The following is a 144179-nucleotide window of genomic DNA, read 5'->3' as shown; positions in this document are numbered from 1 at the left end:
TTACATTTGAACAACTATAAATTAATCATGGTTTACAGAGTGTCAGAATTTATAGTGACTGGGATGATGAATAAGTATGTTTTCAAAATTTATACGAAATTGCGATGAACAATAGGATGATGACATGGCAGCCTTACCATAAGAAGGCGTGAGTTGGGGCTCAAGGAAGCAGAGCAAAAGAAGAAGGCTTGCATGAATTTTACACAGGTGAACTTGCTATTAAAGAAAGCGGTGTTGTAATTGAATTGCACTGCTACATTTCAGAAACAATGTGAGCCTCCTGTGTCATCGGCGCTGTTCAGTGTGATTTTTCAGAGTATTGGTTTCTCTGCTCAAGAACCATCCACAATTCTATACATGGAGCTGTCAATTTACGCTACATGATGTGAAATTATCAAAATCGTCTGGAATACCCCTCTATAAGATTCAACGACAGTGAACGTTGAGGGCAGCAAGAAGCCACCTCCAAGTTCACTTGGTCAGAGCTTTCTTGGGTCTGTTGTAAATAACGCAACAGGATAAACACCCTATAAAACGACATTATGTTACAGAGAAAACATTTTTGCAATAAAACACGGGATTCAAATCTAAAACACTGTCCACGGTGCATAGATCACGTCGTGAATTTCCTCACTATAGATCCTGGGCTGGCATTATACCTTTATTATGTCAGTTTTCAATTCTCATTTCACAATTTTAAGGGTGTATTAATCATTGTTAAGTATTATGTAAAGGGCTTGTCGTTATCCCATGCGTTGTGCTCATGGCTCTATTCAATAATATTTAGAAAGCCCCTTGCATATCTCGGAGTTGACAAAGATATAGCTATTGTTTATTTCTGAGTATTCCGTCAGATTTATCTTTGAAACTACTCGAAAGGTCGTGTGATTCAAACGAAAATGACTTTCCCTGCATGGATGACCTGAATGTCTCCATCGACAACACCAGTCCTGTAGTTCAAGGAGAGGTATAGTGAAATCACCGTGTTTTGTCAATACAAGTGTTACGACATTTGCTCCTGTATGGGACAGTTGCTCCTTTTCTAAAGAAACATATAGGGTAAGGGTTAGGGTTGTGTTAGTGTTCGGTTTAATTTGCGTGTGGATTAGGATTAGGGTTAGGGTTGTGTTTGCTGGACATGTATTGTGTGGCTTTTATTAAGCGTGCAGATGTTTCATGGGAGCAATCATTGTCGCAGTATAGCAAAAAACCCAAATATAATGGGACAGTCTTGTCCTTTTTTTTTGTAAATAAAGTCTATAAAACTCTACAAGAAACCCTATAATACTGCATGCATTACACTCATATGTAAACGTTTCAGCTGAAATCGGACAGTTACCTGTAGTTCATATGGAATTCTAAAGATTTGGTGGCATCATTCAGAACCAAAAATGCAATAGCAGCCAATGATAGTGCACGCATGATTTCGATTGAGCCATATTTCTATAATCCACGTCAGAGAGCACAAGATTTGAGGTAAATCTGGTCAAAGATATTATGATTTAGTACATTAAGTTTTTTCTTCGAGACAGAAATAATACATCATGTATATCTCTAAAAAATCGAGTGAAAATATTCACTCTTAAAGGGGTGAATAAAAAAAAGTGTGAATTTTGAGTGAAAATGTTCTTTTTTACTCGTTTTAGAGTGACTTCAGGGATCACTCTAAATTTTTGAGTGATCCTTGAGGTCACTCCAAAATGAGTGAAAATTAACATTTTCACTCAAAATTCACTCCAATTTCACTCTAAATTCACTCTTTTTTGTATTCACTTCTTCAAGAGTGAATAGTTTCACTCGATTTTTTTTTAGAGAGTATAGGGTTGTGTGTTCTAGTAAAAATTATGCTTGGCTAAGCGTGCAGAATGTTTCATGGGAACAATGAGATTATCGCAGGAGCAAAACAAATATCAAGGTATACGAAACTCTAAGAACTCTATGATACTGCATAAACTGCATGTAAACGTTTTAACTGAAATCGGACAGTGTGTTACCTGTAGTTATGCAATATTCTAAGAGTTAGTGGCATCGTTTGGAACCAAAAAGTGCAATAGCAGCCAATAGTGCACGCATAATTTCGATTGAGCCCTATTCACAATATAATCCACGTCAGAAAACACAAGATTTGAGGTAAATCTATAGTCAAGGATATTATGATTAGATTTGAGGTAAATCTATAGTCAAGGATATTATGATTTAGTACATTCAGGTTTTTTCTTCGAGGCAGAAATAATACATCATGGCATTAATTGTATAGTGCACATGGGTATGCTGTTCAGGGCATGCAGGGCACACGTAAAAGCATGCAGAGCAAAATAATTATACAATATACTATAGTATCGTTTGCAAACTCTGGATTTTAAATTAGTTCTGGAGCACAACAAGGAACGATATAGCATACAAACCCTGCAATGATGTCTCATTCCTTTACAAGGTATAACAAGCACCTACACGTAATTTAAAGACGATTTACTTCACTTTTTAAAGGCATAATGTACCATTTGCAGATGAAACAAAAACCCAGCATTAGTACTTCAAAAGAGTAGTTCTAAAATGTGAGTTAGGGATAGAAACAACCAATGTAAAAATTTGAACAGTATATAACCGATGTTAAGTATTGTTGAATATACCAAATGTGAACAATAGTTATACAATTAGTCCAGACTAAACCGTCTACATACGATTAGCATTTAATGAGAACTTTAATATATATATATTTGGATGCTTTGCGAATGACAATTGACCTATACACATGCGTCAAAAGTGATATCTTGAACATTTTTAATCACTGTTCCCAAAGGTATGGCCTAGTGTACATCATTTCTCAAACATTGGTTTATAAGAGAAATCCCCTACACGTGCACTAATCTTCCTGACCATATATTATAATGATTGTATGACATGTTGCTGCTCAAATTAAAATGATAGGTTTGAGACATATTCATTCATTCATTTACTTTTTTTAAAAACTTTCTGATGGTTCAACATTAAATTCTAGTACAAAGGGCAATTGCCATGCCACGAATATATTGCATTGTATACAATTTGTATCACTATGATGAAATCTGCACCCTTTTTTGCCTGCACTCACTCGCTCTCTTTCGACAATATGTACATATTTCTCTCTGACGGGAAAAAGGACTGGCTAACATCGGAAAATCACAAATTTTCCTGATTGTGGTGTCCTTGTAATAATAATTCATTTTTGAAGAGCCAAAAGAGTGTGTGTTTGTGTTTCTGTGTTTATGCAACCCCACCCCACCCCACCCCCAACCCCAAGCACTGACATCTGCACTCAACAGGTCTGGAAGGATAAAAAGGAACTTGTTTCAAACACGACCTATTTTGTTCGATTTCAGTGCAAACACTTCTTATCGAGTGCACGGCCAATGTAAAGCAGTCTACCATTGATTATCACCGAAATTATGTCCCTGTAATGTTTTGATCAAGATAATCTTATTGGGAATATTCAAGAGATAATTTCCAGTTCCAGATCAGGTGCAACCGGCGCACGCCCCTTTATTTTCGTTAAAAACAACAGAAATAAAAAGAAAAAATGAAATGAAACCCGGACGTGGCGCCAGTAAGTTGCAACCCCCCCCCCCCCCCCCCTCTACAGAATTCTAGCCGCATCTGATTCCGGTATACAGTAACCCAGACGGGATTTGGGGAATGAGTCTCATGGGTTCTCTGAGTTTCTTCTTCACCAGTTGAGAGAGAAAAATAATGATGTCTCCTTATACAACCTCGATTGAAACAATCGACCAATCAAGCGGCTAGGACACAGTTCTTAGTTCCCAGGTATCACGTTCCCGTTATCCCGGGTTCACTCGGGCTTCTGCTACACAGCTATCGAGAGGTGAAAGGTCGAAGAGTACAACAGGGCGAAAGTGCGACTTATTAGTCTGCGTCGAAAGCAGCCATAATCTCTTCTCCTTAGTTAAGTACTTTTTCCCAAGTTGTTCCCATCTCAACTCCTCGTACATAAAATAGAAATCCAGGTGGTGATGAAAACATACAGAACAATTATCACTGTGCTAAACATTTGTATAAAACTTAAAGTTCTTCCTCATGCCTTAATGACCTTTCCAGATAACTGAATGTAGACATTGTCTTGTTTTGTTTCACTCCCTTTCTTTGTCATGCGTGTCTTTAGTTTTATTTTCTGCCTGTTCCGTCCCTGCTTTTGTTCTTGTCCTTGTCATAGTCCCCTTTTTTATTATTTCGCCTGACATCGGGATATCAAATGTTTATACATGGTCCTGGAGTCCTTGACGGATCTTGAGATGCCCTCACCTTCTAGAGTAATTCAAAAATTTTACAAGCTATGCTTTTCTTGTGAATTGCTCTTTTCCATAGAGTTATAAATTAAGATTGTATTGCTTAATTGGTGAACTGCCCTATTTATCCAAACCAGAGCTGATATCATTATAAAGATTTTATTCATGTTTTGTTGAAATGTACGTGATTCAAAGTTCCTTTAAATATTATATAGGCCCTACTCATGTAAGCGTTATGTATGTTAGTTTATGGAAATAAAATCATTTGAATTGAATTGAGTTTGAATAATACACGCATGTACTATCGCTATGTCGGGCTATATTTGACATTGTAACACAGGCCTTTATGTGTGTCCATGCATATAGGCTTATTTTAATTTTAGTGGGGCCCAGACTATGGGCACTGCATGCTACACTCGGGTTTCCAAACACCATGCACTACTCACAAAATAATGTTTTGCTTGATGTACGATATCATTGTGTATCAATTTAATGTTGTTTTTTTATGGTACCAGATTTTAAAAAAAAATGACTTTAAAGGGACTGTACAGTACTGGTCGAGGAGGGGGTTCTTGTTTTGAACATTCCTAAGTGAGACAATGAGAAACCTCTTATGAAATATGAAAGAGCATGTAATTTTAAGAAGGATTCAACGTTTATTTGATGAAAATGGCTGAGATATCCAAAAAAGAGCAATTCTAATAAAGTGTGGGACCCACACTTTATTACGATTGCTTTGTCTTACTTTGTTTTTGGATGTTTCAGTCATTCCAAACCCGATTTTCATCAAATAAACTTTGAATTCCTCTTAGAATACTCATGCTCTGTACTACTAGTATATCATAAGTGTTTTCTTGGTATCTCGCAAAAAGTTAAAAGCCCAATTCTCATCTCCACCAATACTGTACTATCCCTTTAATTGAGTTGTAACATTTTCATAACTACCTAATTGTCATCTGAACATGCTGTCATGAGATTAAAGATTAAATATTAGAGGGATTAATAAATCATCACTATGTATACAGTGGATTGTGGGTGGATGTTGAAAATTAGCTTTTTGAGGCTGAATTTGAGAATAACCACTCCTTACCAGTATTCACAACATATCACGCACCACGCGCTGTCCATGCGCCGCGATACACCGTGGGACCTTTTCTATGCGTTTTGATTGGTGCATTGGTTGTGACGAAAATGGTAATCTCGACGTACCTGGCTCATAATTGGTCACAGGGAGCGGCATTATTAGCATATTAATAAGCTTGATTCAGCAAAGTCGCCTCGCGCGCCGGTGATGAAAGTCCCTGTGTAATGCACACACGTGAGTTCACCAGCACGTTTTTTCAAATTACTACATACACACCACTACACTACATACACTTTATACACCAGAATAGCATTGGTGAGTCTTCTCGCGACACAAGCGCAACAAGCTGCAACGCTAGTAATATGTTGCACTTTTGCCGATAAACATTGTATTATTTCGTTGTTGTTCAACCATCCACAGTCTGTTATCTACAAGAGTGTCTTCAATTTTGCACTGTTAAAACTAGATCTTCTAGACGGCATACAGGTGAGTACGTTTAACGATCAAAGCGGAAAATGTTTTGTTATTTTTACCGTTAATGATTGCCGCCCATACTAAATTACTATGCTTCCCCGCTTAGTTAGCTCTTGCACGCCCGGTACGCCGGCCGGCCAAATGTTGGCTTCAATTTTTGCCTTTTGTTAGTCGTTATATTTTGTTTACTTTATTGGCAAAACAACTAGCGTAATGTTCTTGGTCTTCTTTTCATTGCAAAATGAACAATTAGTCCGAGTTTCTTTTGTACCCTTGTCGGGACGGATTGATTTTCAAGTGCATTCGTTTCGCCCCGTTCAATCGGTCCGGCAGAACCATCTAACGTGTTAACAGACTCCATCCCCATTACTACTATGACTCGACATAGCCAGGATTGTTGGCGTGTTTTTCGGCATTGATACTGAGAATATATGGGCGGGCGGGCGCGAGATGCAGATGCAGATGTAGAGTACTGTATGCAAGACTTGGCACAACATGTGCTGTGCCTGTTGTGGCACAGCGGACTAAATACAATGTAGAAAACAGTAGATCTAGGCCCCTACACTCTACAGTTCAGTACTATTAGAATTAGAATTATTAATGTGATTGTTAGGCCTAAGGCTAGCTGGCATTTACCAGCAATTTCTACAATTAGTATATTACAGTCGAGCTGCAACTCAACGTATGTGTCTGTAAATTTTACAGCGTAAAAATGTGACCACAATAGTACTCCCAGTCTCCCGCCCCATTCCCAGCCTCATTCTACTTCAATCTTCATTCGTACTTGATTCTCAAAGTTCAAACTAACAAAGAATCGATGACTATTATTGCATTAATGTCATAATGAGTCAAGCTCACAAATGTAATGATTTATTCCTCTTATAGGCCCTCTTGTACAGTAACTGTTAGTGTCTATACATAACACTACTTTCCATGCTTTATTGGCTAGAAGTAAAACAGTATAAATAATACAAGTGATAGTGACACTGACAGTATGACTCAAGCTCTGCTCGTCTAGAACCTACATCACGTTCAATCAAAATGCCGAACTTGCATAATATGTGCAGATAGATCACACAGTCCACACAGCACAGCAGAGTGAATGGATGATTACAGGGCCTAGGCCTATTTGTGAGCAGCTGAGCTGACCATAAATTACCAGAAAAGTATCACCAATTGTACAGTAAGAGTATAAAACTAAAAGAGGCCTTTGATTGATTGAACTAGAGGGTAGAGCAGAGGCAGATTTATCAGTGTATAAATTTGTATAAAAAAAACAACTTTTGAACCGTGTTATTTAACAGTAAACCTTAAGTGGATATTTTTGCACAAGTAATTTTTTGCTCTCAGTCTCACTTGAGAAAAAAAAGGAAATTTGCTTGTTTTTACTTGTGCAGAACCAGAGATGAACTTGTGAAGTGTTGATTCATTCAGCATTTTATTTCAAGTAAAAATATTTGTGTGATCTTTATTTTCGTGCTAGTTTCATGAAATCAAATGTGTAAACTTTCCACACTACGGTACATGATACATCAGGAATTGCTGCCAATTTGTTTCTGGGGTGGTCTGTTTGGGCCACTAAAATATTTGAATTTTAAATTTTGGTGGCCATAAAATAAAGTGGCCTAAAATAAACAGAAATATAAGAACTCATTTTGAATTTTAGCTACCTGATTGTGCTTGTGCCACAGCGAGATAGCCTGTATGGAAATTTGGTGGCCTGGCATAAATTTCAGATGCCTACACTTGTATGGCACTAGGCAGCTACTGATGTTGAGCCCTGCTGTGGCTGCCACAAAAATTTCCTCTTAAGATACAGTATATTAACATGTACATAACATATTGTAAAACACAATACACTAAAAAAAGGTAATGCACTGTTCTTGTCGCACTTCAATATTGAGTAAAAATTGGCCATAATAGCGACACAGCTGACTGCACTGGTAGGTGGAGGTGTCACCTGTGGACCTATACTCATGATGTGCCACCTGTGGACCTTTACTCTTCACCATGCAGTCCAGACAAGACAGAAAACTGAAGTCTCATTCCTCTATCTGGTTATTTACATCCAAAACATACATGTACTGCCAAAGGAATTCAGGTCTGTAGTAAACTCCTCGATTACATAATCAATGTTGATGTCATCACCAGTTATAAATGTTTTATAAAATACCAACTGGCCACAGCTTAATGTGTGGACACTGAGCAAACAGCCAGGCCTGTTGATTCATTCCTCTATCCTTAAGACAAAGCCATGCATGACTAATAGATATGTGTATCATCACCCACCATGTATTTGGCATCGATTCTGCCCATAGTCGCTGTAGTTTGCACATTCTGGGAGTTACCGGTATACCGTACTTTAAATGAAAACTCTTGCACAAGGCGGACTCCTGTTGCCGTTGCATCATGCAGGAAACTGATGTGGTCAGCTAATATGTTTTTCATTGAACTTATGGAATGATTCGTGTAATGTAGCCACAGTCCTGAACCCATGCCAGATTTTGATTTTTTCCCCATTTTTTTTTTTTCTTCACCTAAGGAAATAAAATTTGTGCTAGGGATATGCATTATTAAGCATACACTCCCTCTTTTTGCCCCCAAAGGATATACATGTGTGTAGCAGGTGCACAACATACATCATAGCATTATAGCCTGACCTCAAAAGTGTCACAGAAAAGGGATTGGGGTGGGGGGGGGGGGGGGGGATGTTGAAAAAGGCTAAAAACCAGTCTGAGGGTAAGAGCAGCATAGCTCTGTATTGGCAGTTTTGGGTGTTTGGCCGCAGATCTCACTGCAAGAGCTGCTCAAACCTCAACATGCTCGTCACACGCCCAAGAAATGTGAGGACAGCTTCCTGCTTCCTGTTCAGTGTATTTAATGTGCTTCTCTCTTCTCATCCCAAAAATGTTTAAGATTATGAAAGGAGAATATCTATGTGTTTATAGGCCCTATAGCAAACTGGTACATGGTACAGTGTATCTAAATATTCTTAACTTTCTTTGCTGGCACATTTCCAGTCGGTACAAATATTCCCAAATCATCATCAAATAAAAAGAATTTTACATTCTGAGGTCATGCTCTTTGATACAAACTGTTCCCACACACATAGTGCATGGTATGAATTTCTTTCTCACAGAGAGAAGTTAATATTGTAGAGAATTTTGAACTTGGGCCTTTGCCTGGAAGAGCATGTTACAGGCATGATAATTTGCAGCTGACATTTTATCCTTTTTCTTGTTTGACTTTTACTGGTCAGTGTCATTGAAATGTGCAGCGTTGGCAGTTTGATACTGTGGTAATAGTAAGGGGGAGGCCATTAGCCATTATGGAAAATGATGGTACAGTTCCTATGCTGCATTGAATTCTTCAACACTTGATAAGTCTAGGGGAAAAAAGAAAAGGTGTGTCTGTGCAAAAGTAGCTATGTGCACCAATTTCCGCTGTAAAACTTCCGTTTTGCAGGTCAGGTTGAATTTGGAATGGATCAGTTTTATGATATCTAGCAGGCACTGGTGTGACAATCTGTGTGGCTGTGTCTGCAAAGTCCTGATTGTGCCGCAGCTGAGCACAAGTACATACAGTAATCAATAATACCTTTTATGTTCCTGTATGTCCGTATGTGTCCATATGTGTGTATCTGTGCCTATGTCTGATAGTGATACACTTTGGAAAACATGATCTTCTGGTGCATCAGTGAGCAGGTGTGTTTTGGCTGCAAAACTTGCTAACAAGCATGATCTTCAAGAGCTTCAGTGAGCAGGTGTGTTATGGCTGCTGAACAAGCTTAATGAATACCAGGGGCGGGATCAGGACAAAAGGAATTACTGAAGCGAGTAGACCTGCCCTCATTGGGTTTCTTTCCTTCCCTTCCTCTATTCAGTCAACTTGCCTTAGAGACGGTCTATTATTGATCAGTTGCTATTAGTAAACAACTGTGCTCACTTTTGTCTGTGTCTCCCTCTCGCACTCTGGCCATTTGCAGATAGCACGCAGTCTGGTGTCGCATCGCTCGTACAGAAGGCAAGCGTGACTATTGCTCTTTCCTCTCCAATCCCGCCTTGCCTTCTTCGTTCCGGACCGGACACATTTGATTTGTTTTTTTGGATTTCTGGACACTGACGTTGTTCTCCCAGGAACAGTTTATAAAAGGAATGGGTGACATTCGGTAAGTTTCTTGTCTCTTCAATACCTATCTTCAATAAATGTCTCATAATACATTGTAGTTTTGAGAGCACGTAATTGTGTTTCTGTATTACAAACATGAATGTATTAACAAAGTCATGTATCTATTGAAAGAATGTGCTTTCAACCCTACATGTAATGGACTGTGATAAACTGTGGTAATTTATTATCCACTTTTCTTTTATCAAGTACAATTGTATTTTTCATTACCGCTATCATAATAGTTAGGGTGAGGCTTTGGTACAATTGTACATGATGCACACATACACTTACAGTACATGTCTGTATTCAAAACTTGATGATTATCAAGATATGATAATGCCAATTTATGGAATACTGTGGCAAACATTTGACAAGCACTTAACAGCATTAAAGAGTAGAAAAAAAGTCTCTCATATTTTCAAAAAGTGTGACAATTTTTTTTTAAACGTCGTATCAAGCCTCCTTGTGGAATACACTCCTTCATTGTTGTCACTGTTGAATTGAAGAGTTGGTCCAATCATTCACTTTCAGACCAGCCTAAGATAAGATGGACCTGTTTCTTTTTTTTTTTTTTTTTTTTTTTAAGGCTTGTAACACATGAACCAATTTAGGGGAATGGATTTTGCATAGTTAATATTTTCAGTGGGAAAGTAATTGAAGCTGTATACGTATACTGTAGGTCCATGTGCTGTACTTCATGTCATATCCCATCACATTTGTGTATTTCATGTGGCCAATAGCTGCAAGGATCCAAAAGACAAGAAAGAATCATCATATGTAGACAGGTACTTTGAGAAGTTGATGTTTAATTAATTCATTCAAATTTTCCCCTGTGGCATGCCTATTTAGTTCTTTGCACATTGTGTTGATCATCTTATTCTGGTTTACACCAGCATTACCTCCCTTTGCATACCCTACAATAGTAAGGGTTGTGTGTTTCTAAACTGTGTTTTTGCATTTTGTTATTTTTGCAAAGTGTAGTTATATGCTTAATGCGTTTTGCCTTTAGACATACACTTTGCACTGTTTCAGATTGCAAGAAACTTCTAGCGTTATTTGTTCATTATTTATAAACTGAGCTCAACTATATGTATATGTAGAGCAATATTAATTATATTGAGTGTGAGCAGCAGACTGTTGAAAGATTTTTTACTTCTTGTGGTGAGAATAAAAAGCATGTATTTCATATAAGACAATATTTGTGAGTTGAACATGTACGTATGTACAGTTTAATTACTTGATGAGATATGGGGGATTTAAGACTTTATTCATGATACTGTAAAAGTGGTTTCTTTCGCGGTGGTTTTATTTTCGCACTTTGAGGTTGAACCGCGAATTTAGCATCACGCGAAAATGTTTTTAACTTGCCGCTTGTTACATGTACAACGCTATTGCGCACACATGCACACACGAAGATTCCGTGCATTGAGTGTATTGATCATGGTGGTTAACACACACAGCGATACTGCGCAATGTAGATACAAGCATGTTATAAAGTACTCGAGAGACAGGATTTCAGGTAAGCCTGCATTTAATTTTGATTTCGTTTTGATATTATAAAATAAAGGAATAATTGGATTAAAGTTTGGGTTTTCATGTGCAAAATAAACCGTTTTTGCCGACTGTGAATTTACAGATTTTGCCTACCACGGATTTAAACGCGCGAAAAAGTCTGCACCGATGGAAACCGCAAAAGTATCTGTACGCGAAAGAAACCACTTTTACAGTAGTAGAACAATATCCTTACGACTTACTGCATGCACACAGTTATACATGGTGTAGTGCCAGGTTTAAATTGTACAAATTGTCATCTGACAGAAACTGGATACAACAAATATATTTTTAGTGTGTGGAATATGTGGGAGGTTTTATTCATTCTATTTTATTCATCACACAGGGTAATTCCATATACTTACATTATTTATAGTTGCTTTTTGCTTTGCAACTGTAATCAAATGCAATCTAAAGAGATTTAGAGAGATTTGACTTCAGGAAACTTAGGCAATGTTAGGTACTGTATGTACTCAGCTAGACTTCATACCAGACTTTATATCGGAGGTAAAAAAGTGAATATAGTACTGTATATAGAGCATAATATGTGTGTCTTTGTGTGTTTGTGTGTGTGTTTTTTTTTTTTTCTTTTAAGGCATTGTAGTGTGTTACCCTTTCTGTCACAAATTTGTCTGTAGAAAAAGCAAATATACTGCAATTATTGGTTTTATGAAAAAGATCAAGATCTCTGAAAACAAAAACAAAACAAAAATGTATGTTAGTGTCTACTACGGCACCTAATTCATGATACCTATGGCACTTATTGGTTGGTGGCAGCTTTTACTGCTGAAAGACATAAAATTGTCACAGGAAGACACAAAAAATATGTTGTCAAGACTAGAGTATAGATTGCATGCCCTGAACCTGCGCTGAGGTATAAATGTTAATGAGGTGGGGGGAGTCGTTAGGCTGCTGTAGTTGTATTCAAGTGTGCAGTGCTCTGGAAAATGTCTGTATTCCTCCCGCTATCCCCTTCAGTCCTTGAATTTGTAATCTAACCTTTACGTGTGCTGGGGGCAATGTAAACAAGCTTTTCAAATTGTGATAGATTCGTGGGATGGGTAGCTGTGAGATGTACAAATTGTACTAGATGCAATGCAGCGTTGTGCTCTGCAACAGCCAACTCTTTTTGGACACCAATTTAAAGGGAAATTCCAGCCAGCCTGATATGCTCTGCATGAAAATTGAAAAATCAGAAGAAAAATCACTGAAATTTTTTATTTATTTATTTATTTATTTATTTATTTATTTTTTATTTATTTATTTATTTATTTATTTTTTTTTTTTTTTTGGGGGGGGGGACAAAATCAGACCCACGACAAACTTTGCAGTTGTTGAAATTCAGAGACTATAAGAAAATTGACAACTCATGTGTGATTTACTAATGTGTTGAGCAGCTTTTCGTTCAAATTGTGTCTGGTTCTTGATGTGCTTTTAGCTAGATACCATTAGAGTAATTTCAGATGTCTTCCTCAGTGGATAAGTTCAGGGGGAATACATTGTATGCGTTATAAATGCAGTTAATTTTTGTAGCCCCCTTGTGATGCTTGTGTATCATAGTGCGTCTCTAATGATTTGGGAATTCATCATTTGGTTAAAAAAATCTGAGTTTGTTTACACACTCATTTTCTTTTCTTCAAGTTTTTGTTTTTATTTCAGTTTAATTCATTGCTTCTCTTTTCCCTTGACTGTTTTAATAAACAAAGTGGATGAATGAAAGCATAATATTAGTACACACACACACACACACACACACGCTGGAAGAGAAAGCTATTTCTTCTCACGTGGTGCAAGTCATTCTATAAAAATTTCCATTTCAAGGTCTTACTTTCCCCATACCATATGAGATGACTTACAATGACTTGCACAGACAGTCGTGCAGTGCCTTGTATCGGTGATGTATCTTGCCAGAGTGTTGTTAGCGCAAACATATGTTGCATGAAAATTTGTGGTCAACAATGCTAACTATTTTTGCAAAAATGCTTGCATGAAGTAGTTAATCTGTATTTTTATTGGCAATTGCTTTGTATGTTCTTTTTTTTCTCAACGTAAAGAAAAATCAATCATTTGCCCTCTCATTGTACATGTTCCCTGAGCTGTGATTTTGAGAGTGAAGAGCCTTAAAATTCATTTCCCTTGACAGTCTGCCTGCTAAAATCATTAATGGTGGCGTAGCTGGGGTTGCTGGAGTAACCTGTACCTTCCCAATCGATCTTGTCAAGACGAGACTGCAAAATCAACAGATCATTGATGGCAAGCGCATGTACAACAACTTGTAAGTATCCTGATTTGTTTCTACTTCTTCATGCATGTCTGAGATATGTTTCCTTAATGTTGCAAAATGATTTGTCATTACCCTTGGCAGGATCGTTTTTGAGAACTCTGGTCTCTTGTTGAAGAATATTTAAAAAAAAAGAAGAAAGAAATATTGCTTGGTATTTGTTCCAGGCACAAAAAAAGAGGGGGGGGGGGGGGGGGGGGGGCAAGTACAAGTAGGTGGTTGTCATTATCATCCTTAGCCAAAGTCCTGAATTTTGATGTTGTACATTTAAAGCATTGTTCAAATATGCCTGTCTGATGTGCCATTGTGACCAAAATGTTGATTTTAACACTTCATATTGTTTGTGTCTATTGCATAGATTCCACTGTTTTGTAAAGACAACAAAAGCTGAAGGTCTTCGTGGATTATACAAAGGTGAGCAATGTGATTTGTAATTGATTTAGTCTGCATTAATCATACTTTATGGGTCATTGACCACCTGTGATGGAATGATATTTATAGTTTCATCACAATGGGTTTGTATACTTGCATAAGCAAAAAAAAAAAAATGTTGTGGCAAACACATTTTGCCTACCTGATATGATATACTTGTTTGTCCATGTGGTAATCTGATAAGGGGAAAAAGCATGAGGGGAACAACAATCTTTTATCTCAACGTGCTTCTGGAACAAGTTTCATTTATCACTGGCCTTTGCTCATATTTGATATGATACAATGGATTTGGAGTGATATGCAGTTTGAATCTCATGATGAACTTTATACTACCTCATTGTTGCTGACAGTGTGCCTTTTGACTGTGTAATTGAATTGTGATATAATGACCTTTCATGTCAGTAATCCACAATGGGGGCAGAAACATGTATAAATCTACAGAGAGTATATAAGATGCATGTCCCCCCCCCCCCAAAAAAAAAAAAAAAAAAAAAAAAAAAAAACTGTTTCTTGCATTTCAGTGACCATCGTGCATCAGTACTATTTTTAAAGCTGAGTTGAATTTCATCATTTGCAAATAAATTCAAGGAAATTGTTGGAATACATTGCAGACTGCAATCAAAAGTGCACTTGATCCCACTTGAGCGGAAGTTGATATATCAGGGAATTACTTTTCTGATGAATGAGGTTGCACTTAAAATGTGGATCAGACGGGGGAGGGGGGTTAAGTGACGCGTAACTATTGATTTGTATCTGCTGCGCTGCCAGCATGACGTCAATCCATGTTTGGTCAACTGTTCTTAGTACGCAAATAGCAAACGCCTCCGTGCGTGTAATGGTCACTGTGCGGAACTGCCTGAGGGCGTATACTGCAGAGGAGCTGAATAGTACCGTGCTCTGAATAAAGCCATTTATAATGCAGGGTGCTGCCTGCATAAGTAGTACATAATGCATGGACCAGCCTGAAGCTGTATGTGATACATTGGGCCAACCTGCCCACGTAGTGATGATTGTGCTATAAACCAATTACTGCATCATTTGGGAGATGAGGGTATTTGATGAAGAATGTTTTCATGCACGTGTGCAAATTACTCCCTTGCATTGATGGGCCAACATAGCTATAAATAACTCAAAAGGTGCTTTTGAATTGCCAAGGTTAAAGATGGCTAACTAAGGATATCAAATATTTGGATGTTATTACCAAAAGAAAAAATCAAAATGCGGACTCGTGCAGTTTCATTTTTTTGGGCACTTAGATTCTTTTATTACGTCCATTAAAAAAGACTCAAACAAGAAAACTGGCTCCCACAACTCATAAAATATACAGTATCATGCATTTTTATGCCTCTGTTCCAAAGGGCGCTGCATGGATGCATTGTTATTATCTTTTTTTGCCATGTATTTATTTGATTGTACTGTGTGTCTTATGAGTCTAACAGTCATTTTCTTCAATATCAAAGGCTTTCCCAGATATTTGCATTTAATATGATAATTTTATCCCCTCTCTTTAATAGGTTATGCTGTCAATGCCACTTTGATCTCTCCTGAGAAGGCGATCAAGCTAGTTGGAAATGACTTCTTTCGACATCTCCTGCGTTCAGATGGGTAAATGAAACATACAATTGCATCACATATGTGCTGTCAACTACATGTAGTATGTGTAGTCCTAATTATAGCATTGACCGATTGTCGTTGTTTGAGGCTCCTTGATTTTGCCATACATGTACATGGGCTTTCCAATGGTTACTTATTTAAGTGTTATATTGTGGAGGGATTTTTCAGGATGTGTGGGCGTGTGACATTTGCTGTCATGTAAAAAATTGTTTAAAAACAACAACAACAACAAAAACGCATGAAAGAAACTTTGTGAGACGAGTGTTGCCGATTCTGTATTCTGAAGCCTATATAAGTTCGGTTGTGAAATAGAGAGATGCATGTACAATTTGTCTGTATCCTGTCACACTGGATGAAAAGTAGATTTTAGCCTTCTCATAGGATTCATAATTGTGACAGAGGAGCAGTAGGATTGAAATCAGATCATGAAGAAAAATTAATTTGCATTGGTCTGCTATCATTGGCATTTATTAATTTGGAATGGGAATATGTTGTACTGAGAGATGATGTCTTTTTATTCTTCTATTCAGCCATGCCTTGCCGCTGCATCGAGAGATGTTGGCAGGAGGGGGAGCCGGCTTCTGCCAGGTGATAATTACCACGCCGATGGAGATGCTGAAAATTCAGCTGCAGGATGCAGGCCGCAAAGGTATGAAACTCGTTTGTTGTGCAGTGTGTGTGTGTTGTGGCCATCGTGTTTGTGGTGGGGAGCACCAGTGTGCAAAGGTGGTGTTTGTGCAGCAACCAGTTTGAGCTAGTCGTGTCGGGTGATCTAGTCATATAATTTTACCAGTCATATACGGTTACCAGTCTTATCGTGATTTTTTATTACAGCAGAGAGCAATAAGGGTTTCACCACTTGCAGTTGTCTGTAGTGTGTAATGTCCAACACAGTCCTAAGTGTAATGAATGGAATGTCATTGCGTATTAGTAGAGCTAATTTTATTTCAGCGCGTGTGAGCATTACGATGTAACTGTAACTCCACTTTCTGGGCTTTAATAATGTTACTGGAAATTTTTTTTTTTTTTTCATTTCTATCAAATGTTTGTGTCATCAGGGTTTAAATACAAGTGTTAGCAATCTGACAGGAAGAACAAACATGTTGGGAATATTGCCATGCTCTAATTGTAAAGCACTCTCAAGCATTATGTCTATGAGATAAATGTCAGCAGCTGTTAAACTAATCAGAGCAAATGTCTCATGTATCAGTGTGACTGTGTCCTGATTATTGCTGGGTGGGGTTCCTCATACGTTTCTAGTCAGCCCTGGACTAGTGTTAGGGAAGACAAAATGCCAGAAGGTCAAGTGGAGTTGCAGGCGATGTCTGGTGAGATGACATCTCCAGACACCCAAGGGAAGAGCCCAACATTTGCAAAGTATTGTGGGTAACCCTTACACAGGAAGAGCCTCTGTGCAGGGTGGGGTGCTAGACACACACACTCGCCATCTTGCCCAGGGCAAGTGAAATTCACCATTGGGCAAGTGAAATGAATGGTTAGTTGTCTGATAAATATGTAAGGCAACAACTCAATTGTTAGTTTGGGCTAGTGAGAAAATCATTGTTTGGAATGCCTCTGTCTATGAGGCTTCAGATGTGATTCATCAGGGAAACAGTTCAAGATGCATTGAATACGAGATTGAATTTGAAATGTAATCGGTGAATCAAGAGGACTTGGGGGAATTGCTTTTATAAGTATTTCATTCCAATCCAAGAAGGCATTGATCAGTATTCTGATGCAGGTTTACTGATGTCAACTCTCATGCTATTTCATTCCAGTTCACAAGCTCCAGACCAATGGTGTCAGCTCCATTCCAACCAATGATCTTTCAAGCAAACTCAATCCCGTCCTGGCCCGTTCCTATTCCGCTAATTACAATGCCAGTCCTTCCGCCATGAGCATCGCCCGCGAACTCTTCAAGAGCCAGGGCTTCTTCGGTCTCTACCGCGGTCTTGGAGCGACGCTGATGCGGGATATTCCATTCTCCATGATCTACTTCCCCCTCTTCGCACATCTCAACGCATTGGTGAGTAAGATGCAGTGACTTTTTGTCAAGTCCAGCAATTTTGGGATTACGTTTGTTTGGTTTGTGAAAAGACTATGAGAGCAGATTTTTAAACTTGTTTATGGTGTGCTCTCAATTTAGTTATTGAAGCTGGAAACCAAGCCAAACAGATCTTCAAAAACTTGTGACTTAAATGGTGCAATGAAGATAATATAACTCTCATTGAGTCTCAGGAGTCATGTTGAGATGCATAAAAAATGGCCATGTGATCATCTCCGTTTGTTTCCACTTGCTGTTACAGGGTGTAAATCCCGAGACTGGCAAAGCCAGCTTCCGCCACTCATTCATGGCTGGCTGTGTTGCTGCAACAACAGCTGCAATCTCTGTCAACCCCATTGATGGTGAGTCAAAGCTGTCCATGACTGCAAAAATTCTTTGCATTTTCAGAGTAGTCACTGTATTCTCGTGAGTAGTTCGGTCCTTCGGTGCTGGTTGAATGATAGCAAAACGTCCCGGCACAAAATGCATCTATTTCTTCAATAAGACTGAAAAAGAAACATCCACAAAGTTTTGTTTTGTTTTGTTTTGTTTTTTTGTTTTTTACTTTAACAAAGCAGATTAAAATTCACCAACATTCAAACTACGAGAAGTTATTAACTCTTTGCTGCTTGCCAATTGAAAAAACTGAAAAGTAATGCTGTCTTTTCCCCCATTTGATTGTCTAAACAATCATGTTTTAATCTTTCGTTTGCCTTTGTCCCTGATTTTCTTTGTTCAGTCATCAAAACTCGACTGCAACTCATTGAGACCGCTCAGGGGGAGGAGACGTACGCTGGGATCCGGGACTGTGCAAGCAAAATCCTGCGAAAGGAAGGTCCGCAGGCATTCTTTAAAGGAGCTTCCTGCCGCTGCCTCGTCATCGCGCCTCTCTTTGGCATCGCCCAGTCGGTCTACTACTTTGGGGTAGGCGAGTTCATCGTCGACAGGTTCCACGAAATCGGCGTGTGAGGAGCAGCAGCTACACACATCATTTTATGTGTGTCTGTGGTCTACGACACTGAATACAGTATTTCATGGTGCTCTGAAATTGATGTAAGTCATACATTTCATGCTACCTGTGTTCTGGGACCCCTCGTGTCTCGTGTGCCCAAACAAAGACTGGGCTGCTCTCTGTGGAGAGCTTGCGTATGGTATTGGCCATGTCGTCATATCATTTGTCTGTGAGTTATCGTTGTTGTTATTTTTTTGTCACATGCAGCTTGATTGTTGCCAGAAAGGTTATTTAAGCTCCTCTTTGAGTACTGCTGCAGTGCTGCCAAGCAAAGATGTATCTGTATATTTTGAAGTCTGACATTTAAACCTTGAGAACTTTGCGAGTGAGGCAGATTCCCAGTTGGGACATTGCTGCCTGAACTCAAAAACACACACCGAGAAAATTACCACCTTGCATCCAAAAATGTGTGTATGTCACTAAAAAGCAATAAAACAAATGGCCTGTACGCATACCCATTTTCATCATGTTCTTTGCAGAGGGTTTGTAGTCTTGATAAACTAAGTAGGCACAGTCATACATTGATACTTATTTTTTGAGTTAGGACATGTTACAGGAAAGGCTCTATGAGAGCGATGAAATATCATATACTCCTAGACAAGAATGTCAATTAGAACATTAGACGAGAACAAAAGGAAAAAAAATCAGAGGACTAGCATAGGAAGCATACTTTGACCAGCAGAGGACTATTTTGTAGAATAATCCAAGAAAAACCAGCAATAATAAACCTTTTATTGTCATTCCAAGAGAATGGGAACTCGGTGCCGAGCAGTTATTTTTCATGCTTAATTGCAGTATTAATTGTCCTGTGTCTGTGCCCTGTACTGATGTTTACAAGAAACAGTATGTTCATGGTAAGATAACTGTATGTGGTGAAATGTCTTTGTTATCCTGACTTTGGTATATCAGTTATGGTGTTTTTGAGGTACAGATAGCTATGAATATATCTATAATGTCAATTATAATGGGATACAAGTACTCCTGTGTCTGTGGTCAAATGCAAGGTAGTCAGTTTTAGGGTATAAGCATCGGTCAAATCCCGTTGTGAAATGGAAATTTGTTAAGTGTTGTGTATTTGAATTGCTTGTGAATGTACTGCCATTCCCAACAAACAATTAGAAGGTCCTAAACAAACATGATGTCATTCAACTGCAAGTCATATGCACAACCCCTCTGTGCATGCCTGTGTGTTATTTCCAGACAAGCTTACCATGCCTGCCCAAAATGCAGACACGAGCATCCCTTGTGGTATGCCAGCTCAAAGACTTTGTCCCACTCCCCTCGGTTCAGTGTGACCTTGTTCACCGGTGAAAGCCACCCTGAGAACATAGCTCTTTTTTTGCTGATTGTACAAGTAATCTATGTTTTCACATCCGAGGGCAGCAGGTGGCATGCTCCTACTGCACTTTGTCTCCTACAGTGTGCCACGTGTGCACCCTGTCACATGCTCAAGTGGTAGCCCCCCCCCCCCCCCCCCCCACACACACACACACACACCATACCTACTTGAGTGAAAACAGGAGCAGTGCATTGTGCCAGGAGTGTCAGGAGATGTTGTGTCATACAAACCATTAGATTGTTCTTTTAATGGCTTGATTTTACATTAACTGAAAGGCGAGAAGGGAAGTTGTCAGGGTAAAATAAGATAAGGGAGCACACCCAGCAGCACAGACCATGGGCAAATATCGAAACAATCGCTTCTCTACCTCCACTTGCAAGTCCATTCATTTTCACCATTGATCATTACACCGTAGGAATTGCTCCAGCTTTGTGAGAATTGACATCTCAACAGTATTCTTGATGGTGGCAAGTAATTCAATGTGAGGCATTCATAGCTTTCACGTGGATGGGTTAATTGCCACAGATAAGCAGCTGATACTTACATGTACAGAAAAATCTGTCTGTTCGGAGAAGATTTGTAACATTTTTTTGACTTTGTTAGATCTCTGATGAGACAGATGGACGCCTCTCATAGACGTTGCTGTGGAGGGATGCTTAAAGGGATAGTATAGTTTTGGTTGAGACCTAATTTCAGGTTTCTAACATTTTTTGGTGAGATAATGAGAAACCACTTATGAAATAAGAAAGAGCATGTAATTCCATGAGGAATTCAACATTTATTTGATGAAAATTTGTTTTGAAATGGCTGAGATATCCAAAACAGAGCAATTCTAATAAGTGTGGGACCCACACTTTGTTACGATCGTTTTGTTTTACTTTGTTTTTGGATGTTTCAGTCATTCCATACCCGATTTTCATCAAATAAACTTTGAATTCCTCTTAAAATGGTATACTCTATACTATTTCATAAGTGCTTTCTTGGTATCTTGCAAAAAAGTTAAATGCCCAATTCTCATCTCCACCAATACTGTACCATCCCTTTAACCACTGTCCATGAGGATATAAAGAGTGGAATACCTCGACCACCTCATTTATATCTAATTTACAGTCCTAGATTGGCAAATTTCAACTTGAATAGTAAATAACAATCTGATAAATACAGTGTGCTCACCAGCTGTTTGAAATATCAAGATTTGGCAGGAATTTTCATGGATAAAGACACAACTACCAGATTGTTGGCACACTGGTAATGCGCTGATAACTGATATTCAGCAAATGCATTCACTAGCTAGCTAATATTGGTTTTCGAGGGTAGAGCATCCTCCTACAGTATCGGGTATAAGAGTCTTCAGTCTGAATGGAGAGGGATTCCGTGAAGTCAGACGTGGTCTCCACGGAACATATCCCTGAAGATCGATACATACTTATCTTTTGGTCTTATACTTCCACAGCTTGGTGTATATCAAATATATGTATCCAGTGCATATTTTATAGGGCTATGGGCATTTGTATGCAACTCAACAGTATCTATCTATTTACCCTTAAATCTAATGGGACTTTTTTTTAATTGCGTTATGACCAGAATCATATACCAAATATTAAAGTGATGGTATGGTCAGTCACCTAGTGGCGTTGTTCGGAATATGGCTATTTCTATATGCATGAACTTGGAAGCCTTGTGGGGGGAAAATCGCCAAGCGTTATATGGGCTACAAATGGCCTACTGAACAGATAAAATTATAGAAAACTTCGTCTTTACCATTCCTATATTATTCCTCCGTAGAGCGGATTCTGTGAAGCCAGACATAGTCTCTGCGTAACATATCCATGACAATAAGATACAGACCGATCTTTCGGTCAACTGCCACTGTAGACAGAGAATCTGTCTGTTTTGAGGAGTTTGACAGCTATTTTTTTTTTTTTTTTTACTTTGACTGTCTCCCTCACATAGGAGAGGGATTCCGTGAAGCCAAACATGGTCTCTGCGGAAAATATTCCCAATGATAAACACTTGACCAATCTTTTGGTGTACTGCCACCGGTACTGCTGTTGCTGTGAGTTGCAATTGCTGCAGTGCACTGTGCATAATGAAGGAGAATTATAGGGAAAATAAAGGAATAGTAACAACAGACAATAAATTGCATTTTCAAGTAGGGGCCTAAAAGGACATGGTCAACAACATGTGCAGAGAATGGAACAGAAGCACAGGCATATTAGCAGCTGCCAAACCAGCTATTCCTGAGTTATTCATGTGCTGTTATTCCAAAGTTTTATTTTGTTTTGTTTTGTTTTTGTGTTGTTTTTGCCAAAATTTGTCGTTGACAATAACAGCAATAACTAACCACTGATTTCATGCCATGTTGATACAGCATGTCCTAAGATTTATTGTATTATCATGAGTAGTATGCACTGGCCAAAGCCAATTGTCTTGAAGCCATGCAACAATGCCAACAATTCTGTACTGTTTACTTCAGTGCATTGTTATATGGTATGAATACCAAAGATGTTTATTGTGTAAGTTGTTGTTGTTGTTTTTTTCTGCAAAGGTGCTTTATGATTGTTTTCAACACATTGATAACATCTCACGTGCTTTATGATTTTTGTTCTTAAAGTTTCAGTGCATTGATTGTGTGTTGTCATAAAGGTACGGAACAGTAGCTGAGCTTATTTCTTTCAAATGACCCAAACATTGTGTGAAAGATGCCCACCTATCGAATCGCTGAAGACCAGTAGAATGGTATCCAGGGGATCCCCAGGGTACTGACGAGTGTGCGAATGCACCGTTTGCCCTCTGCAGAGATATCTTGGCGAGGGGTAAAGAGAGGCATATCGTAATGAGGTGACTGCCTCCACAATCCGACGTACAAGACCTGGGGGGGGGGGGGGGGGGGTGTTTCATCAATTTTGTCAGCGCTGACTATTTCAGTAAAATCCTTGGTTTTGATTGGCTGAGATGCTCTGGTCACTGACTGTTACCATGGTGATTGTCAGAGACTGACAACTTGTCAGCGCTGACTAACTTGATGAAATACCCCCCAGTTCCCACAATGCATTGCGGAGGTCAAGGAGATGTCTGTCGTTGACTTCCTTTCAAAAAGCCTCATGATTGGAAGAGGAGCACCATTCATTGCAAATACCTTGTCTAGTATTGTGAGACTTGCAAATTCTATATGCATTTGTGGAGCTAGTTTGACAGTCCAAATCTGTGCATTGCACAATTAGACCATACTAAAGACATTTTAAATCCTCATAAATTGCTGACCAAACAGTTTGTACTTTTCAACACTTTTATAAAAACTTTGTCACTCATAACACAATCATTGTTTAGGTAATTAGATTTTAAGTGGATATTGGGTCAAATTATTTCACTTTTTCTCTTGTTTCACTGAACCTAATGAAGATTCCAAGAATTATGAATGCATGTTTTATTGAATATGTCATTATACTAAATTTTCACCAATGTATCTGTATTACCAAGGTATCTCTGCATAGAGCATTTGCTGGACAAAAGGAGAAATGTGGGTCTTGTGGCTTATGTGGCTCAGTAACGCATATTACGAAATCACGGTATATTTAGCGCCATGTGATCAATTGTTGTGTACATAAGATGTGTTAAAAGTTATGATATTACTGTAGATAAACACAAAGAGATGTGTAAAACACCAGTTATCGTTATATCGTTATACATAAATGCAATACAAGTACTATAACAGTTAGCAGAGCTTATCAGAGGCCTGCCAAGGTGTTTTGAGATGTTTGCTGAATGTTATCAAGTGAAATGTCTGTTTGCCAGTGTAAATGCAAAGCATGACGCATTGTTGTGATCAGTATTTTTTTGAAATAAAGATGACATTTTATTGTTATATCTGACTGAATGCTAAGTGTCCTGACTGGAATGCCAGCTGTATTCATGCTTACTATCGGGGGTATCTAAATTCACATATTTGTGTGTATGTGTATGGGTATGGCTCTGTGTGTGTGTGTGTGTGTGTGTGTGTGTGTGTGTGTGCACTTACCTATGGTGTAAAACGAGGACACACATACAAACTTTACACTTAAACCGAGGACACACAGAGAACCGAGGACATCCTCGGTACGCAGACTATTCCAAACGGTCTGCTTTTGGATGCTTTTGCATGTAGGGGTACATGTTTGTAGCTCCTTGATTAGCATAATTGTAATAAGTCCTCGGTTGGGTGGTAATGTACAAATGAGTCCTCGGTTGACAAGAGTTCTACTTACACACAGGTCCTTGGTTATGTGGTAAAATTCTTATGGGTAAAACGGGTCCTCGGTTTCCCCCATAGACGCGTATGTGTGTGTGTGTGTGTGTGTGTGTGTGATTGTGTTGCTGCTTTGTACAGTCACTGTAGAATCCATCCACATCACAACCACCACACGACTTCTGGCCTCATACATGTATATTCCTCCTTATGTTCAAATATTTGATCCAAAACCATAAAGCAAGTATATTTTGCCTTTTTCCAGTTTCTGATTAAAACTATGAGCCTCGGTGCCTCCAATACAATGTAGTACTTAACTGTTTGGAGTCACACCAGTCCTGCCCATAGTTTTACAAACTCTCAAGGCACACGATACTTGCATGTTAATGTTATACAAATGTATATTAAAGAACCTTCAAAGTGGTCTATCTGGGTCCTCATTCCATCCCATATAATCAACGTATATTAACATCTTATGGTTTGTTCCGGGTCACTACAGGGGGTAGATAGCACAAAGTGCACTGTAAAAGTGGACATGTTTGTGGCGTGGAAACTTTTGCGCATTTCATGCAACCTGAAATGCGCTAAAATAAAAGGCACATGAATATTTTTGCTTGTTATATGTACCACTATGTAATGTCATGATTCTGTGGAATTAAAAACACAGGAAATTCATCTTACTAGGCAGAGCGCAAAAAAATTACTCTCACAAAAATATCTACTTTTACAGTACATGTGTACTTGCGTGATGCCATCAACTATGCTTCTAAATAAAGCCAGTTCACAATTGCAATCTGAGCATGTACAGATTAAGGCCATTGCAGACCTTCTCTTGAAACTGATGTGCAACTGATGCATAAATTTACAAAGCTGGATAGGTTCTTCATGAAAACTATGCTGCCCTACTTTGGCAAAAGGAAGCAAGTGACATACCATCCGAATTGAGTTATTGATGTTTTCATAATTCACACAATGAGCTCTTCTTCCAGGCCAAATTTCATGCAGAAACACTCATCCTACTAAGAGATATGTTAGATAAGACATCATGATAGTCCATTGAGGTCAGTGTAAATGACAGATACATTTTGCTCTTTTAAGAGAAATGTCACTTTTGTCACTTGCTTCCTTTTGCCAAAGTAGGGCAGTATGCTTCTAAATAAAGCCAGTTCACAATTGCAATCTGAGCATGTACAGATTAAGGCCACTGCAGACCTCTTCAAACTGATGTGCAACTGACGCATTTACAAAGCTGGATAGGTTCTTCATGAAAACTATAAATGGTATAAGAGATTTTATGTGTGAACATTAGAATGCAGGCTTACAGGTGAATTTGCACTCTTTCAACCAAATGGACAAAAAGCCATTTATGCAGCACTTAAACATGCAAATCACCACTTTCAGCTCGGCTGTTTTCAACTACAGTACTTTTCTAATCAAAAGAATGTTTTGAAGTCTATGATTCAGAGGTCATTAAAGACCTTTAATCCAAACTGAACCATCTTATTTTGCCTTACAAATCACTGAATGAACACTCCTGCGAGAGGCTAAGCACTGAACCAATGTCTGCACACTTTGTAATACTGTGCATGTCACACAATTCAAGACAGACACTTGTGTCACTTGAATTGCACATTTTAGCATTTGACACATGAAAATGAAGCAACGTATTTCACACAATTTCAAATCAAAATACAGGAGGGTTTCATCATAGTGAGGTCAGATACGAGGAGAATTTTGTTTTTAACAAGGTATTGAAAAACCTTGTTGACCAATAGGAATTCAAAGTTTCTTCTATTGTATAAATTTTGGGAGAAAAGGATAAAGAAATCAAAAATGAATATGTAAAAAGGAAAATGTTGGTCCCAAAGCAGACATGAGGCAAAAATCCACACCATGTCAAACCAGCAAATCATTGAATAACGACTCTCTACATTCGTGACTTGTCTACATTATCGATACATGCTTGCAGTAAGTGACTATTTGTGTTGTAGAGTAAAGCACCACATGTGTGTGCTTCCCCATTATCTGATCTCCAATTGGCTTTGTGTATTACAATGTAACAGAGGGTCCCATGTGCTACATGACTGTTGTCGAGTCTAAAACATTTGATATCATACAAGATTTTTTTTTTCTTGAGAACACTTCCAGCACTTTCCTGTCATATTTCCTGTTTTCTTGTTTATCAATATTGCATCGCACTATGGATATTACCTTATCAGAGCAGAACATGTTCATACAGTGTGCATTTGTGCTTATGTTCTAAGTGTAAGGATACAAGGGTCTTGATATGACAAGGTACAAAACTTGAACAGCTGGACCCAATGACCTCATTTTAACAGAATGCCCCTCTAATACGATGCAATCTTTTCATACATGCTCTCACTCTCGCAGATGATACCTTCCATGACTAACAATCAAACTCTATACAAGACAAAATACACTTGTTGCACCTACATCTTCTCTTTGACAAGGAATATATTTCTCACATTCAACACTTCTTACAGCACCAACATAGACAGTCCAACAGTCTTTAAGAAGAAAACAAGCATTACTACATACTACTTCAACACTTCCATTTAAAATGCGACTACACATGGACCATGTGTGTAAACAAGCAATTGTTCATTCTATCAAATGACCCTACACACAAACTTGATACTAAGCTTAAAAATATGTCCTCTCTATTCTGATATTCGCCTTTTCACAAAATTCACATTTCTGCATGATATATACCCATTTATAATATCATCTTCCAATATCTTAGTAGTACTTATACAGCTGTATTGCAATAAAATATTTGTATGCATAATATACAACTTCCACGACACTCATCTTTTAAAGTTGCTGTCATATCCCCATATTGTAATTAATGTTCGTTCCAACACCATACAATCACTGGATAACACACTCTAACCAGCTTATGGTAGTAAAGAGGGCTGGTCTTCTTAAGTCTCCCATAAGGGCCAGAAATGAATGGATACTAGGAATTGTAGTGCTTTTACTGACAAGCAAATAGCACAGAGGAAATGTGGCTGAACTGCCTTCCTTGTTCACCTCCAGTGAAATGCGTGCACACAGTATCTGTGTTAATTTGTGATCACTGGAATGACAGTGAGCTTCGAATTAGATTATCTCGAGCAATTTGCTTCAATCTACAAAACAGATGATCCATCCCAGAAATATGCAGCTCAGCAACCCTAAAGGAACCTGTTCTCATATATGTACTGTAAAAGCCTCAATTTTTGCAAGGGTTTAATTTGGGGGAATCACCGTTGGATGTGAATTTGACAACATGTGAAATATCCCCAACTGATCTTGATCGCATTAAATTTGCGTGATGAACACACATGCATTTGTGAACTATGATAGCATTGGTGTCTAATCGCAAAACATCTTGCAAAAATGACTGTGACCTCCTAATTCAAGAAAATAATGGCTTTTCCATCAGATGAGACTTTTTAGAGAGATGGGAATATCTAGTGCTCTGTTGAACACATTTGGACTATTTGCCATGCCAGCATCACCTGAGACTCATACACTTCCAAAAAGGCAACATGCTATTGGTATATCTTACCACCAAACTTTGAAAATGACAAAGATATGGATTAATGCCCAGGTCACCTGTTACACATTACTAGCAATAAAACTGTGATACGCTGACAGTGTATCACCTAATGATAATGACAAACTTCACTGGGCATGACATTATCAAGCCACCACACATGTCTTTCCACTGTTGATTAAACATCAATTAATTGGGAAAATTGACAAGCTCACCTGGCACATTATGCACAACCTTACACAGAATACTGGCACCCAGTACTTTTTTATGAACCTTTTGGAACTAAAGACCAGTTACATTCGCAGATATGGAATGACATGACTACTATATAAGCTGTTATTTTCGCGAATGAGTAGGTCACAGACAATTTCGTGGGATGTTATTTTCGCGAGTTTGTGCACTCATGACTATCAACTCGAGATATTTTCGAGTGTTGTTAAATTTGCGATCCAACAGTGATTCCCAAAATTTGAGAAAATTAAACCCTCGCAAAAATAACAGCTTATACAGTAGTATTGTACATGCCCTTATATGTCCCAGGCATGTGATGTATGCACTTGCTTTATTTTGTGCACTGCACTCTGTAGTTGCTTATGTTTAAATTATTGCTTTATTTAAACAATGAAAAGATATGATCATATGTCACTAGCAATCTATTCAACTCATTCAAAGGAGTTCAATCTTTATAGTTACTCTAAACTACACATCCACTATCCCATTAAATCCCCACATGTGAATGCATGGCTCGGGCAAATGAGTTTACAAATCTTCAATAATATATATAACTCTATATTGGGATGTCCCTGGGAATATGTGAAAAATTAGTCCATGAATTTCCTGTTGTTGTTGGGCCCAAACAGCTTGGTTCGTATTTCAGGAAGCATCTGAAAAAAAGGAAAGCAGACAAAACTACTGGTCATACTACATGTATGTGTGGGTTACAGTAACTATTCGTACAAAACAAAAACTTCTTCACATTTTCAACCTGTCAAATCAGCAAACACACACATTTTTCATTTCTTTTGTAAAGTGTTCTTTAACTGTAAAGAAAGAAATATTTGCAGCATGAAATTTTTGCAAATTGCCACTAGCCTCCAGTGCATTACAGTGTAGACAAGAACTTTTGAGCGCATTTTAATTTTGCGAATCTAGATTGCAGAATTTGCCAAATCAAAATGCACGCAAAAATTTCTGGTTTTACAGTATGCCACAGTCTATTTCTTATTTCAGGTTGCAGGATGGTCCTTGGAAAGTTTTAGCATGCAATTGTATTGCAGGACCTTGCCAGAATTTTGGATGCCAGCTTATTCACTGGATTTAATATTTAATACTGAGGCTACAAGAGCACTAGAGCACATCCAGAACTGTGTAAGGGCTGCAACAAAACATTCATGCATAAATATCCAGACTTTTCCCAGCAATATTTCAAAGTTTTGAGTTGTGGAGTGCTTGTGTTGGACTTCTGGCTGTTCAGATCTTTCTGGAGGTATGAATGTGTCAGACTTGGGCATTTGTTGTCATACAGATCTATCACCTGGTAACAATTTCCCCCATGACATATCATCAGTGGTCAGCCCTCATTTATGTAACTAGGTTGATGACATCTTTTGTGATATCTTTAAAAAGTGTCAGAATTATTCCTAGTCATTTGACCGGGATCATACATTTAATATCCTGAGCCAAGTGCATATACCTCTACTCCATTATTCACCAATAAAATTGAAGAAAAAAAAATAGAAGGAACAAAATGTAAAATACCTTTTGAGTTCAGGTTTTATTCTTTTACACAGGGCAATTTTATAGAAACCAAGATTTGAAACTAGTGAAAATGCATACATATCTTGCTAACATATTACTTTGCAAAAAGAGATAAAGAGAGAAAGAATTAGGATAGAAAGACAGATGGATAGATAGATACCTCTAGATAGATAGATAGATAGATAGATAGATAAATAGATACAAAGATAGAGAGAGAGATAGAGGAAGAGAAAGAGAAAGAAGGAAGGGAAAATGTGCAATGCCACCTGTAACATACCTGTCTGCTGAGAAGATCTAGTCTCTTCTCCAGGGTATTTTCCACTTTGATCTTCCCACTGGGAGTATACATATCTACACCTCCGCTCCTGCAGGCAAAGAGAACCATCAGAGAAGAGAAATAGAGTAGCTGCGTATGGATTCTTTCATCTTGCTAAGTCTACACTCGCCACTGTCTAAGGTATTTGGAAAGGAAACTCCCAAATCATCTGTGTCTGGTGTTTGTGTACCTAAACAGAAACAACTGTCATCTCAGGTGAAATATTTGCATCCCGATCCAAAATTCATCAAGAAATGATTCATCTCTGTACGACACTTCCCTTTCGAAACAGTGCTACAGGACACATTCACATATTTCTCGGTGGTCTTATTTTGGCAAATTTCACAAGCCAACTGTACATAAGCATACAACGTGCCAAAATATTGCCTCCGGCTACACAGATACACTGCATTCTCTAAGTGGGGAAGACCATCAACTCTACTACAGGCGACTCCTATCATAACAGTCTTTGGGACCACCAGTTTTCTTTTGTTATATCAAATGTTTGTCATAGTCTAGCAATAAAATATATATAATACAGAATATAGAGGTATACAAAGAGGGACATGAATTTTCACTTTGCTGGAATGAGATTTTTGCCATTACCATGTTTGCTATAACGGGAGCGCCCTCTATGTCAAAAGACAATATATTCATATTTCATTTCATCCCCATGGTCCCAGATGCAAAGATAACAGATTACAAAATTGCCTTTAAAAGTCTTGAAATGTAATGCTTGCAAAAATACTCAGCATACACATAAATGTAATGTACGCCATTGCTCCAGACTCTTACATCACATGACACTTTTAAAGCTAGTTAGCATGTTTCTATGACATCCTACTAGTTTCATGTGAACACTTCATCCTAGGCAATGCATTATTCAAATAACTAGCAGCACCCGTGGAAATCCACGGGTCTGAGGGGTTTTATTTTTTTCTCATAATACGATTTTGCACATTTTTATTGAAGAAATAAAAAGAAAAGTCTTCTCATTCTTTCGTTAATTGTGCTGTCTTCTAAATGACCACCCTTCCCAGAAATTTAATACATGTAATACATTTTTGTAGTATGTGCCCGGCGATCCGGTCCATTGGTAGGGATCATTCCTGCCACTACTTGCTTTTATCATAGAACTTGAGTTTCGAGGGGTTTTTTGCACCCGTTGAAGTCCAACAGTTGTCTTGTTACTCCCTCACCCCCCCCCCCCCCCTCACGCACACACACATTTCCACCTCCGCAGGGCAAAAAACAAAGACATTCAGGGAAAATTACCAAAAACGCAAATGAGATTCCCCGAAAGTTCTGCCCACAGATTGTTCCCGTCGAAACGGGAAGATATTAACACTATGACTTTGATTACCCCCTGCTCTTGCATCCACGCAGGCACCCGCGGGAATCCACGGCTGGTCTCAAGGCCTCGGTTTGTTTGTTTGTTTGTTTTTTTTCATATTTCTTTTTCCCACGTTATGAGAGAAAAATAAAATATTTTTGTCTTCATTTGCTCCCTCCTTTTTGTCTTTTATCACCAAAACTCATAGAACCATCATCTGCTTAAGACTGTATACATTATCATAATTAACATTAGGCCTACAATTATTGCTCCTATTATTGTTATTATTATTATTATCATTATTATTATCATTATCATTGTTGTTATTTGGGGAGGGGGAGATCATAGTCATCAGGTTTAATAGGCACCCGTGGGAGTAGGGTCTCACGACCTCGTATTTTTTTTTTCTTTAATATTTTTTCCCATGTTATGGAAGAAAGAAGAATATATATTCGTCTTCATTTGCTCCCTCTTTTTTTTTTGTCACCAAAACTTGGTTTGATAGACCATAAAACCACACATTCTATTTCCACTTTTTAAAAAATAGGCGGTCGGCAAAGCAAGGTTTTCCCCTACGTCCGCTCATCTTATGAATATGTATGATTACAGCAGCTTTGCAGTAAACGAATGGACACAGCTGCGCGTGTAATCTGATATGGAAGGGTACGATCGGCAAATATATTTAGCCATCCTAAACAGTCTGCGTACAATGACATCGGACTTGAGAGCAAACGGCGAGCAAACTAAATGACGTACCTGAGCTGCATAGTATTCTGCAGTTGTGCAAAATACAATTAAATAACAACGTTCGTTGTTTTCATTTGGGGACGCCAATGGCGAACTGTACGTAAATGCCCTTGTAGTCCATATCACGCGCACGCAGATATAGTGCTTCGTGTAACCATCGTCAATACATTACATACACGTACAACAGGCGGAGGCAAAGGTACATCACAGAACTAATACACACAGTGTAGAGTGTGTAGAGTTCTGTGAGGTACATTGTGTGTGTGCGTGCGCGTCCGCCGGAAGATGTCAGAGATTTCGCTGCATCCATCATCTTTAGTATCCCCACTGTATCTGCAAGCTAATAGATGAACGGTCGAGAAAGCTGGAGTCCAGCGCAGGTTCGATGAATATTAAAATGCTCGGCTCTTTCGTCACGCACAAAAATGCATTATGCATCTATCTAATTAATTTTTCTTTTTCGTCCTCAACGTCGACATGGAGGCGGAGCGGGGACAGAACCCGCGCCAATCGATGCAGGATACTCTCCTGCGGCCCACGGCACCGGTACCAGCTGCCCGGAGCCGACGGCTCGGGAGGAGATAGAAAAACCAGCAACGCCGCAATAAAACAGGAAATACATAAGGCCGCGACAACAACAACAACTTCGAGTATAATAATTGTAGATTGCAAGAGGCAGGTTACAAATTCAGACAGGCTAGTCAAAGCCAAGCTAGCTACTTCATCTGACTCGTCAAAAAAAAAGAAGTTCTAAGCTTAATCTCAGCAATTTTTTTAGTTTTATAAGCTATGCTGAGGATTTATATAACGAGGGTGAGTTTTACCAGGGAGGTGGTAGCATATGACAGGTAACCACTAAGGCAGGTTTGACTGCTTTTTTTTTTTTTTTCTTTTTTTTTTTTTTTTGGTATACATACCAATTTATATATGAGAACATCATATTTTATTCATTTATACATTTTTTTTTTCAGTTTGCTTATTATAATAAATATCATACTTCTTTTTTTTTTGCAAATGGAGGGCAAATTTCTGTATCTTTCCAGCTGATAAAGAATTTTAATTCTCGAATTACTACCCTGCTCATTGACTAGTTCTTCTTCAATACTTGTAGATGAACAAGCTCAACATAAATTTCATGAAGCAATATTTATCAAAAATTTCCAGCCTGTCCTCTGTGCCTGCATACTTACACTTCAGGGGAAAGGAAGTTCTCTTGGTCTACAACCACATTGCATTCTTTCTTGGTTGCCTCCCTGTAGCTCCTCACTGCATCAGGTACTGCTTCCTGTGGGTGTGAGATGGAATAGAACAGCATATAACAATGGTGAGGAAATATGACAAAAAATGTATGAGAAGATAGACAACAAAATACAGTGAAAAGACAATGTAACACATAATGAGGACAATGGAATAAAGAGAGAAATGGCGAAGCAATGTGTTTCATTTACACTGTCAAAAAACTCAATGATTCAGTAAAGAAAAAGCTAAAAGAACTCAACACTGGCACTGGTCCGACAGTCCCTGACCAGTAAAAAGCACTGTTGGACCAGTAACTTTTTCAGGAATGGAGCAGTAAAAAATTGAAAAACTGGGTACCTACTGGTCTGAGAGACAGGTTGGACTAGTAGAAAAAAGTGAGTTAGTGTGCAGCCCTGCTTAAAGATCCAGTATTTTGGGACTACCTTGGAGTAGGAGGGTTGGCCCAGCTTGGATATATTTGAGAACCCCTTTAATGAATTGTGTACAGCTTTGTCACTGATATATATGTAAGTACACACACTGCTGAAGAATCTTGATTGTAGTTGACCATCACCAATGAGCATACACTACGATGCACATATCTGCTGACCTTTGCTACTTCCGTTTTCTAATGTATCTCGGTGGGCAGTGAATGAATCAAAGCTACTCATGAGTCCCCGTACTACTGGATCTTTAATGAATACCTCTTAAAGATCATAAATCAATACAATTTTGTAGTTTTCTTAAGTTTTTCTTTAAGTTTTATGTTTTCTTCTAGTTCTATATTCTTATCTTTGCATTACTAATACCTAAATCACACTCCTAGGATCAAATGGGTACAGAATGACCTCAAACAGAGTTGAATGCTACTGTGACTAGCATAAGGTAGTGGCAGAGGTAGAAAAGCAGTTGCAGTCTGAAAGCTGCACTAGCATTCATGAGTTTTAAGACTTGCCTTGACAAGGCTGACATCACACTCCTTACACCTGACGACCACGTTTGGTTCCAGGAGCTGGTAGAGACCCTGGCTGAGCAGGCCCTTGATCACCTCCTTGTACTGGGACCGGTTCTTGGTCAGTTCCGTCAGCCGCTCCTGGGCCTCATCCAGCACGGCTTGGACGTGGTCTTCGCGGCACTTGAGAACCTTGAGACGAGCCTGATTCAGCATGTTGGACTGCAGGCTGAAGTAACAGAAATAAGACAAAGGCAATCTTGAAGACACATGCTCAAACTTACGGAGTACAGGTCAATATATTGTTCCCTCACTCTCATCAATGTACCTCTTCAACTGCCTTCTTTGATCTCTCTGAAATCATAGTCATCTCCAGCTGACAACATCCTAGGCTTCTATACTTCTGTACAGTTTACTTTATGAGATGACAATCATTGGACAAGAAATAGTTCATATCATCACCAGAATATGTACATTATGACTTTTGAAAGTGATGCAAACACAGTAACCATGAGGGATCCGTAATAATGCTTTATACTCCTTATGATAAAAACTGGAATAAGTGATAACAAACAAACGAACAAACAACTACTACAACTTGCAGTTAGGCCTGATGTATTTAAACTGCACTTACATTTTCTTTTGCAGATCCAGATTTTTCTCCTTCCTGCCATAGAAATCTGTGATCTTTATCCTCTGCTGCTGAACAAGACGTCCCTTTTCAATTTGGAATTCTTCTTCGGCCTATTTCATGACAAAGTTACAGGATTCAAAGAGAGAGAGAAAATGGGAAAAATAAAGAGCAAAATATACACAAGTACAGGAGGTATGCTGTACACACAATGTAAGATAAAGATAATGACAGAGAAAATCATAAATAAAGTAAATGGCAATGGAAAGACCACCATACAACGATATAGAAGATTTTTATCTGGGGTGGGGGGTATCTCCCCTCCCCCACCCAAACTCTTTTTGTTTTCTCAAATAATATTTATTCACTTCCATTCAAATAATACCAGAAACATCAATTCACTTTAGTATCACTGTACGTAAATGTAACAGAATAATTCCTTTAATAAAGGAAACTGAGATCATTTTCATTTTTCAATACCAAATAACAAGTAAAATAACAATAGTACAGCTGTACTCCAACAAATTACTTTCCCAAAATAGAAGTATATTACACTGTATATCTAAAATAAAACACATCCCCCCAAACAATTATCCCTTCCTATGTTTCCAAACAATATACAGGGTGTACCTTTGAACTCCCCCAAAACATACAACCCTTCCATATTGAGATCTCCCCCTGCCCTTTAAAATCCAGCCCATTACCAGAAAGACATTAATCTGTCTTCTATCCTTCCTCTCATCCCCCTTAATTCCCAGTCAAAAAACAACAAAACAAAACAAAACACAGACACATACATACAACACGGACAGACAAAACTGTTGCACTTTCGCCTGTCCATGTTGCATACATTTGTTCATTACACACTATGTCTAGAAATGGTAAGAACAATGTTCAATAGAATTTTAAAGAGCTCTGTTTGTATCTTTTCTGATCAAATAATTACAAATTTTGTAGGCCATTCAGTTGAAAAACAACAAAGTTTGAATAATTTGACCTTCATATGTGCAAATGTCTGTCCAGCATTGCATACACTGTTATGCTGAAATTTTTCATTTTGGCAAAAATTCTAGCACAGTATACTAGTACACTGGAAACAAAAAAATAAAGCTACATCCCTATAATGCCCCTTTTACTGTAGAAATGCTCATTTATTTTTGCACACTAGCCCATCACATTATCACTCTGACATCAATGAATCATTTCATTTATCACCTTATCATTACATACAGTATAGAGAAGATGAAAAAATCACTCTCCTAATTCAAAACACCATGAACTTTACTGGTAAATGAATACTGAGCGTGGCAAATAGAGCAAAATATGGTTTGAAAGGCCAAACAAATGATGATGTACTTGTATGGGCCACAGTGATAAGTCATTCCTTTTCACATCAACGTTATGAAATGAAAGGAAAGAGTGAAACAACTCTTTGCTGTGTTAAAAAATAAAATTGTGGTGTGTACCTGCCTCTACAATACAGTCTGATGCTGTCAGCAGGCCATGCCACCCAACAGTAATGATTGAATCTCATATTCTAAAAACAAAACAACTTCCTACAACCACTGACTCTATGAATGCATTCTACTACTCCTAACTACTATGCTAGCATTCCAAACTGATGATGAGGAATATCAACCTACATGTATACTACATACTGTATGTACAAATTGTAGCTTGGTTGCGACTCCTGGATGGCGTATACTACATTGAGGAAGTGACTGAGATCCATCGTCCCTGGCTTCCTCTGCTTCAGTTTTGATCTGACCGCGTCAGTTGTGCGGCATGTTACATTTTTACATGTCTCTCTCATTCTTTCATACAAAATGCATAATTAGCAGACCACACAGAGTGCAAAAATAAATGTACAATAATGTTTTTATGTACCTGTTTAAAAAGTAGAATTAAAGCCATCCTGAACATCATTGATTTTTTGTTGTTGTCTAAAATAATCTTTGGGTGCATATAAATGTACTCATAGTCGAGTGTATGCAAAAAAACTCGTCATAAAAGTACTCTAGAATTATTAGATTATCAGCATTCATCTCTCAATGACACCACTACATCTATATAAATATCACATTTCACATGCACTGTACATGTATCTTGAAAGAATTTCTAAGTGAATATATTTTCTGGCTTTTTAGTAGGTACAGGAATTTACAGAATAAATAGAGGAGTCATCAGATCAGATGACGTCATAATAACATACAGTACTACTATTATCATTTTGTGATCACTGGTTTAATTTCCTATGAGTTTTCACTAATTAGGCATGTTACTCTTGTTAACTGCTAGGGTTAAATCTCTCCTTCACAAATATTCCATTGAATCAGTATCATCTAAATCAAGGATATATTGGTAACTGGATAAACTGAGAACTAAACTTACCTTTGCATCTATTTCTTCTGCTTTCTCCTTGGCCTCCTGATCGATGAAAGCCATCATATGCTGGATCTGCAAGTGATCAGAATGTAATGCTGCAGTGAAATTTAATTTTAAATGTGATATATGACAATGGACACAAGTAACAAATCAAAATAAAAACCCTTTAGAAGTTACTGTTACATTGTAGAACCTATTTATCAATTCTGTCAACATGGAGCTGGTTTTAAACTATTCACGCAGAGAAAGTCATTGACATTGTCATTGTACGCTATTGGCATTGGTTGGCACCAAAACATGTGTCCAAAAGTCATGAAAGTGATGTACAAATGTAGACTTCTTCTGGCTCTAGTACATTTGTGGCTACAAAGTTATTTTCATATACATGCTCATCAAACATCAGTTTGTGCATTTGTCCTTATCTCTACCCTATCTAGTCCGACCAGACGCCATGCTTCGCACCAGCTCGCGCTTGTGTACAGCGACAGGGCTGTGTATATTTAGTTATCCAACCAGGGTGTAAGGTAGAATAAAAAAAATAGTGACAAAAAAGGACTGGGCAACATATATGATAATGAAGAAAACAACAGCAATGTCACAATGATATCCAGATTTCTATATTAAGACTTTTTAGGCCTGATACTTGTATAACCATATCCTATACCTAACCACATTTATTCTAGTTGTGAACTGCACTGTGAACTCCAGATCGACTGGCTTCATAAAAGCATTTAGATCTACACACAATACATAGCCTATGTCTTCATCGGCTCATTCAGTGCACAGTTACAAGTCACAATTGGGCATTACAATTGCTCAGACAGTGCAAACTGAAATAACATTTGTAACTGTAAGTAGGCCTACCGAGTACTAGTAAGCACTGTTCATTCTCGAGTTCTTGCACCTGCACAAGTAAAATATTCTACGTCAATGGAATCTTGAACATTTACCTGCTTTTGGACATCTTCGTCACTTAAGGCCATGATGAAACTCAAAATGAGAACAACCTGGAGCGGATACGAGAGATTTACACTGCAGAGAGAGAAAACTTGTAGATCAAATTGATGCTTTCGTACGCCACAAAATGCAATTTCGTCACGTAAATTCAGCAGCACACAGCGTACATCTTCGCAGAGCATATAGAACGTAGGGGTATTGCTGCTGGAGGAATGGTGTACCACACATACGTACGTTACACCGGTCTCGCGTACCGGTCATGTGCTTTCATGCAGCTCGTGAGCGAGAAGCTGTAAGATCGAGAGCACGCAAACGACGCGCGCATGAGTAATTACACAGAAAATTCATATAGACCAACGCGGATACGTGCGTGTACATCCCATCAGGTGACACCGCCACTCTTGTTTCAACCAGGGAGGTGGCACCCCACACCTAGTTTGCAGGCACAAACCCTTGTTGGTCGTAAAGGAGTCTGCGCCAAGACTACTACATGCTCCACTTTGGCACTGTCCCATAGGCCCTGTGTTGAAGCTTCTCCCAACAAGGCCTTGTTGGGAGAGGCTGCAGTGTAGTGGTGCGTGTATTAGTCTTGGCGCATGCAGACTTCTATACGACCAACAAGGGTTTGTGCTTGCAAACTACCCCACACCCACCTCCCTATAAAAAGCACCCCACCGTCTCCTTTAGCATCGGAGACTGTAATGCATTGCAAATAAAATCAAAGAAACAGACTGGTAGAACTTTCTTTCAAATCGGACCCTAAGGTTAGAAGTGGAAAAAATCCCATTGACCTGTGTAGACTCTACAAAATGTCTTCACTAGGTCTAAATCTTTCTTTGTGCCAAATATGGAAACAAACACCATCTTTCGTATCAAAGTATCTATTGTTACAAGAACCTACTAATGACACCTTTGTAATAGTTGGTAAGTCTTTAAGCTAAAACATGCACGCATGTACACATACTACAGCAATATTAAAAATGAGATGGAGTAATGACGTCACAGTCTAAAATTCTTACTTTTGTATAATGTCTATGATCATTGTCCCTCTCTGGAAGAAATAACAACGACAACACGAAAATCCTTGTGGTAGGCATGGTACATGTATTTCTTTTCTTTTGTATACTCAATGTCTTCTGTGTTAGACGGCTATACTATTTGGCTTGTCACATGTTTATCCAATTTGAACGTGCCGTTGTGGCAATAAACTCAAGCTATTATGCAATGGATTGGCATCATAGTTTGCATGACACTTTCCTACTTCGAAACAGAACTATTTATTGTTAAGGATAGTTATTATTCTCTTTTGAGGATGTAGCCTAACCATGCAGACGGAGATCTTGTGTGTATCCAGGCCTATACCATATACCGTTCCCTCTATTATAGGCCATGAGTAAGAGGCAAAACACTTCTTTAATTAGTTTTCTTCCGTGTCTCCCTCTGCAGGTGAAATTTGTAAGATCGCTACTGCTGATCTAAAATTAGCAAATCATCTGTAGATGGCAAGTTGGAATCCCACTGGTTCCTTTTTCCCAACATGTTTGTTAAAATTATAAATCAGTAGTTGCGATCATCTTACACATTTCGTTTGTAGAGGGAGACAAAAAATGAAGAAAACTCATACCTTTACATGGCCGGCGGAACCGGGGGGGGGGGGGGGGGGGGGCTCGGCCCCCCCCCCACTTTTTGGGCACCATACAAAGGAATACATAAGCTGTCATCACTTTGAGCCCCCCCCCCCACTTTTTTTTAAACCCGAAAGTACGCAAGTGGCACTAAAAAGAAATAGATAGAGATCTTGAAGTGTGCTGTGTGAGCGCGGTAAGGTTATGTTTTTCCGCTGAAGACCCCCGCCCCCCTTTTTTTGCTTGTTAGCTGAAGAAACCCGGAAGTGGAAGGGGAGAGACTAAGCTGAGGACTTTTTTTTTTGAAGTGCCCCCCCACACTTTTGAAAACGCTCCGCCGACCCTGCCTTAACCTTCACCTTCTGCTTAAATCTCTTGCTTTCAACTTTTTTTTTAATTGGGTATTTAACAACCAACTAAAACAACAACAAAAAACAAAGGTTGCTTTATACAACGAATACAAGCTTTTTAAACGCTGCCTAATCTATCGTGCTTATAACACTGTTATCAGATTTAACAAAAGAAAGAAAAGATTGAAGTACTGTGCTTCTCTTTTCTAAACCTATACATCAGCGATAAATAAAATCGGGTACACAAAAGAAAATAGTATAGTTTATACAGAAATAGTTTTGGTGGTCTTTGCTACAACCAAATAATCTTAGGAAAAATGACAGTTGTATTATAATTTCCTAAACTCTTGGAGTGTCCCTCGGACTCGGAGGACATATCAAAACAGAAGTCCCGTGTGTGAGAGAGTCACAACTCATGCAAGTGAGGTCCCGCTTGCATTCATAACCCGGTGAAGTGGTCCGTCTCCAAAAAGGTTCTATAATAACCTCTTTGTCCGTCTCACATCCAACTGGAACAGGATTAGGGCATTTATGTATGCAGATGTCTATGGGCTATCCAGCCATCTTCTGAGATGGAAAATGAACTCACCACTATAGAGCCAGCATGTGTGGAGTTACGGAATCGTGCAGGTACACATGAGAAATAACACAAATCATTGAAGACGGTCAGATATTTCAGTGGAAGGTGATTTAACAATGTTAGGCCTATGATGTTCACTTCAAGATTTTGTTGAGGTTTTAGGTAGTTCAGTGTTAGTAAAGGGATTTATAGTATTGGTGGATCGAGGTGAGGATTGGGCTTTAGACTTTTTGCGAGATACCATGAAGGTACTTATGAAATCGAGAGCATACCATTTTAAGAGGAATTCAAAGTTTATTAGATTATCCATTTTTGATAGCCGAGGCATCAAAAAAAAAAAACAACAACCACAAAAAAAAAACAAAAAAAAAAACAAACAGAGTAAAACAAAACGATCCTAATAACGGGTACAGTGGGTCTCACCTTTTCTTAGAATTTCTTCGTTTTGGATATCTCTGCCATCATGATTTAAAAACCCATTTTCGTCAGACAAACGTTGAATCCCTCTTGGAATTGCGTGCTCTTTTATTTCGCAAGAGGTTTATCATTATCTCACCAAAACATATCAGAAACCTGAAGTAAGGTGTCAACCAACTACGATCTCTTTGAAATATTGTGAAAATTATTTCAACAATTCCTTGAGGTTACAATAAATGCGTTGCATCTGCGTTTGGAATAAACCAAATGATTACACATTTAAAGATATTTGTCATATTTTTTTATTTTTAGGAATTGTTACACATTTCACAGAGTGACGACATTGCTTGTGTTGTGACATCAAAGATCATAGAATCTTTGGTGACACAATTTCACAAATTTAGTGCACTATTTGGAAAAATCGCCGGAGGAATGTTTTGATCCAAAATACAGTAGAGAACTATATAAAAAAAAAAGAAATTCCTTTGAGTAGGCATTGAGTCTTGTAATTTGGATGAATATGTATACTTACGTAGTATACAGCTTGTATCATGCGATTTGGAAGTGTCACTGCCCTGCGGCGCGTCAACGTTGCCGCGACTTGCACCGCACCACCATCAAACAAATAATTAACACGGGCCACTGCACTAGCGGGATATTTGGAAGCTGTTAGAACTGATTTCCACGCGCTAATCACTGGAACCTTGAGTCTGGAGTGAAAGATGGACACGTCTGTGAAAAAATGTGACTACACCTTTGATACAAGGGATAGCGTGACTTGTGTTGAATTTTCACCGTTTGAATCGTCATCACCTTTGATTGCATACGGCGGCAATTTGAGAGTAAGCGTGGGAACATGCAGATTTCAGGTATGTTCTGATCGCGTTGCCTTGATGTGGACCCATATACTGAAATCTGTGTAGTGTTGAGGTATTGAGGTATTGGGCCGAGTCCATTTATCCAACAAGACGATCCTTCGTCGGGTCTAGCTTCTGTTGATACGGTAGGAAAGCTTCAACTCAACTCAGAAGTTACTATAACTATTCTGCATGGAATTGTTCTGGAAGTCGAAACTTTACCAGTGTATTTATGCTTGTAGGGTATCGGGTGTTTTCTAAAGGGCGATAATGCATGATATGCACGAACTCACAAGTCACAAACAAAGGCAAAGCAACCTTTGTTGAACCAGATAACCATGGCATAACACTAACAGTATAACAATCCCAGCTAACGGTAAGCACCTGTGCTGTGTGTACTAATTGTAGTGCAGTGTGTCCTGATGCAGCTATGGATGAATGCTCTTTTTAATTGGTATAGAAATAGTCTACCACTCACCAGTTTACAACATGTTCATCCTCACACAGGAAACTCAGTCAATGTCAATGATTCCAGTCATTTCTCAGTATTAATAATCATAGACCCAGTCTTCTTTGAATGGGCAATCATTGTATTATTAGGTTTGACATGCATTTATTCTAAATTTATTCCTACTATGAGTCTAGTATGATTATGACTGTGCTTATTTTAACATACAGGAGGAAGATAAACTTCTGTCTGGTTGTGAGTACAAGCACATCAGAGACTTTCATCATGGGACACGCGTCACATACATCGCATGGAGTCCTGTGTCATCGCTAGATATCTTGCCAAGATGTCTCAGGTAATGTGAAACAACCTTTGTGTGGGATTCATGATACTGTTCACAATATAACTTTGTGACTGATTTTATAGTGCAAGCCTTAGTTTAACTCTAAAAGTCTAAGTTCTACTGTGAATATTCAAACTGCAAGACACCAAAGTAACATTAATAAGATGTTCTCTACTGTAAAAAAAACAACAACAAACAAACATGGAGAGGTAGAGCTAAATCAATGTAATGGACACCTGATTAGACTGAAATCACTTGTTTGTATCAAATCATACATCATACACAAAGAGACCTTAAACTTGGACAACTTACAAGTTTGTGAGAAAATTGTAAGTTCATCCAAGATGTTAGGCATCAACTTGACCAAAAATCTACTGCGTAAATACCATGGTTTTCTTTCTTGTCAACTGGCAATATCTGATAATGTGAGATGACTTTTGTTATCAAATATATATTTCATTTCCTTAAAACTTGAAAGATAATTTCATGTTCCTACCTGCCATTTTTTTTTTAATTGTATGTGACACCACCATAAGAGATGTGTTATTTCTTTAAGTGTAGTTTATGCTACCTAAAATTGGAATGTTTTGTTTTTTATGAACAGCTAAAACTTATCACTATTCTGCTGTTTAGATTTTGTACAGCTGGAGCAGATAGCAAAATACGGGTGTTCAGCTCAGACTTGAAAGACCAAGACACTGTTCAGGTAGGAGAGATTGTGGAATATAACCTTCATGGCAGTACCTACAATTTCTGTCTTTTCATATAATATTCTTCTATTGCTGAAATTTGTCAGAGGAAATAGTATCAACTACATCATTCCTCTCTCAGTAATGTAGTTATCATTTGAAACTTTAAGTGATAGCCTACATTTTATCCCCATTGACTTCTTCCTTCAGCTGCACTCATTGTCGATTGTACTAGAATAGTAAAGTTAACTTTAGTTAACTTTGAATCATGATTTCTTTACAATGAATAAGATATTCTGTTTGGGTTTTTTTTTTGCTTTTGTTTTGTTTTCTTTTCTTTTTAGAAATTCAGGAAAAGGACAACAACAATGACTGAATGAAATAAATTTTTGAACTTGATCACATGTCACTGAATTCTGTAAAATTGTAACAAAGCTAAAAACTGAAGATAGATGTAGTATACACAATTTTCTGTGAAGTATTGAGAATGCTAAGTTGTTAAGGAATTGCTTACAGTTTCTCTAGTTTCACCATTGGCTACATTAAAGTAGTGAAGTTGACTTCGAACTTGAACATTTGTGGCATGCAGTTAGCACAGAGATTGTTGGATTTTTTTTGTTATTATTATTTTAGTTTGTTACTAGTGATAGTTGAAAAGCATTCAGCCTTGTGGATTGCATCACATTGTTGGCAGATTTGGTATTTCAGTAATGTATGTGATGGAACATGCTTTTTTCCTTTTCCTAGGTAATAAAGGGCCATAAAGACTATGTGAATGCCCTAACCTTTGAACCAATCAAAGGGGAGATCATAGCTAGTGTAAGTGACGATTACTCATGTCGACTGTGGGATCTAGACGGCAGGCAAAGGATGATGTTTCCTCTAAAGTCAGCTGGAATGTCAGTATGCTGGAACCAGAATGATCCAAATAAGGTATTCTTTTCATGATCATTTGTTGGAAGAAATTTATTCACCGTTTATTCAAAATGTCATAATACGGTGTCAGCTATTGCATAATTTATTTTCAAACGAGGAAATATTGCTGGGAAGTAGGAAGTGTATGTAGCAGAGCATTTAAATTGATACAGACCTGTTATAACAGTTGACCTGATATTTCATCGATGCATTGTTTTGCTTTCTTTTGCTTTGTTTTTGCTCTGTATTGAAGCTCAAGAGGTGTACAGCAGTGGTAAGCTAACATGAAACATTCGAATAGTAATGAATTCATAATATTTTAGAATGAAATTTGATATGAGAATTGATTTGAAATTGGGGGTGAAGATAAAGCTTCACATTTTCACCATTTACATGATTACCACTTTATGGGTACTTGAGAAGGATTGGACACATTTAAATTCACTTTGATGTCACTTTCATTTGTCTGCAGCTAATGGTTGCTGAAAAGAACGGTACCCTTCGTTTCTACGATCTGATCAGCGAGCAGCCTTTCATGTCACTGGAGACAGGGCGGCCGAGACTGATGTGTGCTGACTGGAGTCTGTGTGACCCCACCAGGGTGGGTGCCATCGTTGGTGGGGAATGGATGGTTTGGGACATCACACGTTCCAGGTACGGTAACAGCAGGAAAAGAAAAAGATCAACTATAAGAAGGAAGTACGAAGACAATAAGATATTTGGAAGGGGAGGGAAGGGGTATGTCAGGTTTTGTACTCATCGTGCCAACAGTCACTTTGTAATGGATGTAGATTTTATGGCATAATGTATTCATTCACATCAATTGATCATCTGTGGGTTTAATATTGTGCACATGCTTTAAAGAAGGCCTTCATTTTGATTATAAGGACGGATGCCTCAAGCTAGAAGATGCTCTTTGCTTAAAAAGAAATTTAGAGTTGTTAACCGCATAACTGACTCTCTTGTAATGGCATCACGGTCTGAATAAATGAATCAAGGACCATTTTCTTTGTAAATGCTGAATAGAGCAATAATTATTGAAATTTAAACCTAACAGTTGTGATGATAACATTTGATTATGATTGAAGGCTAAACAAGGTTGATATTATGTACTCCATCATAATTTTCTTGATAATGATATGACAATAGGGGAAGACATCTTGATGCTATTGACCATATTCTGTCAATCTGTAGCCAGCCGCAAGACTCTGAACTGGCACATGGGGAAGGCGGAGGCGAGTTCAGGTGGTGTCGGTCTAGTGAGAACCTCTTTGCCACCACCGGCAGGCCCAACAATGAGATCAAGGTCTATCATCTTGGCCATCATCAGGTCTGTAAACCGGCTTCAGATCCTTGGCAGTCATAGGGATAAAATATCTCTTCAGCATTTTTGCTGTGTTGTTTTCTGCACAGCACAAAAAACAAAAACAAAAACAAAACACAACGAAACAAAAAAAAAAAAGACTATACATCTTAAAACTTAAAGAAAATGATTTACTAAATGAAATCAATTTATACATTTCAAGAGATTTTGTTACAGATGTGTTTTTGGAATCTCAAAATAGGTTGCATTCAGAGCAGCATACACTGTATGGGGTCCCAAATTTTTGCCATGTTTTCCATGTAAAGAGTTGCTTGTATATATTCTTGTGAGTTTCCTATCCAAAGGATGTTTTATTTTAAAAGAGGCTTGGGAAATACTGATGCAGTTCCCTAATGCTCCTAAAGACTTTTATGATCACTCCCGTCTGCCATTTCTTTGCAGTCTTGAGACATTTGTGGCTAATTGTATGATATCCTCAACACTATCTGTATACACTTCCATCCAGGTGCCCCTAGAACAGGAAAGATTAAAGGAGACCTCCAGATGATTTTCAGATTTTTACATTTGAACAACTATAAATTAGTTATACTGAGGACAGAGTTTCAGAATTTATGATAATTGGGATGAAGAATAAGAATATTTTCAAAATTTATAACAAATTGCAATGAACAAGGATGATGACATGGCAGGGTCACCATAAGAATGCATGAGTTGGGGCTCAAGGAAGCAGAACAAAAGAAGAAGGCATGCATAGATTATACACAGGTGAACTTGCAAGCAAGCGGTATTGTAAGGGAATTACACTTCTACATTTCTGAAATATGTGAGCCTCCTATGTCATCATCCTTGTTCAATGTAATTTGTTCAAAGTTTTTCAAAGTATTGTTTCTCTGCTCAAGAACAACTATAAATTCCACAAATCTATACATGGAGCTGTTGATTTAGGTACTACATGATGTAAAATTATGAAAATCGTTTGAAATGCCCCTTTAATGAGCATTTGCCAATGGTACATGTACTACAGTTTTAACTTGTTTGCTACTTTCCTGTGGTGAAATCAAATTTCAATCAAAAATATCAAAAATAAATATATAAATATCAAAATATCATCTTTTGATACCGGTGTATCATTTTCCAACTCCAGGTACCAGTGAGTGAGAGCCTGCCCATTCTTGGGGGTCTGTCCTGGCACGCCTTCCTGCCTGTGTGTGCCATCGGTGGCGACAAGCGAGTACATCTCTACCCAGCAGAACCTTGATATTTGTAATCCCTTTAATCAATAGGATATATTTTTCTTTCTTTGTATGTATTTAATACCATGTTTTCAAGAGATGTTGACATGTATAGCTGTCTGCATGTATGTAAGAAATGAATTTCACTACGTTACCATTCCTTTTCATACAACCAAATCGCTATTTTGCCCAAAAGTGCTGATGATCTTTTATGCGTGAAGTTGTACTTTTCACTTGTAATTGCAGCTGCAAGCAGTCTTTTGGTCGTAATGGTTCTGTTTTTTTTTTTTATTTAGCTTGGTAAAGTTGATAATACTTAATTATTGATAGAAAATATATTTGGACTGGATGATAGACTATTCACATTTTTGTAATAGCCTCTTAATGGCCGGAAAGACGACAAGAATTTTTGAACTACATGATTGCCTTAGGATGCAGCAAATCTGCTTGTCTGTGCTGTTCTCTGTCTGGAGTATACCTTACAAGCAAATCAATGTTGCAAAGGTGTACTGCATTGCTAGTCTCATGAATTGCCTGCTAAAAAACTAGAAAGGCATTACTGCCATTGAAGGTCTGGAGAATAAGATCCTCTCTTCTGATGTGACATTTAATTCATGAGACATTTTGACATTCAATTTTGATTGGAAAATGACTAAATCACTGTAAAGCTTCAATAATAGTTGGTAGTTAGTAAAAGTGGATTAAATCTCACAATGTAAAATGTACTGAATCTCTGCAGAAATGTGTGATTGGCCAGCATGTTCTCTGTGCTGATAATCATACATATGCAGTGCAGTTCAAAATGGCAAGTACCACGGTAGGTATTCTATGCCTCTACACACACAAATGTTGTTGTCTTGTACATGTGCAACTCTGTTAAATGTAGAGTAGACAAGCAGCTGTTGGACCAAAGGAGATGCAGTGATTTGTGTAAAGCTCCAACTTTCCTGAAGATGAAATACTGTATACGCCGAATATTTCGCGAGGTTTGTATTTTTGCAAATTTTGAGAGTCAGTTGCTATTTGCAAAATTAAAGACGCGAAAATATTGACTCTGATCCCGATATGAATGTGACGTACACGTATACATTTCTCCATTCAGTTCAGTACTCCATGATCGCGAATTTAACCACTCGCGAAACTGTCGGGAAGTCCTGATTCGCGAAAATGTAGACTCGCTAAATATATGGCGTATACAGTACTTGTTCAGATTTCTGGTGGATCTCAGTTGATACAAGACATGGTGTGTGGGATGAAATCTGACTAACTCTGCTAACCAATGCAGATGAAGTTGTCATGCTGTATTGAGGCTCTTGACATGATAGACTTGCCTTTCGTAATTCAAATCATGAGGACAAGGTCATGCAGTGTCTGAATGAAGAACCTCATGATAAAAAGGACCTGAAAACCATGACACTTACCATAGCAGGTTTCTCAATAGGTCAGGATGCAAAAACAAGAAATAGAAAGAGCTTGGACTGGCAGAATCCCCGACTTATCAGAGGGTTCTTTTGATCCACTCTTAATCACATGGTTCCACTGTACAATATGCATGCAGCGGAGTTCAACCTGTGCATTTTGCATCAATGAAAGATACCATTATATATGTACGTGTACTTGCACTGCATCTGTCCAATAGCTCACACTTGTGCACAACTTGTTTGTACTATGCAAGGTGACTCTGCTTCCCCTGTTTGCTGTGATAATAGAAAAGGTTTCTCAGTAAAATTACTCAAATATTTTCAGGGCATTTAGTGGTGTGCACACCACTGTAGATGCATGAAACCTACTTAATGCTGTGGACTGTAGTTCTACTAGTAAGACATATCTGCCAACAAGGTCTTTCTTGTACAATGACAAAGAGAAATGCAGAAGGCACTTTAATTCGTTTTTCAGACGTAGGAAATGTGTGCCTGGAAAAAAAAGCAAAGACATAGCAATTAACCTCAGAGACCAAATACAATTTGTATTAGACCTGAAAGGGAACATTGCATGCATTTTGACAGAGCTACAGTATTTTGCATTCTGTGTTATCAATCTCCTTTCTGCCAATGTGTAAATATTTAGAACGTTTCATTACATGTGAAAATGTACTGTAAAACACCAAAATAAAATCAAAACCAACAGTAAATGGTTTATAAATATTCTACAGATACTTGATGTCAGTCTTCATTCCTGTATGATTTTAGTGAATTTACAGAAATTGAAAGTGCATGGTACTGTATGTAATTGAGAGAGAGAGGACTTAGGAACAGCCAGTATATGACTGGAAGGGTGTGCCTGTGTATTTATGAGTGTGTGTGCATACAAGTAGTATAGGAGAAAAGATAACTGAAACAGTAAGCATTGTACAAGTCCAAAGTAGGCTAATGGGGTCATGTGAAAGTGACTATCCAATGCCTACATAACATACTCTGGGTGAACACACACACACACACACACACACACACACATTCACATACTAAATGTACTTTTACTATGTAAACTGCAGTGCTCTCGCCTCATCACCACTGGAAATTTTTACATGAAAAAAAAAAAGTGATTTAATGTTTTCTATTTAGCCTACAAATAGACATGGCTTTGAAAAAGCTTCACAAAGATGTGTCCAAATAGATATGTCGGTGTTTTTCCTCCATTTAGTGGTGCATTGTTTGATCAATGTAAGATGGCTCTGACTTCCCAGGATCTAGTGATATCACACAGTACTGATTCTCAACCAGATTTTACTAATAATAATAATGACAAACACACAATCACATTGGCACACAAGTAACTACACGTAGAGTCATACCTTGACAGGCATGTCGTGAATGTATTTCATTACATATGCCACTGCCATTTGCAACTCGTATGAATATGGTAATCATACTGTCATGTCTGACCCCTCAGACACCAATTAATAAGTGAAATAGAAATCAAACATACATAATAAGAACGCATTTCTAAGATTGGAGCAGTAATGCAATAGAACCGATTTCTATGTGTGCTCACACAAAAAGATGGGAGAGGAATACTTTCCGACTTCCAGACACCATTTTTTTACAATTTTTCTGTTGAATGTTGTACATGTACTGTGAGGAGGTTTCCTGCCTGCAGAATCTATACTTACAAATGTTGGTGCAATATGAAGTGATTCTGAATTTTCAATCATTATAGCAATAATATTTGTCAGTAAATGGTCATACACTTTTGAGACTCATAACTGGCTACTCATGCACTCAATATACCTCATTCGTTCCAACTCGAACTCCACTTTGGTGCAGTGTGCCTTCTTGTATGGCCATTTTGTGCTGCTTCAAGCAGAAATTACACATCAAATGTAGTAAACACAGCATTGAAGAGGTGCAAATACCACCTGGAAATAGTATCTTCCAACTACAGCTTTTGCATCAACAATACATGTATACACTTTTGTCTATTTCTGGAAAGGATTTTGTATGACTATGCATAGAGTATGAAAATCATAAAATCAATTTGCCGTTAGCTATTTGATAAACTATTCCCACTGTGAAAGTGTCGGTCCCTGCTGCAGCATTGGACTTTACAGCTGTAAAAAAAAACTGCTTCATCTCTTGCCCCATCTGACCATAAGTATGCACTATTCATGGTCTATTCTTCACAGCTGGAGCCCTAAGTTGTCATCCCCAAGAGCCCAGTCTAAGCAAGCAGTACAGTGGAAACTCGATATAACGAGATGGTCGGGACCGAGTCATTTTCCTCGTTATAGCCGATATCTCGTTATATCAGTAGGCATAAAAGACAGCATAACATAAAGATATTAATTTGCACATGTGGGACTATCCACCATCTTTCAATCAATACTGATAACTTGATAATGTATGTGAGGGAATTACTCACCTTTATTTGTAAGAAGATGTTTTTCGCCAATGAAATCCATTATCAAGAATATGTTTCTTATAAATTGTAGATGTTTGAATTTGTAAATTATATACACGTGTAGCTTGCGATTGTGTCAAGATCGTCTGTGGATTAGTATGTGGTTATGGTATGGGTGTGTGGAATATGGTCTGCACAATGCTGTGTGTGTATGTGACACATTCTGTATGTACATTATGACTGCGTGTGTGTGAAGATGGGGAATTCCCTACCTAGAAAGCCAATCACAGCAATCAGATTGCATCACACCTGCTAAACGTCATGATGATGTCATGTATACATTATGGCCGTCCCACCACATTTTCTGCATGTATCAGTGTGCGCGCACACACACACATACACGTACAACATGCGGTGTTAGCTGGAGTGCACTGAAGAAAATATGTGTGTACAAGACAGTTTTTGGCGCATCGAGCTTTACAATCTCGGAAGGTGATAGGAAAGGCGAAGTAAAGCTTTACCCGAGGACATTTTGCTTTACCTCGCTATAACAGGTTTGATTGGCTATGTTTTTCTTTGTTTGGAAGTCACAAAATTTATCTCGTTATAGCAGTTATTTCGTTATAGCCGATCTCGCTATAAGAGTAGCATTTTACATAGACTTGTGTGGAAGGAAATTTGGGACCGGGAAAATTTCCTCGTAATAACCGATATCTCGTTATAGCAGTATTCGTTATACCGAGTTTCCCCTGTATCGTGACTTTTCAAAAGCATATTGAAAATGACACAATGACTTCATTTTGACCTCAACATTCAAAGAATCGTCGCTTACCGGGTAATACTCACTTCTCTAATGCAGAATATCGTACTTTAAGAGGTATATTTCTTTGATATGAATATATGTGTGGCAAATGCTTCTGTACTATTGACTTGCAGACTGATATCAGCAGATAATCATGTTCAAACCATGCACACTTTTACATTGCACATATTGCATCACAGGCTTGAAGTCGCAAGCAGACAGGTCATCTAAAATCCTCTGCCATCTATGACCAGTGACCTTTTCCAGCATATCCGCACTATCGGCATGTCACCTTTTCTTATCACTTTCATAATACTTCTGGTGATAAGTCTTCCTCGTCAAGTGTTCCATGCATGAAACGTCAACAAGGTCGCAAATTTTGCAGCAGGAGATCCAACAGATTGTTTCATGCCCTCAGCACATGTCAGTGTATGATGTCAAATGCTAAACCAGTTAGGAACACCACCTCTCCGTGATAATAACTTGGCGGCTTTCTTCTCCTTATCCTTTAGCTCCTCTGCCATTTCTTCGTTCTTCTTCTCCTCCGTGTCAGGGAACAACTCTGGGAATTCAAATGTCTGTCCTTCAGCCTACGTGACCAAAACATAAAAAGTGTACACAAATGATACACTGCAAGTTTGGAATTTCAAATTTCTGCCAAAGGCACATGTAATCACCTTATCAAGTTAAAAACATATCTACTTTATCTGTGCCTACACTTGACAATACTTGTATATGATTGCATAACTTTTTAAAGTGTCTGAAACTAACATCAACAATCATATCTTATACAAGGAATGTGTCTGAGCAGCAGAGCACTCTTACATAATGTGTCACTTTTATACAACTACACAGTAATAACGAATGATACATGATTTATTTCACACTCTATATTCTTTAGCTGGGGCTTACACAAAATGCTTTGCACAATTTGTATTAGTTTATCTTCCAACAACTTGTCAAAACAAGCTTCTGAAAAAACAATCAAACAAACAAACAGGTGTGATGATTTGATTGATGATAAAACTATGCTTTCATTTGCTTATACCCAATATTCCAAGGCTTCCAACAGTTTAAAAAATTGTCTGTAGAACAAACATGTGTATGCTTCGTGTTTTAATAGATAAGTCGGGGAAATTATTTGAAGTGATACTGTGCAAATGTTTTATGCCAATTATTCAAGTTATAATTCAGTAATATGATGTATATGTACCATGTATGCCTGCCATAATATTCATCTTTGAAAAGACCAAGACGAAACAAAATGTACTTTACCAGAGTGACATAAGCCAGCTTGTAATCTTCCCGCAGCTTGACCCTCTGGTTCTTGTGGTTCCGGTCGAAGGGCACATAAACTATTCTGGTATTAACTCTGGCCACGGGAACTTTGTAGATGTTTTGAAGGTAGTTCTTGATGTCAAACTTTGTCATCCTGCAGGAGCATGGGAACAAAACAACACAAAACACATCGATGGTTTATTATGGCTAAATGTCACTCCATACGGACAAATTGGAATGTGGGGTTTAGAAATAAGAGACAAAGTCTTCATCAAATATATCATGAATAATGCCATCACAATGAAAATATGCACCATGCATATAAAGTAAATATTACAGAGGGGGACTTGTCTTCATAACCTTATTTTGTTTGCTTTCTTATTTTACTCAGAGAAACCACATGATTGGCCAATTAAAACAAACACCTTTTGTTGCAGGAAATGACAGAAAACAAAATGGTAGTTAACAAACATTAGAAGGTACTTAATATCAGAACAAGTTGCTACACTTCCTAATTATGTAACAAATACTGACAGTGTTTGGCACTATTCTAATCTTAATGTGGGATGTAACCTAAGACAGTTCATAACAGCAGGTCTCAATCAAATTTACAATGTGGACTTACTGTAAATCACACTCAAATGTGACCATATTCGGTGGCATTGGTTTTTTGTTCTTTATCAGCTTCATGCAGAAATCTGTGAAGAACACTCTTCGCTGTGGATTTCCAAAGAAGTACAATGGGTATCTGTTTTAGAATTAAGGAAAAGTAAAGAAAAACAAGTAGAGTTTATCACATTTATCAGAAAATGAACAAATTACTTCTGCTTAAACCATACAAATATGAAAACTAAGATTGACGTCATATTAAGTGACCCCTTCTCCTTTAAAAAAAAATAATAATTTGTTTGTGTTTTTTTGTTTTTGTTTTTTGTTTTGTTTTGTTTTGTTTTGTTTTGTTTTGTTTTGTTTTGTTTTGTTTTGTTTTGTTTTGTTTTGTTTTGTTTTGTTTTTGTTTTTGTTTTTTTTTTTTTGGGGGGGACAAAAAAACATAGCCTGAATCCCTATCTGTAAGCACACAAAAGTAGAAGACTTTCATATGATCAACAAAAAAAAAAAAATCAGCTAAATGACACTGCTTTAAGATATCAACATATTTTCATACTTATTAGGCACAATGCATGATAACATTCTTTAAAAATTCTGTCAGGGCTGTACAAGCAAGCACAAGATTTCACATTCTTTTGAATTTTGTGAATAACGACGCTTGCTTGAAACAATAAAAATATTGAACAAATTCTCATAACTTTAAGCACTTCTAAAGGCAATTTGCATGTGACCAGTAACATGATGAGTGACACTACCCAACATTGTATCTCTTCCTCTTTTTCTCCTTTTCTCTATCTCTTTCAGTTAACAGTACACCCCTGAAATGATAACGAGAGTATTTTATTTGCCAGGTACAAATTGATAAAATTATCTGCAGTGGTGTTAGTACTTCCAAAAGTAACTCTATAACAATACTCCATGGCAGTTCTCCCACCTTACTCAAAGCTTCTCTGCTTTTAATTTTGAATAATCTGGACAATATGTTTCACTGCTTTTACTTTAAAGAATCACTATCATCATTTCAAATCAGGTGACAGTTTATCTCTTCATTCATATTCTGCCTGCAGTGTGAATTCTTCCTTACTTCATGAAGTCACCAATATGTCTGGAAGGCAGGCAATGATTACAATTGGTATTCCTTTCTTGTTACATAACACAACTGTTATCCGAGTAAGCATTACATATCTCTTTCACTTGAAATGAATAGGAGTAGTAAAGAGAGAAAAAGATTGAACATCATACCTTGATTTGGACATCTTGACAATTCACAGGCTGTGGTATTAATGAAATTGTTAAATGCTGTCCTGGAGCGATCTGTAACTTCCAATATTCCTGATTGGTTTGTGAGTGGATATAAGTTCAGTCACACATGGAGGAATCCACTGATGTTCAGAGCCTGCAAAAAAAAAAGGGGGGGGGGGGGGAGGGGAGGGAAGGGGCATTATGTAATGAGAAAGTTATTAAAACAATTCACTTTTTGTTGTTCTGTGAGGAGATCAACAGCTCCAAAAGTAAAAGCCATATGACATCAGAGTATTACAACAAATACAGTATGTCTCCCATTAACCTGAATGTTAAACATGGCAAGGGGCCCACACTCTCTCTAAGCGGGTAAACTTTTTGGCAAACTTCAACCAACAGCAGTGGTGAGCCTAACTGCGAAACACAGCCCGAACGCCAAAGGCGAAGTGCTCCCACAGTATAACTGTGTACAAGGAGCGCCCCAGGGTTATGGTGAGCCCAGTGATGACTGTTTCGTGTACACACAAACAAAAAACATAAAAAAAGGGTCTTCAGTGGAAAAACATAACATTACCGTGCTCACATTTCAAGGTCTCTATTTCTTTTTAGTGCCACGAATGTACTTCCAGGTTAAAAAAAGTGGTGGGGGGGGGGGGGCCCAAAGTGATGACATCTTATGTATTCCTCTGTATGGTGCACAACCCCGGTTCCGCCGGTCATGACAACTAGGCCTACCAATAGTACCATGGTGTCAGTCACCGGCAGCACAAACAAGGACTCCTTCAAAACAGCAACCCTCCACTACCAATGACTAGTACATCCAAGAGCAAAGCAACTTTTAGATCTAACATTGGTTTCTAAGCTTCTCTCTCCGCACTATCAACATCAGTGCACCCCCTGTCCGGTTGGCCCCTTAGCCTTACTAAGGGGTGTTACACAGTACATGTATAACATAGTAGAAGAAGGAGGAGGTCACTAACCTGGCAACTCCCTCTTAACTCTCAGAAATGTGAAACCCTTCACACTGGGCATAACAACATACACTGTTCCTACTCAATTGAGAATGTTACATTTGATGATGTCAACTGTGAAAAGGACCTGGGTGTTTTGATTGATATAGTGAGCTCAACTTTCGCCAACACATCTCCTCATCTATCCAGAAGGCTAACCAAATGCTAGGCCTTATTAAACATCTTTCGTAAATGTCAAACCAGATATTTTCCTGCCACTGTACAACTTACAACAAAGGCTTTGGTTCAACCGCATTTGGAATATTGCAGTGTTAGGGGTTCTAGATATGGAAATCCAGGTTTATGACTGATGACAGAAGGATCGAAGCTGTTCAGCATACATGTAGAACAATCAAACTGTTTCCTGGACTCATTTCAGCACCCTTTTTTACAGCGAGAGACTTGTGAAGCATAATCTTCATTCTTTGCATTACCGGAGGGAAAGAGGGAACATGATCCAGAGGTCTTCAAAATACTATCTGTAAATTACATGGCTAGACCTAGACGGAATCAACCCACACAGTCTTTCTTTGTACAACTACAATCACAGCATCGGGGAACAAGAGAAGAGGCTATCCCTTCAAATAATTTGCCACCCATTGTCGTTTGAAAATCCGCAGCAACTGTTTTAGCAAAAGAGTCATCCAGACATGGAACAGCAGTTTGCCTACATAAAGTGCATCACTTGTGACATCCACTAGAGTCTATGTCTATAAACGTTAGAAGGCTAGTAGTAGTAAAAGTATCTCTACACTGACACTGTACAGATTCTTTCAAACACCGTTTAACGTTACACCGGTTTAGACACGTTCTGGTCAGACAAACATTTTGAAATTGTCTGACATCCACGCCCACGCCACGCTTGACTGTTACTCATGCCACCAAGCGCTGACGACCGGGAGACTTGACAGGACCTACCTACACTCCCGTACAGATGACGATGATGATGATGACGAGGAGGAGCTCGCTCATGAGCTGGCCTGGTACTGGAGGAGGGAGGATGTGTCGCAAGTTACAGCTCCCTGTTCGAACTCCACAAACGGGAAATCAAGCACATGGGATTACGCAAAATACTATGGCATAAAACTTACCTCGCTCGCTACCGGTCGACGAGGTCTGATAATATGTTAGGTACCAGTACCGGCGACAGACAAGCGCTACCATCCGCCTCTTGGCTCCTTCGCAGTCCCAGGAGATTGCTAAAACTTGCCGGTATATCACAAACTGACGTGCTTTCCTTGCCTTGAAAGTGTGTAAAGTTGTTGGAAAAGACAGCAGCTTGGTCGGTAAATCGTGCACGGCGCAAAGCCAGCATGCGCGTAATGCACTGTATTGATACGGCTGTTAGAGGGCAGTGTTCATCCTATGCAGAAACCAGTAATCACGAATTCGACATCGACATGCACAACACACACAACAGCTCCGACGCGTAGAAGCTCCCATACTCGATACCACGTAAGTAGTGCACGCACGTACCCGAGAAGTTACCCGAAAGTGGAGCCCCAACTTCACCCCAAACCCCCGCGGGGCACGCCTTCAACCTCTTCGCTAGCTACCTAGCCTTCGTGTCAGCTCAATCATCCCTCCCTCCTGAAAGCTCGAAGCTCAACATCTGACTGATTCTGAGCCAGTTTCTTCTGTACCGATAACATTGATTCCAGCGGTCTGGGCATCAGAAAAAACAACAACAAAAGCAAGCAAATTAACAAAAACTTCAACTCAAGTTTATGCATAGAATTAGAAATCAGTGACAGAGCAGATCTGCGTTGCGTAGTAGCCGTCACTACGGCGTCAGTAAAGAAAGGCGCCTGCTAGCTGCTTGAACCTTTCTATATTTCTACTCTAGACATCTAACGCTAGAACTCTGTAGTGGATACGGCAAGGAAACAAACTTCACTACTCAGTGCTGATTGCAGACGGTTGGACTGTGGTAAGTATACTACTAGTTTGTTCATAGACCACTTAGATCTAATTAGAATAGTAAACCAAGCTTTTTGAGCAAATTTCCAGTATAAAAAGAGGAGTAAATTTTAGACTCAGACTTGGAGTCTGGCATAGTAGTAAAATCTAATTTATCCACTAATTATTTTTATAATAATTATAAGTTACATTGCATTGTCACATGTCAAACAGAATAGACTCTGTTCAATTTTAAGAAAGTTGTAGGAGGACTGTCCCAAGTAGAGAACAGTAACCATGGTAACTGTACATTGTAATTTGTACTCTGCGATTTAACCCCCTGGGCTGAGGTGCTGTAAAATGAAACTGACATGAATGTCATGATGTGTTGGGGTTGCTGTAACTGCGACCAGCCCGAACACAAAGCGTTCGCACACTATCTATAACTGTGTGAAGGAGCGCCCCGGGGTTATGGTTGCCAGTGCGGTAAAATATGTGAGCATAGACAGGGTTGCCGGTGCCGTAAAATATGTGAGCATAGTCTATGCTCACATATTTTACCGCACCGGCAATCATAACCCCGGGGCGCTCCTTCACACAGTTATAGATAGTGTGCAAACGCTTTACCGTAGACCTCAATGACCTAACTGATGTTGGGCCATATACCACAGGTATAGATTGTGAGTGAGTGAAAGTGGTTTGCCCTGCCCTATACCAGACTGTAGATCATCAGGACTCGCAAAAATGCTCGTTACCTCATCACTTGCGAAAATATCTGTACGCAAAAGTAACGGCTCGTATTGTAAAAATCATGATTGACTTTGGCTTTGTTTATCAACTTTCCCATTTTTAAATATGCGTTTCAATACCTAATCAAACCAGATCGTGTTTCTTGAGTTGTTGCATAACTTATCAACATTGCTGTGAGTCGACTGGGCTGGGAGGCCTTGTCACTGCGCAGCTCCATTGCGCAGTTTGACCAAGGACTGAAGATGTGTGGTTGGCATGGGTGCAGGTCCTAGCTGTAAACGAGTAGAAAGGCCAACAGCACACGGGGATTCCTCCAGAGAAACCTGCATGGCTGCCCCAAGAAAATCAAAGAACAAGCCTATGTGACATACGTCCGCCCGATCCTTGAATATGCCTCAACAGCCTGGGATCCTCACTGCCAAGACCAAATCTGGAAGTTTGAAATGGTTCAAAGGCATGCCGCTCGGTTCACTCTGGGAGACTTTCACCTTCGACACAGTGTCAGTGAAATGCTTCACTCCTTAAAATGGTAATCTCTTGCAGAAAGAAGGGCCCAGCTGAAAGTCATCATGCTGTACCGCATCTTGCATCAACTGGTTGCTATTCCACCTGAACCACCTTACATTTACCCGGTAACACGATCATCTGGACGAAGACCTACTCAATATCGACAGCAACTCTGCAGGACCTCTGGCTTTCAAAACTCCTTCTTCCCAAGTGTCATACTCTTCTGGAACCAGCTCCCCACCAGTGTGACAGCTGCTTCTTCCCTCGAACAGTTTAGGGGGCAGCTGGTTGGGGTGACACTGCGTCAAATCTAGTTGGAAGAGGAGCTAATTTTCCTTGCACAAAGAGCACTTTTTACTTTTTATAGCGTATATACATTAATTGCAACAAAACAGCATCAAACAATGCAGCATGGCACACTAGTTTCAGCACTGCAAAAAGTATGAAAATACACTTCCCAGAGGTCAGTACTTCACCTGGAAGAAGAAGAAGAAGTGTTTCAAAACATCTTTCCATTTATTATTTATTTCTGCAGAATTGGGTTTCTGGCTCAAATGCATTCGCGATCACAATTTTTATGCCTCCGCAACGAAGTGGCCGGAGGCATTATGTTTTCGGGTCGTCCGTCCGTCCGTCCGTCCGTCCGTCCCGTTTTGTTTTTGTCGATATCTCAAGAACCGTGTGGTGGTTTTACATCAAACTTGGTATGAGGGTATATCCTTGGGGGATAATACTTTGTGTGGATTTTAGGGTCACAGGGTCAAAGGTCAAAGGTCACAGGTTATTTTGTGAAAAAAAAATTGAAATTTCATGTTTTTCTCCATATCTCGCAAATGGTTCAAGGTATCTTCATGGAACTTAGTATATATGCTTGTACCGATGGGCAGTGATTATGTAGGGAAGTTGGGGGTCATGGGTCAAAGGTCAGGGGGTCAAAGGTCAAGGTCAACTCCTCAAAATATCACTACTTTCCTTAAAATGCAATATGCCTGAAGGTTTTTTTTTTAAAACTTGATGTATGGCATGTATTACCCAATATATATTTTTGGGAAGTTTCTTGCCAAAAGGTCAAAGGTCAAAAGGTAAAAGGTCAAGTGAAAGTGCTAAATTGCACTTTTTCCTCCATATCTCGAAAGTAACTCAAGGTATCATCATGAAACTTACATATTTATGCATGTTCAACCTAACAGTGATTCTCTTTGGAACTGTGAGGTCAAAGGTCAAAGGCGAGGTTTAGATAATGCTATTTTCCCATTTGATACTGAAATTATACTTTTTCTCAATACCTTGAAAATTACTCAATGCATAAACTTATAAAAGGGTCAAAAGTCAAGTAAAAATCATCAGTTCCCCAAATACCTGCACTCTGACATTTTAATCATTCATCCAATTGAACCTAGTTCTAGGAAAGTGAACATTCAGCACATTTGTGTCAAACCTGTCATTTTAATATTTTGCCAATTGTGTGAAACTGTCGTCACACATTGTCAAGACATTGTACTATAGACCTATTAGGAGAACCATGCATTATGGCGGAGGCATATCAGTAGCCGTAGCGATATATCTAGTTTTACAGCATTTCAGAACCGTTTCACATTTCTAGCCCCATAATCAAAACAGCTTTGCATTATTAACTGCCCAAAACTCCCTGAAAGTTATTTGGAAACCTTCACTCTGTGCCAGATTGAGTTGATAAAGGCACACTCATACCACACCCTCAGCCACTCTCTGCTAGGTTCTTAATTGAATTAGACCTGTATATAGTCTGTGGTAGATCCTAATTTTTGTTTTCATGGGAGAGACCGATTTACAAATGGTAGGAATTACCCAACCACCATACTATGCCGAGTTAATTAACAGGCTCTCCTATACATTGTATGCAAAATGTCACATTTTTTTCCAGAGCCCAGAAGTCTATATGTTTTACGTGGACAGGGAGGTGGGTGCAAAGAAGAGCTTCCAGGCACTAATGAACACTTTTGTATCCATGAACATAGTTTACATCCACTGAACCATCATTGCACCGAAATCATGGCGAACATTTCATAATTAGCTTTAAATATTTCCAATCACTCTTCATGCATATCGCATGTGCATGAACCAACCAAATCAGCTATTGGGATACATTGATATCACTGCACTGTCAACTTTTATAAATCATGTTGTCACTCCAAACAACTCACTCCTTGCGACCGTTGTGGCATATGTACACTGCCTATACAAATTTTAAAATTGAAGTTGGCTATCTACCGGTACTTAATTATGCCAATAAAAAGGATATGATGGTCTTGTACGTCCTCTAAGTAACAAAGAGCTACAGCCCGTTCCGTATGGGAACCTGGTGGCCTGTATACTAAGTCTATGGGGATTTCAGAATTCTGTATTGATGTATGAATGAGTACAGGTAGGTCCATGGCAAGGTGAAAAAAATTCGGTTGAGAAATTTACTAGAGTGCACACAATCAAGTATAAAGTCTACACATATTCTAAATACGGGTATGTACTTTAAGCACACCGAACAGATATGTATACATGTGTGCAATGTATGACAATGAGCTTATGTGTGCACTAGGAACAGCATAAATTCTCAACCGTCTTCTTTTAACTTATCATTTAATCATTTATGCTTTTAGCTCCTGGGAATACTGGTTAGACATCACATACCCTCAATTTGCATTTTAACAAAATAACTTCATTTTCAGATTGTGTACAGCATAGGCAGGGCAGCATTATGCCACAAAGAGTGGATAAATAACCGTTTGAGCAATGACGTGAAAGTCAAAGTAAATATGACCAATTCAAGATTTGTGTCCACTTTGGTTCAAAGTTTCTTGAGCGAGTTGAAATAAACAATTTTTACTATGATTTTGATGCACTTTACAGTCAACTACACTGGAATATGAGATACACTGCATTCAATACAGTGTACATGGATTGGATAGAAAGTACAGGGCTGTTCATTAAAGGGACTGTACAGTACTGGTTGAGGTAGGGATTCATGTTTTGAACATTCCTAAGCAAGATAATGAAAAGCCTCCTATGAAATATGAAAGAGCATGTAATTCTAAGAAGGATTCAACATTTATTTGATGAAAATTGGTTTTCAAATGGCTGAGATATCCAAAAAAGTGCTAATAATAAAAGGCGACATGCCACAACTTTATTAAGATCTCTTTGTTTCACCTTGTTTTTGGATATCTCAGCCATTTCAAAACCGATTTTCATCGAATAAACTTTTGATACCCCTTAGAACTGCATGCTCTTTGACATCTCATGGAGTGGTTTCTGAATATCTCGCAAAATGTTAAAAGCTAAATCTACACCTCGACCAGAACTGTACACACCCTTTAATGCCCAACTGTCATCTAGTAGAGCCGTGCTTTGGTAGCGGTATGGGCTTGCGAAATACCCCGCGGTAATTGTGCATTTGTGCAGGTAGTCTAGTCTGATTGGCCTTCCATGAGTCATGAAGAAGGATTGATCATACTGAAATGTCAGTATATTTCTTTTTCTTTCTTTTGCAACTCGGCTGTAGCTGTGTCCTCGTACACCTATACCTGACAAAATGCAACATGTTGCTACAAAATGCATGCATAGGCTTTTGCTGTGGTCTCAAATTTTCTCCAGGAGACTCAAGGAGGTATAAGGGGGACACCTCCTTGGTAGATTTACGACTGCATTATTAATCACTTGTACAATGGGGAAGCTGGATGTAGCAAGGTATTGCCCTTCTGAGCTAACTTACCAGAATCCCATTCCCTCAAAATTGATGAATGCAGACTGTTGCTTTACGAACCCATATTGAATAGACATCAGGGCTCGACATTAGCAGTGCCCTGGGGCCACTAAAGCTACTAAAAAATGATGTCAGGCCACTAAATTTCCAAAAAGCCTATCTTTGGTGGCCCCTTTGGGCATTTCAAAATGGAAATGTTTCCATTTATTACAGGCCACAACCTTTTTCAGGCCACAAAAATTTCAGATCTAAAGATTTCAGTGGTCCTAATGGACCATCTCAGGAAAAGTTAGAGTTACCCCTGTCATAAAACATGATTACACCCCCCCCCCAACACACACACACACACACACACACACACACACACACACACACACACACACATGTACACACACATACACACTGCTGCTGGCTGGTGGTTTTGAGGAGATTTGGAGAATGGAACATTGATCAGTCATTTGTCAATGAAGAAACTTGCACAACATCCCGTCATACAGTGCAGCACAGCATGCAGTACATGCAGCCAAGTACTCTGTCACACACAGATTCTCAAACGGCAAGTAATGAAATGAACTTGCTTCTACACTGTATTTGACTGAGGCTTTTCTTTCATGTCAACTTTATTGTGAGCATCCCAGTGGTTTAATCGGTTTTGCCATTGATCTGCCAACACCTGGAATCCGTAAAAGGAGATGTAGACCACACATAAACGTACATTGACTTCCTGTACTTCCATGCCAAAATCTTGTATTTTGTTGCACGGTATCTATAGTAGGTACATGTAGCTTTGTTTTCCAAGACTGGACAAAAATTGATTCAGTTTCACAGAGTCTTAAGATGACAAAACTGGTGAGGTATGATTATGCTGAGTAAAGTGAACTTGTATCAAATGACATGTCACAGTAAGTAAGAAACTGGACCTAAACTTCTCCATCTTTCATCTTTGATATTTCAGACTGTACAAACATCCAGATATAATGAAAATTTGACTTGTTCTCTTGTTAATAGAATGTACAACACACTATTTAAAGTTTCGTCAAAACTCATGATGATCTGTGGGACGTCTTTGCTGGTCTTAAATATTTTGCTGTATACTATTCAAAGTTAATCCATGGGAAAAAACAAAGTTTGTTCTGGACAAGGGCAAGTCCAAGATAAGGTCCCCTCAGAAGGCAAAATTTCATCTTTGCTCAATATTGACATGTTTGGTATCATTTTGAAGCTTATGAGTTGAAGTTTTGATTTCCATGGAGGAAAAAATTATATTATGTAAATGTATGCAAATTTCAAGGGCTTCATTTGCATAAATGTGAAACACAGCGTTACGTATGGGACATTTATAAAAATTCATATTTATTCAAAGGGAAGCCAATGATATTTGATTAATATGTGGACATACGAAGTTCATCAAATGGTTTAACTTGGTATGAAAATTTAGGGATTAAATGCAAATGATTATGCAAATTAGCTCGTGTCCTATCATGAGATGTCCCATATGTAACAAATTGAGGTCATTTTTTTAGTTTTTTTTTCTGAAAATGCTAAGGTTATTTGAATGCCCTTTTGGAAAGTTCTAATTTATTGTTTAACAAAATTGAATACCATAGAAGAAAAGAAAAAAATAGCAAAAGAAATATTTTCTTTTAGGTAATGAAATAATGTTACGTATGGGACAAATGCGTTACATATGGGACATCCTCATACATATTGCATGTGAATGCATGTAGCTAGCTGGGAAGGTCTCTCAGTACACAGATGGTCAATCATCCTGAAGAAAGCATCCCAACTGTGTAGCTACTTTTGAGTTAGACACTTGAAACAATACATGTACTTGACTGAACAATTTTCAGAAAGGGGGAGGGTAAGATGGCAAAATACACAATGAAAATCAGCATTAAAGGGATGGTATAGTTTTTGTAGAAATGGGGATTCAGTTTTCAACATTTTATGAGATGATTGGAAACCAATTATATGAATTACTAAAGAGCATACAATTCTAAGACAATAGGAATTCAAAGTTTATTTGATGGAAATCCAATTTGAAACGGCTGTGATATCAAAAAAAACCAAACAAACAAACAAACAAACAAATACAAAGTAAAATGAAGTGGTCCTAATAAAAAAATGTGACCCACCTTTTATCAGGACACCATGTTTCTGGATATCTCAGCCATTTCAAAATGGATTTTTGTCATGTTAACTTTGAATTCCTCTTAGAATTGTATGCTATTTAAAAAAGAAGTGCTAATTATCTTGTAAAAGTTGAAATCAGAATTCCCATCTGAACCAGAACTATACAGTCCCTTTAAGTAGAGACCTCTGATTTAAATGGTACTGAAACCGAATACAGAAGCAGATTGAAAAATTGCAGTTGAACTACTAGTATATTGAGTATTGTTCACCACACAATGTAGAGCTCTAGCTACGTTGTAGCTGCATTGTATAACACGTGATGATAATGAAGATGTTACTTCAAATTAGTGTTTTTGTATCATTTTTTTTTTATTGCAAGTGATACACAAATTGTCCTTATTCAGTTTTCAGTATTAGCCATGACAAAATTCATGGGTATACATGTGACTCAAATCAATAACCTGATTGCTAGACAGACATCATATCTTCTCCATTACTGGGGTTCCACGCAGCAGGTATTGCTTATTTATTAAAATTAATATTTCTTGTGTCAAGTTGTTTTTTATTGAAACTGAATGGCATACTGCCCTTCATCAATGACAGTAAACCCTTTAAACAATTCAATTTCTTAGTAGTAACTATCCTAATAGAAATACAGTATAGGGCATACATACTCAGGTAGGTCATAAAAATATAGAATATGATTAAATATGATTATGATGGTAAATGTTTGGGGAATATTGTTCCCTTGACAATCTGGATCAGTATTTGAGTAATTTCAACTGATTCTACGTGTACCTCAATGATTATAAAATGCAAAAATTTGTTTGTGGGTATTTTGCAAAATACCCATAAACATGGTACTCCACACACTAATTGAATGGGGGACAAAGGGCATGCATGCTCAGGTTGGTCATAAAAATATGAAAATATGATTGAATATGATTATGATGGTAAATATTTGGGGAATATTGTTTTCTTGACAATCTGGATCAGTATTTGAGTAGTTTCAATTGCTTTTACTTCAATAATTATGCAAAATACCCATAAACATGGTTCTCCACACACTAAACGAATGGGGGACAAAGTGTCCCATACGTAACACGTCATGTCTGTCTTTAATAGAACCTGTAATTACAGCTTTTTGCCTCATGACATGAAACTTACCTAGATAATCTTGAGTGTTGTGACTTTAATCTCAGTGAGTTACAAGTTGTAGAATGAAATACTTTCAGAGAGTTTTGAGGTTGAAAAAAATGTTCAAAAAAACAAAATTTTTCTGGTCCCATATGTAACGGCACATATTTTCTCTTCTAGAATATAATTGTGAAGGTCATTTTTCTCCATTTTTTACATGATTATACTTCTCCTAGATATCAATCACCATGATAAAGTTCAATATGACCAAAGGCCATTAACACTATTTTCAGGTCACAAAACTATTAAAAGTCTCTGAATGTCCCATATATCGTCGGCGACCATCCGAACCGTCGTATCTGTCAGCGGTGTGCGAGAACACGTTTTCGAGAAAAACGCGTTTGAAGTTTGGGGGTCCTTTGAAGTCTAGTGTAAAGAAATTTCTTGCTTTTATTCCCGATCTTTTTATATGAAAAGAAAGGCAAATTCCAGGCGATTCGTATAATATATGTATTTAAAATCATGTATGAATAAAACTAATGCTACATTGTACGTTCACAAAAAGAAAGGCATCCGCACAGGAAGAGTCGAAAAACAGGTATACGACGGTTCGGAGATCGCACTCTCAGTACGCGCGGTCATCCGAACCGACGTATCGGGGTGATACGTCAGTTTGCTGAACGCGCGTACCGAAAGTGCGATCTCCGAACCGACGTATCCTATTCTTATAACACGCGCGTCTATGCGATATGCATGGTTACGTGGTATTTATCTGTAAAACGAGTGATTTCGTGCATATTTTTGTGTGAATGCAACTATTCTGTGTCATAATTTCATAAGATGTAGTACAAATACGTCCAAGGTCTAGTTTTGGCATGCATGATGAAACACTGGTAGGGGAGGGGGAGGTTCCTCTGCAGATTTTTTGTTTGTTTGTTTTGTTTTGTTTTGTTTTTTGACATGAATTACGCTTCAGGCGTCAGACGAGAGTTCCTTTGATGTAAAAAAAAACAAACAGATAGACAAACAAACAATCAAAAAACCCACTCCATGTTTAGGACACATTATCTTTGATCAGTTTGTATCTAATTTGTATCACGCAAAAAGTGGTTATACATGTATTGTGAAAGAGGTGGGGCCTATGAAATTATTGCTTTTTCATTGCATCATGCCTCTTCTTTTTCCTCTCATTTCATCTTCTCATTGCTCTCCTCCACCTCTTCTCTTTCCCTTGCAACGCTTTAACCCTTTCTCCCACTCTCCAATACTGTAAACAAAAGCCAAAATCACACATCCAAGCCTTGCTATTCTTTGTGATAATTCATGCCGCAATCATGACTGTAATGACCTAACTTTCATTCTTTCTAAGCTGCCATGATGAATACTGTACATTTTAACCCATGAATAAAGATTTTCTTTTACAGCTCACATGCATGGCAGACATAATTCATGATCATTCAGTTGGGTAAAACTCAATTATCAGCTTGCTCATCAGAAATAACAAGGGCAAGTCCAAGATAATGTCCCCTCAGATGCTCAAAATTCATCTTGATTTAATCAAAAAGTTATTGATATCATGTTGTAGCCAAAGAGTTAAATCATATATTTCCAGCAAAGAAAATACTGAATTATGCAAATGTATGCAAGAAATATAGCCTTAATTTGCATAAATTATAAACAAACCTTACGTATGGGACAAATTAAAAATATTCATCTAAAATCAGTTGAATTTGCCCTTGACCTAGTTCCTTTATGGACATGACCCCTGTATGAGCTAGTATAATTTCCAATTGGTAAGACAAGGTCAGCACATTAATTATGCAAATTATGCACTTTCCTAGAACGAAGTGTCCCATACGTAAGGATTTGAGTATGTTTTTTAAAGTTTTTTCTTAAGATTTCTAACATTGACCAATCATACTTCAGGAAGTTCTAATTTATTCATTTTAACTCCAGATTAGCAAAACTAAATATGGAAATTTCATTAGTCCTTCGTCTTATAACTAATTAAAGTTTGCTTACGTATGGGACAAATGCCTTACGTATGGGACATTACATGCAAAGTGAATGGGAAAACCACCTTTTGACATGGATGCTGTATGTCCTTACATTTGTTTGGTTAATGGAAATCTTTGCACCTACTCTGAAGGATATGTCTATATATCTGCCTCTCCTACTCAGTTAACGTCAGGGAGAGTGTAAAAACAGCATTATTGAGTCATTCTATGATTAAGGAAGGAAAATAAAGAATATTTATTTATCTTCTTATTTTCATTACAGCTGGCTGTGCAGCTGGTCTTCAATTAAGATTCCTCCTTTTAACATTTTGATATTGGATATTTCCTTAATTCAGTTATCATTTTCAATTTTACCTCTCTACAAAATGACTTTGTCCAAAAGAATGGGATTCTCCGAGTGTCATTTTAGGTGCAGTACACTGTTCAGCATGTACTACAGGCTGTACAGCCTCAAAGGGGAAATCAAAACAATTGTGCTTGTGGCGCTCATCAATGACAACATTGCAGGTCTTACTGAAAAGAAAAATCACTTGAGGTGACAGCAGGTAACTTTGTCATTACTAGAGTTGATAGCAAAGGAAAAACCCTACGAGAATACTTTTTATTTTGATATGATGTTTACTATTTCAACTGCACACCCTCAGAATATGTCATGACTTATCAAGGTCATGAACATGATTTCTGAAAATCCGGTAAAATGAAGACTATAGTTTACATTTGCCATGAACCACAATATCAATACTGTTTCTGTGGTTGGAGTGCTTAAAAACACAAATTACACAAACAAATAGGGAATTCAATTTTCTTTTCTATTTTGTGTTTGAAGAGACAGATGTGCTCTGAGACACCTTCATCAACTCATACGTACTTTGTACCCCACATCTACACAATTATCAACATGCATTGCAATCTGGCAGTGTATGATCAAATGAGGTTATTAGAATTTATCGAAATTGTAAGTTTCAGATCAGTGAGTTACTTAAGTGTTTCAAATCTAAAATTACATTTTCTCTTAAGATTTGAATACAAATGATAATCTTTCCAGTATCACTACACAAGCATGTATGTATGTACAAAGTACTAACACAAATTTTGTCTTCTTTGGTTTCATAGACCTGAAGCCATGCAATTTGAAGAAAAAAAAAACATTATCGGTACATGTACATTCTTCTATCTCTTTGTTCTACCACGGCTTTTAAAGTCTAAAAGTTTCATCAAAATTTGATTGATTTTGCAGAAGCTGAAATTCACATGGCAAAACATAATGATTACAGAGCAAAATGAATTACTCTTGTTGTTGTGTTTTGTGCCGCATTTCAAACAATTATAAAGCTCTATAAAAACTTATACAACTTGCAAGGTAAGCCTAGAACTACTGAAAGTACCCATTTCAAACTGTATTTGCAAATTTCCCTGTACATGACATTTGATTTTACAGTTGAAATTATCAAGACTACAAATTAGTCATGGTACATGTGCATGTATGCTACATCAAGGTCGCAAGCTAGAATTTGCACATTTTTTTTTTTTCAGTTGATAAAAAATATTGACCAGAGTATTACAAATGGGCTAGAAATAGAGTGTCAGTATCTACTGTATCTGTATGTGTTGACATCATGTGGACAGTGTTAATGCATGACGGAATCCAAACTAAGACATTTAATTGTAAATTGGTAATTACTTTTATTTGTCTTATTTTAGCTTTTGTTAGGTACCTGAACCGGGAAAGCACCCACTTAGAAGTCTATTTCATTTGTTAAATGTTGTAGTATGATTTGTGTAAACTGAATATGACACTATGTGAAAATTTAAAGTCATTCCCGTGAATACACTTGTGCACTAAAGACAAATGTCCCATACGTAAGTTGAGCCATGTCCCATACGTAAGGTGTACTTTCGTTAATTAAACCAACTTCATGAAAATATGCTTTATTCTTTTGCAATGAAACTTTTTTGAAAGATACTTCAGTATTGTACCTTTCTTACTTTCTAAACAGAACTTGATCAGTAAGGTACTTTCAGAGAATTTTCAGTTCAAATCTTATTTTGAAAAATCCAGTTTTTCTCTGGTCCCATACGTAAGTTGCTATATTTTTCTTAATAAAATACTTAACCCAAGGTCAAATGACATCAAACTTAAACACAATATTCTTCTCAGGGCTACCAGTCATCCTGGTGATAAACAGTAAAATCAAAGTGCTCCTTCATTACTTTTCAGAAGTTTGAAATCTCTGAATGTCCCATACGTAAGGTGCGCGATATCTTGGACTTGCCCACAAGCAAAAAATTTACTTAGCCACACGACTGTCTCACATTATTGTTTTATATACGTTCAGGACTCTGAAACAGATGCAAATTAATTTTCTATGCACAAACATCCACACACACAAACATGGATTGTACTTGTTCACACAAATGATAAAAGGTGTATTGTCCTGCAGACCCCTACAGACTTAAATGATATTCAAGCACATGTAGTACTATGAATATCATTTCAGTTCCAATTATATATGCTGACATTTTAGTGTGCATGATATTATGGTTTCCTCACGATATGAGATCACAGTACATAGAAGAGAAAAACAAAACAAAGAAAGAGAAAAACAAAACAAAGAAAGTGAGTCTTGAGACAAGGCTGCATTAAAATGCAGCAATATTTATTTCAAAATCAATCCATATCTCACATCCAAAAAGAAAAGAAAAGGAATGAACATGTCCTTAACTACAATGGTAAAATTTCATTAAAAAATTTTGAATTTACAGAATGATCAAGATGTCTGTGGTAAAATAAATATTGATTTAAATTCATTGATAATGAACATGTCCTGTAATACAATGGTTACATTTCCTCGAGATTTTTAAATGTACAAATCAAAATGTCTTTGGTTAAAGAGATATTGATCTAAATCAATTGTTAAACCGATTTTAACATGAAAAAAATTGTACACAATACAGTTTATATTGAAAAACATTCTGAAACATTCATCAGATGGAAATGGCTTAAAGCAGAAGGCCAACTTCCTCCTAATATTAGTGAATCTCTAATAACTCTGCGTCTTAGGGCTAAAAAAAAAAGGACATAGTATGATTTGAGTTGTTATTACGTGCATGTTTGTGATTGTACTTTCATTTCGATATAACAGTAATATCTACGCAACGGTCCTACAGAAATCAAATCACATTTGGAAGGAGGAATAAAGCTGTTACATGTACATCTTTCACATGAAAAAATATGACAATTATTGTTAAAGAAATATCAAAGCTTTCATGATATCATAGAATATTTAATAGCTATAGAGTAGACAAATCATAACATGGCGAATTGTGGTGGGGAGATAGTGCGGAGTGATAAATTATGAAAAATTTGAATACATAGACTAAATTGCTTTTGCATGCACAAACAACTGTAGGCACCATAGGCAAGCAATAATTGGTGAGAAGTTGGTCAGAGCTGACATCTGGCTGGGATGGATCTGATGGTGCTTCATTGTTCAATTCTGGTACAAAGTGTGTATTGGTATCTCTTGAATGCGGTCCATGTTCTTGGTGATGCCAACTGGAAATGAAGAAAACAAAAAGGAAAACAAGATACACATGGTGCATAAATATTACATTTGTTTTATCATATTTGTGACTCTGCACCTCAAAACAAACAAAAAGTCGCCAGACATGAATTTTTAGTTAAGACCATATACTGAAAGAGCAGACTTTAAGCTTTAAAATGATGTATAACTCAAATCAAATGGACTCTCCTAACCTATCTAAATATTGGAAAGAAAACACAAACTCAGGAAAAGTGTGAACTGAGAAAAGAGGCTCTGAAGTACAGTGTCTATTCAAGCGCTTAATCTTTACCAAACCGTGCTGGCTGTGCGATGAATGGGACAAAAAACAGGAAGTAAACCACCAGAGTAACAACAATGAAGGGATTATCAGATTAAACTGAAATTAAGCATGCCTCATTAGCACATTCTGTTCATATTCAATGCCAACTTTCAAAGCAGTAGCACTATCCTTTCAAAAGTTATTACAGTTGAAAGTGAAGAGTGTGGACAAGGTTTTTCAGAAATGAAAAAGGGATTCTAAAGACACACCTAATCACACTATGCTACCAAAAACGTTCGAGATAAACTGCTAAAAAAACACACTTTCCTGCCCGTTTTATGATACCAAATTTCAACATAATGTAAAAGAATACCCGCTCATTCAGAAAATATGAAAAAGTCAAGTTCGGCTAGGTTGACCCATTTCACTTATTTTCAGTCTTTACGCAAAATCAGTTTGTGCGACTTTATGTTCGTTTTGAGGTGCACGGTCACATTTATTCAAAGACTGAATTTATCATTTCTTTGAAAGGACAAGATGTCATCCAGCTTACAACTCATGGTGGATCCATGCGTGGACATATGGGGTGTAAGATGCCCTTATTGTTTTTGTTTTTTTAAACAAAAATCAACAGAAAAAACTGGAGGACGTGCATGTTGTCCCCCCCCCCCCCCCCCCCCATACACACACACACACACTTTATAGAATTCCTGGACCCACCCCTGACAACTGCAAAAAAAAAAAAATAAATAATGGTACATTTTAGCCAGGATGCTACATTCTATGCTTGTGTATAGTTGATATCATCCTTTTTATTTGTCATCATATGACAGCAATAGCATCATGTATTCCGGATTACTAATGGTTATTCCAACAAGATTGAGTCAGCAATATCTGGTTGGGTTTCCCGATTAGATTAAGTGCTTTACAAAACTCACCAGTGAGAAGTTGGTCAGAGATGACATTCTGTGGGATGGATCTGACGGTGCTTCATTGTTCAATGCTAGCATTGGTATCTCTTGAATGCAGTCCATGTCCTTGGTGATGCCAACTGGAAATGAAGAAACAAAAAGAAAAACAAATACACATGGTGCACAAACATTTTATTTGTTTCCATCATATTTATTGAAAGATTGACTTTATGATTTCTTTTACTAAGATTAACCTTTTAATAGCACAATTTTCAGGTAGCCCTTTGTAAATGTCCACAAACAAGAGGTGTTTTTTTTTTTGCCCAGCAGAGATTGGACACTTGTTGATCTGCATCAATGCAAAAGCAGTCAAACGGTACATGCATCCTCATTTGAAAATTGCTCATAGATTATCACTCTGCTTGGAAGGTCCAGGTACAATTGGCAGACAAGCTACATTCTCCAGTTGTGTGTTAGCCATTTGCTACAATATGACAAGAAGGATAACATGTCATCCAGATTGCAACCAGTGGTTAATTCATGTGGGGCACATCGGGTGTAAGATACCCTTTATTTTTGTCTTTTTTTAACAAAAGAAATAAACAGAAAAACTGGAGGACATGCGTGTGGTCCCCCCCCCCCCCCCAACTTTCACAGAATTCCTGGACCCACCCCTGACAACTGCAAAAAACACTGGTACATGGTAGCCGGGATGCTACATTCTTTGCTTGTGTGTAGTTTATGTCATCCTTTTTAATTGCTATTAAAGTGTATAAGACAGCAAAAGCATCATTTAATCTTAATTACTAATGGATATTCCAACAAGATTAATGCAGCAATATCTGGTTGGATTTCCCAACAAGATTAAGGCTTTACAAACACTCACCAGTGAGAAGTTGGTAGGGGCTGACATTTTGCTGGGATGGATCTGATGGTGCTTCGTTGTTCAGTTCTGGTATTCATATCTGGTGAATGCAGTCCATGTCCTTGGTGATGCCAACTGGAAATGAAGGAAACAAAAAGAAAAAGAAAATACACATGGTGCATGAATATTACATTTTTAAAAATCATATTTATTGAAAGATGGACTTTATCATTTCTTTGTCATCCAGATTACAATCTATGGTGGATCCATGCGGGGACACATGGGGTTTAAGATGCCCTTTTTTTTTAAACAAAAAAATTAACAGAGAAATACTGGAGGACGTGCGTGTGGTCCCCCCCCCCCCCCCCCCAATTTGCAGAATTCCTGGACCCACCCCTGACAACTGCAAAAAATACTGGTACATGGTAGCCAGGATGCTACATTCTTTGCTTGTGTATAGTTGATGTTATTCTTTTTATTTGCTATTATATGGCAACAATAGCATCATTTAATCCGGATTACTAATTGATATTCCAACAAGATTGATTCAGCAATATCTGGTTGGGTTCTCCAACAAGGTTAAGGCGGTACTAACACTCACCAGTGAGAAGTTGGTCAGAGGTGACATTTTGCTGGGGTGAATCTGACGGTGCTCCTTCATTGTTCAATACCAGCATTGGTATCTCAGGAAGGCAGCTGATGTCTTTTTTGATGCCAACTGTAAATGAGGAAAACAAAATATACATAGCCTATGTTTATTTTATTGTTTCTATCAGATTTTGTTTTAAAGAATGAATCTATTTTTTTTTTATATTAAGATTAACCTTTTAATACCACAATTTTCAGAAAGCCCTATTTAAATGTCCACAAACAAGAGGTTTTTTTTTGCCCATCAGCAGAGATCGGACAGACTGGTGATCTGCATTAATGTGAAAGTAGTCAAACGGCACATGCATCCTCATTTGAGAATTGCTCATAGATTAATTATCACTCTGCTTGGAAGGTCCAGGTACAATTGGCAGACAAGCTACATTCTCCAGTTGTGTGTTAGCCATTTGCTATGACAAGAAGGATAACATGTCATCCAGATTGCAACCAGTGGTTGATTCATGTGGGGCACATCAGGTGTAAGATACCCTTTATTTTTGTCTTTTTTTTAAACAAAAGAAATGAACAGAAACACTGGAGGACATCGTGTGGTCCCCCCCCCCCCAACTTCACAGAATTCCTGGACCCACCCCTGACATCTGCAAAAAACACTGGTACATGTCCATCGTAGCCAGGATACTACACGCTTTGCTTGTGTGTAGTTTATGTCATCCTTTTTAATTGCTATTAAAGTGTATAAGACAGCAATAGCATCATTTAATCTTAATTACTAATGGATATTCCAACAAGATTAATGCAGCTATATCTGGTTGGGTTTCCCAACAAGATTTAGGCTTTACAAACACTCACCAGTGAGAAGTTGGTCAGAGCTGACATTTTGCTGGGATGATCTGTTGGTGCTTCGTTGTTCAATTCTGGTATTGGTATCTCGTGAATGCAGTCCATGTCCTTGGTGATGCCAACTGGAAATGAAGAAAACAAAAAGAAAAAGAAAATACACATGGTGCATAAATATTGTATTTAAAAAAAAAATCATATTTATTGAAAGATGGACGTTATCATTTCTTTGTCATCCAGATTACAACCCATGGTGGATCCGCGCAGGGACAGGTGGGGTTTAAGATGCCCTTTTTTAAAACAAAAAATAAACAGAGAAAAACTGGAGGATGTGCGTGTGGTCCCCCCCCCCCCCCACCCCCTCCAATTTACAGAATTCCTTGACCCACCCCTGACAACTGCAAAAAATACTGGTACATGGTAGCCAGGATGCTACATTCTTTGCTTGTGTATAGCTGATGTCATTCTTTTTATTTGCTATTATATGACAGCAATAGCATAATTTAATCCGGATTACTAATTGATATTCCAACAAGATTGATTGAACCATATCTGCTTGGGTTTCTGAACAAGATTAAGGCTTTACAAACACTCACCAGTGAGAAGTTGGTCAGAGCTGACATTCTGCTGGGATGGATCTAACGGTGCTTCTTCACTGTTCAATACTAGCATTGGTATCTCTGAAATGCAGCTGATGTCCTTTTTTATGCCAACTGTAAATGAGGAAAACAAAATATACATAGTGCATATATTTTTCACTGTTACTATCATATTTTTTTTAAAGTTGAATTTATTTTTTTTTATTAAGATTAACCTGTTAATACCACATTTTTCAGACAGCCCTATGTAAATGTCCACAAACAAGAGTTTTTATTTTTGCCCATCAGCAGAGATCGAACAGACTGGTGATCTGCATTAAATGCAAAAGCAGTCAAGCGGTACATGCATCCTCTTTCCACAGTCAATTGCATGTGCTTATGAAAAATACAAAAACATCATTGGAAGTGAGGCACAAAAATAGCATTTGCTGATAGGCTTGCAAACTCTTTTGTTACGTATAGGGCATCCGAATGGGGTCAGCAAGTCAACATTTTTTTTAACTCAGCCTTGCTGGCTACACACATAAATCTTCAGTTTTGAGCAAAACAAGGGCATTATGAAATTGGAAAAAGTAACTAACACAAAATACAAGCAGATGTGACACAGAAAAAGAAAAGATACTGATAGAAGGTCTGATCTGTTCATCAATTTTTTTTTTGTAGGCATAACACAAATAAGCATGAATTAAGGCTACACAAGTACACGCTCATGTCTTTATTTTGAAAACATGGTATACCAGGTTGTGCTGTATGTGAGTTGACACCATGAAAACCTAATATAGCAGGCACTACTTAAATGCATTCATACAGTATGGAGTAAGCTGCTTCTAATATTGCAGCACAGTTATGAAGTTATTAGAGGCATTGAATAAACACACACACTGTATACTGTCCATACTTTTTACTACAAGTATGTATTCATTTGTGTGCGCACAATCTTACCTAATTTCGCCAGGTAAATGTTGTCATCATCGTCATAATCAGAAGTATCATCTTCGTCACTGCTGTCTGCGGTGCTTGTGTTTCCATCATCGCTACTGCTTTCAGAATTCTCTCCCCCATACACAGCAGTAACTGTGCCTTTCCACAGTTTCCTGTGCCATCGCATTGACACACGAACTCCAAGTCGTGGGAAGCATGCCCTTCCTGAATTTCAGCTGATCAACAGCTACGGTATTCCTTGTACCATCTTTGTCCCATGGACTTCAACATCTGTTGGTTTCCCTGAGGACAAAGACCTGTAACAAACAAAAACAAAAACATTCACTACAAGTGTATCAAAAAAATATTTTTAATTTTAGCAGAAATGTTTTACCTCAAGCCTATCTAGTGGTCTATTTTTACATTGATAATAAAAATGCAAAAGCACAATTCAACTCATATTATAAACGGATAGAGGGCGAAGATTCCCTGTGCTTATGGTACTGCAAAACTACTCTCTAGAATGTGTGGGCACCTATAGCCTAGCTAGGCTAGATCTGACAATTGGAACATTGCATTTAGACCTCATTATTTTAATTGTAGTGGAACATCAGCGTATTACTATTAGATATCACAGGAGGGGCTAACTCAAGTACTGCCCTCTGGCCTGTTAACACACTAAAGCCTTCATTGCAGTGATTTCAATATTATGGAGACTTGGCACTCACAGCGACATAAAAATGCATGCAATAAAAATTCATACTCAGTACCGGTACCGTACAAAGCATTTGCAGTTGGCTAGATCTCTGAATAACACACATGTATTTATGGGCCAGCATAATTTAATCCTACTCCTAGAGTCCTAGGAATCCTAGTATCAGATAAATTTACAGACGTTGGTAAAATCATTCATTTTAATTTTACTATAGCCAGTATAGGCCCTACCACTAGATCCTTGGCTTACATTGGCAAATTCACATGAGATACATTACACTCAGATTTGGGTGTTTTTCTTTGTGTGTATTTGCAAGCTTGGGGCTCAATCGGCCATAGATATGTAAGTAAGTAGAACCTATCATCAGAACTCTAGGGCCCTACACTCAATGATGAACCAGCGATTAGCGGCTCTAAATTGTTGGCTGTGACTACGTAACTTGTTATGTTAGACTCGTCTTAGTAATCTCGTACTTTTTGTGGTAATTCCCAAACTCACCCTGAAGTGTTAACAGTTTGGCATTGCCCACACCCACTATGTATGAGGTCCATATATGGACCATAAGCACATAAAGCCGACTCGACGAGATCATTGTGAACGTTGTTTTCTAGACTATCAAAAGGGTCTATGATTTTTAAAACCCTAGGCCTACTGCTACTAGATTATCCCTTTGTACCCACATATTTATCTATACACAGGACTACACCTAACAACACGACGAAATATTTTGGAAAACCCACGACAATCTGCGTATCTATCTTGACAAGTGACAATTTTACGGATAGAACTTGCTTGGGTCTGTTCATTTTATTTGAAATTGCATGATTTCATAGCTACTCATTATAAAACTCACCGGTCCTGGGGAGGGTCCGGTTGACGCTCCATCGTCTGCTTCTGCCAGTTCTGGCTGACCCCGGCGATACGACACCTTCTCTGAACGCGACTCGAAGTTTCGCGGCCACCCGAACCGACGTATAGCGATACGTCGGTTCGGATGAACGCCTTCAGCCAATTCGCGTTCAGGCAAAATGACGTATATCAAATTTCTCTGTTAAAAACACAAAATCCGGTTTCAAAATTTTGTGAGTAGAAAGAGTGTGTGCTGGGCTTTCTTAAAACGGCAAAATCTGAAATTCGAAAAATTTACCGAATTTTGACATATACGACGGTTCGGATGGTCGTCGACGATATGTAATGCGCGTATTATCTTGGACTTGCCCACAAGTAGGAAGTTTTTCCGAGGCTTGCATGACATACTTTGTACAAGTTGTAATGTCAACGAATACAGTAGTATGCAAAATGGATTCCAGTTTGAAATGTGCTGAGTGCAATGTAAATCTGGAGCAAAATGCTCATAACTACACTACAGGTTTTAGAGAAAAGATATTGATCGATTAGAGTTAATTTGCAAACTACAGATATGTGATTGTCTTCTCCCTACTGTTAACTAATACAGCTGTAGGTCTATTTACGAATTCCCAGGTGACAGACTTTGTACCAGCCATATAGTCATGCAGAAAAGTTTCTCTTCACAAGAGCTTTTATGTTCACACATTTACTTTCAGTTGTTACACAAACATGTACTATGTACATGCCATACAATATTCTATGTAGAATGCATGCCAAGACTGTATCATAGATTTTATAGTTAAAGCATCTATAGATTCAGTTTAATCATGGAGTTTGATTTGTATTTAATATTTCAGGTGATATGAGTACATGTTTGTACATGACTGTAGTATTAAATTCCTACACATGCATTGCACTTTTAGAGTAATTTCTTCTTTTTTTTTTCTAATAAAATAGCTTGCATCAGTTCTTTGGTGATTGCTACACAGATAGGATAGCCAATAGGACACAATTTCAATTTCCGGTTGACAGGGAAAATCTGAGAAAACTTCTTGGGTTGTACATGAATGCATCATGAAGTTCAACAATAGTACAATCTTTGGAAGTATTAGACCAGCCTCAACATTTCCATTCAATGCTGAAATCATTAAAAACTTTGTGGATGGGTAGCTGCTTACGAAAGAGAGAAACAAGCAGTCACACAACGAGATAATGAATACGATACCACTGAAGAGGAATACTGTTGTGTTAGGATAAGAATAGAATTTAGAAAGCGTATGTTCTGCTATTGAAAATGAAGTGTTTAATATGATCATGTCACAGCTTCCCGAGAGACCACGGAGACAAGAGACAGATTATGATTGTTGACAGGACAGTACCATAGCCTGGCTGATGGTCTCCGAGGCTCCACATCTTTCATTAGATTGTCTGGATGGACACTAGCTTATGGTGTTGAGCCACCACTTATATCCCCAAATTCTCTGCTTTATCATATTGGGCAGTTGCGTCTGAGTCCTTAATAATAATGGTCGTGCGAGTAATAACAATAGAATACAGTCTCCTGCCCCTTACCCAGTACTAGGCTGCACTCTGGGTTCAGAAGTTCAAATACATGGTGTGTTTCAGCACTGGTGGGGATATTGGCTAGTATTTGTCTGTCTCACTGGTTATCAAAGGCAGCAGCAGAGACCAAAACAAAACAAAACAAAACAAGATCAGGAGACAAATCTCTTGTAATATATTTCAGAAAGCCTCAAGTTGAAATTGATCAATGTCGGCGTTTTGCCATTCAGACATACATTTCTTGCTGTTTCTATTTGACCTTTTCCTGTGGGGCCAAAGAGCACACTGTGGGTAGAAATATCGGACATCATGAAATACACTTGGAAGTACAGTATTGTACTTTTATAGTTCTGTAGAGTGCCTAGATCAGGTAAAATTTCTTATAACTTTGCTCATGATCTTTAACCCTGGACACTGATGGGTGCATCAAAGGTTGAGGTGTTGACAAGTGGCATACCATCTCCACAATTTGGATGCAGTCTTTAAGCATTTTTGTATTTAAAATCAAGATCATTCATAATAATTATTTATGTGCCATTTTCTGGCAACACACAGCATGAGGCAGAGTATCATGATTATTGTGCCAGCAGTGGAGGGGGGGGGGGGGGGGGGGGGGGGAGGAGGGATGGATGCTTGTGAGCATGATGTGTTCCCTACCAATTTTATCCGCGTGTTCATGGTCTATTGCACTTTCAAATTATCTAATTGTTTTACCCTTTCAAATTTGTCTAATTGTTTTACCCTGCAATATTTAGTTCATTGGCAGCCATGACACAAACAATTTCTATTTTGCAATTTTGCTCACAGCCATCCTATTGGTAGTCAATTACATTATGTTTATAGCCATTTCTGCATTACTGTAATGATATGGCAATTTCTGGTAATTGTTATAACATGAAGATAGTGATGATACAACTCTAGCTCCCTATTAAACCCATTTTATGTTGGGGAATTGGTTATTTTCATGTTGTGTGTGCTCTGGCATTTTTTTTCATCTAAGAAGTTTCATCAAAAATTATATGAGACTTATGTGAGGAAGGCTTCGTGGATTCTGCAGTTTTGAATTTCAGAGCGAGGAGGGGAGGTTTGTCTTCTTTTGAAGCTTCCATCAAACTCTTGAGCCGTAGGTAGCGTATGCTTTCACTGCGGTATGAGCATTTGAGGAGCGCATCTTTCTGAAGAAGTAGTTGAAAGGTCACTGTTAGCTCTGCATCCTGAAAACACGATTCGAGGTCAAAGATGTATGTACACACGGTCCATCGTTTCGCTGCTTAATTTTGGCAAAACGTGATTGGAAAACACCTCCAGACTGTCATGAGAAACATGATTGGAATTATGTTTCAAATCACCCTCCGCAATTCCAGTTTGCATTCACACAGCAAGAATACTTTTTGACACATGATTCTAATGAATGCGTTATTACAATCGTGCTTCAAATTAGCACTGTCGGCACATATAAAAGCAAGGTTAATTTCTCCCGGAGCTCCGCCGTTACCCTCTTAAAAGTCGCAAGGCTTTGGGTTTAGGTTTGATGCATGTTTAGAATCTGTTCCAATGCTATTAAAAACACAGAGCTCGAGATTACTTGAAAGTATCCAATCAAATTGTACGTATTCACTCTTCACAATTAGGCAAGATATCGGAAATTTGAGAGTTTGATATTCAAGTATTGGTGCATGAGTATTGTGGCTTGCATGATACATTTATACATGTATACACTTTAGTTGTACATTGTACGTTGAAGGCAAACAGTGTGAATCTTACAAGATTGTTTACGCATATGATATGCCAAGTCAATATGAAATGCACTTAGCAACCTTCTTCGCCTGGGGAGCAGTAGACTGTGTGCGATAGAAGAGGATTAAAATTTCATCGTTAAGAATTTCAGGCTGTATAAATAGAAAAAAAAAAGACCTGGTGGAATTATTCATGAGGATGCTGTACGAATTGAGTTTTCACAAAGTTCAAGCACTTGATGATTGAAGGAGAATGTATAATTTGGGCTTTTTGAATAGGAATTTCCTGTTGCTTGTCATGTTTCTATTAAGATTTACTGAGTTTTTTCAATCTATCAACTTCTGATCATTGACTTTTCAAAGGTTGACATACAATTGTACATGTAGCAAGAGCTTCAATTGTACTGTACATGTGTTTGCTGGAGAATATATCAGTAGTATTTACTGCCTGATATTTGAATCATTGGCACAATACAATCATCATTCCCATCCTATATTCTTCTGTTTGTTTGTTTGTTTTTTTCATATTTTCATGTGTGTCACACCATCTGTCTCACTGGATGCAAGCAAAAAGACTTTCTTTAAAGTTGCTATTCCAGATGTTTGTGAGTCACCTCATCAAAAGCTTAATGTAGCTTGATTGAAGTCAAGTTCCATTATCTGCAATGTACGAGATGTACCTGGGTGTATGATTGTGCCGTATTGGATTATTAAAAGACTCCAGTATGGAACGAAGAACATCGTCTGCGACTCTGACGACTCCTGTAGGTCATTTACCTCCCCCCCCCCCCTTTCTCTGGTGCTTTCAGGAGGCTGTGTGGATAAAGAGCATGACTGTGAGTCAAAGACGTATCCATGGAACAGTTCTTGGAAAAATGCAATCTAGAATTAATGCATAATGGGTCTGAATTCAGCCTGTTTCCTTACATTTACAGAAAGCAGAGAAGAGATGGCTCATTTGCCACTGGAGGCATTGCACCCAAGTATGTAGTGATTTATATGTTATCACGTATATATGCACAGAATCAATTTATAGTGAACTTATGATTCATCCTTGAGCTGGGTATGTAAGGACAAAGAATCATCTTTCTTTTCTTTTTTTAAAGCAATTCATATTTTGAACTGCCAACTGACTTGATTTTGGAGATTCTCAGTCTGCATTTGGTACAGCAGAAACACCCCCCCCCCCAAAGAAAAAAAAACAAAACAAAAACAAAACAAACAAACCTCTTTTTTATATGTTTATAATTCATATGATAAGGCTGAAAGGAACTAAACTGTCTGCATTGATGTTGAAGCAGTGTTGACTGGGGGTATTTTTTTTAATCTTGAAAGGTAAAACAGTATCCATATGCCTGCAAACTGTCAATTTTTGTTCAAAAATGGACACACATACACAAAAGAATAATACTGTAATAACACAATGTCAGTTGGGTAACAATGAAAATGTGAAATGTTTGATAGCCACCACTGTATGGGGATGACTCTTCAGGAATGAAAGTCAAATGACTATATATCATGATTGATTTTTATGCCTCCGCCACAAAGTGGTGCCGGAGGCATTATGTTTTCGGGTTGTCCGTCTGTCTGTCCGTCCTTCCGTCCGTCCGTCCTTCCGTCCGTCCGTCCTTCCGTCCGTCCGTCCTTCCGTCCGTCCGTAATGAATTTTGTGGACAGGGTAACTACCAAAACCTTTTGAGGTATCCTAGAAACTTGGCATGTATGTGTATTAGGGGGTGAAGTTGTGCCTATCAACTTTTGGGTGCACATGCTCAAGGTCAAAGGTCAAAAGGTCAAGGTCAAATGCTTAAAATTTTACTATTTCCCCCATATCTATGCAATGCCTGAAGATATTTTCTTGAAACTTAGTGTATACATGTACTACCCAATTAAGATTCTCTGGTGAAAGTTTGGGGTCATGAGGTCAAAAGGTCAAAGGTCAAAAGGTCAAGTAAAATGTTAAAATTTCACTTTTTTCTCTGTATCTTGGAAATTGTTCAAGGTATCTTCATGGAACATAGTGTATATGCATCTACTGACTGGCAGTGGTTATCTAGGGAATTTAGGGTTCATGGGGTCAAAGGTCAGGGGTCAAAGGTCAAGGGCAATACTTCAAAATCTTATTATTTTCCTTATATTCAAATGCAATGCCAGCAGGATATTTTTTTTTAAAACTTGATGTATGCATGTCTAACCCAATAGAGATTCTCTGGGATTTATTTTTTTTGCCAAGAAGGTCAAAGGTCAAAAGGTCAAAGATCAAGTGAAAGTGCTGAACTTACTTTTTTCTCCATATCTCGGAAGTGGCTCAAGTTATCTTGAAACTTAGTACATGCTGAATTTATGTATGTTCTGCCTGACAGTGCTTCTCTTATAAATCAAAGGCCAGATGAAAATGATAACAATTTACTGTTCAATACAGAAATTGCACTTTTTCTCCATACCTTGAAAATTACTCAGTGCATAAACTTATGAAATGGTCAAAGTCAAGTTAAAGTTCTTAAATCCCCAAATACATGCTCTCCTATTCATCCAATTAAACATAGGTCAAGGAAGGTAAACATTCAATACATTTGTGACAAACCTGTCATTTTAATATTTTGCCAATTTTGTGAAAATGTAATCACACATTGTCCACATGTACTACATAGACCTATTAGGAGAATCATGCATTATGGCGAAGGCATACCAGTCGCCATAGCGACATTTCTAGTTTTTTATTCTTTTGATCTCAAAACACTCCCCTTACAAAAAAGTACCATGGCTTTACCATGGTAATACCATGGTATGGTAATGAACCATGGAAACCTGGTAATTTTGCCCTAGTAAAACCATGGTACATTACCATGGTATTACCATGGCAAAATACCATGGTATTACATGCTCTTACCATGTACCATGGTATATTATCATGGTATTACTGTGCTTACCAAATACCATGGTACCGTTACCATGGTATTTCTGAGGTGAATTTACCATGGACTGTGGTGATTTGACCATGGTTTTACCATGGTATAACCATGGTAAAATTACCATGATATTACAATTTGAAAAGAAAAATAACATTAATGATTGTGTATTTCCAACATGCAGGACTAGTATGTTTCCTACTTAACATGGCCTCGAATCGCACACACCTGTTTCTACACTATTGTACAAGACCTACATCCTACTCTACACAGGTCTACTTATCTGTATACCTAGAGTATACTTCCTATTCCTAGATACATTGCTAGTGTATCAGTTCTTTATATATGGGCTGATATCTGAAAAGATTTAAGGCATGGTTACTAACTACATGTCATACATAATATTAGTCCTATCAAAATATGAATATGCATTGTTATAACACAAGTTAAAATAGTTGGTAACAAAAGAGAAATTTCCCAACATACTTCAAAGTATAAACCCAGACTATATCCTTTGGGTTTTTATGTCTTTTATCAATTTTCTCTCCTTTTGCATGTTAGATGCTCTCTCATGAATATTCATGAGCGATACAGAAACCAAGTCAAAACAAGGATCGTGCAACTTGAATCAACTTGTGTTACATTTTCCAGTTGGGTAGATGAGGTTTAAACTGCATGGGAAGAAGTCAGTTGTGTTCGTGGATATATTAGTACTAACCGGGTGTTTGCACTCACCCACACCCACACACACACAAGCACACACATACACACATACACACATACACACATTCACACATATACTAAATACAGGCTGTACATTTAGTACATGAACGTACCGGTATAATATTTTGGGTCGTACTTGGAATTTGTATGAGATAACACACAATGTGAATTAGTTCCAAAACAAATGAACTGTTATATATAAAGAATTAATTAGTTTGCTTATTCTTAACGGGCCGGGCTTATTTGGCTATAAATGCTAAAATTTGCATTTTGGGAGGGAATTTTGCCTCACCCCCCCCCCCCCCCCCCACAAGATCTTGACCATTAGTATTACGATCGTTATAGCGAAATTTGGCACGTGTTACAACCGCATTGTAATCTACAAAATTATGTCTTATATGTCTTAAGAATTTTTTTTGATTGTCAATTTCTAATTTTAATTCATCAATTAATTATTTGTGCAAATTAGGCCCAACATCTTATTTTAGCCCAATTAAAAGCATTAAGAGTCTATTTCTTAATTATTTGTAAGTCTGTTTTTACATGTTTAAAGACTGTATGCATCACACATTAAAGGACTTCCAAAAGCCATTTTTTAATGTATATAATTGTTTTTGGAGTTTCAAATGTATTTCTTTGTTTTTTAATTTTTTCCTTTGTTTTCTTATTGGAGATTCTCATTGACCACTTTTATACCATAATTAGCATAAGATCAATCAATCGCAGTGATTAATGTTACAGCAGTGATAGCTCCAGGGGGCCCCTTCTTTAATTTTTGATAAGATAAAAATAAATAACAAGAAAACAAAATGAAAATGGGCGTGTGTGCCCCCTTTAATTCCGGAAGTGGCACCATGACAGATCCCTCCCCCCCCCCCCATTTACGCAATTCCTGGATCCGCTAAAGAATAGTCAGATTTTTCAAGAGTTTCTTTGTTGCTGTTTTCAATCAATCTTTGCATCGATTTTTTTTTTCAATCGGAGAAGGGACCGCACTTCACAAGCTTTGTCTTTTTAGTGGGTCCCTCCTTTTTTCATACAATGCATATTTCATTTATTTCACTTTTGTTACCTCAGCAACCATTGCATTGTACCCCTACTTTAGGTTTTCAATTATTGCTTTCTCTGTACAAATTACATGCATTATACTTTCATTGAAGAAAGCGAGATTTATGTTCACCAAATATATTATTTTGCTGTGGAAAAAACAACAATGAATTTGAAGTTGAACTTGAAAAAAAGTCAAAATGTCTCATGACAGGGTCTCTTCCATCGCAGACTCGAAACTTCGAGGGTGGATTCCGCCCTTCCCTCTCCTGCCACGCCCCTTAGAGTTTAAGGGGTTTACCTTTAGAATCAGTTGATATATATTTTGATTTTTCCCATTTGTTGCGAGTGTACTCATAATGGTCCAATAGTTTTGACTGTAATGTATTGGTACGTTTATAATCGTTTAAAAAGTGGAATCAACTGGTAAAACTGCCAGATTTGATGAACTGGTATGAACTTCCCCAGTCATGCCAGTTTGGTCCATTTATCCCGGCTTGGTTCTACTAACTGTTACGGCCTAAACTTTATCAAAGTGCATGTAGGTTAAATCTGCATTGCTTTCAAGTTGAATAGATCTATCAGTTGTGTCAAGTCATTTGCAACAGGTATACAAGAGCCTGGTTCAAAAAAGCTGAATCTGCTGGAATCATGGAGTTGATGTTTTAGTATGCCAGTTTTTACTGGTAAATCTGCCAGTTGTGTCCAGTCGATTCAACCTGCACCAAATTGGTCCAATTTTTCGGGGTCATCCCACAAGTCATAAGGCCTACAAGCTCGACATTGCATCATGGGGCTTACGTTATTGTAAAAGTGTCGTGGGCCTTATTTACCTAGTGTCGCAGTCATATGGGCCTTGTTCGCTAGGCGTCAAATTTATGGGTTGTTTGATTTGTTGGCTGTATGATTTGTGGGTGTTGAACTCAAATGTGCACTCATTGTTTCTACTGGAATCAACTGGTTGTTGTATGCCATTTCACACAATTTCTTTCAAGTGGATCATCTACTGAAAAATCTGCTTGTTGTGTCCAGTTGATCCCACTTTGTCAAAGGGCATACTTTGGTCTATCTCTTCCTACTGGAATCAACCAATAGGCTTTAATATTCCAGTTCACACAATAGATCTAATTTTTTTAATCTGTCATTTTCATTAGAACAGTTCAACTGTTAGTGGTATGGCAGGGCCCTGTGGTATAGAGCAGTGGCAACAGTGGAGAGGCTCTCCTGGATAAGACCTTATTGTTATTATTATTATTATTATTATTATTATCATCATCATTATTATTATCACCAGTACTACTATGCTACTACTATTACGTGTGTTATTATTAACTCACTCATCACAGTTTGATCCATTTGTTCAAACTGGAGTCAGCTATGTTTTCTCAGCGTACCAGTCCATTCCATCGCTTTCAAGTGGAATCAACTGGTAAATCTGCCAGTTGTGTCTTATAGTCAATTTCAATACAATTATTAAGGGCCCGTTTATGTCCAGCTGTATCTATACAGGAATCGGGTAGTTGATATTTCAGTATGACACTTTATTCCGTTTCTTGCAATTGGAATCCAGTGGTGAATCTGTAGGTTGTGTCAATAAATTCTAATTGGTAGACAATTGCGCAGTTTATTTCATTTGTTTCAGTCTGTCAGTTGGAATGAAATGTTAGTTTGGAGTCAACTTGTCTAAGTGGAGTCAACTAGTGAATCTGCCAGTTGAGCGGCATGTTTTCCAGTTGGTACAAATAAAACTTCATAATCAATGATTTAGAGCCAGGCCATATATTCAGCTGGAATTGATTGGTGTTTTTCAGAGTGTGCCAGCTCATTCAATTCAGTGTCAGCTGGAATGGTGTGAGTTGGTATTAATTTACATCTTTAACTGTATGGTAATTCACACCATGGTAATGTGAACGAGTATCGGCCTACTTCCAGTTTGCAACTGTTTGAACAAGTTGGGTCAAACGGATAGCTATAATGGGACCATTTTTTCCTTGTGATACCAGTACAGAATGTACCTATGTGTCATTACATTTGTATTTGACATTTAAAGGGAGTATACAATACTAGACGAGATGAGGATTCAGCTTGTAACGTTTTGCGAGATATTTAGAAACCACTCTTTGAAATGGTAAAGAGCAGAAGAGGACTCAAACGTTTATTTGATGAAAACAGGCTGAGAAATGACTGAGATATCTAAAAACAAATTAAAACAAAGAGCTCCTAGTGAAAGATGGGGCCTGTCAATTTCATTTTGATTTTTTTTTTTGGGGGGGGGGGAGAAGGGATTGGTAATCTCAGCCATTTCAAGACGAATTTTCTTCAAAACGTTGAATCCGTCTTGAAATTACAGCTGTACATGCTCTTTCATATTTCATAAGAGGTTTATCATCTGAATGAAAAAAAAAAAGTTATAAATCTGAATCCTCATCTCAACCAGTACCTACTGTACAATCCCTTTCAGCTATAAGAATATCATAATTGATATTTTGTTGTTGAACCACGGTATCACCATGGGTATTTTTGTGTACCTTTAGAAATACAGAAGATAACATAAAGACTATGGTTATATATGCTGCGGTACAATTAAAGACCCTGTGGTTGTAGTACATGGTATGATGGTTATCATATGGTATCTCCATGGTTATTCTATGGTACAAGTAGGCCTAGTAGTGCCATAACCGTGCTATGGTATGATGGTTATTACATGGTATATCCATGGTTAATTAGTGCAGCGATACTGAGGAAATGCCCTATATACCATGGTTATTTTATGGTACAAGTGGTAATACCGTGGTGACGCCATGGTATGATGGCCATAACCCGGCATCACCATAGTTATTTTATTGTACCTGTATAGTTATACCAGGCAAATACAGTAGATGGCATGGTTTTTCCATGGTACTGGTAGTAATACCATGGTAGTGCTATGGTATAAAAATTATAACATACTATTACTATGGTTATTTTGTGGCGCCTGTGGTAAGACCATGGAAATACCATAGACTTCACGGTTATTCTATGGTATACGTATCAGTACCATGGTTGTGTCATGGTAATGATAGTTTACCATGGTTTTTCTGTGGTATCACCATGGTTTTTCTGTGGTACTCATAGTAATACCATCGATACCATGGTTTTACTATGGCAATTGAGGTTTTACCATGGTTTTTCTGTGGTATCACCATGCATCACCATGGTTTTTCTGTGGTACTCGTAGTAATACCATCGATACCATGGTTTTACTATGGTAATTGAGGTTTTACCATGGTAATACCTTAAATTTCATGGTTATTTTTTGTAAGGGTCCAAAAGAAGTCATTGGTCTGGCAAATCATGTCAGCCATGCAAATATCTTGGTAGACCCTTGTGATGTATTGCAAGCAAATTCCAAATGGTGGAAGATTAATTTTCAGCCCTTCTGAGAACTATGTTTTGCCTTTAGATAACACATCCATAAAGGGACTGTTATGAAGGAGGCTTACCACTGTTCCCATTGACTCTAAATGGGTGTGACAGAATTTGCATTAGCTGGCTGTGTGCAAATAAACAGTGGACAAGAGGTAGCCCTAATCACATGTTGGTGCAATTAACTCCCTCCTACATTATTACTGATCTTAAAGGACACACACCAAGTTGTTGGCATAATGTTATATGAGTGGCTGTATACAGTCTGTACCTGTGTATGCATGCATTACATTCAGGTTGTGTGCAGCCACAGGTATGTGTATGGAGGCACATCGTGTTAAAATGTCAGCGTCTGCCCCGGTATTTGTCTAGACAGCATCGGGACATTAAGAAATCAATATGCTTATTCAATTCCTAGTTTTGTAAATCAATGAGGTTATTAACTCTTCACTTAATTTTGTCATATTAGAAAGACCCATAGGGCACTAGGCTTTACTCAAGTCTGTGTCATTCTTTATTGAAATTGACTTATCCCACAGGCCTATATTTTCCAGAGTCACATTTGTACTGTAGGTTGTGAATGATGTTAAGATGGGTTATATGTACTCACATTGCTAAAAGTTGTTTAAAGGTCTTTTTGTAAGATTTGATATGGAGAAGACTGAATTTACACAAAGTTGGAGACATCCCTCCTGTTACCATTGCTGAACATTGTTGGTATCGGTTTGAAGTGAAAATATAGATGATTAGATTTGCTGCAGTAATGATGAATAAAACCCCTCTCCAAACTTTCATCTTTGAATGCCATCAACAGTGTGAAGAAGCTGGTCAGTAGTAGTGGCACTGACAGACATAAAACAAAGTAATGTCACATTTCAAAAACTATGTTACAGTAGGCCTACTAGTAGTTTCTTTGTTTATGTTGTGTGATGGCAGCTGTGATGGTACGAATGCCGAAAGAAGTAAACAGAAAGATACACGTAGGTCATAGGCTGCGTTTATCATCTTTCCCCTGTTTAAACGGCTTTCAAAAGCCGTTTCCAAAGCCCTTTCCAAAGCCGTTTCCAAAGCCAACGGCTTCCAAAATACACAATGTAGTTGTGTTTATCAACTCTTTGCGAACGCGATAAATGGCCTGTCACTGCACAGCTGCATTGCGCAATTCCACCCGAGGAGGAGAGGTCATATAAGGCGTGCATGGTTCGTAACTGCAGTACAAAGCCGTTTCAAAACAGCTTTGCATTTATCTCGCTTCAAAAGGCTTCTAGAAACAGGTTTCTGGAAACCTGTTTAGAAAACCTGTTTCGGAAAGCACAAATTTGCGGCTTTCGAAAAGGCTTTCTGAAAAGGCTTTCAAAACAGCTTTGCGTTTATCATCTCGTGAAAATTCCCTGAAAGCTGTTTGGAAAACCTGTTTCTGCCGAGAAAAAAAGTTGATAAACGCACCCATAAGGTGAGTGATTGAACAGGATATTGGCTTGTTCAGAGAATTCCATCAGACATAATACAAAGGATTAGAGTCTCATTCACAGATGACTTTTGTAGTAGTTAATCAGAAGATGTTATTTCGTTCTTATTCCATTTTAATAGCTTGTTATATCCCACTGATCAAATTTACAAGTTATCAGAAGTCAAATAATGTGGACTTCATTTATGACAGGGATGCCCATGCTATTTGATTACCATACGATACGTGAGAGTGTAAAGAAGCTGGTCAGTAGTAGTGCCACTGACAGACATAAAACAAAGTAATGTCACATTTCAAAAACTATGTTACAGTAGGCCTACTACTATAAAAGACATCATGCACAGAAATGTATGGCAGGCAAAATATTTGTGTGCTTTTATTTTCGCGCTAGTTTCTGGTTGCGCGAAATGCGCGAAAATTTCCACTTTTACAGTAGTAGTTTCTTTGTTTATGTTGTGTGATGGTACGAATGCCAAAAGAAGTAAACAGAAAGATACACGTAGGTCATAAAGTGAGTGATTGAACAGGATATTGGCCTGTTCAGAGAATTTTATCAGACATGATACAAAGGATTAGAGTCTCATTCACAGATGACTTTTGTAGTAGTTTATAATCATAAGATGTTATTTCATTGTTATTCCATTTTAATGGCTTGTTATATCGCACTGATCAAATTTACAAGTTATCAGAAGTCAAATAATGTGGACTTCATTTATGACAGAGATGCTCGTGCTATTTGATTACCATACGATACGTGAGACTGACGTTCACACCAAACACTCCAAATGACACCTCCTCATGTTACACAGTCCAAATTCATCATTCAATTATAGCTTTGTGTGAGCTGCAACTAGGCATTTTTGCATCAAGCAAGCACCATGATATACATGTAACACACATTATATACTGGACACGGATGTAACCATGACTTTCCTCGTTATATTCTGGATAGAGCATTGATCTTGTCAATGGAAAGAAAAGAAAAAGACTCATAGAATGGAAGCCATAAATTTGATCTGTACATCTCACAAGCACAATGTACACTCTATCATAGAAAATGACATCCATGTTTCAACTTTCATTTTCTGAAAACCACAAGCAGTGTTGTCAACTGCAGTGGATTTGAAATTCAAAGGGATGTTTGGGACTGAAGTATTTGTCTGCTGTTCAGGTATACAATCACGAGTACACTGTGTCCTCTTGTGTCAATTGCCGAAAAGGAGGAAACAGTGAAGGTAATTGCAGGGTTCTACGAAGTCACTTGCACGCTTGCCGGGGCAGCAGGTCTCGACATTAGCGATCGCCCAGGGCCACTAAAACTTGATGTTGGGCCACCAAATTAGCTTTGGGTGGCCAGATCGAGCAACTAAGATTCAGAATATGGATTGTTATAAGTTTCCATTTATATTAAACCAATACATTTTTTTTTTGGAGGTCATCAAAACGTCAAATGTAAAGATTTTAGTAGCCTGAATAGGCTACCGGAGAAAAATATTAATGTTGAATCTTGCAGGGCAATTAAAATGAATGGCAGCTTGACTTGGAAAATTATTGGCCCTTGCCCTGTGACCATGTGGGCAAATTATTTGTTGTTGTTGATATTTTGCATTAGATTTAACTGTAAAGAGTTTGTAGTATATACATGTATATAGTGTGTTATCAAGTTTTTAGGAATCAGGCACTGTCAACTTACCCCTGGATGTAGGCATACAAATTTTGTAAAATGAAAGATCATATGATTTGCATTTGGTTCATTGCATTCTTGTTATCAAATATTATGTGTGCAAGATGAATCCATTGCGTTTGATAGACTGCTTTTTAATTCTTGCCTCACTTTCTACAGTATTGTAGTATGGTGTCTCTAGTTTATATATCCTCCATATTGTACAAATTGTAGCTTGTTTTTTTTTTATGTCTATGTCTACTGCTGCTGGTGTGAATTTATAGGTCTATTGTATTGTTGCAGATTTAGGATTTATCTAATCAAATTTGATTGAGTCATGAATATCTCTTTTCAAGAAAATTGGAAGTATACAGTACATCAAGGTTCATTAATCTTAACTGCTACACTGGCGGAATTGGTTTACATTACATGTAAACAGGAAGTTTTAGACGCATAACACATGTATGTGTGAAATATAAAAGATTTGAAATTGATAAGTCAATGACTGACACATGAATTGCTAGTTCTGTGTTGAGGGTAAAAAAAAGCACAGACATTCCAGAATATATTTCATGAGTGCAATAGAAAACAGAAATTTTTATGAATAGTACATAAAAAGTGTAACATTTAATGCTGATTGCTGTTAATTGAATCATACACACAATCTTACACACACCACACACACACACACAAAATCAAATAAGTTCTACATTATGATTAGGCCTATATGGTATACTAGCCTAGGTCTGCTCATGCTCACTGTACAAAAAGGCAGCCTTGACCCATGCACAAACTCACAATAGCAAGATCGGTCTGTAGAATACAATTACCTGGTATACCTCAGGGGCGTTAAATCAAATAATACTAGTGAGTGCTTCATCAGAAATGTTCCAAGATTGAGTCTATTGGCAAATAAAGGCATGGAATCGTATTGTCTAAAACCTGCTGTACTACAGCAAACTGGTCTATTTGCACCTGCATGCTATGAAAGGTGCGTACCGTTAGTTGCTGTTGTACATACCATGTAGATTCCTATATTTCAGCTGATCGTTCTGTAGCTTTCATAATCAGGTAATTCCATTGCAAAATTTTATTTTCCTTGATGGGTACCATAGGCAAAGTGAAACATAAATGATGTACCGGTATATAAAATCTATGATACATACTTTTCAATAGATCAAACAATTCCTGTGAATATTGGATGTTGACACCAAGGTACTATACGTTTAAAACATAAAGACATTTATAAAATGCAGACCTCCCAACCATTCTTAATTTGGAGGAAAGAATGTGAATTTTGACCATTCCCAGCTCATGTTTTAGTTGGAGTTTCCTATATTTCTTGATCATTTTACTGGAGTATACACTCCTATGGGAACTGCTCTCTCTTTCCTACTTCTAAGTCAGAAAGGTGTAAATGTCTGTGTTATGTATTCACGTCGGTAGGGCCTACATGTCAATATAGAATTGGATTTCAGGAGGTATTTTTAATTGGAACTTTGTTTCTCCTCCATCTCAACCCCCCCCCCCCCCCACCAAAAAAATAAAAGATAAAAAATAAAAAATCAACAACAACAAACAACCAGACAGCAACCATCAATAAACAAGCAGAGGGACATAATTTCTATGATATATTTTGTGCAAATATGTGAACCATGAGCTGATGTCCTATTCAGATTAAAATATCCAGCATTGTAGGGGTAAACAGGTGCAAAGTGCAACCAACCGGGGTGTGGCTCACCCTAGTATATGAGTAAATACCTTTAGCTCAAATTTCCAAGTGATGTCACAGCCATTCATCGCCATGGAGACTGGTTCAACCACAACCTCACCTGGCCCAAGTGTTTATGTGTGCACCTGCATGGGACAAACCAGGTTCAAACAGTGTCATATGTCAGTGAAGAAGGATCAAAATGACTGAACTGGGAAGTTTTGACTCTCGGTATATGTATTGCATGTCAGCAATGATGAAATTCTCTGTAATAATGACTGACCACTGAGGTCTCATTTTGTGGTTGTGTTGAGTGTATAGATGTATTGTTGGGCAGACTTGTTTAGAATAGTTCCTTGTGCAATCCACAGTGAACATGTGATATTGCCAGCAAGCAAATGTTTGACGTTTGATGTCAGTAGGCTTATTCAGAACTCCATGGTCATTCTAGAAAGGGGAGAGATGAATGAATATTTTTGTTGCAATCCATGTCAGACCATTGACACTACTCTGAATCACTACCAAAGCAGGTCACACTGGTAAATTACCACAGTTAGTCCATGGGCCAGGCCAGATATTGGTACCATCTGAGGTGGCACAACCTTTTTGGTGTCATTTTGTTTGTCGGGCATATATGTGCTTATCAAGCTATGATAGCATTTCCAAATGAGTAGCTTAGTCATAGTAAATGAATTTTTAACCAATTTGGTCTCGTTGTTATATCCCTATACTTCTGAATCGAAACTAACCGCTATACAAAGAAGAGCACTGTCTTCTGTATGTTCTGTAGAGCTGTAAAATGCAGCTCTATGGTATGTTCACAGGTGTTCTGTTGTGAACGCGGTGCGCTTAGTCCTTATTCAAGGCAGCGAAGGGAATATCCAAAGGTTATGATGTCCACAGCGCTTAGTCTTTATTCTAGACGGCGAAGGGAATATCCAAAGCTTATGATACAGTGTATATCCTTTTATCTAAAAACAACGACAACAACAAAAGCAATTCCTCATGAATTTTACCGTATCTTTCAATTATTTATCATTTTCCGGCAAAAACGCTACGGTGAAAACGCTGATACCATGCCAATGTCGCTTTATTTCCCTCCAACAATATAAGATAATGCAAAAACAATGTACCGGTACACTACGATACATTATAATGAATGATATTGTAAATGAACAGAGTGATTTTTGTTTAAAACTGATGTATTTGTTGATAGGGTAGTATAAAAACAGTATAGATAATCCCTTTTATGAGGAACTTTAGATATGATAACGGTACATTGGTCTAGATAAAGACTAAGCGCACCGCGTGACAGCTGTGGACATCATAACCCTTTGGATATTCCCTTCGCTGCCTTGAATAAAGACTAAGCGCACCGCGATTACAACAGAACACCTGTGGACATACAGAAGGCAGTGCTCTTCTTTGTATAGCGGTTTAGTTTCGATTCAGAAGTATAGGGATATAAAAACGAGACCAAATTGGTTAAAAATTCATTTATTAGGACTAAGCTACTCATTTGGAAATGCTATCACAGCTTGATAAGCATATCTATGCCCGACAAACAAACTGACACCAAAAAGGTTGTGCCACCTCAGATGGTACCAACAACCCATTTTTCGGGTCTTGGCCCATGGACTAAGTGGTGTATGTCTGTTGGCGTGCTTTTCTTTTCTTCTTTTCATTCTTGATATGTTGATATTCTCAAGCTATTGTAAACAATCACAGTTCCTGTTATAGATGTATATAGTAGAAAATGCAATTACAATATTTGTTTATGATGGCTTTGTTTATTGAATTATTTGAAGGCAATCAAATAAAGATTTTGGAAAAACAACAAGTGCGTGTGGAGGGCGGGCGTGTTGTGATGCTGAGGTTACGTATGTGTGATATATAGGCTTACTAGCAGCTGTGATGCCTACTGTGAACTGTGTGACTTGATAGCATTCTGCCGCAACTCTGTGGTGAAGTTTTAAAGAGATAAGTTTTCATTGAGTCACACCAGGTAAACTCTGAGTCACCTTTACGTGCAGTCGGTAGAAATTACTGGAAACTGCAGCAAAATTTAGGGAAGTAAAACATGGATACATGCAGGTTTTCCCGATCAGGTTTTTTTTTTTTTTTTTTTTTTTTTTTTTTTTACCCCAGCAATGGATGAAAACATGAATGACAGCAAACAAACACAATGTGTAGATTTTTTTTTTTGGTGACCTCCTCAGAGACAATGAGGCCTCACGGCGAACTCTGTGTGTGCAGTTGTGCATAGAATTTGTGCGGTAACATGGTGTTTTGAATTGCCAATCCTCTCCTGCATCTGGAAATAACCTCATGTTCATTATATGCTATCAAATGTCACAGTGGCAGCAGTGACATAATGTTCATTGTACTTCTAAAAATTATGCCCTCTACAACTTCCTCAAGAGTCATTTCTAAACCTCACTTGGGGAATATATCTGTGTGTATTATGTAATAGAAATGTTACTCCGTACAACACTCAAAAACATGTGATCTCAAGTGGCTATTTTTACCCATCAGCGCCCAGTCTGACAGCCTTGGACCTCCAAACAAGACTGGAAATAAAAACAATTTTGGAAGTAGTACTTGAACAAAGTACTGCATCAAACCAAGAGATTTACATTGTAAGGCAAACATCTTGCTGCACGGTATAAACAGGTGACTTGTTGAGAAATATTTACATTGTGGTGTTCAGGTCTGATGCTATTTGTAACAAGGGGGAAAAAAGAAATTGCCAGATTTATGACATCACTGCTCTATTTTAATATAGAAAAATACTTGTGACTGAGCAGATGAAAACAAACAAACAAACAAAAGATACTGTACTGCAGCATAATGAGAAGCCCAGTGCAAAAATATGATATACCCTGCTTGTCATGCTAACTGTCATAATAGTCCCTTCTCCCAGATTTAGTTGAAAGCGAAATGGAAAGAGACCGATCTCTTGTCTTTTACTATTAAATGGTATTTTTCTTGATTTCGAAATTGGAGCAATTATGCAACAGTGTCATTACTCCATGGGGGAGTGCATGGAATAGCTGTACATTTATGCAAAATATAGAAACTGGCCTGAAATACCTGTATTAAAAAACAAAACAAAACAAACATGTAATCAGACAGTTATGGCTGTTTGATAAGAGACAGTTGCTGAGAATATCATTCTTCTTTCTTCTTACTGAAGTTAATTTTGTAATGACCATTTAATATTTTGTTTGTAGTATATGATTTTTCTTCTAACCATTTTTAAGGGTTGAAATCTTTCATTAATACTAAATGAAAGGAAATAATACTTGTGTGTTTAGTGTTGTTGTTGTTTTTGTTTTGTTTGTTTTTGTTTTTGTTTTTGTTTGTTTTTGTTTTTTGTTTGTTTGTTTGTTTGTTTGTTTGTTTGTTGTTGTTGTTGTTTGTTTGTTTTTTTTTTTTGGGGGGGGGGGGAGTCCTCAAAAGGTGCAGAAATAAGCCAGTTCACATGGTAGCAATGGTCTGCAAGAACCAGAAAATGGCAGTTTACATGTAAATGCTACTTGAATCGCTTTTATTGATTTGGTTGCAGAAAGATTTGTACCAAATGAATATGAATTTATTTCAATGAAAGGATAGTGTATTCTTTGAACTGTTGAGTTTGTGTTGGCAGTTGCTGTCAGTGGTATGTCCAAGAATCCATGATACATAGGCCAATAAGCCTGATTTGGTCTGCCCACAAAATGAACTGGTACTGGGAGGGTATTCATGCTCACAATGAATGCACGCATACAATCATGATTTAGGCCAATTTAATGTAATTCAGTTCACTTAAACGTTCCCCTGTAAATAGTGTGGGTTACCCACTGTTAGTCGGCGACAACCCATAGCAACCTGCAGAACCATGTAAGGTGAAATTCTCATCCATTTGAAACTAAGACTACTTATCATTGAATCAATTGTCCAGTCTAAATCAAATGAAGTTTATTAGGGCTGTAGATACAGAATTCTCAGTTCTATTAAAAAAAAAAATCAGTTGTGAGATTCTCCAGGAAAAAAAAACATGACATTGAAATATTGATAAACAATACTATAGGAATGGTTTAGAAATTAGTGTTTTCAGAGTTGGATGCTATCACATTGATATTATAAAGATGTATATATGATGTAAGTGGAATATAAAGATGTAGAATTGAAGATTTGATTGAATTGGGCTGTTCAATAATAAAATGTATGATTGAAGTTACATTTATCTTTCTACTCTTTGATGAATTTGCCCTCCAGACAATATGGAGGGGAAAGGGTGGGATATGCCATGCTCCTGATTAAATGCCATGCTTTTACACTGTATAAATGCATATTATGTTCTGATCAGAGTTTTGAGACACATGGAAGCATTTGAGAGAGAAATAGATACAGATTAGAAAACTGGTTAACATGCGGGCATGTTAGGACTGGAATGGGGATGTGCTTGTATCTGCAGACATCACAGTTGACCATGATCCAATTAGATGTTCCCGATGTGTAACAGTCGCGGGAATTACGCAATATAATTAGCGAATTGGCTTATGAATAAAATAGACATCATAACATGGGGATTCCCATTTCCTATTTTCGCAAATTTCCTGATTTTTTAAATTTTAGGAAAATGGGGAGGGGGAACAAAGAAAGCTAAAGCAAGAGAGATAATGCAAAATATGAAAGAGAGAGAACAGAAAGGGAGAGGGAGTAAGGAGCCTCCGTGAATGCTAACTATTTCATTAGAAAAACGGAGAGCAGTACTAGCATAGTCTTAACGACTGCTTGTAGTAAACAATCGAACAATGAGTTGAGTGCTCAACCCAGTAGGGATGACACATTTTTGTGCAATGAGGTGGGACCTTCTGCCTGCATGCTCCACCGCACACTCACCCTAAATAGACTGCCAACGAGCAAGACAGACTGACGGGCGCATTATGCACACACTCAGTACACACTCGTAGGTCTGCACGTAGGAAGACACAATCCCATTTTGTTATTCCCCCTCCGCCTACTCCTCCTCCTCCTACGAACCGTGTATTTCCCCCCACAGGCTGAATAACTTAGGGCTCATAAACGCACTGGTGGAGGGCCCGCTGTACCCCCCACTGGAGTCGCTTTGATGAATTAGTGGGGATTTCCACATGTGATTGGGTTCCTTATTAACGACTGGTTGTCACTCTGGTGGGTCAGTTGCTTCTCTACTCTACGTACTTGTACTCGAGCCAGCTTCAAGATAACCAGCTCCGTATACGTCCGTTGTCTGCTCTGTCATTATGGTTTGTCACGTAGTTCCTGGATGATGCTTATCATTTTTCACCGAAACTCTACACCGGGTATCATCGAGAGTGGCGGGAAGCTTGGAGATCGTTCATAAAAAAACTAGTCTTAGTGTGGAACGATTGTGGCGTGCCCTCTGCATCAGTTGATCAGAATTGGTATCGTCAAGCAGCGTCATTATACTTTGAGGATAACACTCAAGATAGAGGTGAAAGTGGAATTCCACACGAGGTCACGTGAACGAACACTTTTTGCACAAAAGCGCATTTTCCCTCTCATTCCTCCCTCACCTCCCTGGGAAGATTACGTGACATCTGGGCAGAGTCTCAACGAGCTTGGGTGAGTATGGAGCAGAAACATGCTTTAATGTGATGCATCAAGTCTTTTCACAGAGACACTCCACTTGGACAGATCTCACATGTGATGGCTGATAGCATTTACCTCGGTACTCTATCTGCCTTAGAGCAATTACATGTACGATGCTCTATTTTGACAGTGACAGCGAAACTGTTCTTATGGTTTATAGTGGCCTGTGACTGTGTGTTTGAGGGGTCATATGTATACACCAGACCTTTTATTGAAATTGGTCTCTGTCATGCTGTGGTGCCTTTCTGAGGGGCGCGTGACATCTAAATTCCTGTGTTTTATATCAACATTCCCCCTTTTTTTTAGGTTGTGGTGTCAAAAGTAGCTGCTAGCTACTTTTTTTCATGTGATGAGAAAGTGTGTATTAATGTCAATTAATGTATTTATGGTCTGGACATTAATGTTGTTTATTAGCAACCTGCTACAATACAGGTACACTGTATCATCTTTTGTGCCATGATCACCTCTCACCCCCCCCCCCCCCCCAAAAAAAAAAAAAAAAGATATTTGGTGCCAGATAGAGTATTGTCTTTATCTTTTTGATTAGATTTGAGAATCCAAGTGCATGTATAACCAATTCTTAGATTATTTCCCACTAGTAGTTTCATGTTTTATATCATTTCATGACCTGTGCCAGTACCACTGTCCATAGTGACTGCCTGGTATGTGTCCACTTCTTCCCCCCCCCCTTCCATGGACTGAAGTCCATTGGTCTGCACTAGGGGGGTTCACATGACAGTTTGGGAGAGAGATTTGGATCGCAATCCAACCATGATTGTTTGCATTGCTATACAAATCTCACTGATTTGTCGTGTGAACTCCTGGCAGGCAGAAATATTGTGATTGATCACAATCCAAATCTTACTGTTTGTGTGATTTTTCATGTATACAGTATGTAATCGCGATGATTGCTCCGAGCCATTTCCCGTCGCATTGGTGATTTGAACATCAGTGGGTTAGTGAGATTTGAGGTCATTGTGTGAAACCCTGCCAAGAAAACGTCAGTGTTTCAATCATGACTGTTTGGTAGAGTTTTTGCCTTGTTTGATTGGTGGTCTGAAAAGAGAGATGTGGATCATAATTTGGATCATGCTCAAAATCTCACTCCTCCCATCCTCGAAATGCACCTCATCTTTGTTGCAATCTCACTGAGCAAATGTTTATACTGGAAGTGCATAAAACAATCAACTGCTGGAAACAGCTACCGAATATGTTCTTCATTGTTGGTATCTATTGAAATATTTTGCTACTTTTGTCCTTGCTACCTACTCCAAGTCCCCCAACTATTGAATGGCAGGTCTTGGACGAAATTGTGCATTGGCTCCATTCCATAGAAGATTTGCAATGAAAGTGAAAATTAAATAACAAGATTGGCTAAAAAATCAAAAGTTGTCAAATGCAACCACCACTGCTGGGATAGATGGTGACATCGCTTCTGTTGGACAAGTATCATCAGAACATTTTTATGACATATACTGTAAAGTGGAAACTTTGCGCAGTTTGTGTGAAATGTGTAAAAAAAAATTTTTCGGCTTGTTGACTACTGTATTTAGTGTAATGTTTGGATTCCGCAAAATTCATCTGACCCGGCCAAGCACAAAGAATTGCTTGTGCAAATATTCACTGTTATCACATTAATTAACCAATTAAATGGAATAAAATTGGTCTTATGAAAAACTTTGTTTTCAGCAAACACTATTGTATTGTGGATACATTTCATGAATTCATCAAAGAAAGAACATGAAATAAACTGTGCAACAAAATACAGCCTGGAGGCATAAATAAAATAACCTTTCACTACTTTGTAGAAAGTACTTGAATGAAGGCTATCAAAGACAACAGAAGCTGTAGAATTAAATGTCAGACAATGCATTATACATGTACCGGTAGTCCACCAGCATGCAGAGTCCAACTTAGCTCTATAAGAAACACTATCTGCACAGTTCTGTTCTCTCTTATTGGGACAGTTGCTCAATTAATAGGACATTGGCCCCACTCTCGATTTATCTCACTTATAAAGCGATGGCAGCAGTAATGCTTAATTGTAAAGATAAATATCTACTTTTAATTTCATACATACATAAAAGCTAGAATGGTGAGCTCTTCGCAGAGTATCTGATTCCTTACTTCCTACTTTCATAATGATAACAAGCCTGTACATGTTCAGACCTGTATTTCATTGTGAGAGCATTTGAAAAGAACAAGGAAAAAAAGAGCTCAGTATTCCTGGTTTGCTCTTAAAGGTGCATGGTCCCCGTGTTTAAGTCAAATGCTTACGCAGGCGCACGGCGCAAGTTTCCTATAGAGACCTACGCTATCGACTCCTCTTTAGCGCTTACGCTGTGGTCGACTTCCATGAGTCCAAAGAAGTCGGATTCACTGTAGTCAGTGGTCCGATCACAGTTCGGCTCATGATTCGGCTGAGGGGTATGACAGCTCTAGCAAACTTCTTTTGTGATGTCATAATAACAAGCACATATGCACACACCCTGGCATTACTACAGACTGCGCGATGCGCAGAGAAGACAATGAAGGCAACGTTACTTTGATAGCAACACCTACGCACTTAACTCTTTATGACAGCTCAACTTCAGTAAGCTTCGTATCAATGCTAATGGTGATTGGCAGTATCATCAACAGCGCCCTCTACACTACCGGGACTATGCACCTTTAAACTGTTATTTATTCTCTGTCCTTTGAGATAACGTTGGTTTACAAAGTCAAAGGATGTGTTTATCAACTTGCTGTTTCCAAACAACTTTCAGGGAGATTTGGGCAGATGATAAACGCAAAGCTGTGGTAGATTATGGGGTTAGAAACACATTTCTGTAACGCCGTAAAAAGTGCGCTTGCACATGTTTCTGTAGAGTTGATTAACACGAAATCGCTTTGAAATGTGTAGCAGACCCGCCCATGCCAACCTCTGCCAAAGCGCTACACATTTCCGCTCCTTTGGTCAAACTGCGCAATGGATCTCATCTGGGCAGTGACAAGGCCTCCCAGTCAACTCACGACATACATGTAGTTGATAAATGCAACAACTCAAGAAATGTGATCCAAACAGCATTTTCGGTGTTTTAGAATTCTTTCCACACCTCTAAATCATGTTGCTATGCAGTGGCATGTTCTTGCATTTATCCATTCTGAAAATGTCTCTGCTTATCCAGTCTTCTGATAAGTGTCCTGAATAATGTGTACAGTAAATTGCATAAATTTACCTTCGGAAAGTCACGTACAAAAGTACCACACCCAGTGCATGGCATGGCTTTCACCTTGTTGCTTGTAAAATGCAACTCATAACTTATTAGTGAAGGTGATGATCCATGTTTCAGAGGTAGGAAGGACATATAATGACAAATAAGTCATCATAGCAGCATAGTGTAAATGTATCATAACATCATATCATAACATGTGCACTGTGTGTTTAGACGAGTTGTTATTATTGTTCTTTGTGTAGAAATTAGTCCATATTCTTCGCTGATAATAAAAAAGCAATTCAGCAGATGATAATTTGCTACGTATGACCTCTCCACCTTCAATTTGATACAATCTTTGAAACAGATAAGGAAATAATATTGTAAACCATGAATCATAGTGTTTAGAAGTATTTTGCCCATTGATTAATATTTCATGATCTTATGGAGTAATTCATAGTTGAGTTTTCCTTTTAATTTAAATGTAGGGTCATTTCTTGTTCACTTTGGTGTGAATTATGATTTGACAACTTACAATGTCATTGTGAAAATAAAATGTAATGATGATGATGATGACGACGACGATGATGATGATGATGATAATAATGATGATTACTATGGTAATAGTTATGATATTGTTTGAGTGATGACTGTTTATCCTGCTTACTGTAAATAGATTCCTGCTCAGAAATATTCATGAGCTGTCAAGTGGGGGAAGGGGCATTCCAACCAAAAATGGCATGCCAACTTTCTTCTTTCTTGTGACATTTTCTATCTTTGATAGCACGACACCATGGAATATTACTGAATGTCTGATCGATTGCTTCTTTTTCTTTTTCTCATCCAGAGCCAATATATAATGGAAATTAAAGACTACCTATCACCTTGCCTACTACTCTTTACTGAACTGACGCAAGTTTACCAAGAATTGTAAGTATTGCTGATATTGTGCACTTCATGAGATTTACTCATGTACAGTGTATATGTAATGTGAAAAATAACCAAATGTTTTAAAGGAAGAATTTAAATGTTTTTTTCTTTTTTTTAAACATGAAACAGGAAGTCTTTTTGAGGATACTGATAATGACAGGGAAAGCAGCTAATTGGTGAAATGTGCCCATTTAATGTCATATTTGATGCAGGGAAAGGTTACAACCTTGCGATTATCTGTCAGTTAATTCACTATAATGATGTGCCTTTAGGCCTTCCAAATTACTCTTACGGTAATGTGGCCTAATTTCGTTTGTAGCGTACGCAGAAATGTGGGGAAAATGCTAATAATGGTAATGTAGAGAGTAATTGCCTCCAGGTTTGTGATGAGAGATGCATAATGAGATGAATTTTCAGTGGGGCTGGGGGGGGGGGGGGGAGGACAACATGGTTGTCAAGATACATAGTTCTAAATCGGCAAAAGTAATTAGCACACGGAATGTATTTGTATGGCAACTCAAATTCACCGATTTGCTGGGACACTTTTTTTTTTTCGTAACTCCATTGCTTTACAGTTCAATATTGATCTAGCTTAGGTAGCACTTACTTAATTTTTGATAAGACTGAAAGGAATAGAAGAATGATGTATACAAATATCAAAAATAAGAATGAGTAAAATCATATGAAAGTATATGTGATAGCAATGTATTCTATGCTAATCCTCACATTGATTTACATGTCCTTATTTCAAGCTATTTGACTGAACAAGTGAGGGCTTGCGTGAGATGTGATCCTCAATTCAGAAGAGGTCATTGCTAATGCGTGGGAAGGGGCACTTTGACTCCTTGCATGGCTTGCATTGGGAATTCAGCCATTTTTAGCACAGAGCTCATATCCATGATGATGTTGTTTTTTGAGACATTGGTACAAGTTGTGAGAACAAAACCCATGAAATCATTGTAAATAACTGAAACGGAGTGAGATATCTTTATTGTCAGCTGCAATCGGTCCACAATAGGCACTTTGATAACATGCCCCTCTGTTGATATTAATTTACATCAACTGAATAGTGTAGATGCAATTTTTTCCCCCCTCTGGGCCCTGTTTTATGAAAAGATTAAATCGATTTTGAATTTCCTTAACACACAGACTGCCATAGACTTATCATAAAAAAAATCAACTTTACAATCAATTTTAACTCTTCATAAAAACAGGGCCCTGATCATTGATTGTTTCTCCCTTTTGACTTCAAGATTGCAGTATCCATGATTTTGCTGGAGCCATGTAAAATTGGGATGTTTATAGATGCTAAAACTTTAAATCTTATGTACAGTTCATACACAGGAATACTGTGCAAAAGGTACACAATACTTGCCTCTCAATTTCATTTGATTTTAAAAAAAAAATGAAAATTGAGGGTTTGATATGTTAAAATCTCAAGTAAACTTTTTATTGCTGATACTGTTTTTGTCATGTCTATTAGTTAATTAGATGAATCATCATTTTCAGCTGGGCTGTTGAGTTCATGAGCCTATTTTTGTCCAGGATTCCTCCCCTACACCCCTCCACCCCCAAACCCATAATTAGTCCTGTGCAAATGAGAGCCACCACTACCATTTAAGTCCTACATTCCCAAAGTGGAAATGTGACATCATAAAACAAAGCCTCAGTCTCAGAAAGACAGTCAGTCTGGCATCAAAAGGGTTAATAATCATCATCGAGTGTTTGCTGAGGCCAGTCTGCGATTAATTGGAGACCCCAAACAATGAAAATTCCTCTTGCTTGAGTCAGCCTAAACCTGTTTGTGAAATTTCAACGAGCTGCTGGGTTTACTTCAGGTTAATTAATCCGTATAGCAGCCAGGCAGTGAACTCGAGTGAACTTTTCCGGTTGGAAAATTTCACACTGGGGATTATTCAGGCGCATTGTATGATAATGCATCTGCATATTTGGTATATTGCTTGTATTTGAAATCAATATCTCAGGGCTATTGTATCAATTCATACTGGCCTAGAAGATGACAATAAAACAAGAAATGGAGGGGGAGCCTACTGTAGAAAATTCATAATTGGATATATGATACAGATGACAAAATAAAGAAGTGAAAACTGCCATGCAGCTTTTGTTACTCTGATTGCTGGGAAAATGCATAGTCCCACACTAGTCAAATGACTTCAGCATATCATATCAATTATGAATACATAAGATTCAGTTAGCACTGAGAGAATGTGATTTATGTTAGTACCTCATTTATCATTGTCTCATATCAAATGGGCAAAGCAACTGATGCGACAAGATATTCTTGATGAAGTGTCTACTTGAAGAGACAGAGAGAGAGAGAGAGAGAGAGAGAGAGAGAGAGAGATAGATAGGCCTAGAATATTATAGATAGACGGAGAGAGAGAGAACAACACTATGAAACACTTATCATATTTGGATCCTGTGTGAACCAATTTTCATTATTAGCCTCCAAACAAGATCTTAGTGCTACTAGTTGAAACACATGATTCTTTTGCTCGTGGATGAATTCTGTTGGCAGTGTTGTAGAAATACTCTAAGGGAGGACAGTGTGTTTTTCGTACTTTTTTCCCCGTAAACCGTAGAACGTCTGGTAAAGATATGAAAGACACACAGACATGTTTGTACTAAAATGCACTCACTATGCAAAGAACTCCGTCTTCCCCTCTCAGGCACGACAGATTTCTTGGAAATCATTAATCAAAGGCTACCAAGGTATGAATAATGCGGCAGCCAGAAATATGACAGTGAACCCCCAAGCGTGCTTGGAGTTTGTAGATGAGTGCTGCCCATTGCTGTGGTCATTGACCTTTGACCGTCACAAGGCCGGAGGTTGTACACCGTAATATTACTCACAGCATTGAGGCCTGTGATGGTGTATGGGCAGTTTTTCTGCACTCACCCAGCCAAGAATAATGTTGATGACCGCTACCAAGAATTTGTGCTTAGTAGGACGTCATGATTTCCGCGTAGGAAGGTCACTTAATTTTAAATGAGATATGAACTTGATTCTGCCCACCTTTATCCATTGTTGAAGACTGTTTTATCTATGCTAGCTTGTGCCATGAATTACGTCGTAGATTCTGTATCATGGTTGATTAGTCTTGAAGGTCAAAGATGGAAATGGTAAACAACTCTTGTTGCTGAGTTGAATGATCGGCTCTAGGGGAAGAGTTTACCCCAAAATCATGTGAAAAATAAAACATAGTGAATTTTGAATGTAACTTTAACTATGGAATATCAACCTTCTGCTCTTTGATGCAGTAAGTTATTTATAGCCCACCAGAAAATGATGTGGAAAAATAAAACGTAGTGAATTTTTAATGCAATATTGCTCTGTGCTGCAGTATAAAGTTGTTATATGATATCCATTTGGCAACCCCAAAACAGCTGTTTCAGTCTCTCCATTGCTCTGTTGTTTCTTGGCTGCATACTCGATGTGTGACTCATGGACCAGCTTACTGATGTATTCAAATTTTATGCATACCTTCATAATAAGGTTGTCCCAGACAGCAGGATAGCCTGCCTGTGTGTGACTTGCTGTACAGTGTAAGAACAGCTGCATGGAATTAGAGTATTGATTATTTGTTTTTGATACCTGTACAAACAGGTGACTTGAATACCTTGTGCGTAGATCCTTTGTGACAAATACACCTGTATCTCTGAAAGCTGATACAGTTGACCCCTATTGACTTGGAAGTATTGCAGACCTCAGAGGTCAGAAATTGAGTCACCGGTATTACATCGGCCCTTGTAGTAACCACACTGTAAACTTATTGCCGCACATGTACACAAACACTGTAACTGTACAACCACACTTATGACTGTGTAGCCCTACGTGTATACACGTATAACTGTGGCCTGACTGTATGGAAGACTTCTATCTTGTCACTTTTGATAACAGCTTTTGTTCTTACACAAAATGTTGAAAGAGAAAAAAATGGTGAAAAAACAAAAACTGTTTTAAGTGACAATCTGAAGGTACTTGAATTGATGTGCACAAATGTGTGAAAACAACATACTTCATCAAGGCAGTATAATTAACCTATGCTTGGATGTGCTGGATAGACTACATTAAATGTATTGTCCATGAGTACATTTTTAAAATTAACCCATGGTGGATCACACTTCTGCATGTACATATACCATTTTTTCCCATTTTCGTAAAATCTGTTGCATTTTCCTCCATCAGTAAGATGAATTTTATGCAAAGTTTCTGGATTGCACAAATATATTATGCGTTTGAACTATATGAAGATATCATCTCCTGGTCGAGTAGAGTTCCTGTTTATCAAAGTTTTCATTAAAGGACAAGTTCACCTTCATAAACATAAGGATTGAGAGAATGTGGCAATATTAGTAGAACACATCTTTGAAAGTTTGAGGAAAATCAGACAATCCGTTCAAAAGTTATGAATTTTTTAAGTTTGTGTGTAGTAACCGCTGGATGAGAAGACTACTGCAGTGTATGAATAACTTAGATGTCACATGCGTACAACAATATAAAGAAAATATAAAGAGAATTTCACAAAATTCCATCTTTTGAAAAAAGTACACATTCCCCTGACTCGTTAGCGACAAATGTTATGGGTGATATTATTCCCCCTGCCTTTAGAAAGAGGGAAGTCAAGAGCTCTTTTATTATGCGAAAAAAGTGAAAATATGTTGAATTTTCTTTTACATTTTCTTTATACTGTTGTACGCACATGACTTACCAGCTGTAGTAGTCTCCTCATCCAGCGGTTCCAACACAAAAATTTTAAAAATTCATAACTTTTGCATCGATTGTCCAATTTTCCTCAAAGTTACACTGATGTATTCTACTAATATTGTTGCATTCTCTCAATCCTTATGTTTATGAAGGTGAACTTGTCCTTTAAACCAAGGAGCTACTACACTGTAGTAGCTCCTTGATAAAACAATAGTGACTGGATCAATGTTTGGCCCATGTTACTTTTTTTTTTCAAGAGTGAGCAAATGAAATTCATATAGATCTCCATTACTCTGTCAAGGTTTCATATATATCACTGGCATACTTCTCTATAGCCCTCTTTACACTTGTGTTTCTTAAACCCCGTACCTTCTCTGACCCAGGACTATCGTTAGTCCCGTACCAATTTTTCAGCGTTTTACACTCGCCAATGAATCCCGTACTAAGCTCTTGTCCTGGGCTAAGGAGAAAACTGACCTTTTTACACGCGTATTTCTTAGTCCTGTCCTTTCCAAACCACATGAATATTCATGATTATGCTGTGCACTGTACAAGTACACGCACGCACCAGCAGCACTTGATTACCTCGTTTCTGATTGGTCAGTGGGGGTCGAACTTCATCTCCGTCGCTTTGCCCCGGATTAATTTTTCGTTCTGTTTACACTCGCTTCCTTGGCACCACAATTGCGGGGTTAGCACCGCAATTGCAGTGCTAACCCTGCTTTTTTGCAGGGCCAGATAGTACAGGATTATCGGTGGGGCTAGCCCACTTTGGCAAAAACAAGTGTAAACAGAAAGTGGGCTATTAAAGTCCGGTACCAACGATGGGGCTAAGGCCCCCCCTTAGCCCCACTGTTGATACGGGGCTAAGCAAAAATTTGCAAGTGTAAAAAGCCCTTATCGTACTGGTATCGCTGTAGACGAGGGCCATTATTTATTGGATAGGCCTACATAGCCAGGGTTTTTTTTTTGTTTATTTTTTCTACTAAAAGGACAAGTAGATGACATTGCCCATGACTTAAATGTTTTACAGATTCTTGAAGCGCTTATGACATACCTTTCTTTTATGCTCAAAGTAAATCATGGACACTGTATCACTTTACATTCATCTTCACAGACTCTGGGAGTCTGTAGAATCATTCAAATTCAAGATGTAGGTTCCTACCTCTCTTCAAGGTCCTTAATTCTCACTTTTTTGCAATATGTAGTAGACCTTGCTGATTCATACCATGCCCTCTACATGCCCTGCTCTGTCAACTATTCATCTATGGAGCCTGATTCTGTGCAATTTTTTCTAGCATTGAGAGTCAAGACATGAGAGTGCAATGACCTTTTTTGAGATCTTTGAAGGATAAAGTACACTCTTCGATTCTACCTGTAGGAAGAAATGAATGATGCTTTCACTCACTGTGGAGGAGAAGAGAAAATAAGTAAAATGACCATAGATTGTTTGCGTCAGTCAGTCTCAAAGGGATTGACGCACGCAGCATGCTTTTTTTCTTCTTCTTCTTTTTTTTTTTTACCTTCGTATAATTTTGTAAATAGCCTTCTAAGAGGTCTTTCATCTCAAAGTCATCCATCGTGTCAAAATAGATCTGGCCAGGACAACATGGACATGCCAGTGAATACGTTATGTGTGACTAATGAGCACTTTCATGGGCAAGGTACTTGAGCTGAATTATTGGGATCACGTGCCCTAAAGTCGATCACAATAACCTACTTCTTGTTTCACCAGCAGTTATTGTCAGACCAGTCAGTACATGTTTAGTATGAAAGTCTACCGTAGCTACACAAAGGCCCTCATGATGATAGACTTCTTTCTTCTAGACCCAGTTTTACCATTTCTTATCAAGTATTCCACAGCCAGAATATAAATCTTGACAGTTTTTACTTGATGGATAGCTACATGAGTCTTTCACAAGACTATACCAAAACCATTCTCTTATTCATTTATTTATTCATTTTTTTTTTTTTTTTTTTTGGGGGGGGGGGGGGTGGGGTAGGGTGGGGTGAGTGAATCAGCATTTCTATGACATCTTGTCATTGCAGCATGTCAACATCTGTCTGTTTGCTAGTATGTGTTAGTAGAATAAATGAGGAGGTCAGTATGCAAAGGAGACTATCAGAGTCATTCCAGCTGCTTTCACACTGCAGACAACAGTGTGATGTCGTAGCTTCCTCAATGACGATTGCACACTACTGTCATTGTTCGCAAGGCATACCACTGTCAACAAAACAAGAAAGTCTGAGACTGACAGCCATGTGTTGATCTGGCGAAACTCTGACCATCACAATCAAATGCTTAGTCACTCACTGGTGGTGGACGTGCTTGCGTGACAACTTTTCATGTTTGTTTGGGTTTTTCTTTTTTCATTTGATATTCACACTATTTGAAGTGCTTGATGGTTTTACTTTCTCTGTTTGCCAGCAAATATCAAAGACATAATAGCAATGTTTAAATGTAGGCCTAGTACCTGCTAGGGCTTGTTTAATGTGTGTCTTTGGCAATTAAAATAAAGGTACATACAGATGTACCTGTTTCAACCAAACACCCGCTTTATGAATGCCTGTTTGACAAATGAGAAATAAATAGGCCCTATTTACATATTTTCCTTTATCAACGAGTGCTCAGCTTGCATACTGCATGTCTGTGGGTAAATACTCTTTTTGTGTTCAATGATTCATGTCAGTTGTTGTCAGTTTTAGGGCCACCAATTGTGATAAGGATTTTGGATTTATGACAGTGGAGTCATTCAAGTGATAGCGTTCTACACAAAGAGCGGTTTCCTGGAGCATTATGGAAATTGATTGATATGAGTCACCAAAGTGGGAAATTACACATTTTCACCACATTGTTCATGATAATATTATCAGTGATGGTGTAATTACCAGTCAAAAATAAATCCAGAGCATGTTCCAGTATAACGTGTCATGCAAAATTTCACTATTAGTTTGCATTGAGTTTTTATAGAAGCTGATTAACATTTTGGTACCAGAGAGAAATCAATTGTATGGTCAAGGTTGTGGAATATAAACTTAGTTCTCAAATAGGACTATTTGATCCTGTGGTGTGTGGCATCTCATCACAAGGCAGGCGAAGACCATGACTAGAATATTCATAACCACGTAGGATTCCTCAAACCCTATCACCTGCTTGCTGGGGACACTGAAAATTACAGTCGGTCAAATAGATTGAACGGACACCTGCCTATTTTAGTATGTGGCCATTGTTTACTGTAAATGCCTTATTTGGGGAAGCCAAAGAAATATATCATATCCTAGTTCGTGATGCTCTCTCTTTGTGTACGGATGTCGAGAATAACATGTGATGCAGTTGGACACCTCGTCAAGCTAACATTTCAGTGTACGTGCGATCCATGTTCCATGTTCTGCCCAGAAAATGCCGGCTACGTGTTCCCGGCCTTCCGTCCCCCCCCCCCCCCCCCCCCCCTAATCGGCTGCTTTCCTGTTACATAACTCCAAGGTCCAGACATTCTGATGAGACGGTGGAGCGCTCGGCACACAATGGCACCTTTGCTGCCTCTGTATTGATTCTAATCCTCCAGTCCATATGAGGCAGAGAGAAAATGTTCTTGAGATTCATCCTTGAATCCTTGCAATGTAATCAATGGACAGTAATTCTCCCACTGTGTGCGTGACAATCCGCCTTCATGGGCTGACAAAGTATAAATTGGGGCCCTGGTTCGCGTATTGCACATAGTTTGTGGGAGGACGGAAAAGAGAGAGGAGCCTCTTGCGAAATTGGAACAACGGAAGTCACATGGTTTTTCATTTCTGTATTATTTGTACATTCACCATGGGAATATTAAGCTGTGAATGTGAAGACCATTTGTAATGTCTCTGCTTGCCAGACTCGTGTCATTGCACCAAAGTGGATCAAAGCTTGATCTACATGGCTGGAGAAATGCTGAAGGATCTTCTCTGCTGAAAGGAACCTCTCTCTCTATTGAAGAGATTGTGCGAGTTGTGTGGTGGAAGTTTACCCCCAGCATTAACAAGCCAATGCGTCAATTTGACATTCCATCATGGGATATGATTTGTTGAGCTGATGGGCGCAAGAGAATGTCATCTTTAGTTATGCCGTGTTGGATCATGTGCCAGTTTTGACCAAAGTGTTGAACTGTTGGCATTTCATTTGAAAGATTTCCTTGTCAAGTTGATCACTAGATACAGTTAATGTTTCTCTGTGTCCTATTAACACAAAGGGGAAGTAGATTTTTTTAAAAGTAGGCAGAAGTCGTGCAACATTCCTCAGTGGGATTCATCCCCAATTTGCCATTCCTGAGGAGAAATATGAGGGAAACAGGCATCATGACAAACTTGATGTACGTGTACACCACGACTCTGCCGTCTTTGGGCTGCTCGCTCAGCGCCAAAGAGTTGCTGGATGCGACGGCAACCTCGGGATCGTATCTGGGTTTGACTCCGTCAGACCTGCTGCAGTTTCAGCTGCTGGTGCCACGCTCAGAGCCTGAAGGTACCGGTGCTTATTTTATCTTTTACTTTCTTCTAAATTTCAGGCATAATGTTGAGATTTGACAGACACTTGATGTGTTGATTGATACTTCAGGGTGTTCTGGTTTATTGCAAAGATGAAAACCAGTGCACATTGAATGTCCAGTGTTCATTTAGATGACTTGTATTTGTATTTGGAATTCAAATTGGCATGCTAATTTTGAAAACTAAATTTGAGAAAATTTCTTGACTCAAACTCGGAAAATTTCCTAAATAGCAGGATGATTTGCAAACTAATGTGTTCTATTTGATATTGTGAATTCACCTCAAGAAATTAACGTATTGCTAGCCATCATGCATATCATGTGTGACCTGATCTATCAAAGCAACTTGCAAACAAAATGGCGATTGCACGGGTAATTTTTTGAGGGTGCGGGATCTACTGGCTCTGTTTGGGCATGCTGTCCTACTGAATTAGCTCCAAAAAAATTCAGGCTAATTCTCTTCAGGCTGATGTGAATAGGAAATAAAGTAGTGCACTAAGTTTCAATCAAAAAAAAAAATTTTGAGCTTGAATTTTCATCGGGCTGATGTGAAAATGGCTATATAGAGGACAACATATGAGTTTGAAGTTTGGGTAATCCTTCATTGTGCACCATGACAATCAAACATGAACTCCAAGGCAGACAAATTGATTGCTAATAGATGCGGTATTCTGGGTGCCAGCCCTAAGGCAAAAAAGTGGCAATCTTGTTGTTGAAGGAAAAAAAAAAAACATGATAAATTGGTTATAATTTGTCAAGTTTGCTGTCACAGTAGTGAATTGACTCCCCATCCTTCCAAAATGTCAGTGTTTACTCAGACATCAGTACATGTTCACACAGAACTGCAGGTATCAAAGCAGCCATTTCAAGTTAATTTACCACAGGTGATTTTTAAGATTGTGAAATATCTTTTTGTTTTTGTAGGTGATGTGATTTTTTTTTGTGTGTGTGTGTGTGTATCGTGTTACAATGTATTTCAACATACGAAGGCCCCCCCCCCCCCCCTCTGAAAAATGTTCCGTTGCTAGTAGGTTCAGTTTTGTGAGAAAATCTAATTTTGTGAGCAGTTGAATCATAGAAATATCTGTTGATAATTTTACTTGCCTAGATGCTGTTCAGATGTCATCTTTTATATTTGTGAAAGGAAGAATAGCCTATGAAGTCATGTTTATTTCCCATTTTTTCACTTTTGAGAGCCAATTTCAAGCACTATCATTTTTTTTTTCTTTGGCATAGCGTTGCACGTGTTTTGATGCAAAAATCACCAGACAGATGGATTTCAGACTACGGAATACCTCAATTTTACTTGGATCTGTGTATATAATCGCTGTGTGCAGACACTGTGTATGGGCAGGGAGGTGATTTCGTCTCACTTCCCTGATATGGATCTCCTCCACGACTACTAGCTAACTACAAATCATGCTCCATATCACAGCTGTGCCACAAAACCCCAAGGCCTGTTAATTAAACATGCAAATCCTGATTACCCTTACGTACGAGAGGACATGCATACATGTAGATGCACACACCATAGTAAAAGTTAATGGAAAGTCAAGCAATTAACCTTCTCCAGAACTGCCGTCTTAAAATGCCAATGACATTTCTGCACAAAGAGGTTACCAGCGGACACAAAACGGTTGCCGGCAGTATACGAAAGCTGTAGAGCTCCGCCTCCTGCATCGTGTTCTTGAGGCCAAACTGTTCAGGTTGCAGAAAGACGCTCCAAGAAGTCATCAGAAATTACTTCCAAACCGAGATTGGCTACAACGCTTGGTGTGAGAAATTTGAAATAAAGCATTATGATTGAAAAATGTGATTTTGAAGGTTGCTTTTGTATATATGTATGAGAATAACTCAGTGAGCATGAAGTATGTTTCATGATATTTTACAAACAAGTTCTTCTGTAAGTCTGAAACTCCTTGTGATTACTGACAGGTGGCATACTCTCTTAGTGCTGTAATATGTTTACAAGTTCACCTTACATCCATTCCTTATCTGGACCTTCTCTGATTGCAGTATCGCAGTATGTACGAAATTGCAGGTGAGGTCTAGGAAGTAATACTTCCTGGAGTGTTTTCTTTTGGAAGTCGTTGCCAATAGCCATAGTGCCATGCTGGCTCTACAGTGTACATGTATGTTCTTATCTTTGATTGAATCGAGTGGCATTATTTTTAGCTTTTTCAGCATGAGAGATGTCAACAATCCTTTGTTGACTTCATCCAGAGAGAAACTTGAGCCAGCATATTTAATGGTATCAATTTCAGATCTTCATTCACAAACAATCCCCTCCCTTTACAGCAGTTTAGGCGGTACCTGCACATATCAGAGGAAATAACATGTCACTTCCTATATTTGTATTTTGACAGCCATTGTTTCTGTTTATGCCTATGGTATCATTATCGGATATAAGGGTGTTATGTTTGCTCTGTTTTTACTCAAGAGAAAAGAGAAGAAGATTCCGGAAACCTGATTTATTCTACTCCTGTTCCGACCTTGAATTTTCAACCTTGCCGCCCACGCATTGCAGTGCGTTCTTGGCATGCGTGATGTTGCTCATAAGAAATTGGATCCAATTTTTTGTAAACACTGCTCATCCAAGATGCTTCTTGGTTTCTTTTTACCAGAGATGAAAAACAAAAATGATGTGACTAATTCACATTCACAATGTATGGCTGGCTGCTACATGTGGGACACATCAGTTAAAGACCATATTACACTAATCTTTTACCTAGTGCAATATGATCCAAAGTTAGGAAAGTACATCTTATTTCGATGTCCTGCGGACTCTGGGCTCTGGCATTATTTCTAGAGAAGGTACATGTAAGATGTGAATCTCACAAGACACATGCAGACTGTGGATCATTTGCTAGGTGTAATTTGAGATGACAATACATTGCAAGTGATGTCTGTTGCTTTTGAAGTAAAATCAAAACTCCCCCACCCCCATCTGTTACTCTTGAATAATATACAATTGTATGACTTGTCTTGTATCTTTGTATCTATGCTCTTCCTTGTACTACTGAAGCAATCTGCATGCATACAAGCATCTCAATATTTTCTGCTCACACAAGTCTGCCCTGTCATAATGTTGGCAATGATGTTTTGCTTGTACATGTTCAATGATGTACATGTGACTAGATTGACAAAGCCATTGCTCAATTTGTTGACCATGAGCAGCTGAGTGAGTGACCTATTTTGCAATCGTGGGCAGCTTACACACTACTACAGTTTTAACGACCATAGGAAGTATGTTGGCTCTTTATAGGCATTTGATACGTGACTATGCCTGGTCTTTATTTCAGTACTTACCTGTTTATAATAACTATCACACAGTTGAACAAACTTGCGGGTATGTGTACAAGTTTATGACTTGTTCCGAGTCACACATGTTACATGGCCCAGATTTCATGTTTCTGGTGGGATATCTTATTTTGTATTTCACAAAGGTTTTGCTTGGCCATGTTTTGAGAAACCAAGCAAGTCCATAGCAAAATTTATGAATTTTAGCTATAATCTGTTAAAGGTAAATGAGTGAAATCCCATTCCCATGTAATGATGGAATTTATAATTAATTACACACATGTAATTAGTCGAACTTCTATCATGATTATGTAATGCCATTATGGTTAATACCATTATGATTTTACCATTACATACATGTAATTATAATCTTTCTTTTTAAAATCTTGCAATGTATATTTTCCGTTGCCACTTTCGCTGGTAATTTCATGAACAACAATTTATCATTCTTGAAAAGGTCAGGTTTTTCACGGCACTTTAACACAGTCAGAGCAAATTGTCTGCCAGTGATAATCCAGTGTCAACAAAAGTAGCAGTTTTTGCAAGTAAATGCATTGTGAACAGATGAAGTGGTCACAACCAAGTGAAAGTATTTAAAAGTTTTAAGAATAAGATTGTATTTTCTGTTTTTACTTGTTTTCCTCTGTTCTACAAATAGATATAGAGGATATTTCTCACAGTGTTGTGCAGTATATGTGGCTCATGCCTGTCACTTTTAACAACTGTTCGCACCCTTCCAAACGTATCTGACAGAACTATATAATCACATTGGAAGTTGTAGAGCTGAAATGCGATTCATTTAATTTGATTTAGGCAGGGGGACAGACATTGAATAGACGCTTTGATGGTTTGCAGGCGGCTATTGGGCTTGTGCGTGTCTGCTTTCCATTTTTGGTGATCATACTCTGTAGTATCTGAGGAAGGCCTCAGCGAACATGGGTCTGTTAGCAGGGTATATTTTCATTTTGCTTTGACGTATCACTTTAAATCTGTCCTGGAGTCATTGTAATGTAGAATATGTGAAATGTTGAAGTCAAAATGGTATGTTTGTATGGTAGGTTGGTTTGATTCTAAGATAAATGTAGCAAGAGTTCAGTTATCATGTATAGTGTACATCAAGATAATTTAGTTTATATTTAAAGAATTTGGTGTGATACAAGTGACATTTTGATGGAATATGCAAATATGATGAAAGTTATTACCATTCAGTTGGCAAGTTACAATCTTTTGTATCTGTTTGTGTTATAGCCTCTACCAAGAAGTGTTTTGGTCATAAGGACGAATTCAATGTTAGTACAATACTTCTAATCAGTCTTGAGATAAGTTATTTCTATATTTCCCCCAAAAATGTGTTTTCTCTCTTTTTAAGATATGTATCAAGGAAATTGTATTAATTCTTACACAACTTTTGAGACAGACAGTGATTTCCTTTTCAATGAAAAGAAAAATGAAGATCAATTACCTTGTTTTAATAGAGTGAATATCTCTGCAAGTATGCAACATTCCATGGATAAACAACAAGTAGCTCCTTTTAAGTTTCACTTGGAAGTTAGAAGTAGTGATTGACTGACCAACATTCAAACTTCTTTACCGGCCTCAATGTTTCCAATTTTTTTTAATTGTTATTATTATTTGCTGATCTTTTCATATAATCATGTCTTATATTGTTCACAGTGACTTTTCAGTTGTTGTTTTTTTCATTTCTGTCATAAATGTGAATTACTCAGGATTTCATTTAAAATGATTATGCCAACCAGTCAGTGATGTCAGATTATGAAAACAAAGAATGGAAATGACACTGAAGGTTTTTCCCAAACAGTTTGCCACTTGGAAGTTAAAAGACAGACTTTTGCCCTCCAAATGTCCATTTTAATGACATCAAAGTCAAATTTGAGCTCTATAGGCCTACAGCAAAATCCTGTTTTCGCGTGTGACTCACACAGTATTTGAATTGACAGTCTACGTGTTCATGTCTACGTGCACTTGACATTTTTCGACATTCAAAACTTGTGTGACTGATTGTGATTTGTCTTTAAACATACGGCGAGGTGACAAATTCTCGTTTCACTGTGTGGCAGTTGTGACGTCACAACTCTAGCTGATCACAACTACACAGAAGTCATGCCTATCTAATTTTCGTGGAACAGTGGACTTTGGTGCACAGATCTGAATGAGATTGTTTACGAAGTCAGAATCCCTTTGTCTACCTAAGGAAACAAGTCTCACATGGTATTTCCCCTGTTCTTTAGTACATTTTGTTAACAACGGGTATCCTCTTTCATTTCATGAAGTATAAAATACCGTACCTGTAGTAGTCAACTGTCAGTCTCGTGGACAGTAGCAGACTACACTATCCTCAACTTGACACTATTTTGTCCTCAATCTAGTTAGAAGAGCTGGAAATAGAAATTGCACATTTTCCTGCATGTATATGGAGAGGAAACTCCGAGTGTTCATGGAAGTTCATATTGCAGAGAGTTTCATCGCACTACACGCTTATTTATTGATGGGCATAGGTAGGAGTTGGTTCTTAATTCTTTGCAGTGGACTTGGCTGTAAGCCCCACTTGTTTTTATGTCTGCCCAAGTCTGAGTGAGTGTGACTTGAATTGCATTGTGTTGATTTCTGTGTGTGTAAAATAATATAGTAATGTACATTGTATCAATGTTTGTCTTCATCGGTAGAATCTATTTTAATTCATTGCTACAAACACATAGGGATGTTCATAGTTCTGCATAATGTTTCATTCAGTATAAGTTTTGATGAATATTGAAAAAAAGGTAGTATTACATGTATGAGAAAAGCAGTCAGCTTATATTACTTTGGTACATGTAGATATTTCATTGATATCTTATGGATATAACATGGCATTAGTGTATGGATTGATATTATATAGTGTAGATGGCTTGATATCACAAGAAATTAATTTCTGCTGCACAAAGATTAGATAGTTTGTAAGAATGCTTCAAAAATTTGTGCAGCTATTAAAATTTATCTGTAAATGTGCAACACCACATTGTACATATTTGACAAATAATTTTGTATGGAAATTTCTCACATTTCCCCATGAATTACACGGCTTTGATAGTTTGGTTTTGTATTTTTCTGCCATTGATCTGTAAATGTTTGATTTTTCTAGAAAGGGTTGGCTTTATGAGAGTATGAAAGTCCCTACCTTTCTGTTCGTTGCTTGTTGAAGTAACGTTAAAGAATTTGTCAATTTCATCCACCTGCCAAGTTGGCAGCTCAGTCCCTTGCCCCTTGTAGTACGGTGATAATTAATTTTGTAAAAAATGTAGGTAATTACGTTTCCCGACAGCAGGTTGTTCTCGTGGGATGAAGTAGTTGCTATCAAAACAATTTAACCTTGTTAAGAGGAAGTAGGAGCAGTGTATGCAGTGTATGAGGTGAATTGGGGGGCTTTTAAAATAGTTTAACCTCGTTAAAGGAAGACCGGGCAAAGAATAGACAAAAATCTGTTTCTGCCAAAGTGCACAGTGCGTCCAGTGATGGACTGTGAGAGGCAGTAAATTAATCTGGAGCGCGATACTTCCATCTGGCAGGCCTGAATTGTATAGAAAGCCTGTTACCAGGAAAAATGAACCTTACGCTCGTCCGTCATCATTCCGCGGCCGGGACCGTGCAGTTAGCAGTATGACTCATCCCTTAGTCATTCCGTCGGCAGCCCGCTCTTGAAAATTGCTGCCTGCGTATGACGGCATCGCCATAGCAACACCAGGGTATACCTGTTAATATCAACTCTTACGTAAATGTGTGTGTGTGTGGGGGGGGGGGGGGGGGGGGGTCCATGTGTGTGTGTGTGTGTGTGTGTGACATAAGTTGGGATGAAAGCTTGACATTCCTAGAATAAGCAATAATTTGATATCATTAGAAATATTGTAAATTTACAAAGTGTCTAGTATTTGTTTTCAGTCACAGGGTATGAGAATGACAAACATACATTGTTTAGATATGAAGTCTATCGACCAAATTCTTATCTGGAAATTTACATCTCCCAAATCAAACATTTTCCTCTTGTATATATTCTTAAACATACGCATAGCGCCTAATACAATTGCAAAGGTAAATCCATTATCTTTTTGATGATGGATATATTTTTACCCACGCCGATGAAAATCGGCAGGGGGTTATGTAAAGGGTTCCGTATGTTTGTTTGTTTGTTTGTTTGTTTGTTTTTTTGTTTTTTTGTTTGTTTGTTTGTTTGTTTGTTTGTTTGTTTGTGTACAAGATAACAAGAGAACGGGTAAACGGATTTGCACGAAATGTTCAGGGAATGTTTGGATAATGACAGGAAAGAATCGATTAGATTTTGGTGATAATCGGTTGACCCTTGCAAATTCTGTGTGACCTTGAAGTTTTGACCCCATGGTATAGTGACCATTCCGAAAATTTCCCGTTTCTCACTTTGCGATTTTCCGCTACCATACGAAGACATAAACTCCCCAACGATCCGACTTCGCTGCTCAAATGTTCGTAAGAATTCCGAAATTTACGTTTAGGCCTATTTGAGGGACTATGTCCTTCTAGATTTATGAAAGTTCGTTCTCCGTCATCACAAACTGGCCCGTATTTTGATGATTTTTCAAATTAACATTGATTGTTTTTTCGTTGGAGGAGCATTTTGCTCGGTCGCAGTCACACTGCACGATATGCGTGCTCAATGTCAATGCGTGTGCAAGGCCGCTGAAAATGCATCGCGCTCTACACTGTTGGTGCAAAATTGCACCGGGGACGTTGCGGCGCTCGTTGGTGGCCGAATACTGGTGCAGTAGACATTTGCATTCAACCCTTGCATTGAATAATTCCCGTAGACACTAATCATAGGGGTAATTGCCTAGGGGGTACGTAAATTTTGTTTTTCTTTTTTGCTTTTATGGATACCATCAAAGATCGTACACTCATACGACCTTTGATATTTGATGATTTTTCAAATTAACATTGATTGTTTTTTTCGTTGGAGGAGCATTTTGCTCGGTCGCAGTCACACTGCACGATATGCGTGCTCAATGTCAATGCGTGTGCAAGGCCGCTGAAAATGCATCGCGCTGTACACTGTTGGTGCAAAATTGCACCGGGGACGTTGCGGCGCTCGTTGGTGGCCGAATACTGGTGCAGTAGACATTTGCATTCAACCCTTGCATTGAATATAATTTTCCCGTAGACACTAATCATAGGGGTAATTGCCTAGGGGGTACGTAAATTTTGTTTTTCTTTTTTGCTTTTGTGGATACCATCAAAGATCGTACACTCATACGACCTTTGATATCATCACACTCTCGGCTTGCTATAATCAAAATATCCCGCAAGAAAACGTCGTATTTCTCGATTTTTAGCGCTTTTTCCGCGACCCGTCGCGTAGACAATACTCTTAAAACTGGACTTAATTCGCGCACGCTTGGAAAAGTTCCGATTCTGCACTTTTGACGGTGGAATTTGGGATTTTCGATGGATTTTTGGAGGAGACTTAAGGACTTTCCTGTACGTGAATGAGTGTTAATACCGTATGTGTAATTATGTGATTTGTGTGTGATGTGACTGTAGAACCAAAGATCGTACACTTCAGTGTACGATCTTTGGTAGAACTCACTGGCTGGTGATAAAGCACACTGGCAATTAAGTGGCCGAATTCTGGTAGATGACCGAATGCACATTATGTTTACCCCGACTTTGTACTTAGGCGTGGGTCTGCCGCCTTTGACGGCCCCTCTCTAGTTAAAGAATAAGATCGTATCTCTTGATCTTAATGGGCTATGTCACCAGTAATACTTGCTGCAATACCCAGGAGCATGGAGTGTAATATTGTGTGTATAGTTAATACATTTATTTCATGAGATGTATATATATTGTATTTAAAAAGTAAATTTTGAAAGAATCTTGGTATTTTCTCCAACATTTCTATGACTCTGGCAGTCCACTTTGGTATGTTTTCTAACTGTCAACCAATTGTTGTTAGTCACTTGACTGAAGGAGGTATATATACATGTATGCCTCATGAAGCATTTAGCTGATTATGATTGGATCATAAATTTTCATGTGACATTAAGTGCAAAGCAAATCTCCATCTTTAAGTTTAAGCATTCCTTATTTTATCAACCTCTTGCTGTATTGAGACGAAAAAAAAAATCTGACAGAGCCTGGAAGGTAAGCTATTAGTCAAGCACGTACAGTGAGTGAATAGATGTGCATTGCATAAATGTGGTGTCTGCATTGTAGGTCCAGTGTAAATGTATGAATGAGTTCAAGTGCACAGATGTTCAATCCATTGATGAATTGCACTCAAAACATAAATGTCCATTCAGTGAGCGAATGTGTATGAATGGAAGCCAGCAGATTCCCTCGGGCTGTGCCGGGCAAACTGCCAGCAGAGAAGAACAGTTCTAATTATGAGGGCGGTACTTTCCTACATTTTGTCACTGTAACTTCCCTTTTTTCCACCTGTCATTTGCTCATTCTTGCATTACATTGTACGATATTCTACAGTCAGTTAATATTACCTCACATTGAAAGGGAATTCGATAAAAATTCATTTTTCATGAAAATAACACATTCTATCAACTTGATACTGACATATTATGTTAGGGGTAGCACTTATTCCCCCTGCTTTCTGAAAGCGGTTAGTCAAGTACTCTTTCATTTTGCTAGAAAAGTGAATTTTTGTGGAATTTCTTTTATATTTTCTTTATATTGTTGTCCACTCATACGTCATAACCTCTAGTAGTCTCCTCATCCAGCAGTTCCAACACCAAAACTTTAAAAATTCATAACTTTTGCAGCAATTGACCGATTTTCCTCAAACTTTAACTTATGTGTTCTACTAATGTTAATGCTTTTAGTCAATCCACATTGATCTTTGGGTTTGCGTTCCCTTTAATACCCAGGGTCTGTCTGTCTTGATCCTTTTATTTTTACCAGTAATTTGACCCTTCTATGTAAAGATGGCCCTACACGTATTCTATTGTTTGAAGACCACAATCTAGGAAATTATGTGGCAATCAATCGCGATATTTTTCCAACAAAAAGAAGAACGCTTTTGGTGTAGGCTACTGTCTGACACATTTTTGTGTACACAGGTACAGTCAGTATGCTTTTGCATACCCTGTGTACATTGTCTTTGGCCAATTTTAGTCATCAGGCTTATAATTATGCGGAATGGTTCGTCCAATACAATACGTCCAACTTATAATTGTTATGTTTTTCATCCCTTCAAGAAAAGTACAGCTTAAATGGTTTTCTCGCAAGAAACATTTTATCACCAAAATAGAGCTGGCACTATGATGTATTTGTTATGTTAATATAGGTCTGTTTGTTTTCCAATTCATTGATTGTTCAAAATCTATACAGAGTAGTGAGAATTCAGCAAATGGGCTAGTCGAAAGAAGGTTAAGATGTTATCAACCGTAATGTTGAGTGCTTCATATCAGGCTTCAGTTACCATGATGTCATATGAATAGAACTCTTTGTTTTTTTATTAGTTTGTTTGTTTGTTTGTCTTTATTGTTCCATATGGTGAGCATTTTTTTTCCATAGCATAAAGATGCATTTTTCTGCATGCTTGTAAGCAGGATTTTGATGATTTTATGCAGCAACTTGGATGCTATAGACCTGTCACATCACACCAATTCAAGTTGAGTCCTCGTCTGGATTTATGTGTGACACCATTCCTGAATATCAATTTGGTGGATTGTAGATTGTAAGCTCAGAGGGGATTTTGTAACCTTTTCTTCCCTGCGCAACAGCCCGTGCTGCAACATCCATTTTCGGAGAAATAATGATATTGTTTTGACCGCAGTTCAGGATCACTTAGCTCACTGTCGCAGTTCATCATTGTTGTTCTGTCACGCTAACATGTCCATTGCCCCTGCCTTCGCATAACGGCGCTCTTGTCATACTGGTATCTGAATAGTCCTTTCAGATATTGAGAAAGGTTAGTCTTGTGGTCAAATTTATGTCATGGCTGTTGGATTGTTTGTCAGAACAATTTTTTTTTCCTCCAAACCTTTCAGTGTTGCTTGGGAAAGAGAGAGGGAGAGAAGGAAACAGAAGAAAATTACCTTGTGTTGGTGTGAGCAGCTTGATAAACTTATTGTAACATCGATCTTCAGTGTAATTGCATGTTAGTTTATAAAATACTTCATGCAAATGTCCATCAGTACTGGGTATTGCATAGCTAACATTTGTCTCGATAAAAAGAAACACAGTTTAAAAAAAAAAGATGAATTAGATACCAATCAGTTATTCATTTGCCCCTCATTTCAAATCAACTACACTACACCACCACGCTACGATATGCTACACTTACACTGCCAGCCCTTCCGTCATAGGCATTCTACACTGGTATATTTCCATATATCAATGAAGAATATCTTCATCAATGTTGGGTAATGTAGGCAGTATAGAAGTATTCACATCTATTATTGGAGATGATACTCAAACTTGATGGTTACCTTGATTGCATCAACGAAGCAAAATTCTGTGAAATGGGGGAAAAATTGGTATGTTTTCATGATCAGCTGTTAGTATTTCCTGCTTGACATTCCTTTCTCCCCATCTTTGCTTCTTTGCGTTTTCCCATTCTTCTGTTTCTATGTGTCCTATTCAGATTGGTCTGATATGACCCTTGAAGATGATCATCTGTCAAGTAATTGATATTGAATCTTGGGATTACCTTGACCCGCCTGTACTATTCATCACTCAAATACATAGTCATCTACTTCCAGCCTTTTGTTGTATGTGTTTTCTCATGCCTCTTTTTGTGATTATCTGGGATAAATTAGTATGATGTGACCCTTTAAGATATTAATGTGTTAACCTTCTCAAGCTGTTAGACCCATTGAGTATGATAAATACACAGATGACTCATATTACAGTGTCTTACAGGCAGCACACCACGGAGTAAACCTATTCCTCGATAGTCTAGAGTGCAGACCTTGTTTGTGGCTCTCCAGATGTTGAGATGTTAAGATAGCGGCGATGCCTTGTGTTCAGGACGTTGATTTACCGACGTTCTGTGCGAAACATGAGTAAATATCCTCTGACTTGTAGATGGCAGGTGTTTTCTGATGCTAATCAAAAACTCAGCAGGGTGCCACATGCTCTGAGAGTGACAGTTCAGGCAAGTCTATTTGTGAAACCAGTAGGCGCTCCTCGATGGCCCAAGAAAGTGGAGGGATTTTAAATCCAGGAGGTCTGCGAAAGAAAGGCTGCTTAGTGGGCGCCTTGTTGAGAATGCAGAAATATGATTTACGACATGTCCCAGTACACCCTCCTGTATGTTTGTGTACATGTGTGTGTGTATGTGTGTGTGATTCCAAACAAGTGTGCCCAGCATCTATGCAAATGAATGTGTATGTATGTGCATGTGTGTATGTGTGTGTGTGTGTGTGTGTTTGGACCCTTTGGGCTGTTTTGCCTCCCCCATGAGAGGACTGTAGGGGTATTATGTCAGTGGCTGTGATACTAACATGGTGTGGATGTCAGCATGAAGTCATGTTATGCTTCTGTGTCTGATCAGACTCACCGCCAGAGCCGATGACCAGCTGTCTGACGATTCGAACGAAGCATTCTACAATCTCTAATTCCCTTTTTGATTTTGACGTGAATTGTTCAGAATTGCTCAACATTTTAACCCATTGTGTGCTGGGTCAAAATTTCCATGTCTTGTCAACTCCATGGGGAATTATCATGTGTTGCACAGAAGATGTCAATTCATGTGCTACTGGTATTAAGCTGATGCTTTTGAATGCAGTAAGGTGGGTAATCATTTTTTTTTTTTTAATGATCTCATCTTGGAATGTAGGGGCCCCTCTGTGCGAACCCAAAATTGTTTCATAGTGATGTCATATTTTTGGGGGTTTTTTTGCCATTCTCTCTTTAAGTATTCAGGTTGTGAATGTGACTGATAGGTTTCTTCAAAGAGAACATAAATCATGATCATTGCTAGTATATGTCAGCCATTTCTGTTTATCTCCTGGCATTATTAAAGGTTCCTGTGTGTTTTCTCTTTCTTACCATCCCAGCCCTTGCTAAGATCAACAAGGTGCGGCGGAGTCTGAAGCGATCTTCGAGGAAGGGCTGCCAGATGACTCGGGACGACTCGCCCAGGAAGGAGGTCGCCATGGAAACGCACAACTTTAATCAGAAGGCGCCTCTCGCCACCTTTGCAACAACTCCAATTGACGATGAAATCATATACGAGGACACCAGGGAGAAAAAGAGAGGGGGCACTTTTCCGAGGATGGCGCGTTTCAACGTTCCAGAGACTCCCCCAGAATCCCAAAATGGAACCCTTAAAGCGAAGGAGACCCACAAGCCACAGCGGCAAAATGGTAGCCTGAAAGGGCCTTGGAATAGCAGGAGAAAGGGCGTTCCTGCAATGAAAGCAGACACTGCCAAAGTATTGGAAATTTATTTGAAAAGGCGAAGTAAGAGCCTGAACGATGCGGTCCTCACGAGGGAGTACTTTGCGCAAGAGAAGAAGCAAAAGAGGAGATCAGCGAGGAACAACACGATATCCGTTTGTTCAACAATTAGCACAGACTCCTATGTAAGTGAAGGGGCAGTACAGCCTGAATCAACAGCAGAAACAACGTCAGATGTTGACAAGACTGTGTTCTCGCGCGAGAAGGGCACGCAGAAAAGTTTTCATGAAGCTATGAAGTGCCCCATTATGGAGGACAGCTCCACCATGGAGCAGAGTGCAGATGACGAGCTGTCATCGTCCGACGAAACATCTCCACGATCACGGTCGGCACCGTCCACACTGAGAATGCAAGTCAAAAGGGATGACATGGACACGTTGAAACTGCGGGATCGGGAAAATGGAACGGCAACCCTTACCCGCGATGGCTACAAACGTGACAGTAAGAAGGAGCCAAAGCGAAAGCGCAGTTTCCTTGATAAAGCGAAACAGATAATCAGGTCACCCAGTACAACGCGGAAGATTGAAAGGACTCCCAGTGCCTCCCAAAGACTAGAAGAGATGAAAGAAGAAAAGGAGAAGGAGAAGGAAAGACAAAAGAAGGAGAAGGAAGAAAAGGAGAAACTCGAGAAGAGGTTAAAAGAAGAAAGAGAGAGGAAGGAAAGGGAGAAAGAGTTAAGAGAGAAGAAGGAAAAGGAGAAAGAGTTGCAAAGGGAGCAGATGGAAAGAGAAGTGCGCCACGCTAGGAATGAAGCGCGTAGTGAGGTGCACTGTGAAATGAAAAAGACTGGATTCACTGCCAGACTCAAGCAGACCTTCCGTCGTTCCTCCCGCGACAAACACCGCGACAAGGAACATTCCAAGTCAAAGGGGGGTGATGCCGCAATAACCCTAGAGGCACAAGGAGGCAAAGAAGTCAAAACTAAAAGGTGGCCGAGCTTCCAGTTCAAGCGGAAGTCGCGGAAAAGCGCATCTACTCCGACGGACGAGAGCGGAGCATGTGCGACGACTCCCTCCGATACAGCTTCCATGGACTTTGAGTACTTCTCAACCCGCCCCGACCACACGAGATCCCTGAATGATGCGGAGCGGCGGAAGCTCATCGTTGAGATGAGGCGGGGTGCCACGCGAGAAACCTCAGGAAATGCCAGTGATTCACAACTCCTGGATAACACGCAGGCGCGGCACCCGCCCCTTGGACCGGCCATGTCAAATGACTCCTTCGCCTCATTTGCATCATCTGAGGGTTCTGAACAGAGACCTGAGAGACCCCGCACTCTAGCCTTCAGGAGGACCAGAGCAGAGAGGGCTCAGAGGGGACTTAATGGTAATGCTTGCCTTCCATATTGTATTATCTCACTGAGATTGATAACTTGAGATGTTCCATGGGTTGTCTTCAAATTTTCAAGCCCCAGATTCTTCTGTCACCTCCATTCTGGTGCTGAATGAAAGATGTTTTAAAGGGTGGTATAGTATTGGTTGAGGTGAGAATTCAGCTTTTAACATTTTGCGAGATACTTAGAAACCACTTCTTGAAATGTTGAAAAGCATAAATTCTAAAAGGAATTCAAAGTGTAATTGATGAAAATCAGTTCTGAATTGGCTGAGATATCCAAAAACAAAGTAACGCAAAGTGATCCTAATAAAAAGTGTGTCCCACCTTTTGTTAGGATTGCTTTGTTTTGGATATCTTAGCCAATCTTAGCCATTTCAAAATCAATTTTCATCAAACAAACTTTAAATTCCTCGTAGAATATTACATGCTCTTTCATATTTCATAAGAGATTTTTCATTATCAAAAAAAAAAAAAATCATAAAAAAGTGTTGGAAACTTCAAGCCCAATCTCAACCAAAACTGTACCATCCCTATAAGAGAGGGATTAGTGAAAGAGCATTCATCTCTCCCCTGTTACCTTGCCTTCAAGCACGTGTATATATTACAGAAATAACACTTTGTGGAGTGTTGCTAGGTATCACTCTCAATTTAGCTTTCTTGCAGTAAACATCAGCAGTAATGAAATATTGCCTGAACTGCCTGATGTCACTCATATAATATCAATCTGCCATTTGTCATGATTACATACATTTGCCAATGAATACTTATATGCTGTCAAAAATGCAAAGTATTAATACCATTGGCACTGCCAGGTTATATTTTCTTCCTTGATTGTTGATGAAAACTATCAACTTTCAATATTATAAGGCTGTAGTGGTATTGATTGAGGTAAGAAATAAGTGCTTCCATGACTAATCTAGTGCTTTTTATAATGCGCAAATGAGATGCATCAGAATTTGATTTGATGTGGACCAAGACTATTGCTTTCTTACATGGTGGTCATACTCTGGACTGAGTGTTCTTGATCATATTAAAGCCAACAGTGCTTGTCTAACAAATCTTACTTTGTAGATGTGATTCGGCTGGAAGACACGACCCCAGGCCACGTGAGACGAGACGTGGACACATCAGCTCCGGTCCTTCCTTTCCCGGCTGCCCTACTGGCCGATGACGTGGTCAGGGACTGCGGACCCAACGGCCACCAGGGAGCAGCCGGTGGTGGAGCCACAGACTCGTGGACAGAGAGTGGTGGTATGTCCCTACTGGGTTCATGAATTTTCCCCTTAATTTTCCCTGTCTCGTCACTTTTTAGTTTCTTTTCATTCCGCTCCCCCGTATCTAAATGTTTGGAGCATTAAAATGTGGTCATCATCTCTGACTGTTTGGATTTACTTGCAACTCACAGAGCATATGACTACTGTTGTATTCAATGAATGTTAAGAGTTAGTGTGAGAGACGTGTGGGTGCAGGGAGATCTGTTGCCAAACCTGTAGGCAGTTTTGTATTGTCAGCTTAGAATCAGAAAGGCCCTGTCACATTCTAAGATTTGAGCATGAATTAAAATGAAACAATCAATTTTCATGAAATGAAAAGTGCACTTAGGCAAAAGTTGGTAGATTTGTAAGCGTGTTCCAAATATAGTCCCTTGTGGTTGTGATTTTAACATTTTACTGAAAATGAAAATAATGAAAGATTAACACCATGATGCAGAAAAGATCAAACTGTACAGTGTGATACCAATGACTCAATACCCCCTTAGTTGTGACAACACCCGTCTGGTTCTCAAACGATGATATATGATGTTTGTCCGGAACTAGAGAGATACTCTTTCCAGACATATCAACTTCGGTATTGGCAGCAGAAGTGGCCTGGAGACTAGGGAGTGTGAGTAGTTCATGTAACCGAATCTGTTGTTAGGAAGTGAATCTTTAGTTTAGTTTTAGGATAAGTGCTTATAGATATTGAACTCTGTAATCAAGTATGAGCTGAAATGGGTTCTGAGTTCATTTGTGCCAGTCTTCATTGACATTAAGGCAAGACGGATGACCACAACATTTCATGATTATTATGTGATGCCATTCAGATGGCAGCGACATTCCGTTTGACCAGCGTAACCAGGCTGACCAGGAGCAGTTTTTCAAGCGCATAGCTGACCGACTGGCTCTCATCGGTGACCAGGCACTGGCCGAATACAACTTCGCCGAGGCAGGGGGAGCAGTTGGAGGCCAACAGAGGGCGCCACAACTTCCTATTTGTGCAGAACCCACGCCGAGCTGTTCGGCAGCAGTTGCTGGAGCATCAGGGTCCACCACAAGAGGTCTGTATTACAATGGGGGGAGATGTCCAGGGATGTTGAACCACTAGACACTTACTTTTGCACATCGCAGGCACACAGGATGTATTCAGGCTAAGGGAACTATACAAAACATATTCAAAGTTCTAAGGTTGCTTGATGGGTAGTATGCACTTGTTCAACTGCAAATTGTATATTGTACTTTTAGAGCTGTGAGAGAGGTTCTGTGATCATAAATTCTTTAAATAGTATGATGAAAATTTTAAAGTTGAGTGATAGAGTAGACATGTTGATGTAGTTTTTCCACTTGCACTTGCTACAAAGATTAATCATCAAATGTGTAGAGCTATTTCAAAAACAGGTAACTTCATTCACAAAATTCTACTTCTTACATCAGTGCTCTTTTCTCATCATTTAGAAGAGTTTTTCATTTAACAGAATAAAGAATACAGGGTGTGTAATAATACTACTGTCTCTGTGACAGGAATGGCTACAAAGTTTGAAGCTACATGTACATTCAAAGTGTGGTGACAAGTGCAGCAAAGACTCCAGTGAGCTATCGTGATCATTCCTTGTCTGGCGTCCGGCGTCTGGCGTCTGGCATCCAACGTGCGTTGTATGTCATCCAGCATGTGTAAACTTTTTACATTTTCAGCTTCTTCTTGTTTGGCTTCCTTGTAGATCACCAGGCGGAGTACAATGATATAGGGGAAAGAATTCGAACAGATGTCGACGGTATTCAAATGGTAAGTGGTGTCAGTAATATGAGAGCAATTTACCTCTTCTTGTGGCTGACAAAAGAACGTATAAAAAAGAAGACAAGAAATTTTACTTGCCAAAAAAATTTATATGTGTTGCCTCAAGCATATCAAATGCATAACGCACGTACAGGAGGGAAAAGTGGCATGCGATAAAGCTTACATGCAAATTCCATAGGTCAAATGGGAGGTGCGGTTTAAAAGAGTACTCTTGGTGTTTGCTTCAGAACTTCAAATGCAGTTCAACAAAATACTAAAATTCAAACTTTTTTTTAATACTTTTGGCAGGTAGTTGTATCTATATGAAGTTATCAGGAGATGTGCATATTTAGTAAGTACTTAGGATGCATGGAGCCTTTGAGAAGCTATTTAGTAGTGATTTTCAGCTTGATTGTGGATGAAACTTACAATGGAGATGCACAATGAGACAAAAAACCCCACTTTTGTGAATGGTTTGTTGTCCTATTTGATTGATGTATTGTATTGTAAACTGTATTAAGTGTACAAACTGTATTTTGTATTGCCAAATCCACAGAGACGTCGCAGCATGGCCGTGTTCCCAGCGCCGACAGTGATGGGCGTGATCGTCAACGACACCTACCAGGTTTTCTGTGATGCCATGCAGTCCATCGTCGGGCAGGACGTCGGCTGGGAGCAGCTGGCCATCGTGTTCAAGTTCACCAAGGTGGCGGTCAAGGCCGCTCAGTCCATGGGGAAGCGGGCCAACGGGATCAAGGACAACAGCATCCGCTTCATCGGTGACCGCTTCGCCGTCTGGCTAGACAGCCAGGGGGGCTATGTAGGTTTCATGTGATCTTTACTGTTTATCCGTGTTGACTTATAGTGGGGGTTGTGTTGTCCCATGTCTAGCAGCCATCTTTGCCAGTATGAAGAGCTCAAATTTGGAGTGGAAATTCATCAGGATTGTGCTAGAATATGTCTTTAACGTGAAGAGGCATAGAATATTTGCTGATGTTTTAACGGGTGAACATACAATTCTGTCATTTTTTACAGTTAATGCAATTTGTCAGAAATCTATTTAAAAGGATTGTCTTCAATATATATAGCAAATATTAACAGACGGCAGAAGCAGGATATATCATGATGTCCTCTATCAAAGGACCCCAGAGTAGTTGATTTGGAGCAAAACTGTCTGAATTTTAATTTTTCATGCTGATTTGCTGTGCAATGCATACAAATTCCTGTGTTTAGTTGGCTGTCATAAACTATGTGTAATAGTGAAACAGAGCTACCAAAATTTCCTAAACTGCCATAAAAGATTTGAATTCTGTTCACCAGTTTCCCTATCAAAGATATTTGGTTGATGCTAAATATTTATGATTAATGGGAGTGTGTACAAGTTGTTGTATCACTGCTTCTTCCACTCCTTTCACATTGAGCTCTTCATACTTGGGTACATTCTAACTGCATTGTGTCGTTTGTGTGGTTGGAATTAATGTATAGCTGGCACCAGTTTTGTGTAGTTTTATGTGACATTTATGTTCATCATCTCATCAGTCTTTTAGCTTTGTTCGAGTGTCTGTCCCAAACCAGGAAGAACCAAGATACCTCAACAGTGAAAAAAAGTTTATAGAGTGAATGGATGCATTGTTTCCTCTCTTTGTCTTCTTTAGTTTTTGTGGTTGCCTTATAAACACTCATCTTTGCTGTAACTGTTCTGTTTTAAAAAGATCATGATCTGTTGTTGAGCTAGTGAGAATGATTCTCATTTGGAACAAGAGAGTTTGCATTGTGAACGCTTGGCACACACACAGGGTCTTTTCTCACACAGGAGGCTTTCTTTGATAGAGGAAATGAAACTGCCTATTAATGCCCGTATTGGCTGGGATCAGGACTTTGTACCAAGTTTCAAGTTGAGTTGAATTTCTCACTTGCCCATGGAAACATGCCTGCATGTCATGCTGTCTCTCTAAAATTCTAGCAGTCAGAGTTTCAAAAGTCTCAGAAATCAACATATTTTGGTATAAAGGGTGGATTGTCGACATTCACGATGTATGGTTAATCGTCCAAGTAAAAGTGAAAGGGGAGAATTGTGTCTTTGGAAGTAGGAAGTAAATATGTTGTCCATACTTGGACAGCACATTAGAGCATTGTTTTATAGTAGGTTACACTACTCCATGTATGACTGACATGTAACAATCAAATTTCAGCTCTTGGGCATTGCACATTTTGACAGGCGAATGAAAGACAGTTCACGAGCTATAATAAGCTATATAGATGACGTCATCATCCAAGCCATTTTTGCTATGGATTATCCGGTAGGATGGCGTTTGCGCGAACTAAGGGATATCCCGTAGATCGGTGGATATGGGTTAAGTTTATGACTGTCACGCTGTGGTTGACCTTCTGTAAGATTATGACTGTCACACTGTGTCTGACATTCTGTAGCATGATCCTTTTGAAACAAAGAGCAACATACATGTGTATGGCTTTGTGTGTGTGTTGTGCAGAAACATAATAGTGTGCTTGAATTGATATCATTTTTTCCTCTTGCAAATCAGGCGAAAAAAAACAGTGCTTGCAACAGAGAGGACAGCAGTTTCATTTCACCTTCAAATCCTTATCATATTTTAACCTGTTGAGGACGGTTTGATTTGCTACAACGCACTTTTCCCATAGACACCTGTCCGAGTATACTCGGGACTCGTCCTCAATGGGTTAAGAGCAAGGTTTAATCAAACTTTTGTGATGATTGTATGTATTACTTTACGTTTGAATCCACAGAGCGATATTGAGTTAGAGGAGGATTACAAAGAAACAGACCTGTGAAAGAGAGTGGTGTATCGCTTGGTATGGCATTATTTTTGGCTCCAACATGCACCAACCTGTAGGGAGTGTGGGGAAAGTCACGGCAGATACTAATGCTTTCTGGTACTCAGTATCATGCTTTTTATTAACCATACTGCACTACTGATTTTTTTTTTTGGGTACATCTATACACCTGGGTCTCATTTCACGAAAAGATGTTAGGATAGCAATTCTTGCTAGAATGGCAACTTCCTGTAGCAACAGCCAATCAGGAAGTAGGATTCATGTTGTTACCATGACACCTGCCATTGCAGCAAGAGCTGCTGTCATAACAACTTTCTGTGAAACGGAGCCCAGTATTAACATTGAACGACTGCTGTAGTGTGACATACTCTCTTACTCCCATGTTGTGATACAAACACATCTTTAATATTATACTTCTGACACCAAAAACTGATATACTTTCATCTAGTATTAGCCAACTTAATTCTATTTACATTTTCTATGTGAGGGCCAGACTACATGTAGTGAAAGGTGTGGGTTTTTTTTTTCTTCTTTCTTAAGCATATATTTTACCAGTTCACCCGTTTCAATCTCTCAGTCACCCTGTCAGTAGCCATCTTTGATTTTATTAAGACAGTGCACGGTGTATCCAAGAGAGATGGGCTTTTTATCACTGTAGGGTGATGTTATCATTTGGATATGCTGGACTGTAATACACTTACGCTCATCTGCATGTGGCAGGGTGGAGGTTGTAGCTTGTAGCTTGTAGCTTGTAGCTTGTAGGTAGTTATGCCTGTTGTCTCCGTGTTGCTGGATGTATACTCGTTCTACGTTAGAGGAGTTGTGACAACTCAGCATTTGCCTGGTTGTCCGAGATTGCCAAAAATGTCAAGTTCTAGGGAAACAGTTTTTCAGTTGAGTGCTTTATCACATTCGATATGTTAACCCTTGCAAGATTTACTCCTCAATTATCTGTTCTTGATAAAGGTCTTTTAAAACACACTCTACAAGGAGTAAAATGTTATATCACCTTTCTATGTTATACCTTAAATAACTTACTCCTGACTTATCATATTCTTGAAAAGGGGTCATGCAAAATACACTCCAACAAGAGAACAAACAATCCAAGATGCACTTCAGATTTTCTGTGACTGAAGATATGAACATGCTTTGTCGGTAATTGGCAAGATTTGTTTTTTCAGAGCTGAGAGAGGGTGGCATTTTACCTGGTGTGCTTGTCCAATCGGCCGTCAGATCATTCCCCACATTTGTGTGTGTGTGTGTGTGTGGGGGGGGGGGGGGATACATCATGGATGGGCATTATCCTTGAATCGTGCGATCTGAAATTTATGATGAGACTGGAATGCATACATACATTGGCTTTACCCTTGCATCCAGAACACTTGGCACGGCCTACATTTTTGGCCCTCTGTTGATGCACATTTGTGTCAGGAAATTTTTATACCCGGTTGCTTGTGGATACTATTGCCATTTCAAAATTCATCTGAAAGAAGAGTGATAATATGTAGACTCTCAGAATTACACATGGATTTGTTGTGTGGTGAGATACTCTTGCAGTGTGCAGTTTGGGTTTGTAGTTTCTTTTTTGAATATCATTTGGCTATAAGCAGTTTTTCTTCATCTTTTATTCAAACTAATTGTTGGACAATTTTTCAGTATCAATAATAGTAAATGTTGAAAATGGTATCATAGTTGCTCATTCCATTTCAAACGTTAATAATTACAAAAGGATGATTAGACTTTACAGCAGGTTTGTTTTTGTGTTCATGTGTTTGTGTGTGTGTGTGTGTGTGTGCGTGTGAGTGTTCAGTTATTTCTACCTTAACTCATGCGTAGAGTTCACTAATTTGCTTCCCGTGTTTCTTTGTTTTACTTGTCATGGCACCACAGTTTTTTTTCTTCTTTTTTTTTTCCAAACTTTTCCAGCAGTTACCAGACATCTTTTACTATCATTTGCAACCAAATCATCTTAGAAATTATGTACTGTCATGCATACTTACGTGCATGTATAAATTTGTAGTGGCGCAATACATATCTGGTATATATTTATGTGTACTTTTTCATCTATACTATTGTGTTAATCTCAGTACACAAGATTGACATTTTCTGTTTCTTATACTATCATATATGAATATGGTAATGATATTTTCTAGGATGCGGTCAGCTAGAAAAGTCTTCCCTGCGGGATGAAAATACTTTCAGAGAATGGAATATTGCTGTGAAGTGAATATATGCAAAGTTGTGAGGCCTAAAAGATTCCAGTCTCTCGAAAACTGATGATCATGGTACCCTTTTTTTTAATCCCCGCCAAGGATCCAAGGGGGCAATGTTTTCATTGGCATTTGTTTGCTTGTTTGTCTGTGTGCAAAATAACTTGAAAAGTTGTGAACAGATTTGGATGTAACTTGCAGGAAAAATTAATAATGACACTAGGAATAGATGATCGAATTTTAGTAGTGACTCAAGAATTTTCATGGATTTTTGAAGGATTTTTAATGTTTTGGCAAATAGGGTCAATGGAGATGGGAGTTCAAGCTGCACATATTTGAGGTTTGCATGTGTGCTCTAAAGCGTGTGCTCTGCTCGGTCGAGGCGCTGCACAGCTGGAAGCTGATGACATAAAGAAAAGACTTCTTCATTGGGAAATTGGGTGATTTTCAGCATGCATGTATGGGTGGAAATGAGCTGCTTGGCAGAGGTCTGAGCTCTCCGAGTGCTTTTCTAGTTTGTTCTGTGGCCATCACGAGCAATGAATGGTTCATTAGATAAAACCTGTGCATAGCAACCACTTGAGGGAGATATGAAAGATGACCCTTGTAGACAGGTAGCCGTTATAGACAGGTTGGGACCTGCAGGATTTGATCGCAAAGAGTGTACAATACATGGCATAGGCATGTCCAATATGCACATTATCAATTCAAAAGGCCATGGGGTTTTCTGATTGTTTTGCAGAAGCAAAATTATGAATCTTCAGTATATTTTACGATATGGTTGGCCAATTTTATAATTAGGTTGGCTTTGATGGACAATAAGTGAAGGAATAGTAACCAATTACTATACTGAGAGACAATGGCTAAACAGGAGTGAGTGCTGCAGCACTCAGTAAAATGTTACTTAACTAAGACATTAGGTCCTGCTATGTGTAAAATCTGTAAATTCTCTTTAGGTGCGGTCAGACTGGCAAAAAATCTAAAAGTTTAAGATCGCGAAGTTTGGGCCATTGGTACGCGCGCAAGCAAGAGTGCGCCGTCCAATGGCTAGTGATTGTGACGTAACAACACACATCTGTACATGACAATGGCCTCGTGGGAAGTTTGCGGTCACACTGGCAAAACTGCGAGATCTTAAATATCGCGATCTTTAACTTCTCGATCTTTTGCCAGTCTGACCGTGCCTTATGGGGAGTTTTGTAGTGGCCTCAAATAGATAGGTGACCACTTTAATACACAGGTTTTGACTGCATTTGGATGTATGGGGGAGGGAGGTGTAGTGGGTGTTTCACATGGAACTTGGTCATATTGAAATTGAATAGGAAAGCTTGTGGGTAGACACAACACTGGAGTGACTGGTTATATGCCAATATTATATTTATGTGAGGAAGTCATACCTCATACTGTGATGCACTGAAGACAGTATGACTGTGTTGATGCATTCATATCTTTGGCCCAAACTAGAATGCATTTTGAACTAGTTGCTCATGGTTTGTGTTGAGCGGAAAATACCCTCACTCTTGATGAAGTTGAAAAAAGATAATGATATGAGGAAAACAAGGAATCTGTTTGTTGAATCAAAGCTGACCTCATTAGTTGTCATGCTGAATTTCTGCACAAGCAGATATAAAGCTGAATGTTTTCTTCGTCATAGACCAATGGACAGTTGGGAAAAGTTTTCCAATGAAGACTTGTTTTTTTGAGGTCATAAGTTTGACCTTAGCTACTTGATTACACATATTATGAAGTGCCTGTCTGGCATCCTTTAGTCCATCATCTGGAAAAAACAAACAACTGCTGCTGTATGAAATTAATGGTACACTGTGCATACTGTACATGGGAGAGACTGAGAAATGTAGACTTTGTGCAACCTTTGTAGTAACGTCAATGCATGATATTACAGTGATGTGTGCAGAGATCATTTTTGTTTAAGCAATGTTAACTATTTTAGTTCTTTCTATTTTGCCTTTTTCTCCCCCCCCCCCCCCCCCAATTTATTACAGGGTTCAGTGGTGACCAGTGAAGACTCGGATTCCTTGCATGAAGAATCAGAAATAGACTGAGGGGTTAGAAGAAACGACGCCATGGAGTCATCCAGGGAGACCAGGAGATTGGTTGTCAAGGAGACAGGAGTCTAACAGTGACACGCCCTTTGCACATGATTTTTACGAGCACCATCACCATCGTCATCATCATCATCATCATCTTCATCATCACCATCATCATCATCATAGATACCACTGCCACCTGTGAACTTCACCTCAAGATGTCAAGCGATGTGCAGCCTGTGGTTGCCTGGCAACGGAGCAGGACTGTGGACAGTGCAACCGACTTCATGTGTATCCACCCACAATGCAAAATGGCTCCCCTGCAAATGTCCAAATGATGGCAATCAAAACTCCAGATCAGCTTAAAGCTGTTGTACCTGCTACAAAGAGTTTAAAGATATTTGTCCATAGCCTCTTTAAGTGAACCATTTACCAGAGATGACCACAATTTGGGTTTTATTTTCCACATTGCATGTTATAATCACTATTTTAAAGCTCTTCACATGCTGTAAGTAAAGCTCGTATATCTGTCATTAAAAGAAATCCTTCCACCTTTATATACGTGCATACATGTAAAGATGCAGTAATCATGGGTACTAGTAATAATGATCAGAATTCATTCCGAGAGAGCATTGTGTTGAATTCTATTGAACTGTATGATGAAAATGTCACAAGTTCCACCCAAAGTACTCACGCACAAGTAAGAGATAATATATATGTTTTGTTAGCATTGTTGGTGATCCTGTATACCTTGGTCAGTGTATTTTTTATTTTCTAAATCATGACACCTGTACATGAAAGTAAGAAAGTACATGTAGAAGTTAAAAGTCAGAGGATTTGTAGTAGAGGCTTGATGCACTTCATATCCTGTGAAAAGCATCAGTTATCAGCGGTTTAGTTACTTGAGCATGCAGTTTGTTACTTATCCTGTTCACACTTAAAATTCTTTAGCTGTTTGGTATATTTGCGCACACAGTTTACCCAAACAGCTATTCACAAGAAATTTCATGATGACTGGGAATATTTTGATATTTTCTTCTGTTCTCCCAGTATCACGCAGGAAGAATGTATCTGCAAGAATGTTGTATATTTTAAGGGGGGCTATGAACCTGTTCTATACCAGAACCGGAGGTGCCCTTTAATAGTTCGATTCACCGTATCGAGATTTATCAAACTGAAATGCAGGACTCTTCTTGAAGAACAGTAGAGCTGTTCATTACAAGGAAGATATTGATGTGGTTTCTTGCTTTTTGGCCTTATCTGTGTTTCCTTATTTCACAGTTTGACAACTCAGTTCAACTTGTTTCACTTCTCTCCCCCCCCCCCCCCCCAACCCTCTCCTTTCTGTCATATTTACAAGTGCATTTTTTACGCCTCTTCACGGCAGTTGAAGTGCTATCTTATCTTCGCATCTGCATGGTGCTGTATTTCATATTGTTTTTATACTTTTGAACTGTTCTGCGACTACACCGTGTCATAAACAGACTCTTAGTATCGTTTTGACTGAATGCTGCAGTGGTGTGTTGAGAATACATGGCCTTCCTTTCTGTTACTCTTTTTAACCGTTTTCTTCGCTCGCTCAAATTTTTCTTGATTCACACAAAGTGTGGGCAGCGTGGGCCTTTCACAGTTGGTCATGACTCGGTAGGAGGCAAGGGGTAGAGTGGATGTAAAGAAGAACAGCCTCAACAAGATGTGTTGTATATCTGAGATACTTAACACGTTGCCAGTCATCCGATAATAGCTGTGCCAGATTTACATGTTTTAGAATTCAAATTGCACACACTATTAAGATCTGTACAGTTTTATTCATTTGTCTATTTATTTATCTATTTAATATTTCTGCGCAGCACACGTGATGTGTAAGCATGGCAAAACTCTTTCCCTCTCTGATGTTTCATACGCCTCACTTTGATGGATTTTAAAGACAGCAAAACAATGGTGAAAAATGAAGTTATGACATAAGTTCTACAAGTCAAAGCATACTTGAGCACGTCACTAGCTGTCGTATTGAAAGATTGGTGTTGGCTTTGTGCTCTTGAATGAAAGAAACACTTTTCCTTGTCTTCCACTGAAAGGTAAATCTTCCACAGAAAATTCAGAACCTCACTGTTCTCAAATGACAGCTAGTATCTCGAAGTGGAAGCTGTTCACAGCAACTTAAGATCACCCATTTTAAGTGTGTTGTTATCCCACAATCCTGTTTAATAGCAAAGCAAAGAGAACCCCCATGAGGTAGTAAGTCTGACAGAACCTTTTAGAGATTGCAATTTGTGATATAAGGATTTTCCAGTCCCTCTGAAAGATATTGTTGTGGAAGCTTGTCAGCCCCCTGGGTCAAAAGGGCCAAAATAATGCACCTGTGCTCTTCTTGTGGCAAGAACGTACAATGTATATCTACATCACTGACTGACGTGTAGGCCTTGAATAAATCTGACCAACAAAGCAGTTCTGCACATATTAACATGTCTACAAGAGTTATCCATCTTTTTTTTCTTTTTTGATCGGGTAAAGTAAGAGTTTTGTGTACCTATCAAAAGGAAAACACAAGTAGTGGGTTTAGACAGAGATTTGAAGCGAGATTCTTTGTCGTTTTTGCTTGTCTCGTTCACTTGTCACAAGATACTTTGAGGGTTATTCAGGAAGTTTGCGACAGAGTCAAAACTTAGTGTCGACATGGATTCAAATCTTATCGTCGTCATAGTGATGATGACGACTTCCCATTTCGTAAACGGCTGTTTGTTTGGCTGTTTTGATGTAAGCAGTCAATGGCTGCTGGTTGGATATTTACCTTGGCACTTAAAACTTGCGATAAAAAGAAGAGGGCGCTTTCAGAAAGTAAGCTGGGCTGTGGAAAATGTATTCTTTAATTCTGTTGGTGATGGATGATATTGTCGTTACACACACAGCCAAGCTGTATCTAATATACGCCAGATTTTCATTTCCATGGCAACATGTGTAGCACATGTTGGATATGATTTGCTTGTGGACATGCTCAATGATAAAGGAATGTTATCATTTTCAGCATCTGTCTTGTACAATGTATATAATATGAATCTTCTATCTGCGATATTTCGTGTTCTCTCAGTTGAAGTCTGACTGTAGTTTTATTATGGGGATACAAATTTCTGCGGCTGGCTCAATTTTTTGGAAAAACAAATGATGGAAAATCTTGTTGATGCATTAACCATCGTGTGATGTCAGTCATCGTCAGAGTAAACTATACTATGTCTTTCTTGAGTGTTTCTGAGTTTGTACTTAAAAAAGAGATACGTGTCGATATCGTTGTATGCCTGATGATATGATAAGTGCATGTTGTAATCAATGAGTGATTGAACGTCCATTGTTGTTCATTCCACTTCATTTCCTGCAATGTAGCTGTAAGTCACCTTGTGCAAGTGAAGAACTATTCAGAATGATGCCACAATGCAATTGGGAATTGATTATGTGTGTGAGTACTGTGTAATCTACAACGGGGAGTCGGAATGTTGCATATCAGTGAGTGGTATGTTAATGTACTCGGGATAAATGTTCATTTACTAAAAGAAAGCAACAGTGTCCATTTCAGTACCATTTGTATGACATCTTTGGCTTATCCCCATCTTGTTTCTGGAAAATTTCTGCATTAGGGGCCCACAGCGATGTATCTGTTCCCATGGCTTTACAACTCTTGCATTGCAACTGCTCAAGAAGTAAAGTTGGTTAGACATTTGACATTTGTCCACACTCCACATGCAACAATTTGCATCTTAAAGATACATATCAACAAGGGGTGAGAGCATTTTGAAAGACTGCAAATGATTATAAAGAAGAATTACCATGTAAAATATATGAGCCTGATCTGTATCCTTATTTTATTCGCCTACTTTTGGAGATCTGCCCATTTTGTTGTTGTTGTTGTTGCAGATAATGATATCTTTTTTTAAAGCAACCAGGATTTTGTAGGAGTTAGGCTTTGTGTGAAGGAAAGGAAAAGAAATGAAAGCAGATGAAATATGCGCAATAATGTTTGAAGTATTCTTGATGGGGAGTGTTAGAACAGGAAGTGAAAAGGAGATGTTGGAGCTAGACTTTTGTCTCACATGTATTCAAATTGCAAACTGGAGCCAGCTTAAAAATGTGCAAAAAAACAAACAAACCAAAAACACAATGCACAAGCAGACATACACAGTACTCGACTAAAGTATATTCAAATTTTTTCAGCTTGCATGTTATTACCTGCCTTGTATTACTTCTTTCATGGCAAGACTCACTGTCAACCCCTGGGCTCTGTCAGTCATTTCACAGACATCTTTTTAACCCTTTCACCACCATGTGCAACCTGCTCGTTAACGATGTTAAAACCACATTGATGGTTGTTAGTGGGTTAAGGATGATCTATGTAGCAGGGAGCATGACAGGGCAATTCTGACCAGTCTCTGTGCATGAAGACAGAACTTCACAAAATTACCTCTGGGTTAGCTTCTACTTCTCCCTGTGTGAAGTTATAATTCCAGTGCCTAGTGGGTAATCTGGGGGTATCTGGGGTAATCTGTTCAGTAATATCAGGGAGGTGAGGCAAAATATCTACTTGTTTCATACTCACCTGCAAAGTGCTTTTTTTTCTTTTTTTCTTTTCTCCTTTTTGAAAAATCCAATCCACTACCTTTGCTTGACTCCTTCTGTTTGTAGTGCTTTGCAATCATACTTTATGCAGGGAAATCCAGTTTGATATCGTCAGATGGCAGCAATAAAGTGGAAAGTTTATATTGCACAAGTAGTTTAGATGATGTATTGATTACAGCGAAATTGTTGTGTGATCTTGCGCTTCATTGCTTGAGGCAAACATTACCCCATTGTAAGTATGAGGATAATCAGAGTGGAGTTTTAGTTACTCCACCCCCCCCCCCCCCCCCACCACTATCTGATCTATTTTGTCATTTTAAAGTTTGACTGTGTACAAGTCATGATTTGGTGGGTTTGAAGTAACTGTGCCGGAGAGAAAGAAATACATATCATGCATAAGTGTATTGTCTTATGAATGTAACTTCAAATCGTACAAATACTTTATGATGAAAATGGCAAGTTTTTTTTCTGTGTTTGGATGAAATGTCTTTTACGGTCCCTCGTTTCTGCAGAAGACTACAACTGCATACGGTTTCTTGAAATGCACAGTGGCAATGTAGGCGTATCTGATAACTCTGGAAGCAAAGAAAATGAATCTTTTACGCAATCATCTTTGAACGATGTCTACATAATGTCAGGGTTAGTTGAAGATAAACTGAAAGACTTCAAATGAGAATGAGAGGAAAATTCAGGGAACATTTTAAAGCTTTGAATGCAAAACTTGATTGGAAAGTAGCTAGATGTGTATTCTAACATATACTCTTCTGACTTTTCTCTATCTTAATACAAGTAGCCAGCTTCTGTAGAAATCAAGAGGGACTAGAGAATGGGGGTTGCTGTCTTAAAGCTACAGCTGTCATGTCAGCAGTTCAGATGAAATGTTCACTTCATGCAAAACATGTTCGCAG

At 38.4% G+C, this 144179-nt stretch overlaps 5 protein-coding genes across 6 annotated transcripts; 3 read left to right on the top strand and 2 right to left on the bottom strand.

The window, feature by feature from the left end:
• Nucleotides 1–5694: 5694 nt before the first annotated feature.
• On the top strand, nucleotides 5695–20339 carry LOC139727443 (mitochondrial glutamate carrier 2-like). Its single transcript, XM_071638398.1, has 9 exons — nucleotides 5695–5850; nucleotides 9824–10006; nucleotides 13700–13831; nucleotides 14196–14251; nucleotides 15784–15874; nucleotides 16414–16532; nucleotides 17662–17909; nucleotides 18190–18289; nucleotides 18667–20339. The coding sequence occupies exons 2-9, from the start codon at nucleotides 9993–9995 to the stop codon at nucleotides 18894–18896; spliced, it is 990 nt and encodes a 329-aa protein (XP_071494499.1). The 5' UTR covers nucleotides 5695–5850; nucleotides 9824–9992; the 3' UTR covers nucleotides 18897–20339.
• Nucleotides 20340–27716: 7377 nt separating this feature from the next.
• Nucleotides 27717–38579, bottom strand: LOC139727442 (V-type proton ATPase subunit E-like). The gene is made up of 7 exons (XM_071638397.1): nucleotides 38377–38579; nucleotides 37433–37498; nucleotides 35045–35154; nucleotides 34410–34639; nucleotides 33410–33500; nucleotides 30101–30188; nucleotides 27717–28949 (listed from the first exon to the last, which is right to left on the bottom strand). Exons 1-7 carry the CDS (start codon nucleotides 38563–38565, stop codon nucleotides 28887–28889), a joined length of 837 nt encoding a protein of 278 aa, XP_071494498.1. The 5' UTR covers nucleotides 38566–38579; the 3' UTR covers nucleotides 27717–28886.
• A 3467-nt stretch (nucleotides 38580–42046) lies between these two features.
• Nucleotides 42047–47189, top strand: LOC139727441 (nucleoporin Nup37-like). Its single transcript, XM_071638396.1, has 7 exons — nucleotides 42047–42224; nucleotides 42891–43015; nucleotides 43637–43709; nucleotides 44440–44625; nucleotides 45080–45261; nucleotides 45802–45937; nucleotides 47076–47189. Exons 1-7 carry the CDS (start codon nucleotides 42078–42080, stop codon nucleotides 47187–47189), a joined length of 963 nt encoding a protein of 320 aa, XP_071494497.1. The 5' UTR covers nucleotides 42047–42077.
• A 4624-nt stretch (nucleotides 47190–51813) lies between these two features.
• On the bottom strand, nucleotides 51814–57090 carry LOC139727440 (large ribosomal subunit protein uL23m-like). The gene is made up of 5 exons (XM_071638394.1): nucleotides 57033–57090; nucleotides 54932–55085; nucleotides 53706–53828; nucleotides 53078–53234; nucleotides 51814–52392 (listed from the first exon to the last, which is right to left on the bottom strand). Exons 2-5 carry the CDS (start codon nucleotides 54943–54945, stop codon nucleotides 52240–52242), a joined length of 447 nt encoding a protein of 148 aa, XP_071494495.1. The 5' UTR covers nucleotides 54946–55085; nucleotides 57033–57090; the 3' UTR covers nucleotides 51814–52239.
• A 656-nt stretch (nucleotides 57091–57746) lies between these two features.
• On the top strand, nucleotides 57747–138897 carry LOC139727439 (uncharacterized). Of its 2 annotated transcripts, none has more exons than XM_071638392.1 (8): nucleotides 57747–57871; nucleotides 104159–104241; nucleotides 126828–128555; nucleotides 129636–129815; nucleotides 130648–130881; nucleotides 131539–131603; nucleotides 132151–132414; nucleotides 138622–138897. In XM_071638392.1, exons 3-8 carry the CDS (start codon nucleotides 126890–126892, stop codon nucleotides 138679–138681), a joined length of 2469 nt encoding a protein of 822 aa, XP_071494493.1. In that variant the 5' UTR covers nucleotides 57747–57871; nucleotides 104159–104241; nucleotides 126828–126889; the 3' UTR covers nucleotides 138682–138897. The 2 variants fall into 2 exon arrangements, with proteins under 2 accessions (XP_071494493.1, XP_071494494.1); XM_071638393.1 differs by lacking the exon at nucleotides 138622–138897 and adding an exon at nucleotides 134361–134427.
• Nucleotides 138898–144179: the final 5282 nt, after the last annotated feature.

This window comes from Diadema antillarum, unplaced genomic scaffold (genome assembly GCF_040938485.1).
Source record: "Diadema antillarum isolate AM-2024a unplaced genomic scaffold, OU_Dant_1.0 seq00000131_RagTag, whole genome shotgun sequence".
Lineage (NCBI taxonomy): Eukaryota > Metazoa > Echinodermata > Echinoidea > Diadematoida > Diadematidae > Diadema > Diadema antillarum.
Note: the sequence above shows the minus strand (reverse complement) of the source record. Positions and strands in the feature narration are given on the sequence as shown.

Bases quoted from the DNA above. Each gene is read 5' to 3' on its own strand.
- LOC139727443 (XM_071638398.1), top strand. The intron at 15,875-16,413 runs GTAAATGAAACA...TCTTCTATTCAG, and splicing joins CATCTCCTGCGTTCAGATGG to CCATGCCTTGCCGCTGCATC. The intron at 18,290-18,666 runs GTGAGTCAAAGC...TTCTTTGTTCAG, and splicing joins CTCTGTCAACCCCATTGATG to TCATCAAAACTCGACTGCAA.
- LOC139727442 (XM_071638397.1), bottom strand. From the start codon at position 38,565: ATGCTCTGCGAAGATGTACGCTGTGTGCTGCTGAATTTACGTGACGAA. The intron at 33,501-34,409 runs GTCTTAAAACTC...ACCCACAGGAAG, and splicing joins TGTCAGCCTTGTCAAGGCAA to CAGTACCTGATGCAGTGAGG. The intron at 30,189-33,409 runs GTAAGTATGCAG...CTTTGCCTGCAG, and splicing joins AACTTCCTTTCCCCTGAAGT to GAGCGGAGGTGTAGATATGT.
- LOC139727441 (XM_071638396.1), top strand. From the start codon at position 42,078: ATGGACACGTCTGTGAAAAAATGTGACTACACCTTTGATACAAGGGAT. The intron at 43,016-43,636 runs GTAATGTGAAAC...TCTGCTGTTTAG, and splicing joins ATCTTGCCAAGATGTCTCAG to ATTTTGTACAGCTGGAGCAG. The intron at 45,262-45,801 runs GTACGGTAACAG...GTCAATCTGTAG, and splicing joins TGGGACATCACACGTTCCAG to CCAGCCGCAAGACTCTGAAC.
- LOC139727440 (XM_071638394.1), bottom strand. The intron at 53,235-53,705 runs GTAAGTCCACAT...ATGCTCCTGCAG, and splicing joins ACATTTGAGTGTGATTTACA to GATGACAAAGTTTGACATCA. The intron at 52,393-53,077 runs GTAAAGTACATT...TTGGTCACGTAG, and splicing joins AGCTGGCTTATGTCACTCTG to GCTGAAGGACAGACATTTGA.
- LOC139727439 (XM_071638392.1), top strand. From the start codon at position 126,890: ATGACTCGGGACGACTCGCCCAGGAAGGAGGTCGCCATGGAAACGCAC. The intron at 130,882-131,538 runs GTCTGTATTACA...GCTTCCTTGTAG, and splicing joins ATCAGGGTCCACCACAAGAG to ATCACCAGGCGGAGTACAAT. The intron at 131,604-132,150 runs GTAAGTGGTGTC...CCAAATCCACAG, and splicing joins ATGTCGACGGTATTCAAATG to AGACGTCGCAGCATGGCCGT.